Genomic DNA, 144,179 nt, shown 5'->3' with positions numbered 1-144,179 from the left:
AACATTCAGACATGATGCAATCCTACTCCTTCCCGTTTTTCCATGTAAACATGGATTTACTACACTTGCCAAATAATGCACCAATTGTGAACTCATTTTCAGTTTAAAACAAGCATTGGCATAGTCAATAGGTCTCGCCTTTGGGACCATATAAGTGTTTAGTTATCCAGCACAATATCCTTAGTGCAACAACATTAAGTGTTGCATAGCTAAACACTTATAAGGTCCCAAAGGCGAGACCTATTGGCTATGCCAATGCTTGTTTTGAGTGAGTCACTCGTGCAGGTATGCCACTATGAGGTAGAGGTGCTGCAAGTGCTTTTACAGGAGCCCCTGTGACATTGCACCACTTCAAAATGCATCTTGGGTCTGGTGTAAAACTTATAGCCCCTATTCCTGTCTTCTCTCACCCAATGAATCCTTAAATGTCCCATGTACAGCCGGGGTTGACACTCCTATTACTCCTGCCCTCCAGTGACATTTGACCTGTCACGGGTGGTGGTGGTGGTGGATGTGGTGGTGGACATGGGGGTGGTGTACATGGTGGTGGTGGTGGATGTGGTGGTGGTGGATGTGGTGGTGGTGGATGTGGTAGTGGTGGACATGGTGGTAGTGTTGGATGTGTTGGTGGTGGACATGGTGGTGGAGGTGGATGTGGTGGTGGACATGGATGTAGTGATGGTGGTGGTGGAGGTGTTGGTGGATGTGGTGGTAGTGGTGGACATGGTGGTGGTGGTGGATGTGGTGGTGGTGGATGTGGTGGTGGTGGTGGACTTGGTGGTGGTGGATGTGGTGGTGGAGGTGGTGGTGGTGGATGTGGTGGTGGTGGACGTGGTGGCGGTGGATGTGGTGGTGGTGGTGGACATGGTGGTGGTGGTGGACATGGTGGTGGTGGACATGGTGTTGGTGGTGTTGGACACGCTGGATGTGGTGGTGGTGGACATGGTGATGGTGGGCATGGTGGATGTGGTGGTGGTGGTGATGGATGTGGTGGTGGTGGACGAGGTGTTGGTGGACGTGGTGGTGATGGACATGGTGGTGGAGGATGTGGTGGTGGTGGATGTGGTGGTGGTGGACATTAGTGGTGGACATGGTGGTGGTGGACATGGTAGTGGTGATGGATGTGGTGGATGTGGTGGATGTGGTGTGGATATGGTGGTAGTGGATGTGGTGGTGGATATGGTGGTGGACGTGGTGGTGGTGGACGTGGTGGTGGTCGTGGTAGTGTTGGACATGTTGGTGGTGAACGTGGTGGTGGACGTGGTGGCGGTAGATGTGGAGGTGGATGTGGTGGTGGTGGTGGACATGGTGGTGGTGGTGGACATGGAGGTGGTGGACGTGGTGGTGGTGGTGGACATGCTGGATGTGGTGGTGGTGGACATGGTGATGGTGGACGTGGTGGACATGGTGGTGGTGGTGATGGATGTGGTGGTGGTGGACATTGTGGTGGTGGATGTGGTTGTGGTGGATGTGGTGGTGATGGACATGGTGGTGGACATGGTCATGGTGGATGTGGTGGTGGTGGATGTGGTGGTGGTGGACATGGTGGTGGTGGACATGGTAGTGGTGATGGATGTGGTGGAAGTGGTGATGGTGGATGTGGTGATGGACATGGTGGTAGTGGATGTGGTGGTGGACGTGGTGGTGGGTGTGGTGGTGGTGGTGGATATGGTGGTGGATTTGGTGGTGGTGGATGTGGTGGTGGTGGACATTGAGGTGGTTGACGTGGTGGCGGTGGATGTGGTTGTGGTGGTGGATGTGGTTGTGGTGGACATGGTGGTGGTGGTGGTGGAGGTGGTGGACATGGTGGTGGTGGTGGATGTGGTGGATGTGGTGGTGGTAGTGGATGTGGTGGTGGACATGGTGGTGGACATGGTGGTGGTGGTTGTGCTGGTGGTGGTGGTGGTGATTGTGGACATGGGTGTGGTGGAAGTGGTGGTGGTTGACATTGTGGTGGTGGATGTGATAGTGGTGGCTGTGGTGGACATGGTGGTGGTGGTGGACGTGGTGGTGGTGTTGTTGGTAGACATGGTGGGGGTAGATGTGGTGGATGTAGGGTGGTGGACATGGTGGTGGACGTGGTGGTGGTTGACATGGTGGTGGTGGATGTGGTGGTGGTGGATGTGGTGTTGGATGTGGTGGTAGTGATGGTGGTGGACATGGTGGTGGTGGACGTGGTGGTGGACGTGGTGGTAGTGGTGGATGTGTGGTGGTGGATGTGGTGGATGTGGTGGTGGTAGTGGATGTGGTGGTGGACATGGTGGTGGACATGGTGGTGGTGGTTGTGCTGGTGGTGGTGGTGGTGATTGTGGACATGGGTGTGGTGGAAGTGGTGGTGGTTGACATTGTGGTGGTGGATGTGATAGTGGTGGCTGTGGTGGACATGGTGGTGGTGGTGGACGTGGTGGTGGTGGTGGATGTGTGGTGGTGGATGTGGTGGATGTGGTGGTGGTAGTGGATGTGGTGGTGGACATGGTGGTGGACATGGTGGTGGTGGTTGTGCTGGTGGTGGTGGTGGTGATTGTGGACATGGGTGTGGTGGAAGTGGTGGTGGTTGACATTGTGGTGGTGGATGTGATAGTGGTGGCTGTGGTGGACATGGTGGTGGTGGTGGACGTGGTGGTGGTGTTGTTGGTAGACATGGTGGGGGTAGATGTGGTGGATGTAGGGTGGTGGACATGGTGGTGGACGTGGTGGTGGTTGACATGGTGGTGGTGGATGTGGTGGTGGTGGATGTGGTGTTGGATGTTGTGGTAGTGATGGTGGTGGACATGGTGGTGGTGGACGTGGTGGTGGACGTGGTGGTAGTGGACGTGGTGGTGGTGTACATGGTGGTAGCGGTGGACGTGGTGGACGTGGAGGAGGTGGTGGTGGAGGTGGTGGTGGTGGACATGGTGGTGGTGAACATGGTGGTGGTGGTGGATGTGGTGGACATGGTGGTGGTGGTGGATGTATTGGGATGGTGGTAATGGTGGTGGACTTGGTGGTGGTGGTGGACGTTGTGGTGGTGGTGGAGTTGTGGTGGACAACTATTGGGTAGGAGGGTGCTGGCAGAATGCAGAAGGAGAGGAGGATCTCGAAGGGGGCACATGGGAGAGCAGAAAGAGGCTGAATATTAGAAACAAATAACGGCGAGTAGACAGAACACGAAACAGATTTAACTGGGTGGTCCCTTCTTATAGCGCATGTGAATGTTCCTTAGCACCCCGTTTTTAGTAAACAGGGGGGCCATGGGGAGATTATTTGATTAATCGTTCATGATGATCGCGTGTGATTAATTGATTAATCACGCATGATGATCACGTGCGGAAGCTGGTGTTGTTTGAGTCACGGCGTTGGCTTACCTTTGTGTGATTCAGGGCAAATTAGTTAATCTATCACAACACAAAATACCTGGGGGTCAAGAAATAAAAGTCAATCAGAAAGGATCTCAACACCGATACTACACCAATAACACCCGTGAGAACATTGTGCATGTTAAAGGTGCAGGCCGAATCAAGGCTCAAGAGCATATGGAGAAAATGATTCCCATCAGAAGCCACCCTGACGACTGCCCGGAGACACCGACGGAAAGAGCGGTGCTCCTTCAACCTGAGCTGCAGCCAGGTGGGGTGAAGCCTCTCAACCAACACTTATGGTATACGGTTGAGTACACACCTGGGACTTTCAGGTGATATTTTTTCATATTTTATTACAAGCAGTAGTGTTAACCATCAAAGGTCCTGATGAATGCATTAGAAACTTTGTTCTAGTTACATGCAGAAACATGTTGACCACTATCAAGTACGGTTATTATTTCAAACCCGCACTTACACTTGCTTTTTAACCTTAGGGATTGGGAGATACCAATAAATCCTGTTTCTCTACCCAATTCACCTAATTTTACGACTACCTTTCACTTTTCACTATTATCACCATACACTGCTTTATTCAGGAGCCTCTTTAATTTTTTGGCACAACATACCTCCCACTTATCACATTTATCGGCTACGGTTACATCTGACCAGCCGTTATTGTCTCCTGGGTAAGGAGAACCCAAATGATGAGAAAGAGGGCGGTACAGTGTGGCTTCTGATGGGAATCATTTTCTCCATATGCTCTTGAGCCTTGATTCGGCCTGCACCTTTAACATGCACAATGTTCTCACGGGTGTTATTGGTGTAGTATCGGTGTTGAGATCCTTTCTGATTGACTTTTATTTCTTGACCCCCAGGTATTTTGTGTTGTGATAGTATTGTTTGGGGCATGTACCTGGTTGGTCGTTAAACCCGCCCTGAGACCCTCCACCAATTATTTGTTGTGTATGCAAATTAGTTAATCTCCTGTGCCTTCTAAAAGGCAATATGTTCCTGTGTGAATGTGCTCTTGCGTAATGTAACCGGGTGTCTCGTAAAAGTCTCTACTACTCTTGAGTTCAGTTTGCGCTGTATGAATTTGCTAAACAAACAGCCAGTAGACCTTGTAGAGTAAGAGCCTATTATATCCGTTCATGTAGTGCACCTACAGCAACGAGGGCTCTGTACAGCCCAGTACTGCATTTAAAATTGGCTTACAAGAAAAGAGAAAAGTGCTTAGCGGCTAATTAAGAGACACTGTCTCCCGCCACAAGTAAAAGATCCAGTCCCTGTGGGCGGGGCCAAAAGTGGACAGGATGATAACCAGGAAGAATTAAAAAGCCTCCTGGGCACTCGTAATACCCGGTTTTGCATACTTGTTGATGCAAAATGGCACGCACCAATGCAAAACACGGGTGGAGCAGAAAGCAGATTCCAAGAAGCCCTCGTTGGGAATTGCTCCTTTGGTCGGAGCCATTCCTACCACATCGGAGTCACCAAGTTGGATTCCTTTCCAACCGAGCCATTCTGATGTGCTTGGTCAGAAAGGAATGCAACTCGGTTTTCCGGATGACTTCTGACAGGCTCAGCGAGCTGTCCGCCATCCAGAAACCCTTCAGCACTCCCCCGGTCTGCTCTTTCCGTCCAAGGGAGTATGATGTCAGTTTCCCACTGCCTTTCTGGTCCCCCCTTTCTGACACAGAAAGGCAGTGGAAAACTGCCTTTGGAGGCCCCCATGGGTGCAAATGGTGGTTTGGGGGGCACCTATGATGCCACCCTGTTGATCCTTGCACCCCATGGCAGGCACCTTGAGGTGCCTATCACCGGGGGCAGGGATGAACTGCACCTCTGCTCTTTCTTTTAAAAAATGTATTTTTAGAGTTTTATATAGCGCAAACTAAACCCGAGACATCAGGTCGGTTTAGATGAGCACCTGTTTTTGTTACAGAAGGACACATTCATTTTTGTTAGGCACAGGGAGATTAGGTGATTTGCCCTGAATCACAGGATGTTGAGCGCCATTGCCGAGACTTGAACCTGGTTCTCCAGCTCCGAGGAGGACCACTCTAGCCGTAAGGCTAAAACCTCTCCATTCGGAATGCATGCTCCTATTGAAAGGTATAGGCATGCGACCAAACAAGGTTCGGTCGCATCCTACTTTCAGGTCTGGAACCAAAGACAAGAGATTGCTCGGTTCCAGTTCCTGACTGATGTCGGATGAACTCTGGTCTAAATGAAATCGGAATCAGCCTCATAGATGTAAGAGTACCAGTGATTTTGGATATAACTGATTTCTGCTTTTTCTATAGTGGAAAGGTAAATGAAGTGCAGGACCAAGCGTTTTTCCGGAGAGCTTGCAGGGCAGGTACTGGTTTCAATGCTGGTGGTGGCCGGACTCGGTGTTGGAGGCTGGCTGCAGTGCTTCCGTAGTTTACAAGCAATGCAAAACAAATTGTTTTAATGTGTGCAAGTCAGACCAGGCTCATTGTAAAACTATTTGTTGTTGCATTTGGTTCATTCCTGTCTCCAGCAAGGTCGCCCCAAACAATGCAGACCTTCAAGGATTTAAGGGGAAAGTAGCAAGGGGTCTCCTGTTTCTTGGCTCAGAGTCCAGTACATATATGATAAACATTCTTCAAGTTTCAAAACACTGTATTTCTTTATAATGTGACAGTCGCAACACAAGTATATTAAATTGTACAATTGCATTGACTGGCAGCTGTTAGAAATGACTCCACTCATGAAAATAAAAATATTCATGCCCCCTCTGCCACTGCCCTGATGACAATGCTATTAGTGAACCAAGAGGGAAGTAAGTTGTCTTGTGCCCCCTATATGTGGCCAAAGTTGTTACTATAAATGGGGTAATAGTATGGTCTTTTGTTTTTGTGCACACACTGAAATGATTTATCTTTAGGTGCTCTCATTTGATGATGGACAAGGGAAACTTTGAAAAAGTGATTGCCTAGGAACACCCAATAGGGGAAAGTGGATGCCTGCATTGATACAAGGTTTCCTGGTTTCACACGGTTCTCTTTCTCTCTCCCATTTTTGATCAAAGCTTAATACTTTGCATTTAATTATTTGAAGCACTAAACCAGCATACTGTGTTAAGTACATGAGGACTGTGCATAGTTCACAAGGATTGGTAGTGGTGGGGTTTGGAGCTGGTGATGTTTTAATGCGAAATCTAAACAAACTGAAGAGCAGAGTACACACCTTTGGTCTGTGCATTGAGCCCATTTACTCCCACTCCTCACTTATCCAACTATTCATTCATTCATTGAGCCTTGGAGCCATATCCCCAATCTCCAGCCATGCAGTCAATGATTGGAGATAGTTATATCATAAACATTATGTTGTAAGACATAGTATTTCTCCAATTTTTGTGAAAACTTTCTTGGTGGGAGAAACTCCACCCCCCTAAACCATTTTTGCAGTGGTCAGGTCTGCGCTATGTACAGTATGATGGCTAGCCTGACAAAATTTAATAGGGCAGCTTTTGGTTTCCAGTGCAGCCCTGAGAGTCGAGGGCAAACCTATTCTCGCAATGGTCACCTGAAGGTGCAAGGCTGTGTGCTTGTGGAAAATGTGGTTTAATAAATCACTCAGTGCCTAAAGTTAACCTACAATAGTCTGGTCAAATCTCTGTCATCATGGTTATAAAGATTGATGCAGCGATAGATATAAATCTCTGTTTTTTTAGTACTTCATGAGTGTTGAGAGTGGAATCTTTCCATGTTACAATTACATTCTCTTGGAAGGATGGTTGATTTGACATTTGGGTGAACTGCTGCCTGAGACGTGTCAATGGTAGCTCGCTGCATGTTGTAACTTTAAATAAATATCCTTTGATGAAGAAACCTATCTTGACTTCATTCTTCAGTCGTGACAGTTTTGTTGTGTTGTATAATGCTGTTTAGTGAAAGGACATCTTTGGAGTAACTATGCACTATGTGGCATGTTGTCAAGGAGATTGCATCACAGCCTTGAATTTATACTGTGCTTGCTAGCTGGGTCATTTTATGATTCCATTGTTAGTCTTGGTCAGTGTAACACATCCACTGATGCGGGACAATGGTGTTTGATCTGCATTAAGTTTGCACTTAAGACTTGTTTCATAATAATCGGTATTATTTTTGAGGGACTTTGAGCTTGGCCAGTCTAAAATCCAGGATTAATCTGTCAAATGTTCACTCCTGTTTCAAAGTAGGCGCCTTTTTCATTAGTAACATAGGGAGCATTATTTTGTCTTAGCCTGTCAATCTGACATTTTAGGCAGTAACTGCTGAAGAAGTGGTCGTCAGCACATATCAGTGGCCAGTTGAAGAGGCAGCACAGCCTGGTGTTCTCTTTAAGATCTGCTTAGTTTCCTGCCTTCTGGTGGAAGATCCTTTTTGGTACCTTTCTCTCTTTAGTTGCAATCAACTGGACACATTGAAACATCAATTATTACCTAATGGGAGGAGATTTTAATTGCAGTATAGAGGGGCTCTGGAAGCCTTGGATCAAGAGCAAGAGTTTTCTCCAGATTTTTCTTGTTTCCTTTGGAGTGAGAAGCCCAGATGTTGTCTGCCCTGTTTCTTTTGTAGAGGTTCCCTGAGGGCTTGGGCCTTCAGTTTAAAAAATAAAGCTGCTCAAGTTGGAGGGGTGTATTGTTAGAGGTGGAATTTCTGCTTTGGTCCTCAGATTCGGTTAAGGAGAAATCCTAGTCTTCTCAGTCTTCTTTGCAGCCTTGGAAAGGGCAGAGCTGCTGTTTGACTCTTTTAGGTGGAGGCGTCTTTTGAGACTCAGTTGTTTGTGATAGGTAACCTTCTTTGATCTTATAAAAATATAAAATGGGTTTTGCCTATTTGTTCTCTCCACTTAGACTCATTTTGTGGTATTGACCTAGCAACCCATATTCTGGGTCAACTGGAAGAAGTTGACTTTTTGTAAAGGTCTTTCGTTTTTCACAATCTTTGAAGTGGTTGCTTGCTCACAGTAGCACTCATACACTCCAGTGATTGGGTGCCTTTCTTATGTTTTTCATGGTAGGTTTTCTCCTGATTGCATAGTTTTTGTATTCTATGAGAAGTATACATTTTGTCTTATCTGCTAGTTGTCATTCCCTATGTGGTCTGTTTTACCTTTCTTTTATTCGGAGATAATTGGTTGTGATATTCTCATCCCTTGTTTTAATCTGTAGGCTGGGCAGAGAAGCCTATTGCTTTTAACTTGGCTACAATCTTGGCTTTTTTACTTTCAGACATTTCTTACCATTGAGGTTCAAGAATACTTTTAGGGCGTATCAGCTTCTTAGACTATGTCTCAGGTTGCATCGGCTTAGAGGCTAGTGGGTCTGTTACACAAATGTTATCTATATGGGGTCGGATCTCCAGTCTCCAATTGTAGGACATGTGATGTTGTGATACTGCATACATGATTCTGTCTGAATATGCATTATTCTGTTGGAGAACCCTGCCATAGGGATGCTGAATCATATGGGTTTCACTGGCATGATTGTTTTTGACCGCTGCTTACTTATTTTAGTAGGGCTTGTGCTTTCTTGGCCATTCTCAGTCGTTGATTCGGTATTCCTCCTAAATGTAGTGGTTGTATTGAGGAAGTAGACTAAAAGATAATATGTCATTTCTCTGGGTTGATTCTACCTCATTACCGAGCATTTGGTTTCAGCCCACCTCCTCTACAAACTCTGAGTTTGGCCATCTAGGAGCTTGAGGATGAGATAGGCTACCTTCTGGGTAGATGGTCTTTAGGTATGCCAAACTAGAAGTTGAAAGTGTACATGGTATTGTTGGAACTTTCAGCTGCCTTCACCACAGTGGACCATCCCACCTGCATAAGCACCACTCTGTAATGATATGTGTTGTTGTCCTAGCTTTCCAACCAATACCAGTTTGTTCACATAAACACTAGGGGTGGGCGGAGCTCGCAGAGTTTCACTCTGTGGCATTCCGCGGATTTACCCAAAAAATCAGCAGTGGAATTCCACGGAGTTCCATCTGAAGGACCAGACGTTGTGTTTGCACTGCAGTTTTTTGTTGGGCCAGCCCATCTTGCAGCTGGCTCGGTGAGGGGTGTGACGCTGGGGTTCCTACGAGGTAATGCCATCTGAAGATCACCGCAGTCAGTAGGCACAGCTCAACAAAGAGGTGACTGGGGCACAGGCTCTGCTTCGGGACACTGTGTGTGTCTGTACTTTCTCCCTAGGTGGATAGTCTCACCCACACATTGCCCACCTTCCCAGGCCAGAAACAGAAAGAGCCTTACCTTACCTCTGCATACAGACATCTCCGAGTGCACAGCCAGGAAGAGAGTGCTGCGCACAGAGTCATGGTCCAGCCAAGTGCAGCAGAGCTTTCAAACCATCTGTGGAGGACAAGAGGCCCTTCCTGTGGACTGTGTGCTCCTTTTCAGGCTCGAAACACCCACCTGCAAGAGGAGGTTCAGCGCAGACCTCTCTAGTCTACAGAACTCGCTGGGAGATGAGGGCCTGTCCTCCCCTGTTTCATCTCGTTCAGCGGTGCGTTCCGCAGCTGTTTCAAGTTCCCTGGCAAGTTGTAATGATTCGCTGGCTGCTCTGTGGGCGGCGCTTCCTGAAATGGAACTTGAAGGATTTAAAGTGTACAGTGCCCAAATTGTTTTTTAATATGCTGGAAGCCACACCCGAGTCTCATTAACTGATGCATCCTGCACCCAAAAACAGTAGTATTGGATTTCTGGGTGGAGGAATAGTGTGGTTTTCCAACTTGTTGTGCCATGCATTTTCTCAAAAATGAGGCATTCCCATATCAATTAGGGGTGAGCGTGGCACCCGCGCCATTAACCTAGCTCTGCCAGTGCCCTGCGGAGCTCTGCCAAACTCTGCGCTCCCAGCAAAGCGCGTAGACCATAAAATCTGCAAGCTTCACCCGCGAAGCCTGATGCACACTCTTACTAATCATCTCAGGGTCTCAGAAGATCTTATCACCTGCTGAGCCCTCCAGGGTTTCACACTGCTCCCTATCAACTTCAACCTCCACATGGAGTCACTTGGTGGTCCAGTGACATACAGCATCAGGATTCGTCAGTAGTACCATATACTTACTTTTCTAGTGTGAAGATGGGCTCACCTCATAGATGCAATGACTGTAAAGTGGAAGAATAAAATTACCAGTAAGTGTTTGAAACAATACCACTGCACATTGCATACACGCAGTGAATCATAAGAATGGAACTTTAACAAAGTTTGGCTGTTCAGAAACACTTCGGGGCATATTAGCAAGAACCTCGTTAAAATTATCGCCGTATTAGCGGCAGGAACCTGCCGCTAAAACGGCGATAATGGGCTTGCTAATATGCGTTATAGAATTCCAATAGAAGCCCAGGTTAGTCTAACCTGGGCTTCTATTGGAAGTCTATAACGCATATTAGCAAGCCCATTATCGCCGTTTTAGCAGCACGTTCCTGCCGCTAAAATGGCGATAATTTTAATGAGGTTCTTGCTAATATGCCCCTTCATTCCTTAGGAATTTAGAATAGTTGAAGTGTTTCCAACAAGTTAATCCTGGCTTATAGACTGTAGGGGAGAAAGATTACCATCTAACAACAAAGTAAGCTATTTTAATATTTTAAACGATGCATGTCATCAAATGTAGATAATCACAATTACATAATAATGGTTTGCAGTCGACATTTTTTTTCCAATCACATTACATGTAATCAGAAAACAAAGATTTAATATTATTCACATAGTACCATTTAATATTATATCGACACATGAACAACTAGAAAAAAGGCTTACTTAGTAATATGTTTTTTTTAAAAGAAGCCATATTTCAGACACGATGTATGTCGTGAGCAGCTCACCATCCGACCATGTGTGAAAGCTGCAATTTAGAGTTTCCCTTATTTAATGAGAATGTGTTGAATACAAAAGAAGCCAAATGAAGGGTTGTTCTGTGTTTGTGCATTAAAGTTAATTTCTAAATTACATGTGGACTCAGGGCATCTTCTTTAAAGCATCTAATTATTTTTAATGCAATAATTACAATAAAATGTAATGTTTGCTTGCAATCCGCTAGACAGGTTTCGCTGGTGTGCTGCTATTAAACCCCCATTAAAAATAATTTTTGCTTGTGAATGTTTTAATCTACCTAGCTTTCCTGTTTGACCAAATAGGGCATTGAAGGAAATAAGTTATTGTATTCAGACCTAAGGTAAACTGGATTCCGCAAATAATTGCTTTTGGACTTTCTGTATAAATCATATATATGCTGTCAGCCAATCCCAAATGACAATATTGTCGTTATATATTAAAAATGTAGGGTTAGTTCTAGGGTAAGACAATAGTAAGCAGTAATCTACGTTCCCGACAGCTGTTGGGCACCAGCCCGTATAGGCAGAAAATGGTGCCCCATTCCTTAGGGGAGGGGAGGTGGACTAGTGGCTCCTATTTAGCAGTAGGCGTTATTCCCTCAGTGACCCCATAAATGAGCAAGGTAACACTAAATGATTCATTTAGTATTGTGGGGTTCTGTAATGCACTGTAGTATTACTTGGCGAGAAGTTATTTTGTTATGGCAGTGGCGACAGAAGAAATATAGATTCACATACAGTACAAGCTGATCAAAGTGGTGTCCTGGCCTTAGTCTGAAGTCTCTTTTTGATGGTTAAGGCCGAAAAGATCTTTGACCTGACCAGTAGAAACTGGTTGACTGGAATTTAGGATCTGAATGGAGAAGTGAAGGGCAGGGAGTGGGGAATGGAAGTTATAGAGAATTGCACAACCCTTGAGAAGGGTTCAATCAGCCTCTAAAGACTAATTGGCTTGACGTAGGTGCCTGATCGGTTGAACTCGTTTGAGATAAATAAACAAGTAAATAAGGAGATAGATAAGGAGATAGAACATGTCTTGAGAAGGCAGAAGTCGGCAAATTGCCGGAGAGGCTGGTTGGCCTCAGGTGTCTTACTGGTGGGAGGGGAGAGACGGAAATGAGGGTTGAGGAGGTGCCAGGGTATGAGAAAAGGAAGGGAGAACTTTAAGGCTACTATCTGGCTTCAAGCATCTGGTGGGTGAAGAGGAATTCGGGAAGCTGAAGGGAAATTATTATTCAGGGCAACCATATTTGCACCATCTGGTCCCCTTGGATAGAAAAGCAGAGAAGTGGGAACTTCCATTGTTGATCTGTCTTTACGCGTCTCTTGAAGCCACTGATGAATGTTATGGCAAAGAATGGTTTGAAATTATTGTTACAAAAAATATATACACCAATGGGTTCTTTTTGTTATTATTTGATGGGAAGCTGTAGATGTATCTTCTTTTTTTCATGCTAGACGAATTTGGAAATTGCACATTGCTGCCCTTGAAACCAGTTCTACAACCTAATGAAAAAAAGCATGTCATACAGTGCTGGCCGCTAAGATACATTCAATGAAGGAGTATACATGGAAAGAGCACCCTAGAAATTGACAATAAAACTGAAATAACTGCTCAATAACAAGCTGAAATGAAGGATTTTGAGAGTCACACTGATCCACCTGAAAGCAAGATATTTTGCATCAGGCATTAAATTATTGCACTTCCTGAATTATATGAGTAAACTCAAGGGATTAATATTAGAATGCTTTAAATTCCTCAGTTTGTGATTGACTTCTGCATATTGAAGTTCTAAACCATCTAGAAAATTCAGTATAACGAAAACCCTTGCTTAGGGCATAACAACCTGTCCATGTCAGTACAAAAATATATTTCATCTATCTCTGATGGGCTATCAATTCTGCTTTCCCCTATCTATTTAAATTAAGATATTCACAACCTGAAAGCAATTAGCTGAAGTGATAGGAACGTGCGAAGTACACTATAATATTGAACGCATTCCCAGACTTCAGCCACTGTACTGGGACCCCTTCCATGTCTAGAGCCTAGAATGCCCCTGCAGCATAGCCAGTGTCTCTGGAGCCATACTCCCACTTGAGTGAAACAATGTCCTGGTTAATTACCGGTAATCTTCATTACACCGAGTCCTGGTCTTCTTGGATGCAGTCCTGTCCTCCATCCCGGGTATGGCGGTTGACTATTTCTAGTTTTACTGTAGTCTTTTTGGCATGGTATGTTACAGGAAGTGCTTTGTTAGTTCCTCCCTTTTGTGGTGACTCCTGGGCAATAGGGGACCATCTTGAGGGAAATGTTTGGGTTTCAGCTAGGGAATTGGTTCTGCCAGAAAGGAGAAGTATCTCATGCGTAAATACTGCAACCAGAAAGGCGGAAGAGGAGGTAATGACCTACTCACAGAGGGTTACTGCCTGTAACAAAAATGCCTCTTGGGTCAGGGCTAAGAGTGGTTTCTAGACGGTTCCGGCATTCTCCGTTCACTCTCCCAAAATGCACCCGGTGGGGGTAATCTAGCTGTTTACCACCTTTGGTTTAGCTCCCTACTGGAATATTCCATCTTTACAGTGCACCTTCTTTGAATGCTCGTCAGAGCAAAGGGCGTAAAAGAAGACCCCCACAAGCTTCCATTTCCAAGGACTCTTAAAAGCAGGTATTCTCTTCATCCTTGGAATACTTCTATATAATGTATTTTGAAGTACTAAACACTGAGTTTTGAATCCGATGTAGCTTTGAATGCAACTAACATTGGTACCAACAGCTATCCTTATGGAAAGAAACCTTTCACTCGAGTTCAGTGTTGTGGTGTGGGTGACCTGCAGTAATTCCGCATTACTTTAAATTCCTGCGCATGTCATACATGTGAGGTACCTGTGCTACAAACAGATTGCAACTCTTTAGAGTGGTTTCACAGTTTACTACTGCCACATTCACACATGCGTCATTGCATTCTGAAACTTGGAGCTGTCCCTCTTTTTTGGCAAAAGGTGACAAGTATCACACAGCAATTGAGGCAGACAAATCCCTGCTTTGTAGGCCTGCCACTTTACTCAGAGACGTTTTGCTCATTAGCATACACGGAAGTTTTCGATATCCTACTCTCTTCTGGGCCCTCCGGCTTCCCCCTTGATCCTTGCACGGCTCATTTAATTAAAGCTTGTCACCTGCCAAGGTAGATTTAGATTTTTTTAACAGTTACTTGAATGCCAGAGCACTTCCACTATAATCGGAGGCAGAGACTTAGCGTCACGCAGGTTTGTCAGATCGTACCAACTTTCTGCTTCCTTTATTACTGCATTTTCTTGGAAATACCCTGCAAAGGCGGTGATGGCTCACTTTAACGATAGGTAGAACAGAATAACTTCATGGCTTAGCCCAAGCAGGACGTTTCAGAGCCAAAGCACAGAATTGGTTGTACTGCCTGCTGTGGATGATGTAAGGCATGAAGTTAAAGGCCCTGATATGGGGGCTTTAATTATTCTTCAGCTTTCAGCAACTTTCGACACCATCCACCACCAACTTTTTATTCAAAAGTATATCACGTTGGTTGTCGACGGAGAGCAGGGTTCTGGATTGGCTGCACTTCCTGACCCCACTTACATCTGCTTCCTGTGAGCGTCAATTGGATTAGAAGGGGAACACACAGGGGTCAAGCCCAGAGCTGAAATTGTAAAAGAATAGGGGCCTAGAGTTTTCTCAGCAGCCAATTGCTGGTGCTATCGAATGCCGGGGTGTCTAATACCAAGGCCAACTAGTTTTGGTTCCATATCATGCCTTTTTCATCAACTGATCTACACTCCCTGCCCTTTATTGTAATCTTGCAGATTCTTTTACACCCCTGCTTTCTCTCTGTTTCACTTTTTCAGTCTTTCTCTTTGTCTTTCTATCTCCCTTTTCCGCTTTTCTCTCTCTTGCTCTGGGTCAAAGCCAGTTGATAAATAATAAGTCCTGGCCCCCAAAACTGAGTGCCCAGTGGGCCCCACCTGCAACCACCTGCTCAAATTAAGCAACGGAGGACATGTCTTTATCCTCTGCCTCAAGTCTTCTGTATGCAGATGAAATCCAACTCACATGTAGACTGACTAAACAGAATACTTCTTTTCAATATGGACATGTTTCCACCCTTCTGGCAACCTGCTTGTCGGCGGTACAATGGGTTATGCCAGCAAACGCCTTAAAGCTGTATCCTGCCAAAAGTGATGTCTTTTTGTTGGGTATGTACCCTGGACCTCTGTAAACTGGATCTCCAGCATGGGCTCCCACCCAATGCCATCTAAAACAGCCTGGAACTTTGTGTCTTCATCTGTATGATACATTGACACCTCATAACTGGCCTCAGTTTGCAGGCAGGTTTCTGCTTTTACAACCTAAATATACTTGATAGTATTCTTCTCTTCTTTGCCCGCTAAGTACTCACCCCCCTTGGTTACTGCTATAGTTCAGTCGTGCAAAACCTATAGGTGTAGTGTATACTTGGGAGCAGCTGGGAATATTCTGGAATACTTCCAATTAACCAAAAATGCTGCTTCACTATTCATTTTAGGACAACGATAATGAGATCACATCTCTCTGTGCTCGGTGTCAGTTTCACTGGTTGCCAATGCGCAAGAGAAGTTTGTTGAAATCGACTTCCATTATCCATAAATTGATCTACATCTTATCTTCTGCTTTCCTTGCTGCCACATTTAAATTGTACATTCCTAGTCATTCATGGAGTTCAAGTAGCCTCCCTGCAAATTGCAAGGTGTGTTAAGTGTACAAATAATTCTCGGTCATGGCAGCCAGGTAAAGAATTGTCTACCTCTGCAGTGCACGTCCAATCTTCTCTTACCATCTTTACCAAATAATTAAAGGCATGGTTTACACAAGATAGCTAGCCTCGATTTTCACAGTCAGCAGAAGACTCGTTTGATGCTATAAATCCACAAAACGTGAGTCGTTTGACCTCAATAATCTTCTATGAGATAACATCACACACTGCACCTATGCCATGATTCACCATATAGTTTAACTCTAAATCAGATTGTTCATGTTATAAATACGTGCCACATGATACTGTTTTAATCCATTCATTTATGTAAACCTAGAAGAGTAATAAAAGAGTATCAAAAGCAATAGAGGAACATAAAGTATGAATAAAAGTAAGAAATTAACTAACTAAATGGTCTTTAGAAGTGATCTTTAAATATTAACAGTGTAGATACCAAATGTATTTATCAATAAGCACATTTGACACAACAAGTGAACACTACCATAAGAGAATGAAACAATATTAAACCTGCTAACAATTAGTTACAGCGCATGGATTTAAATGTACACAGCATTACTTCACATTTAGGTTTAAGGGTATCCCTACCTTGCCCTCCTATGTCCTTTCCAAAAACTCTTGTCAGGACATTGGAACCAATTCCCTGAGCCCTGTAATGGTGCCCACACCATTTCTTCTCATGTTCTAGCAAGCCAGCCAGAGCATTCACTCTTTAGAAGCTCTCTCAGCCAATCAGAAAGCTTAAGTCTTTTAAATTCAGGTCAACGGTCCATATATAATGTTCATTTCTCAAAAACTACTCAACACTGTTCCATCGCCGAATCAAAGCAGACTTTCAGGGTAAAGATCTAGTTTTCTGCCAAATTTGGTGTAATTCTCTTTAGTTATTTGGGACGTATTGTTGTTTAAAAATCTATATGGAAACTGAATGAGGAAATTGTGGGGTCAATTAGGATGGCGGACGGATCGCCACCGCCATGCAGGCGGTGGAGATCCGTCAGCCATCCTTGCCCATCCGCCACCTATTTCCCCCCGCCATATTACAATGGCGGGGGGACCGTGGACGACGTGAAGACCGTCTGCCGCATTTCCGCCGCGGTCGCCTTGCAACCGTGGCGGAAAAGCTCTAATATGGTGGTGGTGTCTATCCGACACCGCCAGCCATATTAGGATGTGGTGGGGGCTATGCATTTCCGTGGCGGCAATGCCGCCACGAAAAGGCATACGGTCCTTGCTTTGGGGGCCCGTTGCGGGCCCCCAGAGTGAAGGGGGTGGGGGGTGCAGATGGGGGGTACCAGTTGCATGCACAATGCGGCAGGCACCGCGCGGTGACTGCCGCTTTGTGCATGCAAATGCACAGCATGCATTTTTAACTTTGCGGCGGGTGCTGCTTAAAGCAGCACCCGCCGCAATGTTAAATATACAGGATGTGACCGCAAGGGTGGCGGTCACATCCTAATTACAACGGAGGGAACACCGCTGCCCCTGCGGACGGTCCCTCCACCTCGGGGGTGCCGGACGGACGCAGGTCCGTCCGCCATCATAATCGACCCCTGTGTTTGGGACTCCATTTTTTGGGGCCCCCACTTGACGGATCCCTCTGAAACCTTGCAGGAAGGAGCTGAAGATAATTTTTGGGGAAAGGCTTGGTGAAAATTCATCAAACGACCCCAAAGTTATACGCCAAAAAAACGCTATTGTAAAGTGGTCCTGACTAGATACAGTGGTGACCACCACTGTCTACTATATATTCCTATGTAAGTAAAAATTAAAAACAAGTAAATGCAATAAACATTTACATTCAAGTAAATGTAATAAACATTTATATTTAAGCAAATGTACTATGAAATACATTTTTATATACAAATAAATATTATATATGTGTAAATCTTTATACATGTTTTATATATGTAATGAACTGTTAAAAACATGTACACAGATCTGTTTAAATTATTTAATTGATTAAAAATGTTTGCAAACATCTTTTACTAATATTTTTGGGGGAATATTTATTTATAAATATATTCCTTAATTAGGGTTTTTAAATCAATCAATAATAACTTTATTCAATACTTTTCGGTAACATAAAAGTATACAGAAAAATAAAACACAAAAAAGTTGAAGATTATTTAAAGCAGTAGGAAATAATAATTTAAATAAATAATTTAAATAACATTCATTTTTAATTACATTGTCAATTCATTGGTTTCAATGGAAAATAATGATTTCTTCTTATCTCCACTCAATTTTCTTTTCGCTGCTGGCTTTTCATCACTTTCAGTAGTCGACGAAGCATTGGGATCAAAGAAGATATGTGTAGTTGCTGCACTCAGAAAAGAAACTTTTAGTTTTTTTGTTTTTTTAGAGAAAAGTGAGATTAGGGTTAGTCAAAAGGTAGAATGTTAGTATGGATTCTCTTTTTGGGTTTTTGTTAGCGCCTATCAAGCGGAAAGAGATTGTCATCTTTTTTAAGGGATTGTCATTTGTTTGTTAAGGAAAGGGGTGTTGTGGTCTTTCCCTTACAGATTCATCATCCTTCCTGCATTTTGTGTTTATCGTGGAGCAGTTTTTATATATTTTGTTTAAATTATGGGTACTTTTGGTATCGAAAATAGATGTTACACATGGATTTATGTATTTACTGGATAAAGTCTGAAGACTAATAAATGTCAGTGGTATTTTTTTTGGGGAGGGAAATTTGACAATTATAAATTTTGTATGTGATATATTTGGACTCAGGAAAGAAAGTTGGGAGGAGACAAGGGTGAAGATCATCTATAATTTTATAACTTAGTCTTTAGTGGTCAAATGAGTATTGTGTTATCATTGTTACTTGTTACTGCTTTTGCGCTGAGCATGACTTGTTTGATTAATTTGTTTAGTACTGTAAGGGGTAGGCTATTAGTTCTATGTAGCCTTCAAATTAAATATTGTTTTGAATTATTACACTTTTGTTAGCAATTGTCCATTTATCTGTTTAGATGTGTTGAACACTTATGGCTATAGGTATATATATATTGTGCAAGTCTGCGGATTTATTGGAATCTTTGTTCCTTTTTCACAATTTGCACAAAATGATTGTGAGATGGATGTACTTTCGCAATTGTCTATGTAAAATAATTATGCTAACCCTTTATTGCATTATGGGTTTTTGCGTCCCTTCTAAACAGTTCAAAAGAAGGAAAGCAAGAATAACAGTAATAAGGCAGGACTGCTGCCCTTTTATGGAAAAGGGTTTACCTCAGGGTGTAGTCCCAGATTCGGTGACAAGAGTTCACAAACTCACGTCGTCCCACTTTTTCGGTCAGCTGTCAACCATGAGTTAAAGAGTTAGGCAAGTTTTACTTCATTCACTTGAACAATTCAGTATCAGGTGGAAACAACGTTGCTAAGAAATATGCCTGATTACACTCTGGACCCGTGTCCTTTCAAGGATCTTACACATCAGGCTAAGACGGTCTTCGCTTACCTCAGCCACCAGTTTATCATGCTCCTCTAGAGTGATGCTTAATATGTTTCTACACATTTGTGACCCCAATGCTTAAAAGCTTGAGCTTTGCCTCACAGGATCCTGCAAAACATCATTCCATCTCTGTTTTTCCTAGCGCCATCAAGGCCATTGGAAGCCTTGGGGCTCATTTATGAGCCTGTGCGTCACTTTTTGTGACGCACAAGTGGCGTAAAAAATGCACCTTGTTGCGCCATATTTACAAAGTGACGCATCTAGGTAGATGCGTCACTTTGTAAACCCCAGCGCCACATTATACCTGTGCCAGGTATAATGTATGCGAGGGGGGCGTTTTGACGCAAGAAAGGGTCATGGAAGTGACGCAATGAAATCTATACGACTGCTTCATGGCAGGCGTAAGAATCACGCAAGCACTAATAACATGGGACTTGCCCATGTGAAAGTACACATTGCTGGAGTTGCGTCACTTTTGTGACACACTCCAGCAATGCATCACTTTTGCGCCTACAGATACGACAGAAATACTGACGTATCTGTAACTTCTTGCAACATAATGCGTCATATTATAAATATGATGCATTAAACATGATGCAAGGAGTGTGCACTGAGAAGTGACGCAGCGATGCGTCATTTCTCATAAATGAGGCCCCTTGAATTTAAAGAACCAGGAGGAACACAAAAATCACTTGAGACTTGGGGTTTTCATATAATTTACAAGAACACTTATCCCTAATATCCAAGAATAATGTAAATATTAACCAATCTTTCATTTAATTAAACCCATACTTGCCAATAATCGGAAACAACGGATGCAAATGATGAAAAACGCGCTCGATGCTCTTTGTGGAATGATGCAAACTTGTGAGTAATGTGATCAGTGTACGTTTCGAATGAACAAGAGCAAGGGCCATTTAATTCAAATGAAATAATGCATATGTGGTCTGTGTTATAGAAAAATAATGTTTTGATCCAGTGTAAAATGTAGGTTCGTCATCAGGACTCCTAATATGGGGAGCCAGAGGGGAATGCTAGAAAAAAAGAGAAAGTGAAGAGAAGGGAAAATCTAAAGCAGAGTGACACAAAAAGATATAGAACGCAAACCGTTTGCAATATTTACATAGGTCCTTGAAGGCCAACTGAATGTACAGCTGTGCTCAAAGAGTAAGGAAGGATTATAGCATGGAGAAACTCTAGAGGGCTCACCAGGGAAACGGTCAGATGGTATGTAAGGAATTAACCCAGATGGTAGAAGGGGTATAACATAATATTTGGAAAAGGGAAGCATGAGAGAAATACTCCAAAAAACTGAAGCAGCGATAAAACAGTGTAATATTACGTATTTTGAACGGAGACTCCAGATTCCTTTGGTTGTGGTTTGAATCATATTAGGAGTACAGGGGATGGCAACGGATGGTGACACCAAGAAGAGGTGATTCAGAAAAGGGGGTGGTGATGAACAGAGTGTCTGAATTAAGCAGACCACTCTTACCCAGTCCAAAGATCAGGGCTTGATCCATCACCGTTATTTAGCTCACTGCCCCATCCCAGCTCAGAACCTGGCTATATGCAAATTAGTCTGTCCCTGGCCCAGTGCATCATGGGAACAGGGCAGACCAAACTACCAAGCCAATTCTTCACCAGAAAGGAGACAAGCTTCCGGGGACAGGTTTCTGCCATTTCAGGCGTCGTCGGCCCGGCTTGCTTGAATCCTGATGGAGCAGTGAGCAAGGGACTCATGTCTGAGTATACCCTGCCACACCTATAGTGGCCAAAAATGATTCAGAAAAGGGGGTGGTGATGAACAGAGTGTCTGAATTAAGCAGACCACTCTTACCCAGTCCAAAGATCAGGGCTTGATCCATCACCGTTATTTAGCTCACTGCCCCATCCCAGCTCAGAACCTGGCTATATGCAAATTAGTCTGTCCCTGGCCCAGTGCATCATGGGAACAGGGCAGACCAAACTACCAAGCCAATTCTTCACCAGAAAGGAGACAAGCTTCCGGGGACCGGTTTCTGCCATTTCAGGCGTCGTTGGCCCGGCTTGCTTGAATCCTGATGGAGCAGTGAGCAAGGGACTCATGTCTGAGTATACCCTGCCACACCTATAGTGGCCAAAAACAATTCAGAAAAGGGGGTGGTGATGAACAGAGTGTCTGAATTAAGCAGACCACTCTTACCCAGTTCAAAGATCAGGGCTTGATCCATCACCGTTATTTAGCTCACTGCCCCATCCCAGCTCAGAACCTGGCTAAATGCAAATTAGTCTGTCCCTGGCCCAGTGCATCATGGGAACAGGGCAGACCAAACTACCAAGCCAATTCTTCACCAGAAAGGAGACAAGCTTCCGGGGACCGGTTTCTGCCATTTCAGGCGTCGTCGGCCCGGCTTGCTTGAATCCTGATGGAGCAGTGAGCAAGGGACTCATGTCTGAGTATACCCTGCCACACCTATAGTGGCCAAAAACGATTCAGAAAAGGGGGTGGTGATGAATAGAGTGTCTGAATTAAGCAGACCACTCTTACCCAGTCCAAAGATCAGGGCTTGATCCATCACCGTTATTTAGCTCACTGCCCCATCCCAGCTCAGAACCTGGCTATATGCAAATTAGTCTGTCCCTGGCCCAGTGCATCATGGGAACAGGGCAGACCAAACTACCAAGCCAATTCTTCACCAGAAAGGAGACAAGCTTCCGGGGACCGGTTTCTGCCATTTCAGGCGTCGTCGGCCCGGCTTGCTTGAATCCTGATGGAGCAGTGAGCAAGGGACTCATGTCTGAGTATACCCTGCCACACCTATAGTGGCCAAAAACGATTCAGAAAAGGGGGTGGTGATGAACAGAGTGTCTGAATTAAGCAGACCACTCTTACCCAGTCCAAAGATCAGGGCTTGATCCATCACCGTTATTTATCTCACTGCCCCATCCCAGCTCAGAACCTGGCTATATGCAAATTAGTCTGTCCCTGGCCCAGTGCATCATGGGAACAGGGCAGACCAAACTACCAAGCCAATTCTTCACCAGAAAGGAGACAAGCTTCCGGGGACCGGTTTCTGCCATTTCAGGTGTCGTCGGCCCGACTTGCTTGAATCCTGATGGAGCAGTGAGCAGGGGACTCATGTCTGAGTATACCCTGCCACACCTATAGTGGCCAAAAACGATTCAGAAAAGGGGGTGGTGATGAACAGAGTGTCTGAATTAAGCAGACCACTCTTACCCAGTCCAAAGATCAGGGCTTGATCCATCACCGTTATTTAGCTCACTGCCCCATCCCAGCTCAGAACCTGGCTATATGCAAATTAGTCTGTCCCTGGCCCAGTGCATCATGGGAACAGGGCAGACCAAACTACCAAGCCAATTCTTCACCAGAAAGGAGACAAGCTTCCGGGGACCGGTTTCTGCCATTTCAGGCGTCGTCAGCCCGGCTTGCTTGAATCCTGATGGAGCAGTGAGCAAGGGGACTCATGTCTGAGTATACCCTGCCACACCTATAGTGGCCAAAAACGATTCAGAAAAGGGGGTGGTGATGAACAGAGTGTCTGAATTAAGCAGACCACTCTTACCCAGTCCAAAGATCAGGGCTTGATCCATCACCGTTATTTAGCTCACTGCCCCATCCCAGCTCAGAACCTGGCTATATGCAAATTAGTCTGTCCCTGGCCCAGTGCATCATGGGAACAGGGCAGACCAAACTACCAAGCCAATTCTTCACCAGAAAGGAGACAAGCTTCCGGGGACCGGTTTCTGCCGGGCCGACGACGCCTGAAATGGCAGAAACCGGTCCCCGGAAGCTTGTTTCCTTCCCAGTACAAGAATTGGCTTGGTAGTTTGGTTTGCCCTGTTCCCATCATGCACTGGGACAGGAACAGACTAATTTGCATATAGCCGAGTTCTGAGCTGGGATGGTGCAGTGAGCTAAAAAACGGTGATGGATCAAGCCCTGATCTTTGGACTGGGTAAGAGTGGTCTGCTTAATTCAGGCACTCTGTTCATCACCACCCCCTTTTCTGAATCACCAAGAAGAGGTGAGCAGATTGTGAGAGGGAAATATTATGGAGAAAAATTGTACGGTTCCACAAGGAGCATACCTGCAGAATTCAGGGAAAGTTGTTCAGTATGCGTGGTAGGCAGGAGACTCGGAAATTAAAGGCCTGTAGAGTGGTGCACTGCACAAAATGGGACCAAAGTTGGAAAGCATGGGGAGAGAATTGTTATGGTGGATGAAGAATTTTGCTGGCAGCAGAGTTTGCTGCGTTTTTCCCACTCCACGCGGAGCACAGAGTTTGAAGTAGAGTTTTTTCTCACGAACAGCTTGCCAACGGTAAGTAGGAAAGCGATTGCAAGAAAAGATTGCACGTTGGGCCTTCTCCCAGCGAGATTTCTCAAAGCGGGCGGTCATTGCAGGTCGCGACTGCTAGCATTGAGAAATCTGTTGCTCACATTGAGGAAGCCATTGCTCAAACAGAATGTTTGCTCGGCTGGCAGAAAGGATCCTCTGGCGTGACACGCAGTGCCACTTGTGCTAATTTTACAGTGCGGAACAAGCTCCCACACTAAAAATCAGTTTGTGCAGCGCAGCTTAACAGACTCTGCTGCTGGCAGAACTCCGTGGTGTGCAGTGGAGTTTTTCAGGAACTTCGCGGAGTTCTGCAGAGTAGAACTCCGCAAACTCCACCCAGGCAGAGAGAATCGCAGTCTCATTGCAGCCAGTTTTCAAGCAGAAAGTGATGTCAAGGTCTGCATTCATAACCCGAGTCAGAGCCGGAAGTCACATAACTTGGGAAGGGAACTGGAGCTCTTGTGGAGGACGGAACACAGCTACTCAAAATGGCATCCTTCTTGGAATGGATTCACAGAGTGGAAGAAACTATAATGAACCCTAGTGGGCACGATCTCAAATAAGGCAAAGAGCGTGATGTTAAATAAGGAGATGAGGGAGCCCAAAGTAAAAGAAAGGAACCAGATAGAATGTCACTAGAATGCAGCTTTACAGACGTCATTATAAAATATGCAGTTTTGTTGACAGAAGAACAAGATCAAATGTATTCTTTAAAGTTAAGTTGTCCAATACTCTTGGCCATTCAATCCAATTTTTATAGTGTCCATTTTAAGAATGCAATGCAGTTCTACTCTGTGAGAAGCTGTTCCACATCTTTTCCTCTTTTTGGTATAGTGATGACGGAAATGACCCACTATCGTATTTCATCTTCAGTGTGCTCCAGCTTCAATCAAATCCTCTAATAGGGAGGCAGTGAGGATCTTACATCTCAGACCACTCTTGTGCCGGTATACACAAATACTTACATTTTGTGCAGTCTGTCCAATGTACATTTTGTTGCATGGGCAGAAGACTGACGACACAACATTATTCGTATTGCAGTTAGTGAAATGGTGATATTGGTGGTTAGAGAAGTATTTTTCTTAGTTTCAGTACTGAAAGGACAGACTCTGATGCTGGCACATTTGTAATGATCAACAATTGGTGGGATTCCCCAATAGTCAGTAAGTCTCCATGGAATATTATCATGGAGGACGGCTGCCCGTACTAAGTAAGTTTTCAATTTTTGCCTTTTTCAAAAGCAAGCATAGGAAGTTGCAGAGTAAGATCCCCAGCTATTAGTACTTTCCAATGATCTTTATAGAATAGAGGTGATCAAAATCTAGTCACATATACTACTTATTAGGATTTTTCATTCTGGTGTACCGCCATTAAGGCTGGCCAGGTACAAAGCCATGCGCTTTTCGTTGAGCGTTTGATCAGCCATTTGGGATACACTCTAGCAAGAAGTTTGGCAGTGAGTATTGCCACTTCTTTGAAAAAATCTGTCTTAAATTCCACCTCATTCTGAGAAATTAACTATAACTGCATTGAATGACAATTGTTAAACTTGATTCTAATCATGTGCTTAGAAACATTTATGCTCCTCCACCACTGCCCTGATGGCAATGCAATTAGTGAGCCAAGAGGAAAGTCAGTTAACTTTTGCCCCTAGAGTGTTACTATAGATGTATTGTAGCATTAGAGTCTTTTGTTTAGCACATACCCCAAATTGAAACTTTTAAAGGTGCTTTCATCTGATGATTAAGGAAAAGGAGGCAATAGGATAAAAATAATTGCCTAGGATCCCACAAAGTGGTTGAATGGAAGTTGTGATTGATGCAAGGTTTCCTGGTTATTACATTAGGCAACACAAGTTGTGTATAAACTCTTCATTACCTACTTCTCAAGGTTTGACAGCAGATATGTAAGGTAAACAAGTTGTCTGAGTTGACATATTTTCATGTTACTTGTTTGCACTGATTGCATCTAGGATTTTGGAAAATCCCCAATAGATTTAGCAATGCAGGCCATAAGTCAGTGTTCAATATCATCTCTAAACCTGTAGAATTGACCACTGAGTTGGAGAGGCCTTCACACCAGGGGCCCGGGGCTGCAACAGGCATTTGAGCCTTCTTTGTGCACCCCCGGGACACTTTGGTGTTTAAGAAGGGGCCGCAGACGCTTCTGCGTCCCTTTCTGTAATACCGTTACTGAACACTAACTGACACCAAGGACCCGAATACGAGTCAGGTGGAGCAGAATTCCCATATGACATTTCGCTCCACCCAATACAAGTGGACTGGTTTTGGCACATTCTTATTGAGGGAACAGCAAACATGAACTTACCAGCTGGGATACCATCAATACAATCTCAAAGCATTTGCAGAAACAGCAGATATGCCTTTGTCTTTGTCCAAGCTTTTCTTTTAGTAAGGGTGGAGTATGTAAGGCACTGTCTTCCTCTTCCCTTGACTTCTAACCCCGCCTCCATTCACCTCTGCCCAACACCTGCCGCAGGTCACATTTAGCACCGGATCAGAGCAAGTGGTAAATGTGACTGTGAATTCCCCCCCGACAGTGCTTAATTTGTGAATGAAAGAGTGTTGGTGACCGAAACACTTCTCAGAAGCCCGCAGCCAGTGCAATTAAACGTCGGCGAGTGGAATTCAAATGCTGATAGTGTTAAAACCACCACCAGATACTCCCTCCCCTTTATCTCCGTCCTGCAAGTTCCTGCTGTCTACTTTTGTTACCGTTTTTCCACCATCTTTCCTATCTGTGTAATTTCCCTCTCTTGTGATCGATAAATAAATGATGCAGAAAAATAAGATTTGGCCCCCAAAAATAAGTGCCGGTCCCCCCATCCCTCTCACCTCTCCAACCACTGGGTCAAATTAAGCACTGCTTACCAGAACAAAGAAACTGAGGGGAATTCTGCTTATTTATTTCTCATTTCAGAGGGCTTAACTACTGTTTGCATGATACTGGCAGGGGGTTACTGTATGGTATCCTTAAATTTGCGTACAGAGTCTGCACCCCAGCAGTACAATGCAACTCATATTTAGGGCCCAAACAGCATCTATATAGTTTATGCTAAGACGCTCTTACATGTGTTTTAATAACTTTTGGACAAAAAAAATATAATTTCGTCATGAGGTTAGCAGTCATTGCCGTGGTAATAGAAAAGAGGACTTTAAAAAATATATAATTTAAAAAACACTACAACATCATCTAGAGACCAGTGGTTCTCCTATCCCTTGGCATCATCCAATTAAGGGGAAATATACTTTCATTCAGAACTTTGATTGACACATGAAAGCCCACGGGCACCTGCTTGAATCTTCTGATCTTTTGAGCAGGCTGCCATAATGAGAGAGCATCCTTAAAAGTACATGGTAAACGTACCCTCCCAAAGGATATTTATGTTCATTTGGGAAGACCTTTGACCTGGCAATTCCTAACTCCTACATTACGGACGTATGTAATGCATTTAATTCAAACCACTAATGTTCGGAAGCACTCCAGCAATCAATTCATTCATATCCCAAACTCTAGACCACTCGACTTTGATTTTATTTTCTTAACTTCATCATTCCACCTTATATTTTCTCTGTTTTATGTACTGTTGTTGGCGTATGCATAGCACCTCCAACCATTAATGTGGCACTTTAGGGCTTTATTAATCTTGGAGTCCTTTCCTACAGAAGTAGAAGATCCATTGTCTGCTAGAGTATGTTGGTGTTTGTGTGTAGTTAATAGAGTTCAATGTAGTGCATGTTACTTATATTCTTTTGATAACAGTGTCAGCTCAATTCAAACAAGACCACATTTCCCAACACTGGCACACCACTGTTGGCAGCTCACTCTTAGCCCAGTTCATAGAACCTACATCATGGTCCCCATATGTTCTCATGTTTATCTGGACAGTCTCGGACACAAATACTTGTTCTCCTAGTTGTGCGCATCTCCCTCTGCCATTATGGGGACGGTCAGCAATGATCACTGTTTCTTTTCCCAATTAAACAGCCAACATCTGGGACCCCGGCCAGCGGGCTTTGCTGTGTCAGTGGGCCCGGGACCAAAAGACCACAGTAAGTATCGCCTAAAGTAATGCCCAGTGTTTCTTAATGTGTGCCCTAACCCACACTGTACTGAGAAAGCTATAAGGGTCTAAATTACATCTTAAACATTGTACATTTGATAACTTCCCTAATTTATGCAGGTGTATTGACATATAGTAACAGCTATGGAGGATCTTGAGCTAAATCAGCCTCATTTGTGCAGGAATGGCCAGCTCTTTGGGTGCCATTTTTTTACCTCAAGCCATTCATGGTCTTCAAGTGGTCGGATGTTGCCATTCTCATTGTGCTGCGCGGGCTCTAAAAGGTCAGAAATGTTAATCACCCGCTCTCCGTACATTCAAAATAGTCCTTCTTTCCAAGGTACTTCTTAGGGGTTTTATTTAGGAAGTGTGTAGGAAGGTAGATCCCCGACTATGGTTGCCCCCAACTTTTTGCCTGGTGTTTTGCTGGTTTTCTGACTTAGTTGACCTGGGGCCCTGCTATTCAGGACCCCAGGCCTGCTGCTCTCTCTGTAAAATGGATTCCATGTACCTTAGGTACATATCTAATTGGATACTGAGTCACCTTATCAGTCCCTGTACAGTGTACCTTAGGTACCCAGGGCATAGGTGTACCCAGGGCCTACCAGGGGCTGCAGCATGTATTATGCCACCCCTGGCTGGCCATCCAAATCTGACACAACTGGCTGCTTGACAGCTGGGGCAAGGTGGTGTAATCACCCTTTGCTTTAGATATAGTATTCCTATATCTAAACCTAAAATGGACACATATATTCCTATCAGTCACTCCTATGGCAGGCCTTAACAATCCTGAAGGCAGAGTGCGTGGAATAATGTGAAATGGTGCTCTGGCATGAGCTGAGCCCGTTTGCAGCTTGCGGAACCAAGTCCTAATAGCTGTTCCATGATAACGCTATACCATATACTCTTAAGTGCATTATGTACCTCGCGGTCATATGCTAACTTTGGTATAACATTATCAAAACATGTCGAGTAAGGTGTCATACGAATTGGAATACTAACCCCTCGCCAATTCTGGCGACGGGTTTAGCATTCCACCCTTCTAGAGGGACACGACATGTTGGTAACCTATAACCCCGGTTAAAGCCAGACATAGCCTCAGCTCCACAAGATGGATGCTGCCACCGAGACACAAGTCTGCCCTCCTGCTGCTGGGAGTCCTCCCAGCACAGGAGGCAAGGACAAAGGGTTTCCTGCCAGGGGCGGCGCCAGCACCGTCCCAGACAGGATTTTGTGTATCCTAGGTAGGCAGGGCTTTAGAGGAAGGTGACTGCAAGTGGCACCCCGGTGCTCACTGTGCATAGGCCGGCTTGAACCAGTTCCAGGGGCACTCCAGCCCCTGATCTGGGGAAAGCCCGCCAAAGGAGAGGGGTGTAACCACCACCCTCCTAGTCCCACCCATAGGGCAGGACTTAGTCGCGTGCCAGCCCCCTTTTGCAGGATAAAGGTAGGAGCAGGCCCCCTTCCAAATTAGATCATCTTTGAATCCTGAATCTACTTTCCACGAAAGGAACTCAAGACTTCTTCCTAAGATTTCTCCCTTGTGACTAAGGAGTAGTCACCCTGCAGCAGCAGGCACCAACCAAGCATCGCGGTCTGCTGTAAGTCTCCTCACTGGATCAAGACTGCCCAGCTCGACGAGAACCGGCTTCCCTGGCACCTCTGACCTCTACCTGCATCATCAGCCCAGCTGTGATTCGTGGGTGTGACGAGACCTCGAGGGACCGGCCATCTTCCAAGACTGCACGACGCTTGACCAGCACAACTCCCGAGTGACCCTCGACCGAGTGCTTTGGGGTAAGAGAAGCCCCAACCCTGAGCAGCTCCAGCACCGAAGTACAGCTCCCCTGCATCCACGAGATCTGCGTGGGGCCTTTCTGCTCTTTGCTGCTCACCGCGTTGTCCAGGTCGCTTGCCCGTTGGCTAGTGGCCCTCTGACGATGAACTTCGATGACAAACACTGCTGGTCTGGTTGCTCCAGACTGGCCCTTGCTCCCCTCCAACAGAGGAGCACCCTGGACCCTCCTGGTCCACTCCAGACGCCATTTTGAGTCCACCGCGTGGGCTTGCATTTGCCAAGACTTGTTGCCCCAATCCTGGGTCCAGCGACGTCGACAGCAGATATTTTCGTGGGACAGCTCGCACCTCCATCCTGGTCGCCGACAACGCCTCCTGGTCCGAGAGACTGCAGAGCCCAGCAGCGCCCACTCACCTGGTTGAGGTGACTTCGTCCGGTGCCACTCTGGTGCCCACCTAAATCACTGGCTAGTGATTCAGAACTTGGTCCCCTCTGCTTACAGGTCTTCCTCTTCTCCGATCCAGGCTTGGATCCCCAAGAACTTCTTCACTGGTCACCTGCCAGCAACTTCTTTCTTCAGGCTCCTGGTTCATCAACGAAGAAACCCGACGACATTTGAACCTTATGCAGCCGCAGCCCCTGGGCTAGGTAAACCGAGTACTCTGGTGCTCCAGCGTAGTCCAGCTCTCTAAGTGTCTAGAACCACTTTCGTTTTTGACCTACCTAGTCGGGTTCGCCCGAAAACACTAACTTTGCTTTTACTAGCCTCCATAGACTTTTTCCCGCCTTACGTGTGAGAGTTCCCACTCTGCACACGACGTCCCTAGGCCTCCTGCTTGTAATCTAAAGGTTCAGTAGTCCAGTCCTAGCGATTCTAAAGCCTATGAGAATAGTTACTTACCTGCTAGTATTTCGCATTCCACTTGTATAGTATATGGTTTTTCGTGCCCCTCGGGCATTTGTGTAAATTGTGCGACTTTAAGTATTTCTTTAAGAGTTTTGTTGTGTGCTTAGCTCCCTGTCTCATAAAGAGCCAGGGTAGTCTTGTTATAAATAAATATACTTTATTTTTTATAACAACTTGTGTGGTGTCCTTTCACTTGTTGTTCAAGGGTATATGTGATGGTAAAACAGCTGGCTTAACACGCCCTCTAGAGTTTAGCCTAAAGACTGCACGTGTCCATGCTACTAGGATAGCTGTTCTATCAGGTTGACTTACAACCAAACATCAATAAGGGTTGTTTGGACTGATACAAAGTGTTCACTAGAATAGTGAACATTATATATCAGGCCAACTTCTCACTTTCTAGTTTCGGTCTATTGGCGCTTAAGACGTGTATCAACTGTAAAAATCAAAAAAATGTACTTTTGTAAATACTGAGGGCCTAATTTATGAGGTTTTGCCATAGGGTAGCGCCGCAGGCCTTCCTGCTGCACTGCCCTATGGCAAAAGAAAAGGGTAAGAATGAGCCATATATATCAGATACAGCATATTCCTGTCCTTTTCCCCTGCGACGGCACACAATGGGCTGCCGTGAGGCAATGTAGGAACCTTTGCACCATGGTGCAAGGTTGCCTGCGTTGCGGAGATGATTATTTTTGTGCAGGAAGGAAAACCGTGCTGCACAAAAACAATCACAGGAGGCTTTTTCCTCTTTCTATGTGTGCTGCATTCTCGTAAATCTGGGGCAGTGTCAAAAAGGCGTAGATGTTGATGGGAACTCCCCCAAGAAACACCCATTGCACTCCCCTTTAAAGCAGAAAACTGCATTAAGCAAAAAAAAGTGGCTTAGTGCTGCCTCGTAAATATGGAGCAGGCTCCTACCCCATGCAACATCACAAAAAGTGACGCTCCAGCTTCACAAGGGGCCTCATAAATGAGGCTCTGAATTTGTGTGTACATTTATAAATCAATCTATATAGAAATATATATTTGAATAAAAAAATATTGAAAATATAAAAATATAACATATAATGTAAATGATAATAATAATAATAATAATATTAATAATAATAATATGCAACCAATATAATGAAAAGTATTGGAGACTAGGAATATTAGATATACTATTCTCAACCCAGTTTATGAAACAGGAGGGAAGGTGTAGCACTTTAGAGGGGTAAACCTAATTATCCCACTCCAGTCTAAGCAACAGTAGGAAACGCGTTAAACTTTGGAGATGTTACATTTAATATTCCTACTCCAGCCACCAGAAAAAAAAGGAAAGCATTGGACTTTGGAGTAGTTAAATTTACTATTCCCACTCCACACAGCTCGACAGAAGGAAAAGTGCTGGACTGACGAGGGGTTACATTTACTATTCTCACTCGGGTCTAAGCAACAGTATGAAAAGTACTTCACTTCAAACACTGTACATAGTTAAATAATCCTATTAATTTATACAAATATTGAACTCTTCCTATAAACATTATTAATTAACATTTCAAATACATACATATATTTTAAAAAAAAACAATTGAACAATTTACATACATTTTAAACAAGTAAATAATTAATAATCAATGAAAAACTGTTATTTGATTATTACTTAACTTCGCACTCTATACCCCTACAATCATAGTAGCCCACATCTAAAATGAAACAAAAATAAATAAGTACAGCAAAATGTGTTTATATAACGATAATTAATTAAATAATTAATTAACAATAATCAATTTTAATTAATTATTACTTAATTAACTTCCCACCCTAGATTCTAGCAAAACTAGCAACCCATAGCTAAAATATAAGTATAATATACAAGTTATAGACAAGTTATATCATTAATAATCAATTAAATTATTATTTAACAATTAATGATTAATTGTTACTTAATTAACTCCCCACCCTATACTCCTACAAACATAATGACCCACGTCTAACATATAGCTAAAATATATAAGTATCACACAATTTTCATACTAAATATTCAATTAAATCATTCATTCTTAAGTAATAATTAATTGTTAAAGAGTTTTTACTGGGTTAACTTCCCCCATATACCCTTCAAACCTAGCAACACACACCTAAAATAAATCAGTATTACACAATTTATATAATTATCATCAATCACATATTCAATTCAATAAAAAATTATTCAATAATTAATAATTATTACTTTGTTAACTTCCCAGCATATCCCCCTACAAAACTAACATCCCATTACTGTCCTATAAATTACTATTAACAATTAAATTGAACATTCTAAATCACTTAACATTTCAAACTATATTCTAAAAAAAGAAAAGAAAAACTAATATGACCTAAACACATTAAAATAATTAAAAAACGATATTTTTACAACTAAATTAATACAAATTACATTAAATACAAAGATATTTTTGATATCAATATTACTTACATAAAAACAGAATTCCAGACAGCGAATTTTTTATTGCATCACAATATTTTTGTATCATGATATTTTATTTCTTATATATCTTTCTCCCGATATTACAACTTAATATTTTGTCCATACACCAGCTAATCAATGATCACAGACAAAAGGGGCCTAAATAACATAGCCCCATATCTGCCACTCCTAAACTGCGATCAAACTCTAACCAGGGAGTTATGCCGCCTCATATAAATGATCTCATTATGAATGTGGTCACAGTGAAGAAATGCACATGAAATGGGTAGTTTTGAATTACATATAAAACTTTGGAGAGAACAATCATCTTTATCAGAGTAACGTGCCTCAATGTTGAGATATGGAGTAGTTTTGAATTACATATAAAACTTTGGAGAGAACAATCATCTTTATCAGAGTAACGTGCCTCAATGTTGAGATATGGAGTGCAGTTGATGTGATCCAAGCCAGTAGGGTAGTAGTTTGGGCTCCCAACATAGCACTGGATCAGAGGTAATGAAGATGCCAAAATATTTGAAAAGGCCCACTTTATTTAATCTGTGGGAGGTTTCAGGGTGGTGGGGGTGCAAAACTCACAGCCCCTATAGAGGTAACAGAATGTTTTTTTCACAAATGACTGAGTTCGGAGGTCATTCCGAAGTTGACTGCAATTGTCACAAGTCTCTCCCCAGGCCACTGTGGCTACTTAAGGTACTGTAACATATCATCTGCACATGAAGAGATGTGACCTTCTACATCTCAAGCCCTTTCGAACCCCTGGACCAATCTGTACTTCCTGACCCATACAGTAGGGGGTTACGTAATAAGAGTGAATAATAAGAGGGATGGGGGGCATCCCTGACGTGTGTCCCTCTCGATGGGAAATGAGTTGGACAGATGACAGAGATGACCAAGCTCTCCCAGCTCTAGCTTGGAGACTCACCATACATATCAAGAACGGGCTGCAAAAGTAGGAAAGGGTGTTTCTTAAAAACCTAACTGGTAGCCCATTGTCACCCAGAGTCTTGCCTCTCTGCATAGCAGCTAAGACTTCCCCCAACTCTTCACAGTTCAATGGTGCATCCAAATCTTGTATCGATAGCAGGTAAAGAGGGGATTGTCAATAGTTTGTGTAAAGGAATACATATATCCTAACATAATGGTGTGCGTTTGGTATATAGAAGCCTATAAAAGGCTGCAAATGCTCCTGCAACAGTAGAAGCGCTTGTCGCATAGTCCCCTTCAACATTTTGTATTTGTACCACTGAGAATGCAGTCCTGTCTTGGTTTGTGAACCAGTATATCAGCTTGCCGCACTTGCAGCCCAAGGTATATGCCCCCCTTGATGTCACCCATAGTGAGGAAGCAGTGTCATCGGCATGTGCTTTGATTTGGGCCTTTGTAATCTCAAGGAGCTCTAATTCTGCAGATCCCCATTCTGACTCCCTTCATGCTTGAGGCATAATATATGTTCTTCCAGAGCCATCCTATCTGCTTTCTCGCTTGCTCTTTAGTTTTTAGAAATAATCGAGTTCACCCGCTAAATGCAGAATGCTTACAGGATGTAAAACATGATTTTAGGTTCTAATGTGATATGTTATACTGCATATCTGAAATGTAATTTTAGTGCACACATTATGTACCCGTTTTATCCAGTGAGATAGCTCTGGTTTGTCTGAGCAGCAAGAGATATGGCTATCAGTAGCTACCAATCTTTATCACGGGCAGAACTTCCTGCTTGGTATGCATGGTTTAGGAAGATATTTGTTCTCGAAGGGATCTTCGCATTTTCTATCAAAGATCATTTTTGTGCAAGGCGAAGGCCATAGAGAGGAGTTAAAAAGTACTAAAATGTGTGTGTGTTTGTGTGCTTTTCAGCTTTTATGTTTCAGCATCTGTAGACAGCTTAGGAAACTAGGGGCCTTATTTAGAGAAAAATGATACAGCGCAGCGCCGCAAGCTACTTTTCTGCACCCAGCTGCATCATTTTAAAAGCACAGGGTAGTGTCATATTTACAACAATATGACTCATCCATGTGCTTTTCCCTGCTCGAATGCTCAATTGGCTGCCATGTGCCAACGCAGGCCCCGCATCCTTGCACAATGGTGCCCGCGCTGCTGGGATTATTGTTTTTGTGCAGGGAGGTGTCCCTTCCTGCACAAAAACAATCATTGATGGTGTTTTCCTCTGTCTGCATAGAAAGAGAAAAAAACGAGGAGAAATAAAAGTATTTCTCCTTGTTCGCCTCCTTACGTCTCCCTTAGGGAGGCGTAGGATTCTGATGCATTCCCAGGTTTACAAAATGTTGTAAATCTGGGAACGTGGCAGAATCCATGGGTGTTGCGTGGGAACATCCACAGCAATACCAATGGCACGCACCTTTCATGCAAAGTGATGCATGAAAAAGGGCCGTATTTACAAGGCCATGAAAAGCCGCTGGTGTGTAAAAAAAAAGTGACACACCAAAAACACAAGGGGCTTGTAAATAGGCCCCTAAGTTCTTACAAAGGATTTGCCTTTGTAAGTTGGATCTGTCGGTAATGGCAAAAATAATTATTATAACTCAGCTGCCTACTTCTGATTCATATGATGTTTGTTTAGTTTATTACCACAAAAGCCCACCATTATCAGCATTGAAAATTATTGCATCTTGTTTCTTCCTTAACTCAGGCAAAATATTCAGTTAATTTTTTCTAGGATTGTGTTGCACTTTTCATGGTTTGTAATCATGCTAAATCAGGTCTTTTATGCATTATTTCTCAAAATAGTCAAGACTTTTGTTACTTAATACAGGAAAAACTGGGCTTTGTTTTGAGCACCTTTTATTTACATTTTCCCAATGATTGTTGAAGAAAAACAGCAAAGACAAAATTTAATTTGAATTTCTTTTTGGAAACCATATCATTCCAGCTTAGTTTTGCATTACATTGGTGCAAGACACCCCACTTTCTGTAAAGTATGATTATCTAAATTTGATAAAACATTTTTATTGACCAAGATCATGTGTGTCACCTTCCACCTCTGAACTAAAAACAATGGTTCAACAAGGACTCAATAAACAGCAGATAAACAATCAATAATCAGCAACATAATCACTGGAAGCAATTGATGTGAAGAGAATAACGAGATACTACCCTAAGCTATTCAGTAAAAAATTTTTTTTAGAAATTATTATCAATTAAATATTCAAAGGACGTGGCACAGAATCTGCAGGGGAAACAAGTGCTTAGAGCCTTCTTATTAGTCTGGCAGTCCACAGACCACCGGACTCACGGTGGCGGCCTCCTGACCGCCCTATTATTACGCCTAGGGTAATCGGAGCGCCCTGGGACCACCGCAACCACCAAGGAACCGCCATTGCCTGGCAGTGGCGCGGCAAACCTGAGGCCAAAATATGCTTGGTGGTATCGCCATGGTCTCACCAAGCATATTACGAGGTTCCTCTCCGCCACGGTTTTCATGGCGGTTCCACTGTTATGAAAATCGTGGCTAAGTGGAAACAAAGTGGGCCCTACAGGGCCCTCTGGTGCCTCAAGCCATGTGATTGCACACAAGGAGGCACAACATGTGCCCCCCTGTGTGCATGCACCCCAGTATCTACATGGCATGGACTGCAGCAGCCCATGCATGCAAATACTGCCTTTGATGTCCCCATTGTGGTGCCTATTTCAGAGGCACCACCCTGGGAACACCATAGAACCCCCCGCTAGACCAGGAGAAAACTCCTGATCTGGCGAGTGGCTCGTATATAGGTTTGTCGTATGGGAGCAGGCTGTCCTGTTCCTGCACCGCTAAACTCGTAATGAGGCCCTTATGCCCTGATTATGAGTCTGGCGGTCTGCGTACCGCAAGACTCTGGGGGCTTGTGGTGGCAGTCCAGCTACTGTTGCACTATTTCAGAGGCACCACCCTGGGAACACCATAGAACCCCCCGCTAGACCAGGAGAAAACTCCTGATCTGGCGAGTGGCTCGTACATAGGTTTGTCGTATGGGAGCAGGCTGTCCTGTTCCTGCACCGCTAAACTCGTAATGAGGCCCTTATGCCCTGATTACGAGTCTGGCGGTCTGCGTACCGCAAGACTCTGGGGGCTTGTGGTGGCAGTCCAGCTACTGTTGCACCAGTGGTCCAACCACTCTAGCAAGACTTTGGCAGTCGGACAGACATTGCACCACTGCAACTGCCAGGGAACTCTCTTTCCTAGCTGTCCCACGGTGGTCTGAGGGCTGCAATATGCTTGGTGGTGCCCTGAGGCACCACCAAGCATATTACAACTTTCCTAACCGCCAGTGGTGTCATGGCGGCTCTTCCTCCATGTAGCTGCTGGTGGTGAGGAAAGAAATGGGACCCTACAGGGCCCCCTCTTGCCCCTGTGCACAGGGGTACATGCAGGGTTGCACCTGTTGTGCCCCCTTTAGGTATGCGCCTCCAGTTCTTGCATAGGAAGGAATGCACAACATGGTGCATTCCTTCACATGCAGGAACGTGCAATGGCAGTCCCATGGATCTGTTGCTCAAGTCTCACAATGAACCTTTAAACAGCACCTCCTCAGGACTGCCACGCTGCCCGCCTGCCAGGCCACAAAATTACATGTAACCTTGGAGGTGTTGGAGTGTGGTGGTGGCGTGCCGTTTGCACCACCATACGTCGTAATCAGGCCCATAGTACCTCTAGTGCTCGCACAGGAAAAAAAGGGAAAAAATAAGTTACGGCAAACATACAATGTATATAAATCCAAAAGAGACATCATTGAAATCCATTGACAGTTTGGAGCTATTCATAAATCTTATTAACCCAACTTATATTAGTTATGTATGCATTGTGCTTTTGACAACGTTTTGACCTCTCTTGGGGTATAGAAGTCTCACCAGGACTGACAGGATAAGGGACACCTAGATGAAACAGAGTTTAAGAGGCAATGATATGAATCAGTATTATAAAATAAGGCTATACTAGGATATCTTTGTAGAGGCTGTGAAATGATGGTAATTTGAGGGTCTTAAGGACATTTTAGTCTAAGGTACCCGAGAGAAAATGCATCTTTTCACTGGGGAGAGCTGGGGGCACGCTCACCCAGAGTGGATGATTCTAAAATACCAAAGTTGAACAAAGATTAGTGCACTAATATGGTAAAGAAAATCAGCACTCACAATGCCAGGCCAACCTGTCATAATAAACATGAAGTTTAAAATAGTTATTACAAGGCAATAAACTATATTAATGAATCACTTGTGTGGGGGGGAGTTTACTCACACTAAGCAGAGAAAGTGTTCATTAGATAGAAGGGTCCTTCCTAACAGAGTTCTGTACAAAAAAGCGGACTCTAAAATTCAGGGCAGGAGCCCCACAGATAACCACAATGTGCTCCTATTAATTAGCCATTTACCAAGTAGGGAATTGCAGAGGGAGAGTATAGAAATGTCTCCCATATGTGCAAAATGTTGTGAGATTTGGGAGGCGTGGACCAGGGGAGCATGTGCTGTCAATGTCGACCAAGCTGTGAATCCTAAGGCATACTTGAGGGAATTAGGAATAAAAATGGCTGAGGGAATGAGGGGCAGGCTTGGACTGCAGTGGATATATGCAAACATATTTTAAGGGAAGGAAATTACTGCTCTTAATTCTAAATTCTGTAATTAGTTGAAAAAAATCTTCAACAGTGTTGAGTATGAAATTGACATATAGGAGAGGGGACAAATTAAAAAAAATAGAAAAAGACACACTTGGAAGAGGAACAAGGAGACAGACTTCAATCGCTAATTGATGATGAATAATGAATAAATGAACATATGCAAGATATGATAAAAGCAGTATATACTCTACAGCAATCGGCAAAAAAGAGACATTGATATGGCACATCATTGTAGCTATTTAGGCTTAGTGATCACACAACAAATATGCAGTTGGTGATAAAAAAAGGCCATATTCAAACGTATATATGTAGACAGATCACACAATCTAAATCATGGCAGCAGCATGAAGATCAATTGCAAACAGCACAGAAGCCCAGTCCTACTTCCATTATGCTGAGTCCATGCTCATTGGATTCAAAGTGTTATATACATTTATATTCCAGTCCTACATCTCCACCTCTATCTGGCTCATTTCCCATATTGGTGACCTGCCAGCCTATTTCATTGTCTGAATAGTTGTTCATATAGGTTACGACCAGCGGAGAAGTCGTTTCTTTTCAATGTATTTGTTTCCTATGTTGACCAATACTTGACTTCAGTTGCGGTGTTGTCTGTCCTGAATAGCTCATATTACATGAGTACCATGTACAGTACACCTCATTAGTAGAATTACCATTAGTGGCACATTAAAGATCAATTGCTTATGACTGATAGTTTTCGTGTTGAGTTTAAATTTACAAGCCACATATGAAAAGCACTTATAATGACCCAAAACAGCAGTTGTCCCCAGGATAGATAGATAGATAGATAGATAACCTTTATTGTGTCAAGATTTTTAAAACCATCAAAATATAAAAACAGCAGTCTAGATAAAACAAATAACACAAAGCTAAAAACATAGTGCAACACAATCAATCTAGACATCACCCAGCACTCACCTCCCTTGCGAGCCTATGCCGCTAAAGTGCAAAGTGCAGTATTGGCTACCTAGGTATAAAAAAGGGCCCAAAACACAATTGAGACCTGGCCTAAAAACTAGAACCAATACACGTGGACCTAATATCAGTCAGTAGCTGCCACAATTTTGTGTGCTGCTAGGGCTGTTAATCCTACACTGTCTATCTCTATAGGTCCCTGTTCTATGTAAAAAATGTTGTTCCCAGGTAGTGCAACCCCGTGTGGACTATCTAGAATACTATAAATGCAAGTGAATATCAATTGTGCAAAATAAAAATAGACTAGGACTATGTATTCACGTAATTCCTTCTGTACTTACTATATACATCTGTGTCACCCTAAGTCTCAATTCTGGAAGCACACTTACCTATATGATACAACCTAAAATGCAATTCGTATTTGTGTAGTATGTGATGATTGAGTTCTTACCTTCATAAATATATTTTTTATACATAGACTCTCTCTCACCTCATCATTCTTAACTTTTGGGTCTTGAAAAGCGCACACCAGTTGATGTGAGTCTTTATACCAAGAGCTGGGGAAAGCAGTGTACTTAGCCTGCCCCATGAAACTGCCCATTAAAAAGAACTGCTGAGGCTGGGGTGTGATCTAATTCCACTAAAAGGTTATACATTTGGGCGGTTAACATTAACTATGGAACAGCACTGTTGCTTATGGAATTACAAGAAGGAAAATCTCTTGCATGTTATATGTGTGTGCCCAACCTTGAAAAGTTTAAGATGCCACTGGCTGAAACCCCTGTTTCGTAAACTCGCCATAAAACAATGTGACGCCATAAGACAATGTGACGCAGCTATCGTTGCATGTCTGAGCGGTGTGAACCGGCAGCTATCAGCTCAATGTGTGAAATTCCTCAGAGAAGCACTGAATCCACAGAACTTATTGCCGGGTAGTTTTTAACTGTCCTACTCATTGGTAAATCTTTATCCCTTTTAGCCATAGGCTGCCGTCACAAAGCGAAGTCGACCCTCCTGCAATGTTCCTGCACCCTGCACCGCAACTCGGGGAAATATCGCTGTGCACTACAGAACCACCACTCACTGTGTCCAGCCGGTCCCGGAGGTCTGTGTCCGTGTTCCTGCCACTTCAGGGTGCGAGCATCTAAGGTGCATTCGGGGGGCCTGGCGCTGAAGAAGGGAGGCTGGCCGCTAGTGTGCTCTCGCGAAGCACAACTATCTCCCTGCTGTGCCCCTCTGGTGATGCTGTGTGTGGCCTGGGGGAGTGCTCAAGACAAGATGACCCGCAATTTTGAGTTGGGGGCTGCTTCTGCGCTGCAGGGTGCAGGAACATTGCAGGAGTGTCGACTTCACTTTGTGATGGCAGCCTATGGCTAAAAGGGATAAATAGTTACCAATGAGTAGGACAGTTAAAAACTACCAGGCAATAAGTTCTGTGGATTCCGTGCTTCTCTGAGGAATTTCACACATTGAGCTGATAGCTGCCGGTTCACACCGCTCAGACATGCAACGATAGCTGCGTCACATTGTCTTATGGCGTCACATTGTTTTATGGCGAGTTTACGAAACAGGGGTTCCAGCCTGTGGCATCTTAAACTTTTCAAGGGTTGGCACTCACATATAACATGCAAGAGATTTTCCTTCTTGTAATTACATAGGCAGCAATGCTGTTCCATAGTTAATGTTAACCGCCCAAATGTAAAGCCTTTTAGTGAAATTAGATCACACCCCAGCCTCAGCAGTTCTTTTTTAATGGGCAGTTTCATGGGGTAGGCTAAGTACACTGCTTTCCCCAGCTCTTGGTATAAAGACTCACATCAACTGGCGTGCGCTTTTCAAGACCCAAAAGTTAAGAATGATGAGGTGAGAGAGAGTCTATGTATACAAAATATAGTTATAAAGGTAAGAACTCAATCATCACATACTACACAAATACGTCTTGCATTTTAGGTAACATCATATAGGTAAGTGTGCTTCCAGAATTGAGACTTAGGGTGACACAGATGTATATAGTAAGTACAGAAGGAATTACGTGAATACATAGTCCTATTTTATTTAAAATGTACTGCAATTAAGTGAATATCAAAGACAAATTATTGTAATTATTGTGATATTTCTGTCCTTGTTGTGGTTTCATAAAACCAATTAAGTCATACTGTATTCATAAATAATGCTGAATACTGATATGAACCTCTAGTGAAGTGTTTAAATAAACTCTGAATAAAATAGTATGATGTGAACATTTTCACTCTGTAGTAATAAAATCGTATAATTGTATTTTCCAAATGCAATGAGATTGTTTAATAAATATAGTTAAAAATTGTTAAAAAGTTCTTAACATTTGAAAAAACTAACTACGGTTACACTAAAAATTACTTTTTCATATTCAACCTGGCCGTCATATCTGGTGTCCAATCACAGTCCTAACACTAATGTTTGTTAGGTAGGCACTCCACATTAATGAATAATATCCATATTGTACCACTTTTAGAAATATATTTTATTTTGGTTGGCTTTAAAGGAAACCTTAAAATTAAAACCACAAGTAGTGGGAGTGCGCGGCGGCAGCGGTAAGATGGCTGCACCCTGAGGAGGCTCCGCAGCATTGAGACATACTTCAACGCGAAGGGACCTCTCACCGGAATCGCACCCGCTCACAAATACATGTGAGTATGTTGGAAACCGCCAGGTTTGCAGAGGCGAGTTTCTGACTCTGCTTTGACTGCCCGGCATTGCAGACGCCATTTTGTGTACGTTCGGAGCGGCGCAGCACAATTTTCCCTAAGCACAACTTGCATCACGGCTGCCACTGTGTGCACTTCTGACAGCGCAAAAAAAAGGAAAAAACAAACAAAAAACATGCATACATTTAATCGGCAGTGCGGTTGCAATTATATTTGCGCTTGGGACATCGAATTTCACTCTGCCTCAGTTGATTCTGCATCACGGCTGCCATTATGTGGGCACTTGTAACTGCACAATTTAATTCGCATCAGCCTAACAGGCATTGCAGCTGATTCTGTGTGTGCACTTATAATAGTGCAATCAACAATACATCAATTTAATCAACATTGCTGCTGCCACTGTATGCACGTTTTTAATGGCGCAATTAATTCTGCTTTATTTCAAATAGCATTTTTGCTGTCATTATGTTTGCGCTGGTATTAACCTATATTTACCGGCAATGCAGTTCACTTTACCGCCTACGCACTGGGCCATCTAAAACAGCTCTTTCGTATGCGCATTAGGTTTGGATAATGTGTCAGCGTTTAGGCGCATACTAATTTATTATTTTACTCTTTAACTGGATTTTGGAACCTGTTTACTCGCTATGAAGGCAGTAATTCTCTCTTTACCAGTCCTTCTCCTGATAACAGTTGGAACTTTTTTATGCTTGTTTTAGCAGCGCTATTTGCCCCTGGGTAGATTCCTATTGCTACTTACTTTTTTCTATAAGTACATACAGTTATATCTACCAGTATATTGGCTGCTTTTCAATGCTTTCAGTCTACACTGCGTCTACTTAGATTACTGGCTCTGTGCTTTACAGAGTTTGTTCCTCAACAACTTTATTCCTTGTGATTCTGTCGTTGTATCTTGCTTTTTTCGATTTGTGCTTTTGACTTTATTTTATTATCCTCTTCATCATCTCAACATGGATCTTATACAGCCTAACAATTTTCATGGAACTTCAGGGACCGCTTCTGGAGGTCGTAAAGACTCTACAGTTAACAACAGCAAAAGCCTTAAGAAGGATCCCTCCTCTCCAACCAAATCTCCTCTTCCCATCACTTTAGAGGACATGGATGAATTGCATCTCTTTCGCCCATTCATGTCGGACACCACCCTCCAAAGAGTCGAGGAAAAATGGTCCGACCTTGATATGAGACTATCTGATGTTGAATAGAAGGTAAGCGACAGACAGGATGTCATTGCTAAAGTTGAGACCCTCACCAAAACTCTACTGAGGATTTAGAAAATCGCAATCGGCTCAACAAACTACGCATTCATGGAATCCCAGAGGGTTCCGAAGGCTTCAATATGATCTCCTTCTTGAAGTCTCAGGTTTTGCAGATTGTTAGCTTCGCAAAATCAGTTGACTGTAATATTCAAAGAGCGCATAGATTAGGGCCTCAAAATGCACCCTCTGCCACCAAACCAAGTGGTATCATCGCCTATTTTCTGCTATACTCCTACCTTATGGCAATCCTCACTGCAGCCAAACAACACAAGCAGATGTTCTGGTCAGGCCACAAGGTTTTTTTCAGTCAGGATGTGTCTAAACCAACTGCCAGTAGACGCAAAGAATTCCTAGATCTCAGTCCTGCCCTAAATTCCATGAACGCTGGCAATGGCCTTATACACCCCTGTTTCTTCAAAGTGACGTGCAAGGACAGAACATTTTCATTCGATGATCCAGCTGATCTCCGGAGGTTTATCCATACCCATCAAGAAGAACACATGGAACTTGGCAAACATTGATTGTCTTGTTAAAGTCTTCTGATTTATTTTTTTAGGTCATACATATGTTGTATGTCATTGTTAATTGTTCTTTTGTCCGTTTTCAGGTTCTTCCTGTGCTGTGGTTGAAGACTCCTGCTTACATCATCCGTTTGTCTATTTTGTTTGACGTATCCAGTTTATTTGTTCCCTTGTGTCTGGTAAGCTCCCTTTCTCCTTGTCTCATTAATTTAATATGTCCTTTTTGGAGTATTTCATCCCTTCCTTTTCATCTGATGTTATATTGTCGATATCTGTTCTCGGTGCCCACCCCCCCAGTGGTGTGGTTGTTTTGGTTTCTTGCCATCCCCCCTCCCTCAACAATGTTATTTGTTCTCTCTACTTTGACCACCATGACTAAAGCCTCTTGGCTTTCCGTCATCCTTTCTTTCCTAATTGTTTCAGGAGTCTATGCTCCCCACTTTTACTGTTCTCTTTGTTTTTTCTCTTCTCTATACTTTCCTTTTCTCTCACATCTTCCTCTTACCCTTTCTTTTTCTCTAATTCCTTCCTTATATCCTCAATATATGGTACTTTACTGTTGTCCTTTTCTTCTTCCTTTGTGGCTAGTCTATACAAGTTTCTCCTTCCTCTATGCTCCGTGCATTTCCTCAACCTTTACTCTACTCCTTTTCTCTAATAATTTTCTTCTTCCTTTCTCTGGCTTGTTTTTATTTTCAAGCCTAACAACAGTTGAACCCCATGGATGAAAGGTTTTCGTGTTGTATCCTGGAACGTCAAAGGTATTCGCAACCCTGTTAAGAAACAACATGTCTTATCTCACTTAGCAAGACTAAAATGTCAGGTTGCATTGTTACAAGAGACACACCTTAAGTCTCAAGAATTGTCTTCATTACGTAAACAATGGGTAGGAGAAGTTTTTTGTTCTCCTGCAGTAAACAACAAAAATAGTGTGATTATATTATTTCACAAATCTTTAAGTGTTCAATTACAAAATGAGTTTCATGATGATAATGGTAGATAGTTGTTTTTAAATGCTAGTTTTTAAATGCTAATGTTAATAATACTCAACTTTTGTTTTGTAATATTTATGGTCCGAATGGTATTGACTTTCAATTCTGGAATGATTTTTCCACCTTTCTTTCTTCACATGCTGTGGATGATTTGATTTTGGATGGTGACTGTAATCAACTGATGGATCCTTTCCTGGAACGCAAATCACAAAACAATAATGTCCCCAACTTTTTCATAAAGCAATTTTATCTAGAGGCCTTATTGACTCATGGAAAGTCTCCCACCATGACACATTGGAATTTTCTTTTTTTTCTCCCGTTCACAAGTCTCACTCCCGTATTGACTACATCTTTCTCATTCAACACGCCCTACAGTTTATGACCAACTCGGAAATTGGCTCCATCCTAATCTCAGATCATGCCCCTGTCATTTTAGATATGGACTTTCCTTCATCTTCCCCTGCCGATGGCGCTTTAAAAAATCTCTACTCTTAGATGCCCCCTTTGTTGAACAATTCACACTTTTTCTGCATGAATTCTTTCTCAACAATCTCTCTTCTACTTCTCAATTTCATTCAGTTTGGGATGCCTTTAAAGCCACTGCCAGAGATTTCATTATTGAATCTGTATCTCGTAAGAAGAAAAAAGCCCTCTCCGATTCCTCTCTTATCCTTAAACAAATCAAAGCTCTTGAACATCATTACTTCATCACTAATTCTAATGATACTCTTTCCTCTCTTATCAAGGCTAAAATGCAATTTAACAGACATTCATGGGATTCTGCATGTAACAGCCTCCTAAAATGTAATGCTAAAATGTATGGTGGATGGAATAAAGCTGGCAAATCTCTGGCCAACTATCTTATAATTAAGAAACAGAAATCTAAAATCATTGCTATTACTGACAACTCTGGTGTTCGTCATACTGCTGATGATAGAATACTTGATTGCTTTGTCCAGTATTATACTTCTCTTTACACTCTTGAGTCCACTCCTTCTTCTGTTCAAATTGATTCTTTCTTTCAATCTCTTCCTCATGCTCCTGATGTTTCTGTAGATCTTAAGTCATTGGATACTCCTATTTCGGAAAAGTAATTTATTAATGCTCTTAATCTTCTACCCAAAGATAAAACACCTGGTCCAGATGGTTTCACTGTTCAGTTTTATCTCCAATTTAAAAAATCTCTAATACCTCATTTATTTTATTAGATACATTACTTTCTTGGTGAAGGGAAATCAAAGGGAACCTTCACCCAAGCAATGCTTTGTTTAATCCCTAAAAAGGATAAAGACCCCTCCTTCTGTAAAAATTATAGGCCCATCTCTTTAATCAACACTGATTGTAAAATCTTTGCTAAAATATTGGCCATCCGTACCAGCAAAGTGATTCCTGATCTTATTAATATTTATCAATTGTCAAAGGATAGTCTATAACCAACAATTCGAGAACCCTCCTTAACATCATTCACCTTGCCTCTAAAATGGATTCTCCTGTTGCTGCTATCACGCTCGACGCTGAAAAAGCATTTGATAGGATGATCCGGGACTTTATGTTTGGAGCATTGAGTTGGCATGGTTTCAGTCCCCCATTCATTCGATATATTCAATTGCTTTATTTTGACCCCTCTACTTCTATATGGGTTAGCGGACGTCAATCTAAATATTTGTCTCTTCATAGAGTAACAAGACAAGGGTGTCCACTTTCCCCACTTCTTTTTATTCTTGCTTTAGAGCCTTTTCTCGAAAAAATCAGGTGCTCATCTTTATACACAGGATTCCAATTTCAGAATATTGACATTAACTTTACTCTTATGCAAATGATATTCTACATCTCCAACCTTTCCACTTCTTTGCTGGCTCTTTTCTCTCTATTACAAGAATATTCATCAGTCTCCGGCTATAAATTGAATATTGATAAATCTGAAGTTTTACCCTTAAACATTTGTCTATTTCACATGTTTCATGGCTCTGGCTTCGACTGGAGTCCCAAGAAAATCAAATGTTAAGGCATCCTTTATGCTAGCACTATTAGGGAAACCATTAAGATTAACCACATAGATATTCTTAAAAAACGTTCTGCTCTTATTGAGAGACGGTCCCCTCTTTTTATCCTGGTGGGGTAGACTAGCCACTATTAAAATTATGCTTCTCCCTATTATTAATTTTTATCTCTCTATGCTTCCTGTTTCCCTCCCGCTTTACTTCTTTAGTACCATTAATCGTTCCTTAATGAAATTTTTATGGAATAACCTTAAACTAGGATTTCTCTCTCCCGTCTCCTGAAACCAAAAGACATAGGTGGAGTCAATTTCCCGAACATCAACCGATATCATTCTGCCTTCACATTAAAACAAATTTGGCCTTTTTTATCTAATTCCCCTTGCCCTCCTGTAACAGCTTGGCATTCACTTGAACTAGCTCAACTCTTACCCTTAACATTCCTTACAGCTACTCGTTTATCTCAACCACCGAAACGTCTTTCCACTCCCATTTTTAACCACTCCAAAGCCCTCGCTCTTTCTCTGTTTTGATCTCATCTTTCTCCAAAGGACTTTTTCTCCCAAACCCCAATATGGTACAATACATTTTTAAAGATCAATAATAGAGCGCTCTTTTGGAAGGAATGGATTGATAAAGGTATCATTACTCTTGATCATTTAATGAAGGACAATTTGTCCAGGGAATTCTCAGATATTCGAGAATCATTCGGCATCTCTAACACTCACTCTTTTCACTACCCCCTCTTGACAGCCTCTCTCATTCAAATTTTTTCTCAGTTATGCCCTCCAGCTACTCCTGGTCAGGCTTCATCCTTTCTAATTGATTTTTCTATCCCTCTTAGAGCTGCTGCCATCTCTAAATTGCTCTCCCGTCCTTTACCTGATAGATCAAAGTCGCCAATGCAACTATTATGGGAGAAAGACTTGAAACAGGAATTTTCACTACAGCTCTGGGAATCTGTTTGGTCCAAAATACATACCTCTTCCCGCTCTGCTAGCACTACACAAACTCTATTTTGTTTTTTACAACTGACAACTAAAAAACCACAAGTAGTCCCTGTATAAAGCCACTGTTCTTCCACTCGTTTCATTCAGAAAATCCTAGTTGGGGTTATTTCATACATTTTGTAAAGTATGCAATACTATACAGGGGCACCAGCAAATTTAATGTTGAGAATTAAGTGATCTATTTATGCATTTTCCTTAACCCGTTGGCTGCGTCGAACGTTCAGCTCCAGTGCTGAACGTTCGAAAAATGGGTGGGGCAGCGTCGGCCAACGGATGTGGGCAGCACTACCAAGGTAGTGCTGGCGACGACCGTTGGCCGACGGCAGCAGCCAATGGGTTAAAAGAACCTGCAGATTTGTGTACAATTGTGTGCATAATAAAACAATACCAACATGTACACTGTATAACATTAATGAATTGTCATGATTTGAAAACACAGTAGGTGCTCTCGAAAGCATATTTCCACGGAGAGGCAACTTGATTTTAATTACTATGAGCAATAATATACACAAAATGAGGAAACTTGGCCGGCCTTGATATTTGCCTTATATGTCACTAAATTGACTTGTTATGAATATTAAACGGAATCAACTTATAACTTTTTTGTAACTGTAGCTTTGTGGTAACTTCATTTGCATTTACAATTTTGTGAAATGGCTGGACTAGAAATAATTAGACGAATTAGAACAAAGTAACGTAGAATGCAAGACATTACAACAGGAATGGATCAAACTAGGGACAATGCAAGTCCTTTTGAATGACTCCCTTTGTCCCTGGTTTGATCCGTCTGTCACAGGCACTAGGCTCAGCTGCACAAATGAGAAAGCGTTTTTATCGGGAGAAGTGTGGGAATGCTGGGTGTTAGGAATTTTTTGGTTCTGTACAGATGCAAAAAGTTTCCTCACCAAAATCAGTGAAAAATGCATGATTTTAGGCAGCGTTTGAGGTTTTCAGGGCATTGTGGGCAGGAAAATAAATGTTATGGGATCTACACAAGGCACACCTCCTGGACTTCCCTGAATGTAAGCTTTCAAAAATATCTGGACTCGGTAGGGTTTCCGGGGTGGTGGTTAAGCCCTGGCCCAAATATTGCAGCTACTCTTTTCCAATATCTCCAAGTGGCATTTTGGAGGGTTTTGTGTCAAGGGTGCTAGCTCCGAGCCACACAGGTGGGGTAGAGTTTATATTGCGAGAAGTGTGAGAACACTGGGTGGTCGTACATTTATGGATTCCCACCGATTTTAGGATTTTCCATCATAGAGATGTGAGAAAAATGCATTAACATAGGCAAAGATTGAGGTTTGCAGGCCTTTGTGATTAAGAAAATGTTGTGGAATTTGCACAAGTCACACCCCCTTGGACTTCTCTGGTTGTCTAGTTTTCAGAAATTTCTGAGTTTAGTAGGATTCCCTGAATGGCCTCTGAGCCCTTGCCCGAACAGTACACCTATTCTGCTTGGTAAGAAAGAGGAAATTTGGACCCCCCCCATTTTGCTGGTCCATATGTCAAAACGACACCCCAAAAAAAATTCACATTTTCTCTTCCCTGCCATGGGGTTGCTCTGTGCCCCATGTGTGGAGAAATATTGCTGGGGCTTTAGGGCTGGACATTGTCCACTGTCAGGGTGGCACATCCACAACCCATATTTATTTCTCCTCAAGCAAGAAATATATCCCTGTTATCTTGGGCCTTTTGGAGAGGACAGAATTGTAGTAAACCCTCAATCAACCCCTGGGGAGGAGAAAGGCTGTTGAACCTGTTCTGGGATGAGGGTACAGCCCGATGCCTGGCCAGGCACTTCCCATCCCTTCTCTTTTTTTGACCATTTTCTTTCCCTGGGATCTAGCAGGCTTTCTCGCTCCTCTCAGACAAACTGGGGATAAACTCATCCAACCTGCTCCCATGTTTATTGGGTGCATTATGGGATGGGTGGACTATCCCGCCCCTCCTTTTTTACGATCCAGTTTTCCATGTTGTCTAATGGTCCTTCTGCCCCAGGTAATAAACACAGACTAGCTGGGCAGGAAGATTCTTGTGTCCATAAGTGGGGAGCACAAGTCTATGCCGGGGGGGGGGGGGGTGCTCTCTTCAACAGTAAATCTAAAATATTTCATGGAAGTTGAGTTGGCTTTCTACACCTATTTCAGTGGGCAAATTAGGGATAAAACCCCTACTGTCTCACCAGGGGAGCCAAGCAACTAGTTTGCCCATCAGAAGGGCGTGAGCACAGATCTATACCTAGGGGTTAGGTCTCCCCAAATAACACAGTGCAGTGAGTAATTCTCTTGTGCGTAGTGGACTTTATGGGGGACGGAAAGACTGTTGTGACTGCTGCAGGGAAGAGCACAGGATAATGCCCACGGCTGCACCCAACAAGGATGTGTAACATTTGTGTAATTTGCCTAATTAAATGAAATTTAAGGAAACATGGCATGAAAGTATGCATAATTATACAAAATTCAAACCTGAGAGACCACATTTTATGCTATGTTCTGTTCTTCCTATGAATTTGTTGCACATTTTACAATTAATGGCGTATTTAAGGTACAGTTTTACTGAAAATGGTGAGCAATTACACAAAGTGCCATAACTGCATAATTTCTGCAATTTTACACAGCAAGTATAATACAAATTTCCCAAAATAACGTTGCTGTAATTTAAATTTCACACAGGCCTATTCTTCCCCCACAAGAAAGTGAAGTGAGGAATCCCTTTGAGCCTATTATGATTTCTGCCCCTCGCATGTGGCTGATAGTGGGTAAACACCACACGTAACCCGAGGAGGCAAAAAGACTGATATTCCCTTGAAACAGGGTGGAGCACAGGCCCTTGCCCGGGTGGGCCACTTCACCCTGCAGGAAACATCCCTTGTGCCTCTTGGGATGTATCCCTGCTTAGGGATTACGTTCCCAATGATCCCCAAGTAGGAAACCATTATTGAGGGACAACCCTGGGAAGGGGACATTGTTGCCTTTCCAACGCTGCTTCTCCGATGTTTATCACGTTTTGAGGAGCAGTGTTGAAGGATATGTCTCCCAGCAACGATCAAAGTAAAACCATATAGTGCCCCAATAATGTGGTCTACTTTCACTTTTGTTTTGCTGTGACGTCAGCACACTGTGCATAGTGCACGTCACAGCAAAACACAATAAATAAAGCTCAGGATGCGAAGGAAGCTCTCCCATCGAATTTTGACCCATATTTAGGAAAACGAAATGTTTCTGCTATTTTCACCAGGAACATTTCTTTGCTAGTACAGTAAACAATATGCTTACGTCCACTGTACCGTGAAGGTAGTGTGGTGGTTGTCAATGGGTCTTCCACTGCATTAAAACAGTTTACGTGCCACTTTTGATTATTAACTCAATGTGTTTGAAAGGAGACGTTGATTTGATATTAAGAATATTTGACCTATCTACTCTTGAAGAGTAACTTATAATAACTTAGAGACTCCATTGAGTGCAATTGCAGTAAAGACCCTAGGATAGCATAGGTCAACAACATTACCTCCTCTTCTTCCTTCTTTACCCATTACCCAGGTGGTCATAACACATACTCAAGAATTTATTGAATATGGCATATTATTTAACCCTCTTGCCTCCTTGGGGGGCCAAAAAGGTTTTTGTTTTCATAATTTCTCCTGTTTTAGTAGTTTTTCTTTCTTGCAGACACTTTATATTATTTGGGATGAAGAAGTCTTCCAATGTGAAGGAGTCAAGTGCAGTCTTTTAAGCTCTGAAAACATTTCCATATGTTCCAATTGATCAAGCTCAAGTATTGTGACTGCATATCAATACTAACTATGCATGTATTATCTGCCATGGTAAATGTGCTGGAGGGACTTGGAAAAGACTCTCTCAGAATAGCCTTGAGCTGTTGAATTTGTTGTGTTCTCTGAGTGCTACATCATCGAGGATAGAGAACCTAGCCTAAATATTCTGCCTTATCTGGGAGATGTTCTTGAAGGAGGGGTCTACCTTTTCTGAGAGATGCTCTTGAAGGTAGGTATAACACTCTAGTAATGGACCTTTTTGCATCCAGATCTGTGACCCAGTTTTATTCTTTGGATTCCTGCCTGAGAGTCAGTAGGGAACAGAAACCCTCTCCCCAAGCCTAAACCACAGGGGCACCTCTTTACTTTTCACTCCTTTCAAGTCGTTTTGCTCCTACTACCTCAAATTCAGAGGGAGAGTGCTGTTGTAGCTGTAGTTCACTGTCCCATCGCATTTAACAGAGGTACTAGATTAGATCTTCACAAAGTCTCTGTCTCCACTTAGAAGAGGCCTATGTAAATGACATATTTTGAGGATGTCCCTGTGGGTACGAGTGCTTAGTATTTATGGTTTGCGTAGCACCTTTTGCCCTAAGTGGGATGGGTATGCCCAGATGTGGGTCCCTTGCACACTGTGCCACTGGATTCAAGCTAGCCTGGCTGATGAGGGATAATACTCCGAAGCCCATCTCAGGATGCTTGTTTCCAGTCCAGGTAGGACCTGGCTTGGCAGTTTGGGCTGGACTGTTCCCATGAGGAGCAGGGTCAAGACTGATTTGCAAATGGCTGGGTCTAAACTGGAGTGGCATGCTGAGCAAAAGAATGATGATGTAACCCAGATCTCTTCAGTGGCGGTGAATGAATGATTTATTCTGCTTTCCGGCCATCATTGTTTGAATAGCACTTTTCGTCCTAAGTGGGATGGGTATTTCCAGACCTGGGCCCTTGCTCATGGTGCCATTGGATTCAATCTAGCTTGGTTGATGTGGGGTAAAACCCCGAAACAGGTCTCCGGAGGCTTGTTTCCAGTACAGGGAGGACATGCCTTGGCAGTTAGAGCTGGACTGTTCCCTTGAAGAGCAGGGTCAAGAGTGATTTGCATATGGCTGGGTCTAAACTGGGGTGGCATGGTGAGCAAAAGAACAATGAACGTAACCCAGATCCAGTGGCAAAGTATGGGGGGATGGCCTCCCCCCGCTTTTTACCTGCAGCCATCGCCAGTCGGTAGCCACAGGAATTGTCAGCCCCCCTCTTAAATTTGCCCTCCGCAGGCGACAAACACAGGTGCCAACAAGGCCGGGAAAAGGCCTAGTTATGCCACTGCCCTCATCTCTTGACTGGGAGTGAATGTATGATTTATTCAGCATTCCGTCCATCATTTGCTTGAGTAGTATCTATGATTGAGCATCAAGGGCCGTCTTCTGTGGTGGCTAATCTGCCTGGACATCTTGATTTCCCTCACAACAAAGGCCAGAGGCATATTTATAATTGTTTATGTAACAAGGACCCCCTGAATAGACGGATTCGTAATTCCTAGGTCAGGGAAACAGAAATATTTGAAAAATAACAGCCTAGGCAATTAAACACAATAATTTTTCCACCAGGTCAAAAAATATATAGCAATGGACTACAGCTGCTTAAAAACATGTATTTATTAATTAATTAACATAAGTAAAAAATGAGGATTCATTATATCACATTAAAATCACAGTGCAAATATAAAAGTTTTTTCATGGGATACGATTGGCAAACATAAATTAACACTTTATGGACAGTAAAGAATTATGTAAGATCGGTGGCATGAAAATTCGATCTCTACGCGCGTTTCGGCGGCCAGCGCCTTCTTCCTGGAGCAGCCACACAATATCTAAAGGTGAAGATACATAAGGTTATATCGATTCTTGCTTCTAAAACTTGTAACTACATATTATACATTTTATTTAACAAAACATAAAAAATATAAAAAATAGCAGACACATTTTGAGTAGCAGCTGTAGGTTGATAAAAATTACAATTGAAGTTGCATTTGTCTTATCATATAGTATTGTCATTTCCTTACTCGAAATGGATTTGTTCATTTTTAAATGATTTCCATTGCCGATTAATTGGCTGTAATATGATATATGATTTTAGGGATTTTGCTGTAAAAAAATCGCTAACAGAGTCTAGGCCAGGAGTCTTTTTAGATAAGGTTATAATTTTTAATTTGGCACAACAAAAAATGGTTCATCATTTAGAATAGGTCTGATACTTACTAAATAATACTCTTAGTAGAAGAAAGTCGTTTTTTTATATAGAAAAGATATTCAAATTCTTTCTTTTTGGATGCCTTTCGATTTCGATTAGAATATGGCTAGAGATAGAAGATAGGCATAATAATAAACATTTATTAGTGAACAAAAGATTAATAGTGTTTATCTAAATAGCAGTTTCAGTTGTCTTAGTTGTTACCTGATAAAATGGGTTTATTTGGATCTATGCCCGCCAACCGGAACCCTTAAGGATAGATAGGTGCTTGATAAGAATTGTCCTCGATGATTTAGATTTGGGATCTTTATTCTGGCGGGGAAGAGAGAGGTAAAGGGATGTTTAATATCTATTTGTTGGGGCTTCTCATATTTCATCAATTTTATGGTAATCGGTATGCATGTGATGCTTCGAGATCTATATTCATAATGGTCACTGCACTCCTCTTACCCATTGTATTTCTAGGTCTGGCTCTTGCTCTCTCGGTCTATTCTTTCCGTTGTAGTGCCAATGTGAGCCCTTTAGAAGAAATATATCAAGAATGTATTCAACTGGCTGCTATCTTATAGATGTTTTATCTGCGTATGGTTTTATAATAATATAACCGCCGTTCTTACTAGAAAAGTTGGTGCTTCTCTTCGCCGGTTCTTAAGGAAAGGTTGTCTTGGTTTTCAATGGCGCTGAGTTCAGGTGATTTAAAAGATCACGAGAAAGTTTAAGTAGGGGTTCACGGCCATCTCATTGGTTATTTGAATGTATATTCAAGTCGGGATGTTTTCCACCAATCCCGACTTGAATATACATTCAAATAACCAATGAGATGGCCGCGTCAAACATACACCCAATCACATGCGATTTGACAAAACTCCGCTGGCTTCAACCTGAAAACTCCGCTAACTTCCCGCCAAAGAGCGTAAAAGAAAAGGGAAAAAAATAGATAAAGAACAGGTGTAAGGAATCACTAGCGATCAAATGACCACGTGAACCCCTACTTAAACCCTAACGAATGAGCAGTCGATCACCATTATTCGCGACGCCCAGCATCAGAGGAGACGTACCGCCCGCCACCGGACATAGGGAGCCCTGCTAACCATTAGTCGGTAAGATCTTACACCCGAAACCCTTGCAAAACTCGGTATCAGAAAGCAGGACTGGTAAACCAGACTATTCGCTGCTCACCTAGATCATTTCTCCCATTGCAGGCAGGGAGATCTTTTAAATCACCTGAACTCAGCGCCATTGAAAACCAAGACAACCTTTCCTTAAGAACCGGCGAAGAGAAGCACCAACTTTTCTAGTAAGAACGGCGGTTATATTATTATAAAACCATACGCAGATAAAACATCTATAAGATAGCAGCCAGTTGAATACATTCTTGATATATTTCTTCTAAAGGGCTCACATTGGCACTACAACGGAAAGAATAGACCGAGAGAGCAAGAGCCAGACCTAGAAATACAATGGGTAAGAGGAGTGCAGTGACCATTATGAATATAGATCTCGAAGCATCACATGCATACCGATTACCATAAAATTGATGAAATATGAGAAGCCCCAACAAATAGATATTAAACATCCCTTTACCTCTCTCTTCCCCGCCAGAATAAAGATCCCAAATCTAAATCATCGAGGACAATTCTTATCAAGCACCTATCTATCCTTAAGGGTTCCGGTTGGCGGGCATAGATCCAAATAAACCCATTTTATCAGGTAACAACTAAGACAACTGAAACTGCTATTTAGATAAACACTATTAATCTTTTGTTCACTAATAAATGTTTATTATTATGCCTATCTTCTATCTCTAGCCATATTCTAATCGAAATCGAAAGGCATCCAAAAAGAAAGAATTTGAATATCTTTTCTATATAAAAAAACGACTTTCTTCTACTAAGAGTATTATTTAGTAAGTATCAGACCTATTCTAAATGATGAACCATTTTTTGTTGTGCCAAATTAAAAATTATAACCTTATCTAAAAAGACTCCTGGCCTAGACTCTGTTAGCGATTTTTTTACAGCAAAATCCCTAAAATCATATATCATATTACAGCCAATTAATCGGCAATGGAAATCATTTAAAAATGAACAAATCCATTTCGAGTAAGGAAATGACAATACTATATGATAAGACAAATGCAACTTCAATTGTAATTTTTATCAACCTACAGCTGCTACTCAAAATGTGTCTGCTATTTTTTATATTTTTTATGTTTTGTTAAATAAAATGTATAATATGTAGTTACAAGTTTTAGAAGCAAGAATCGATATAACCTTATGTATCTTCACCTTTAGATATTGTGTGGCTGCTCCAGGAAGAAGGCGCTGGCCGCCGAAACGCGCGTAGAGATCGAATTTTCATGCCACCGATCTTACATAATTCTTTACTGTCCATAAAGTGTTAATTTATGTTTGCCAATCGTATCCCATGAAAAAACTTTTATATTTGCACTGTGATTTTAATGTGATATAATGAATCCTCATTTTTTACTTATGTTAATTAATTAATAAATACATGTTTTTAAGCAGCTGTAGTCCATTGCTATATATTTTTTGACCTGGTGGAAAAATTATTGTGTTTAATTGCCTAGGCTGTTATTTTTCAAATATACAGAGGCATATTTATGGCAGTGGTGCTCACATAAGGGAGCTACCCTAAGGAAAAGTTTTTAAAAAGCACGTAACTTCAGATCAACCAAAAGGGTTTTAGATGGGGACTATAATTGCAACATTGGCAATATAGGTGTCTTCTTTTAAAACGTTCCTTTTTACAATAACCAGGAGTTCGGCCGTGAGGCTTCACAGTATGATTTATATAAGTCCTAGCTACTCTATTGAGGGCTTTTGTGAGGCTTTACAATGGGGGCTTGAGAAGGCATTCTGGGCTTCATTTATGAAAAGAGACACATCGCTGCGAGCAAACAGTGATGCGTCACTTTTCATTGCGCCCTCCTTGAGACACCAATGATGCATCATATTTACAGTATGACGCATCATGTTGCAAGGAGTTACAGATACGTCAGTATTTCTGACATATCTGTACACACAAAAATGATGCATTGTTGGAGTGTGTCACAAAGGTGGCGCAACTCCAGCAATGGGTCATTACACATAGGCAAGTCCAATGTGAAATGTGCCTGCATCAGTCTTATGCCTGCCATGAGGCAGGCATAAGATATTGACGCATTTGCGTCCTAGAAGAGGTGCAGTGAAATCTTATAGATTTCACTGCACCACTTTTATGAGGCTTACTTGCATGGGAATGGCCCCCACATCCATTATACCTGGCGCAGGTATAATGTGGCACAGGGGTTTACAAAGTGACGCATCTACCTCGATGCTTCACTTTGTAAACATGGTGCAACAAGGCACATTTTTTACGCCACTGGTGCGTCACAAAAAGTGACGCACCAGCGGCGCAAAAGTGACGCAAGGGCTCATAAATAAGCCCCTCTGTTTTTGTCACCTTCAAGGGGAATGGTGAATGTCGGTTCCCTCTAAACATGTATAACCATGTAAGACTCTTTCCTGACCGTAGAATGCTGGAGCAGTGGGTAGGGTTCTTTTCTAAGACAGCTGCCAGATTCATTGGTAACAGCATTTAACCCCAAGGATTCTATACACGAAAATAAAAAAATTTGTTTATTTAAAGCGGTACAAATTGTCTATGCTCCTTCATAGGGTTAGATGCTCCTCTGTCCTATTTTGATGTTTGCATGGGGGGTCTAAATATGCTAACATTGTGCAACCTCTTTCCGCAAAGTGTGGCAACACGTGCTGGATCAATACATTTACAATCTTAGCAGGTCTTTTGTCAGGTAGGAATATACCAGATGGATTTTATGACAATTTCACAATAGAAATGCCGACTTCCAGGCAGAAACCTTCAAACGTTTACACAGTGGCCATGTGGGCCTCTGATCCAACTTTATTTGCTCATCATAGATTGCCTTTGGGTGAAGCCATTCAGGCTTCAGTTTCTTAGTAATATGAGTGGTTTGTTGCCATTAAAAACTGCACAAGGATGCAGCATTCATTGATTAGATTCTATATGCCCCTTCAGTGTACTCAAATGAAGTGTGATTGTTCATACTTGGTTATATTTTCATGGTTTTAAGGGCTCAGTTGGAAAGGAGTATTACGAGGTAATGATTAAAATGGTTCCTAGGTAATTAGTTTAATGTTCCCTTGCTAACCACAGGGAGCTCTTATTCTCACTTGCATTCCCTTTTTGGTCTCCAACTTTAGCATAAGGCAAGGGTGGTAATGAAAGATGCAACTGTAATTAGTGTCCCTTTTTATTTAGCAAATCCGGGAGAGGAGAAGCTTGCAGTAACATTTTACACAACAGAGTGTTTGGGGGAGAGATGAAACCATCTTGAGGTTAAGGCCTGGAATGAGAAACAACAAATCTATAGGATTACTAGTGACTAGTGAGTAATCAAGTAAGTTCCCAACACAGAAAATGCCCAGTAACCACTGACTGCTGGATCACTGACAGAATATAGAGAGTCAAAATATCGACCTACAGAAATATTGACGCAAGAATATCGAAGTCAAAAATATCTACATCCTATCTACATTATGGTAAGTAGAAAAATATTGGGAAAAATATCGATGTTAAAAATACCGTTGTTAAAAATATTGGGGTTTTTTAAGTAAAAAAAATTTAACAAAGTAAAAAATAATGCATATAATTAAAATAAACATAGTTAAAAATATTTTAAATGTTTAAAAATTACAACTAGTAAATATATATAATGGAGAAATAAAGTAAACATTTACATATAATATATGATATGTATACTTATAATTATTTTAATTACTTATAAATTGTTAAATATATCTTATAAATTATAAATACATCTATGCCATGGCACCAGGATGCTGTTAAGGTGAAATTTAAGTGAAATGTAATGGCAGCATTTCACCTAAACAGCATCCTGGTGCCGTGGCTCTGTGTTCTATTTATAACTTGAAGAATGGAGTGTTTTGGGATATATATATATATCCATGTATAAATATATCAATGTGTTTATTATTTATTTTTTATAAATATACATATATATATATATATATATATATATATATATATTATTTTTTTTAAACCCTTTACACCCGAAAAACTAAACCCACCCTGATCCCTTAAAATACCCCTGCACCCCAAAATCCTAACCCACCCTTACCCTTAAAAAAACTCCATTACCCTAAAACCCCTTAAAATCCACCTGTACCCCAAAACCCGAACAAACCCTTAACCCTAAAAATACCCCTGCACCCCAAAGCCTAAACCCACCTTGACCCCTAAAATTACCCCTGCCCCCAAAACCTAAACCCACCCTGACCCCTAAAAATACCCCAGCAACCTAAAGCCCAAACCCACCCTAAAAGTGCCCCTGTACCCAAAACCTAAAATCACCCGCAACCTTAGAAATACCTCCTTTACCCCAAAACCTTAATACCCCTAAACCCTAAAAATGCCCCTGTACCCCAAAACCTTAATACCCTAAACCCTACAAAATCACTCAGCACCCAAAATCATCCTGAACCCTAGAATTACCCACTGCACCCCAAAATCTAAACTCACCCTGAACCCTAAAAATATCTCCTGCACCTCAAAACCCAAACCCACCCTAAAAATGCCCCTGTACCCCAAAACCTAAATACCCCCTAAACCCTAAAAACACCCTGTGCACCCCAAAACCCAAACCTTCCCTGGACCCTATTAAAACTCCCTGTACCCCAAAATCTATACTCACTCTGAACCCTAAAAATATCGTTTGCACCCCAATACTCAAACCCAGCCTAAACCCTAACAATGCGCCTGTACCCCAAAACCTAAATACCCCCTAGACCCTAAAAACACCCAGTGCACCCCAAAACCCAAACCCTCCCTGGACCCTAATAAAACTCCCTCTACCCCAAAATCTAAACTCACCCTGAACCCTAAAAATATCTCCTGCACCCCAAAACCCAAACCCACCCTAAACCCTAAAAATGCACCTGTACCCCAAAACCTAAATATCCCCTAAACCCTAAAACACCCTGTGCACCCCAAAACCCAAACCCTCCCTGGACACTAATAAAACTCCCTGTACCCCAAAATCTATACTCACCCTGAACCCTAAAATTATCTCCTGCACCCCAAAACCCAAACCCACCCTAAACCCTAAAATAGCCCCCGTACCCCAATAACTAAATACCACCTAAACCCTAAAAAATACCATCTCAGCAAAACACAAACCCACCCTGAACCCTGATAATTTCCCCTGCACCCCAAAACCTCAACTCTCTCTGAACCCTAAAAATATCTCCTGCACCCCAAAACCTTAATAACCCCTTAACCCTAAAAATACCCGAGCACCCAAAACCAAAACCAACCCTATATTCTAAAAATACCCTGTGCACCCCATAACCCAAACCCATCCTTAACCCTTAAAATACCCCTGAACCCCAAAACATATACCCCTACACCCCCAAACTAAAATCATATACTTACCTTAAACTTAAATATAAAAACAATATGATTTTACCATACATGCTTTCACAACGAAATTCGGTGTAAAAGCACGCGTGGTAAAAGCATATAAAATGTAATGCCATGCATTATTAAGGTATTGCGGAGTAATGGTACTTTAGTTATGAAGGTATGCAGAGTGATAGTATGCGGGCTAATAGTTTTGTTGTGAAGGTTGATTATCCCGAAGATGTCTTGGCACTAAGGAGCATATTCACAACAAAGGTGGTGGAGCGCGAGTTAGCTCCAAAATAGCTAACGCCGTGCGCAGCCACTTTAGAAACTCAGGGATGCACCGTATTTACATTAATGCGGCCCACCCCTACGTTTCTCCCTACACTGGTGCTAAATTCATTTGGATGTATGACGGTACGACGCGTACCGTTACAACGCGTCCCTTTACCACGCAGTTTTACCCACGCAAGTCGTTACAACGATTTGCGTTGGGGGGGCTGATAGTGAATAGTTTATTTTACTATTCCAACACCACTCCCCGTGGATAGTAGGGAAGGTGTTGGATAGTAAATTAAACTAGCCCCTATCCTAGAGCGCCCTCCAGCGAAAGTCGTTGTAACGACTTTCGTTGTTAAAGCTGCGTCGTAACGCAACCGCGTTGTAGCGGTTGCATTGTAAAGGATGTTCCCCAATTTGGTTGCGTAGCGCTAACGGAGGCACCATTGCACAATAGTGTACGGGGGCCTGCGTTGAGGGAATGATTGTTTATGTGCAGGAAGGTGTCCCTTCCTGCACATTAACAATCCAGAATGCCGATTTGAAACTCCTATTTGTTCTGCATTGTGCAGCACACATAGAAGTTGCAAATCGTCATTTTTTAAATGATTGTTTATGCGCAGGAAGGGACACCTTCCTGCACATAAATTATCATTCATGGCGTTTTGGTGTTTCTATGTGTGCTGCACAATGCAGCACACATAGTAATAGCAAAAAGGAGGAGAAATTCAACATTTGTCCACATTTCACCATATTGAGACCAGATCTTCCCTGGTCTTAATTCTGGTGCTACCTCATATTTACGTCACCCTTCTAAATATGGGGCTGCATCAAAATCAACGGGAGTTACGGAAAAACGCCCACCTCAACACCCACTGCCCACCCCTTTCACACTAAGTATAGCGTGAAAGAGTGCCTTATTCACAAGGCGGTGTTAACCCACATTAAGTGGCTTGACGCCACCTTGTAAATAAGGCGAAGCTCCTATCGCCTGGAGCGTAGCACAGCCCCCCCAAAGCCCCCACGGTTCAGTGGGGACCCCAAGCTCCAGGGGGGCCCCTCAGCACAGCACTCTAGCACCAGAGCTCCTGATTGACCCCTGGAGGGGGCCCCTCCACGTGCCTTGCAGGAAGGCTCCCTCGAGTTTAGTTACGCCAGTGCATATCGCCAGGGGCTTGTAAATACACCTTTAAGGGTCTATCGTTAGGTCTACTACACCACAGAGATCATTGATGACATCGTTTGTTGCTGTTGAAGATTGAGAAGAAGAGTATTATAACTCTTGCAGCGCTTTTGCACAAATCTGAAAACAAAGGTCAAATTGCAGCTCATGTGTGGTTGCTCCTATTGCCCAATTATACGGCTTTCACTACTGGTTTAGAAATCTGTAACTGTCTTGGGGGGTTTGTTAACTTTTTTTTTTTGTTTTCGGGGTGGGTAACGGCAAAGTTCCCGCACTTCTCTTTAATTAACTTTGTGAAGTTTTTTGAATGGTGAAATTTCCACAACTTAACCGTATAATTTTCAATGTAATCAAACCCTGCTGAAAACATGCATGCCAAATATTTCTCGGCCAGTTTACCTCAGCTGTGTTTCACGCACCCAGTGGTGTCACATAGAAGAAAGGTGTTTTCTGCAAGTCTGACTTATGTGGAACCATGATATCGGTATTAATTAAGGTCAGGCGCAAAAGTTACTATTTTCACTAACATTCATGGAATCACAAATGACTCCAAAGAACTTTGCAAACATTGCAAAAAAGTGTTCTTTCACACACCGGTGTCATTTCTTCAGCTTAATTAAGACTTTCGTTATTTTTACCTCAATATGCTACCCAGTTCCTTATAAGGATGCTGCACACATTTTTTGTGTGTTGTATGGTCGAAATTGTGCGTTGCAGCACGTGCTTGCAAATTTATTTGCATGTTGTTGGCTAAGTGTGGGAATGTTAATATGCTGTAAGTGCTTTTTTACACAGCACTTGAACAATTTGATTTGGTATGCCATTTTAATTTGCAATATGACAAGTTTAATCGTGGTACAGTAATATGAATATATACCATAGATTAAATGCTAAACCCTGTTCTTCAGTGTACATCAGCGTATTCATGTATGATAGAAGGGGTTGCTATGTGGTGAATTTTTTCCATGCGTGACACATATTTTAATGATATGATGTATATATTTCATTATAGGACACCATTGATTGCTTTATCTGAATTATCGCCTTGCAGAGCCCGTCATCTCTTTAGGGAATCGCATTTTTTTTTTAAACCTAGAGCCGACTCTTAAAAGTGCAGCGAGCAGAGTGTGACAGCCTCCCGCACTTTTATGTGAGGATGAAAAGGACCTAATTGCTGTCATCATTAATGCTCAAAGGGTTCTTACCTGCAAGATTGCCATCCAGGCAGTTTTTCTCCATTAACTCTAGCAGGGTGCAACAGCTGACCTCAAAAATACAGTAGCTGATCACCTTAGCGATGCAGGTGTCAGGCTGGCACAGAGCCAATGGGCGAAGATCGCCTTTTATGCACCTCTGAGGACCGAGATATCCCACTGGGTTGTATATTTGAACAATGTTTATTTGTAGGCTAGAATCTAGTGGTGAACAAGGTTAGTAAAGATGTTTAAGTCTCTAAGGATACCCTGCTTATATACTATAAGAGCACATTTTACGCTGCAATTGACTTTAATGTAGCACAAGCAAACTTGGAATTTTAGTAAGTGTTGGGCGGTGTCTTTGCAAGTATTTGCTGAGAGGTGACAGTCCTGCCTGTGTCTACGCCTTATAAACATTTCCCATTAGTGAGAGAGGCCAGATATAGGGCATATTTACAAAGAAATGGCATGGTGCTGCAAGTAAATCTGCTCCGTCATTTAAAAAACGCAGGTATGAGCCGTATTAACAATAATACGCAGCACCCCTGTGCTCAATCCTGCCCCAGCGCTAAAAAAACTGACTAGAACCAACGCAGGCACCCTAGCACCATGATGCAAGGCTGCCCGGGGTTGCAGGGATGATTGTTTATGTACAGGAAGGTGCAGAACACATAGATGTAGCAAAAAATGCAGAGAAATAAAAGTATTTCTCCTTGTCATGCCACTCTAACGCCTCCCTTTGAATGGCGCAAGTTTTTGGTGCTGGCCAGATTTCCACATCCTTGTAAATTTGTAAATTGTAAATTTAGTGCAGTGTCAAAAAGAAATTAGTGTTGCGCAGTTGCGCCTACAGCAACAACCATTGCACGCCCCTTTGACACAGAAAACTGCATGAAATTGTACGATATTTACAATGCGGCCTTAAGCCATGCAAAGTAGCTTAGTGCCGCATTGTAAATATGGAGAAGGGCATTGCGCCACCAGAGCATCGTTAAAAGTAATGGTCAGGATGGCAAAATGCTCTTGTAAATATGCCCCATAGTGTATCGAGTGACCATCAATCATTACAATCCAGGGCACCAAACAGGTAATTAGTTCAAATTGAACTGTAACAGGTAACTAGATTGGCACATGCATTAACAAATAGCACACTTCCCATTCAGTCCTAAGCCAGCTCAATAAAGAAGTCAACCTTGCAGTTCTTCCACCTTATTTAGAAATGTGGGATCCTTAGGGTTTCTGCCAGTGAAGCCTTACCTGACACTTGTGCAAACCCCAGATCTCGGTGATTTGTCCGCCACTGGACCTCTAGGTCAAAGCTGTGGTAAATTTTCATTATTTAGCACAGAGCAACCACCACTGGATTGCCCTGCTTGAGAATGCATTGATAGATATGAGGTCCCATGCATGGACAACAATGAGTGACCCTAACGCGACACCAGAGAACTCCTTGCACGTTGAGGTCATTGTTTTTTTGTAGTTCATGAATGAGCTCCCAGTTTGGAAGTTTGTGAACTACAAAAAAAATGAATGCAGAGCGAGTGAGAGAAAATATGCCTTTCAGTATTCAGCTCTGCCTTAAGATTGTCTTCCACAAAAGAGGATATACTCAGACAGAGAGATGTCCACCAAGCAGGTGGGGATCTTTCAATATGGCGGATGGTCTCCACCAGGGCAGCAGAGACCAGGTCCACTGCTGGACCTGACAAGTGTCATGGAATACCTGAGTCTCATGCTATTGAAATATATGGAACTCTTGAAGAGTATGTACACTTTGTTCACCCTGTTTCCCTGCCACAAAACTATGCCTAATTGGAGAGAGCCCATGAAATATAGGAAGAGGAAGAGATAACACAAGCCAGGAGACAGTCAAGGACAGGTATGTTGCTGAACTGGACAAACGTAGAACCCCACAATAAATATTCAGCTGACTAGCACTTATGTATATTCATGTTCTAACAAATGTACATACAATATATAAACTACTAGGTCTTGACTATGTCTCTGTCTTTTCTGTCTCCCCTAAAATGGTAACAATATGGGTGTTAATGAATCTAACACATATGCCCAATTATGTATGTGCATTTGCGATTGTAATCAATACTTGAAGAATGTTTTCTGAAACATAACTCACTATATTTCACTCTTGTATTTGAACAGTAGCTCTCAAGGAAAACAGTTGCTCTCATCCAAATATAAGTTTCATAGATCTTTCTATGCAAGTCTTATTGGGGTATTTCATCCCAAACTATTACCCTTTGAAACACACATTCCATCACTTCAAAATCAGTTCCTCCTAAATTCCATGAAAACATAATGCCTCTTAGTCTCACAGAATATTAGTTCTGAAGGATGTGTTCATCGCTGCCATACATCACCTTAATTCAGAACGAGGAAGTCTACACAAAAAACAAAAGGTTTTTCAGATGAAGACTCTATCAAGGAAGTGAAGTATTTTGGCAACCACAACAGTAGTTGTGAAGCATCATACTGTTATGTTCCCTGAAATCTGCTCTATAGTTGCTATGCAAACACTAGACTGTGATACTGATTCTCATTTGGCTTTTCCAGAATCGCCAAATTCGCATGGAATGCCCAATCCTTTGACAGTCATCTTATATTTATCTTCACTCTCTACATTCTCCTGTCATGAGTCACAAAACAATAGATGTCTACTGCCACACATAGTCAAGGCCTATAACACACAATGATAATGCTTTGCGTTCCCTCAGTGACCCAGTGCTTTTACATGTCCTTTTCCTGACTTTGGCTTACTTGCCAGTGAGTAATTGACCTTGTAAGTTTCACAGTCATGCGCCCATTTGTTCCCATCAAAATTGTGCTACAATCGCAGTTGTCACTAAAACGCCTCTATATACACATGAAATAGATCAACATTATCTACAGTTATTCTCTTAGCAAAGCACATAGTACATTTCCAATGTAATCTAGTTAACAAAGCACTTTTATACATTAGTCGTAAATATGTAGTCCCCTTTGAACATGTTGCTGGGTCTGCAGCTTAACGTCACACCACCAACTAGGGGAAATACACATTTTTTGTCATCTAGGTAATTCAGAAAGTGAAGACTCGTCTTTCATTATGTAGACATTTTCAAAACATGATCCATTTTGTCAACTATTCATAATACATGTGTATTTATGCTGTGTTCATATGCAATCACTCTTTGCTGTATGGATAGAAACCGGTAATAATCTGTTTTGTGAGCCGGGATGCACGGAACATATTAACCTAAAATCAAATGAAAAATCTTCTTTTGAATTACAAATGGAAAAGTGTTCAGAAATATTTTTATCAATTCAGTTTGGTACATATCTTAATATCAGTGACATAGCACGCAAGATGACTTGAACATGACTCATCAAAGCCTTTGTAGAGAAACATATTCTGTAAAAATGACTCCAAACTACCTCCTAAAACCTAAAACTGTGTTTATCTTGTGGAAGTTAGTTCAGTCGTAAGAATATGGTTGAATATCATTTGCATGATGATATTCTGTGGCACGAGGTCAGCAAAATGAACAATTAGCATTAGTAAATGGTTACTTTGCTGAGGTTACAAAGAGCTCATTAGATTGTTTACTGACACACAGCACTGTTAAGGAACACAGACCATTCTTTGTTAAATTATTTCAGCTCAAATTTAAATGTGAACGTATTTGTAGATTGTTTCTCAAAATTCAATTAAATGCCCTAAAGGATTTTATGGAGGTTTACAGAAAGTGACGTACAGGCACATGCATCAACCATTTTTGCGAGCGCAAACAGTGCGATCCGCAAAAATCTGCCTTTTGCGCCTGCAAAAAGGGCATTTGTGATGCATCAAGGTTCAATTCAGAAAAGGGGGTGGTGATGAACAGAGTGTCTGAATTAAGCAGACCACTCTTACCCAGTCCAAAGATCAGGGCTTGATCCATCACCGTTATTTAGCTCACTGCTGGCTATATGCAAATTAGTCTGTCCCTGGCCCAGTGCATCATGGGAACAGGGCAGACCAAACTACCAAGCCAATTCTTCACCAGAAAGAATACAAGCTACCGGGGACCGGTTTCTGGCATTTCAGCCTCTTCGGCCCGGCTTGCTTGAATCCTGATGGAGCAGTGAGCAAGGGACTCATGTTTGAGTATACCCTGCCACACCTATAGTGGCCAAAAACGATTCAGAAAAGGGGGTGGTGATGAACAGAGTGTCTGAATTAAGCAGACCACTCTTACCCAGTCCAAAGATCAGGGCTTGATCCATCACCGTTATTTAGCTCACTGCCCCATCCCAGCTCAGAACCTGGCTATATGCAAATTAGTCTGTCCCTGGCCCAGTGCATCATGGGAACAGGGCAGACCAAACTACCAAGCCAATTCTTCACCAGAAAGAATACAAGCTACCGGGGACCGGTTTCTGGCATTTCAGCCTCTTCGGCCCGGCTTGCTTGAATCCTGATGGAGCAGTGAGCAAGGGACTCATGTCTGAGTATACCCTGCCACACCTATAGTGGCCAAAAACGATTCAGAAAAGGGGTTCAAGGCACTCGCAATTTGAGAATTCGCAATTATTTGTGATTTCTCAAATTGTGATTGCATTTAAGGAATCGCAATTTGCGATTCCTTAAAAGCAATGCAAGAACTACTTTAGAATTGCGATTTTGCTAATAGGAGACGCAAATTAACATGAAGTTGAACTTGATGGTAATTTGCAAAATACTTTGAAAAATGCACTTTAGTGCATTTTTCAAAGTTCCATGTTGCGCACACACATGCCGTTGGGGCATGTGTGTGCGCAACATGGGTGCGCATCACTATTTCAGGGGTGAAACAGGGTGTCATTTTGACACCCTTGCAATTGCATGCGCAATTTGCGAGTACCTATTGGTACTCGCAAATTGCGCATGCAATCTCCCATTCATTCCTATGGGGCTGTAGGCCCATAGGAATGAATGGGGAGCCATTCCTTATTTGTGAGTCACAATTTGCGAGTCGCAATCAAGGAATTTGTAGGAATCGATATTTTCTCAGTGATTCCTACATGCATAGGCATTTGCACTTCCTTATTAGCGAATCCTTATTTTTGGCTAATAAGGAATCGAACATTTGATGCATGTGCCTGTTAATCCCTATATGAAGCATTGTAATAATTCATTCTTAATCCATCCACCTATATGAAATGAAGGACCTTCAACTATTTTAATATGGCAAGTCAGCATCAATTGCTTCATCACCTAATTGTTTTTAAGTTTAACTAATTATCGGTAATCTAAATTGGAGTACCTTTCTTCAAGCTAACATTGTGAGGTCTTTGAAGGACACTGTAATCTTTCACAAGGGTCCAATATCATGCATCGCCCAAATTTGTTTTCCAAGTGTATATGCATATTTGTTAGATTGATTAGGACCATTCTTTTGCAGTTGTAGAAGGTTTACATACTAGTTTTTCATCTAATGTGAATACAATTAACCAGTGGTTATGAATGTTTCAAGACCTGATAAAGGCGGAGTAGCCAAAAGACATTCTATGCTATTTCTCCAAGTTGATAATAACTTCTTCTTCGTTATTGTACCTGGCATCTTTGGCATGTTTGTCTTCTGGCTTTTATTTGCTTCTGACCTCCAGTTTTTTACTGTGTGCTGCATTTAATTTTTGTTGGTTTTAGAACTCTGGACAGCTTACCACTGTTGATAGTGCTAACGTTCAAGTGCTTCCTGAGTAAATTATGATTATTATTGGTTATCCATAATTGGCATATTTGATTTACTGGTAAGTCCTTAGTAAAGTTCACTGTGTGTGCCCAGGGCCCGTAATGCAAATGATACTAGTGGGCCTGCTGCACTGATTGTGCCACCCACATGAGTAGCCCTGCAACCATGTCTCACACCGGCCACTGCAATATCTGTCTGGGTGTGCAGTTTTAAACTTCCATGTCGACCTGGCAAGTGTACCCACATGCTAGGCCCAAACCTTCCCTTTTACTACATATAAGGCACCCCTAAGGAAGGCCCAAGGTAGCCCCATGGGCAGGGTGCAGTGCAGTGTATATGAAAGGTAGGCAATGTACTGGTGTGTTTTACATGTCCTGATAGTGAAAGACTCATAATTTCTTTTTTTACTATTGCAAGAACTATCTCTGCCATAGGTTATCTTTGGAGCTGCCTTGTAACATCTGTGTAACACAAATGTAACTTTCAATTGGGAAGATGTAGAGTTTTGGCGTTTAGGTTCCCTGAACTTAGAATTTAGAAATACATCTTTTAGTGCAGTTGTTTTTTAAATTATGTGTTTGGAAATGCCACGTTTAGAAAGTGGGCATTTTCTTCTTTCACCATTCTGTATCTCCGCCTGCCTTTGGAATCAATGTCTGGTTTGAGCTCCCAGTTCAGCTGGTTATGCATTCACTCTAGACAGTCACACACGCGCGAGCTGAAGTGTTCCCTGCATTTATCGATGGCCCATCACCAGGCTGATGGGTCTTCCTAGAGCTAAAGTGGTAGAGGGAGTTGTCACTTACACCTGAATAGGGCGGTGCCTGTCCTCACATAAAGCTGTCTCCAATCCCCGGCAGTGAGTCTGGAGCCAGGTGAGGGAAAAGCATGTTCTTGTGCACTACAAAGACTTTCTTTTAAAGTTTGCCTAATTCAAGGGCAGAAACTGGTATAAGTACTGGAGCTGTGACACAATAACGTAAGAGCACTTCTGAACTAAGAGGAGGTCCTGCCAAAAAGACGAGCTGGAGAAACTGTAGGAGGGGACCTGCCAGTCTGCTTGTTGAGGCCTGCTGCTAGCTGCTTCTGTCTTAGAGAGATTGGACTTTGTTTTCATCATCCTGCTTACCAAGGTTCTCCAAGGGCTTGTGGGTGCTTGCCTCCTAATAAAGAAGTCTCTGGCCAACAAAGACTTTACCTGCAGCCCCTGCATTTCTCTGCTGGGAGTTCTGACCTGCCAAGTGGTGCCAATTCCAGGTCTGGGCACTTGGAGGTAGCCTCTGCTGCAAGAAGAGAAGAAAATCCATGCACAGGTCTTCAGCACCTGTTTTTCCTGCCACAAGCTTGCTGTGTGGCTGAAAAACTAATGCATCACCGTGGCACAGCCAAAGAATCGACTCGGCACCTGTCTTTGCAGCTCCAAGATCGCTGCAGCTACAGTCTCAGGCACTGTGTTTCTGACGTCCGAGACATCCACTCCAACTCCAAGCAGGCACTGCTGTGTGGCTGAAGATTTAACGTATCACCTGTTCGCGGCTGGGAGAATCAACTCAGTGCCACCGCATCGACCTCAGTGCATCTGGATTTTGCAACGCATCACACCTGTGCCCCAAGTCTTAGTTCGACATTGCGAAGCAGTAAGGAACCAAGGCCGCATGTCAAGAAATCAATTCATCACCTCTTCTTAGAGTAAGGAACTTACTCATCACCTTCCCTGGCAGTAAGGCACCAACACATCACCTCTCCTGGGAGTAAGGAACCGACGCATCGCTGTGCTTTTCCAGCACCTCACCTCCCCTGCGCCTGCTATAATGTTTGATTTTGATGTATCCCCGGAACTTTGTGATAAAAGTGACACATCCATCGTTTTCTATAACTGAACTATTTTAAACCTTTTATAAATTATATCTTTGCTTATGTATGTTGAAGTTGTGTCATTTTGTTTTTGTTTTACTTAGATAAAGATTGGTTATTTTCTTAAACTGGTGTAGTGTCCATTTGTAGTGTTTTCACTGTGTTACTGTGTGCTTATGTATAAATGCTCTACTCATTGCCAATGAGATAGGGCTGACTGCTCGGGCCAAGGTACCCAGGCGGGTGTGCAAGGTTTGTAACTCTCTTACCCTGACTAGAAGGAAAGATCCCTACTTGGACAGTGTGCAAGCCACTGCCAACTAGAGACCCCCATTTCTAACATTCATCATCATACTTAGTGAGTACATCAAGCACCCTTTGGAGTCCAGAGCAGTACCATTAAGAGATGTTCTGAATATATAGTCATGGTATTTTATTTGAGACTAAGCAAGTAAGCTTGGTGTTTACACAGGAAATGGATTTATTAAGAATACTGTTGAACATGTTGAACATATAAGCGTCAGGGCTAGGTCATGCTCTCAATTCTCAGTCACCTTTAACTCATTGCATGCTTATGACGACCTCAGCTCTTCATGAGGCACAGTGGAGCTGTGCTCATGACGAGCTGAGCTTGTCATAACTGCTGCAGCCCTCCCACGCGTGGCTAATTCCCCGCTGTGTGGGCATTCTATTTGAGTAGGCGGAGTCAAGACGAGTCCAGCTCGTCATGAGCACAGCTCCACTGTGCAGCATGACGAGCTGGACTCATCATGAGTACTGCGGCGCCGCGCGCAGCACCTCCCTCTGCACCGCGGGGGAATTAGCCCCGCGTGGAAGGGGTTAAAATACCCCATAGAAGCAGAAGGCACTGTGTAACAAAAGATGATGTTGTTATTGCTCACCTATTACAGATCACTCATACACACATTACAGCCTTTTACGGAAAAGACAGCCACAGGGAAAGCAACAGTGCAGATCTTGAAGAAAGGTGTGTGGTGGCTGGGGAGGATCAGAGGGCAGGGCTTGGTGCTTCAGGTCACACAATGCACCTCAGAGAAAATGGGGAAAGAGGCTGTAAAATTAGCAGTTGTGTATGGAAATCAGTGTCTGGCTACCATGCTAAACACTCAATGTCTCTATCTGCTTCTCTTGGCTGAAACAACTTTATCTAGGCAGCTCTAGAAGATGGAACCTGTTGGGTTCTGTGTACAGAACTGTTGGTGTATGAGCCACCTCGGCAACCATTGCTGAGGTGGAATAGGAATGTTGGGAAAAAGGTTGACAGTTGCTGATTGTTGTTTGCTTTGCCAGCCGCATTCCTGAATGCTCTACAATAAACTTGAAGAATCTACTTACAGGTCATGTCTTAATTGGGAAATTTCACTGGAGACAACTGGAAATGACCAGCAAAGCAGGCAATTTTTCCTCTGAACCTGAATTTATGGCGGCAACGAACTAAGGTTTTACAGTAGCTGAGTGTACGATTCTTGCTTGGACCAGGTATCTGACGAAGCAGACGATGTGTGAAGTGCCTTCTTCGTTTTCGTTGTTCCTGGTTTGGTGAAGGAGAGGAGGAGTGACGCCACCGATGCAACGCTCAGCTATGAGTTATTGTACAGAGCTGTGTGTTGCTTATCAACAGTCCTGTGCAGTCGACGTGGATTCTACGATTTTGAGGCAGCCACATTCCTTCATGGTTCTTTAGCATCTCAGAAGCAAGGGACATCTGAGTCAACGCGTGCACGGAGATCCAGTTGCCGGAAATAGCCGTGTTCTCACACGCTCTTTATTTCTGAGGCCTCATTTTTCTGTGAAAAGCTGAGCTTTCAATCAGAATCAATCAATCAGAACATTTGTAAAGCGCACTACTCACCCGTGAGGGTCTCAAGGCGCTGGGGGGGAAGGGGAAGAATCTACTGCTCGAATAGCCAGGTCTTGAGTAGCCTGCTGAAGGCTAGCAGGTCCTGGGTCTGCCGTAGGAGGATGGGGAGAGTGTTCCAGGTCTTGGCGGCGAGGTGGGAAAACGGTCTGACACCGAAGGTCGCTCTACTGATGTGGGGGATGGTGGCGAGGGCGAGGTCGGTGGAGCGGAGCTGGCGGGTGGGGGTGTAGAAGGTGAGTTGTCTTTTGTGGTATGCTGGTCCGATGTTATGGAGTGCCTTGTGTGCGTGGGTGAGGAGCTTGAAGGTGATCCTCTAGTTGACGGGGAAACAGTGAAGGTCTCTCAAGTGGAGTGTGATGTGGCTGCAGCGAGGTACATTGAGGATAAGGCGTGCAGAGGCGTTCTGAATACGCTGTAGTCATTTCTGGAGTTTGGCCGAGGTTCATGCGAAAAAGGGCGTTTCCATAGTCCAACCTGCTGCTGACGAGGGCCTGGGTGACCGTTCTCCTTGTCTCGGTGGGGATCCACCTGTAGATCTTGCGGATCTGACTTGCATTGCACATCGGTGGTTCGCCCACCTGGATTGGGGAAAAGTCAGACAAGAGCAGCTACCTTGTACTCTGCTTGAGTTGCCAGCAACAATGATTACTGTGCGCATTGGTGATATGCACAGCTAGTAATTTTGAGTACTTTTGGAAATGTATTTCTATTTTTCATGTGCTTTGTACATTGGTGACATGCACACCTGTTAGCCTTTAGTGCGTGCATTTTTCGGTGGTGCCCACGCCAGTAGATACATTGTTTGGAATGCTCTATGGTTCACTCTAAGCTGTTTTGGGTTGTATTTTTTAGACCTTCAGAACAGTGTATTGAGTACTTCGTTTTTAAGTTGCATGTGCATGAGCATTTAACCTTTTAGACTTCTTTTACCCTCTTAGCTCTGTGTATTTCCAATATTCAATGTGCAGCAGGCAGTGTTACCACCTTCTCCTTTTTTCTCCACTCCAGGTAATCCCCCTATCAATTGGGAAGCATTGTTAGAAGGTTTCAAAGCTTGCATGGAAGCAATGGGGGGTATTCACTACAAAGGAAAAGTTGGCACTGGTATGCTGTTTTTTGGGCACTGAAGGCAGGAAAATCCTAAAACATTTCCCAGTAGCCGTAGTCATGGTTGAAGGGGATGCCGTTAATGATTATGCTTCTGCTGTCAAAATGTTGAATTCTCGTTTTAAAAAAAGCACAACATCATCATGGAAAGGCACACATTTTATATGAGAAGGCAACTTCCGGGAGAGACTGTGGGAAATGTTATGAGCGACCTCAGGGTGTTAGCCTCCACGTGTGAGCACAAGACATTCGAAGACAAGATATTGAGAGACCAATTGTTGGAGAAAACTAGCAGTAAAATGGTGCAGTGAAACTTATTGACTGCAGAGAACTTAGCTTTGGATAATTCCTTGGAAATAGCGAAGGGTGTTGAAGCCAGATTTATGAACCAGATGGATCTAGAGTCACATGTTTATTCAGTGACATTGCAGTAAAGAAAGCGGAAAAGAGAGTGGTCTCTAAACAGAAAGATAAAGTTTAATATTGTAGGTGTGGGAGTAAAAATCATTTGGAGAATGCATCTTCATGTCCAGCTGTCGGCAAGACATGCACAAAATGTTTAAAAAAAGGGGGACATTGTGCTAAGGTTTGTAAATCTAAAGCAAAGAGTGCCACTCCAAATACCAAACAGGTGCATCAGAAGGTAGTCCTGAGTCAGGAAATGATGATGGGTATGTGGTCATGATGATGTCCAATGCTATTGGAATTGAACAAAACAATGTACTTAAATTAGATACCATGGGTGTCAAAAGACCAATTTGTCAAATTGCATTCCTATTTCCATGATGGCAGATTAAGGATCTTTTTTTATAGGTCCTGAGGAGTGGTGCAAATTTGACACTGTCACCTTAAAGAAGTCACAAGTTAAACCCATAGCTTATGGGGGTGAGCCAGTGGAGATTCTGGGTGAAGTTGACACTGTTTTGCATTTTAAAGGTCACTGCACCCCTGCTACTGTTTATGTTGCAAAGGACGGAGCAGGTTTATTGCGAAGGCTAGAACAGAGACATTTAGGCATAATTTTGGATCCAAATAGTTCAGATCAAGTTTTACTGAAGGATGAATGCAAATCTGTGTGGGTGGTTAAAGTAGGAAGCAGGGAAACAGCTTTTCCAGAGGTATTTTGCAAAAAATTGAGAAAGATCAAAGGATCCTCACGCCGCATAATTTTGAAGGAAGGGGTCCAGCCAGTGGTCCACAACCCTAGACGTGTACCTTGGGCTAGGAGAAAGGAGTTGGAGCAAGAATTAGAATGCTTGTGCCAACAGGTCATAATTGAGCCAATAGAAATCTCCAAATGGTTATCTCCTGTGGTTCTACCCAGAAAAGCCAATGGCAGTCTCAGGATGTGCATTGACTTCAGGAATCGTTAAGAGAGGATTTGGGTGGATAGACATCCCTTGCCCTATATCACTGGAATGTTAAGCTCACTGAAGGGTGCCAAAATGTTTTCGACCTTGGACATGTCGTCCACTTACATCAGATCAAGGAGAGCCCACATATGACGTAATTTATTACCCCTTTGGGTGCATGCAGTTTTAAGAGGATGCCTTTTGGGTTGGCGTCGGCCTCAGCAGTATTTCAGCGGGTGATAGAAGCCGTGTTTGAGGGTGTTCTGCACGTAAGGTGTTTTCAGGATGACATCTTAGTGTATGTGAAAAACACGGAAACTCATGATAGGACGCTGGTGAAAGTGTTGTCCATTTAGACAGACAGTGGTGTCATGTTGAAAGTGAACAAATGTAAGTTTGCTGTGGACACGATAGACTATTTTGGCACTGGCAATAGTGAGCATCACTGCTGTGAGGGGAACGGCTAACACTTTCCTGCTGTGAGGGAAACGGCCAGCACTTTCCTGCTTTGAGGGAAATGGCCATTGAAGAACTACACCTTCCAGCAATCCCGTATTGGTACCTGGACATTGCTCGGCTCAAGGTCAGTGCCCTATTAACTCCCCATATTTATACTGTATCGGCGGGCTTACCTGTTTTACTGGGCTGTACTTTAACTACATTTGGGACCATTTGGTACACAGCCTAGATAAAAGTAGGTACTCAACTGGTATTTTAGAAAATAAGCGGTGAACCCACAGCAACCATAGCAACAAGCAAATTGAAATCAAGTAAAAAAAAAATGGGCAAGCGAACCTTTGCTGATAAGAAACAACCAGCTCTCCCGAAACCAAAACCCAAAATCCAACCCACCTCCATTGACAGGATGCTGGAGAGAGCAATTGGAGTGGTGGCAACAGAAATGGAATGGGCTGAGAGACGGCTATTGCTCACTCCAAATTTGGACCTTCCCTTGTTAGAATCAGACACATAATAAGCCTCTGGTCCCTTGATTAGCAACTCCCCTAGGGCCCAGATAATTATCAACGAGATGTCTACTGCTGAACTGCATACGGAGGTAGTACCCACGCGCCAAGTGAGGAAAGGAAAACCTAAAGCACCAGTGAGAAAAGGGGCGAAAAAGAAGAAGGCAACAGAAGAAATTACGGACCATAATGATAGTTGGGAAGGCTGTTTGTCTTGAAGTACTGAAAGGGCAAGGAACAACCTGCATGGGTCACAAATTTAGCGGTGGCCTTACAATTTCAAGTAAGGGCAATTTTAAAGGACAAACTTAAAATGCTGGTAGAAAGGGTTGATAAGCTGAAAATGCTGCTAGAGGCTAGGTATGGGGTCACAATTGGAAGAGTAGGGACTGGTAGTGGCCAAGAAACACAGGCAGAATCTAGGGGCATATTATCAAGAAAGGGCGTTACATTATCGACGCTTTTATCGGCAGGAAACTGCCGATAAAGAGGCGATAATGTGCTTCATAATATGCTCTATGAATTCCAATTGAAGCCCATGTTAGATGTCTTCACATCTAACATGGGCTTCGATTGGAATTCATAGAGCATATTATCAAGCACATCATCGCCGCTTTATCGGCAGTTTCCTGCCGATAAAAGCGTCGATAATGTAACGCCCGTTCTTGATAATATGCCCCCTAGTATCAGCAAGGCTACCCCTACCTCATGCCAGAGTGGCCCCCCCACCTACTACTGTTAATGATCAAGTAAGACAGTGTATTGCAAGCCCTAGTAGGGTAAAATCAACACCTGTCCTACCACTGAACAGTGGTCCATGGCTAGAAAGTCTACAGCGGGAGGGGGTAGGACCCAATGAAATTATAGAAACTTTTAAAGAAAATAATCCTCCACCATGTAATAATCTACCATCAGCTTCAACTCCTTATGTTGTTAAGGAAACACACCAGGAGTTAAAAAACAAGAGCTTGTTTTGGTTAGTCAACCACAAGTAATTCCACTATGAGTGTGCTGGAGAAATCCTCATGGCCCGTCGAGTTGGCTGGGTGGGCTAAAGACCTAAGGTATTGCAAGGAGACTGTGTAGTGATACATTTTAGAAATCCATCAGTCACCCAGGCAATCCTAAGCAGGGATGACTGGAGACAGGAGGGGACCATAAAAACCCTCCCGCTAGGTTAGTTCTACCACCCAGGGAGACCTCAACACTGTAGAGCTGGATGTGAGGGGAGGCCTCTAAATCAAAATCACCAAATGGACAATCTGGTATTCCGATGGTCTAGGCAACCACTCTTTAATATCGCCACAACAAACAGGTTTGGTGTTCTTGAAGGAGTGGATTGACTCGACCCCAAGGGGTATGGGTTGACGGAACATATTCACCCAGCAGGAGAGACCATAGATAAGTGCATGACACTAGAAGAGGGGGAGCCCAGTGGGAGGTGAAGAGGGACAGTAAGAGGTAATAAGGCAGAATTCAAAAGGGCTAAAACTAACAGCCAATCCCATATTTCCAATAGCAAAACGTCCCAGAAGTTAGTCATGTGTAGGCGGGATCTTGTCCCCCCATCCCTAGAACATGCGGCCAAAGATAGTTGGACGGATCTATTGAGGCTGTAAGTTATATCTTGGAACATAGCCGGTCTTGTCCCCAAGTTAGATAATCCTGATTGGGGGAGCTTTATTGAGCAACACGAAATCTGTATGTTTCAAGAAACATGGGTAAGGGGGGATATTCCCAAATTGAGTTATGCCACATATACCATAGCAGCACCATCAGGGGGAAAGGGGAGGCCGTCAGGCGGCTTGGGCACCTGGGTGGGAATCCACTAGGATTGCAAATCTACATAGCTAGAAACATCTTCAAATGACATTCTGTGTGTCCTCCTTAACTTCCCTTCTAGGATTACCGTCGCTCTAATAAATGTCTACTCGAGACTAGTTAGCCGGAATCAAGAAACGACATTCCTTGTCACCATCCTTGATAAAAACCTGTTGATTGTAGGGAGGTATTTCAACTGCCAGTATGAGCCCCTTGATGGTATGAATAGGGATAACCTGTGTGAAGAAGATCTACTTTGGGCTGTACCAGATACAACCTGCCCATTAGTAAGAGTATGGATACCCCTGGCACTCCAGGTGAACTCACTTGTTTTAAAACATTCACTGAGGGCATGTAATGGTAGAACTAAGTCTGACACCCCTGGTAAGCATACTTTTAATAGAATTGGCCTTGGTTCCTTAATTGCTTATATTTTGGTCAGTACAACATCATGGCACATGTAGTTGACTTTAAGATTGTGCTGCGCCACGATAGTGATCATAATGCATTAGTTTTAGAACTGCTTACACTGGTCCCTGAGAGTACCACCAATTTGACTACACTAGCTGATTGCAGATTGACTCTCACTAACTGTAGGAAGAGAGTCGGATGGGCGGAACTAAGCCACTCTCAAGAAAAATTAGGAGCCCTGTACCTGACTGGTATTCCGATTCTTATGGACTCAAGTCAATCTGTCTCAGCTGATAGTACTCAAATTGAATTACTGAAGGTAGCCCTGAACCATACCGGGTTAACGGCCACTATGGCTAACGTCTTCTTCCCAGTCAAAAAAAGTTAGTAATAACAGAACACCCCACCTATCCTTGATTTAATGAAAAATGTCGAAAGGCTAAAATAGCTCTGGTTTCTGCCATTAAGGCTAATGGCACACCTTTGATTAAAAACTACAGAGCGGCCTATCGATCTAGTACTGAGGAGGCAAAAAAAGGGTGGGAAAGTGACATGTGGTAAACTCTTAGAAGCTCCCTTGGCACCCGTGACATGAAGACATTCTGGAATGTGGTAAACACGGGTAGCTCCGAAGGAAAGACGTCAATAGAGCCAAACCTAGGGGCAAATGTATGGAAGGACCCTTTTGAGTCCCTCTACTCAAGGGCAAAGCCAGAGGTCAATGTAATGAATGACACATGTCCCTCCCTGCAGGCCGATCGTTCTAATGCAACTATAATCATCCCTAGAGCGATGGAGGATACCCAGATGATAACCCTTACAGGGATAACCAGTGCTCTAAGTCAAATTGCTCCTGGCATTGCACCATGGTTAGACAAGACCCCCTTGGATCTGTTCCGCAGCGAACCAATTATTTGGACTCGATATTTCTGGATTTTATTCAATGCTATCATGCAAGGTATGGCAATACCTACCAGTTGGGCCGGGGGTGAAATAATACCAGTTTATAAAAAGGGATCCCCAACTCTGACCACAAGTTACAGGCCCATAAGCCTTATTGACATCAGTTTTTCATGTGTGCTGTTACACCGCCTGCAGAATTGGATGGAGGAGCACAAAGTTCTTAGCCCATTCAAAGCAAGGTTTAGATAAAAAATTTCCACATTGGACCAGATCTTCAGGCTACAATTATTACACTGGAAGACCGTGTGTCGCGTCCCACGGAGGAGGGCAGTCTCGAACACTGCCTTGAGACATGTTCTGTGTACCGTACAAACTACATCTCCCATGATTCCAGGTACGCGTGCGACACCTCTGGCTGATGACGTCACACGCGGAAAACAACAAGACGGAGCGGGGACGGAGAGACCTCGCCGTTGATTCTGTTACGGAGAGAAGACACAGTAGGATTGTGTTCCCACGTATCCAGCGTATCCTTTCTGGTGTTCTTCCTTGTTTTGGTTTCCTTGCGTGTGCTCGGACCGAGCATTCAGATATTGGCCACGGAGCTCGTTTGAGCTCGGGGAGTCCTCGGCTGAGGCTCAAGTTACTTGTCTCCACTGAGGATTAATAGCGGAGACTGTTTTTCTTTTCTAGCGTTTGTCGTGCACTCCCGCTGTGAGTGCTTACACTACTAGGTGGTGGATACTGCCTGGATTATATGCGAGACTTGATTCATGCGCATGTTTATCTTTGTTCTAATTCGTTGAGACTGTTTCATAAATTGCCCATTCAGTAGGGGGCCTTGACATTTGGATTCTGTTGTTGAGAGACACATCTCATTGTTATCTATTTTTGCAAAACCTTGAAGCAAGGGTTTCTCACCGTCTGGATTACGGTGTCCTGCGAATTCAGCAGTCCACTCATGTTGGGCTAATGTAATATTTCAGAGCCAGTATTCTGGTGAAGGTAACCAGAAGTCTACTGATGATTACGGAAGAATAACTACTGTTTTCTATGTTTTTGTGACATTACAACAGGGGGTTTATGAGCTTCGCCTGGCTGGCTAATTACCATTTGCCCTCTGTTGAAGCCTTAACAGCTATATCATTTGGTACGTGTATATCCTACAACTGTTTATTAAGCGAATGTACTTTGGGTTCAAGGTTATAACGTCCAGGTCCTTGTATTATAGATCTGAGATACGTTCTACACTTCTGATTGCCAGGCAAAGCCACTTCTTCCCTCTTTCCAGGTAATGGGACATTCATAGAAAGATATTATTGTTTGTTCCTTGTTTGCCTTGCTTGCTTGTATTCAGTATAGGTCTGTGCTTGACTCATAAGTGCCTTGTTCTCATTTCAGCTTCCTCTCCCCGCTGCTCCCTTCCTACCCTTCCTTATATCCCTCGCTTGACCACTTCTGTGAGTCTGTTCTCAATCAGACCCAGGGGCTGTCGAGAGGTGGACCCCTTATAGCATCGCTCGATCCTGAGGATATTGGGACCTGACACCGTGTGTATAGAGGGTGGCAGCCTCTATCTAATTTTTGCATTCGATCTGGTCCCAAAAGATAAGTTGTGGGCAGTCCTGCTAGAGGTCTGGGTTCCTCCATATTTGTGCCAAGTCTTAAAGCAGTTACACAAAGGAAATTACGCGCAAATAAGATTTGGCAAACACAGGGAACTCACCACACCCATCCATGTAGATAGAGGAGTATGCCAGGGTTGCGTCCTTGCCCCGCCCTTTTTAGTCTTTTTAAAAGTGGGTTAGTTGATTTTTTAAACACCGAGAAGGTTTTAGATGCACCCAAGCTGGCAGCATGGAATATCCCGGCCATGATGTTTGCCGATGATACTTTGCTATTATCAAAATCTCCAATGGGCTTACAGAGGGTCTTAAATACATTTGATGCCTTCCGCAAAGATAGGGGCTTGGGATAAATTTGCAATAAAACAAATTTATGGTATTCAACTCAGCCAAAAGTACCTGATAAAACCCATGTTTAGACAGTAGACCCCTAGAGAGGGTATCCATCTTCAATTATCTCAGCATTACAATCACTGAAAAAATGGACTGGGGGGCACAAATTAAAAAAAACTGCCTGAAATTAGTGCAAACAACAGGGGGTTTGTCCAAGTTGTTCCGAAATTCTAGCCATAAACCAGTGGGCCCAGTAGTAGAAATAAATAAGGTCCAAACTAGAGGTGCTGCTCTTTATGGAGCTGAAATATGGGGCCATGTTCACATTGATAGTCTAACACAAACAGAAAACTAATTTGTTAGACAATTGTTTGGCCTCCCCCGTAGTACCCCACTTATACCGCTACGATTAGATCTTGGGGTCAGGTCAATTGCGGATGACATTTTTCTGAGACCCCTTTTATTCTGAGACGTTTGTGGATTACCCCAGAATTGCTTGATTATAGAGAAGAACTAAGAGAGGTGATGAATCTACCTGGGGCAAGGAGACTACCATGGCTTACTTATGACAGGAATACTCTTACACTTATGGGACTGGTAATCTTTGGGATAATCCAGAAACAACATGTCCCACAGTCCCAAGGAAAGAGTTAAAGGGTTGCTACTGGGAGTATAAATTGACCCAACTGCAGGGGAAGCCACTCAATGGGAAAACGTACTGTAGCCTTCTTGGAAATTATAGAGCAGTACATACCAGAGCTGGTGCTTAATGACATCTGGCCGCCTGCCGCAAGGAAGCTCTATTTACAATTTAGGTATAGGGTATTGCCACTGCATGCTGTTACGAACAAATGGGCTGGCCTACAAACCCTAGGCTACCCGGCTTACAATAGCGCAAAAGAATCGGAATACCACTTGTTCTTTTTCTGTACAGGCTATAGGAAGGCAAGAACACGATGGCTAGTCCAGATATGCACAAATCTAGGAACTAGGCATTGCTCAGAGGCTTTCAAGTTACTGAAATATGATGCTTGCCTCCCCATAGCTTTCTCAGTGGCAGGGTTTTTATTTTCCATGTGGTGTACCCGTAACGTTTTCCTAAAAATGCCCCCCAAAGATGGTGATTAAAACTGTGGACACCGTTTTCTTAACTGAAGGAATTTTATATGAATTGTATGTGTATTTTAGTATTATTTTAATAATGTATTATCTTTAAGTTGTACATTACTATGGTGAGCAGGATTATTGAGATGTAGAACTGGTGTCCAAAGGGTTTACAACAATGTTTTTTAGCCTCCTCCCTGATTGAGGTAAATTGACAATATAAGAACTCTTCATCTCTTACTCAAGGCACTGTAAATTCCTTATTATATTTTGCACTGGCACTTTATTGTAACCAGTTATGGTCCAAATAAGCCTCTTTTTGACTCTTACAAGCATTTTATACTAACACACATATTATCATTTCAATAGTTGACTTTCAGAGATATAGGAAGAGCGAAAAATAGCCTGGTATTGTAAATTGAACTCATGTACTGCACATACAACTGATTTCAGGTTGTGATTCAGGATTGACTTCAATATAGATCTCCAAAGGCTGCAGTATGTACCTAATATACAATGCCATATGATGTTTGTATATTTTTTTTAACTCGTTTTAAGATAAATGAAATGTTAGATTCTGTTTAAAATGCTTTTGGTCACATTGACCGAAATAAAGTTTTACAACAAATTTCCCATCACACAGAACAAAGATCAGTTGCACTCTTTCTTTGGGATACTGGAATTTTATGCATGGTTCATTCCTAATTGTAGTGCGAAAATGCATTACATGAGAGGCTTGATGAAGAAGAATCATCAGTATGTTTGGTCTGCCGATCATAAAGTCAAAGTCAAAGGAACTTATTAAGCGCACAAATCACCTGAAAGGTCTCATGGTGCTTGTGAAGACTTGATATAGACTAGGCATCAGATCTAAACAGCATTATTGATGGTCAAAGAACCAGGTTTTTATTTCCCTGCGAAAGAGCTTGTGATCTGAGATGGAAAGAAGATGAGGCGGGAGCTTGTTCCAAAGGTCAGGGGCGAGAAAAGAGAAGGATCGACCACCGTTTCTTGCAGTGCGAATTTGTCGCGGGTTGAGGAGATATTTAGTGCTAGATCTTAGCGGTCTACTTGGCTGATACCAATTTAGTTTTTTAGCTACGTAACTAGGTCCAGTTCCCTGTAAGCTCTTATGGGCAAGACATAGAATTTTAAAACATGAATGTGAATTTCAAGAAGTCAAATGTGAACTAGGGAATGCTAATCCTCTCCACCCTTTTGACACCAAAGATTCATCCATAGTTGTAATGGATGCTAGCCGGCATGGTTTGAGTGCTGTACTGTTGCAGAAAAGGGAAGAGAGGGAGGAAGTTATAGCCTTCGAGTCCAGGGCATTAAGAAGAGCGGAGTAGACATACTCGGTTATCAAGCAAGAAGCTTTAGCCTGCTGATGGGCGGTGGATCATTTCAGAAACTACTTGTAGGGTTTGGAATTTGTCATTTGCGTGGACCACAAGCCACTGTTAAATGTATTTACTACCAAGGGAGCTAGCAAGACCACTCCTCGCATAGCTATGTGGCAATATAGGATGATGAACTATAAATTCATTATAGTGAACATTCCGGGTGCAAAACATTCTTGAGCAGTTTGCTTATCCAGGTTACCACTCAAAAGTGAGATTACTGACATGGAGTGCTAGGAAGATTACGTAGTGGCATCACTGGAAGAGGCTGGCGTTGGGTGTATTTCCAAGGTAGAATGAAGGGAAGCAGTTTTAGGCAATGAGAGAATGCAAGAAGTGGCGGGGATGTTGAGCAAAGGGGGGATGCCCAAAGATTCAAATTCAAGTGTGAATTTCAATAAGCATTTATTTCCTGAATTGAGTATAAAGAATGATGTGATGAGGTGGGCTGATTTGTTGGTGATGCAGTTGAAGGTGCAAGGAAAGATTTTGGCCTTGGCTCACAAAGGACATGTTAGTTTGGGAGCCATGAAAAGGAGGATCAGGTAACTGTTCTGGCGGCCTGGATTGGATTGGAGTGTGGAGCATTTTGTCCGGGATTGTTTGGTGTGTGCTGTGAATGACAAGTCCCAAATCATTTTTCCCAGCATGATGGAAGCAATTCCTGTTCCAGATAAACTGTGGTTTAATTGGGGTTTGGATATCATTGGGCCCACGTATGTTTTGAATGAAAGAGTGGGTATGGATTGGCACTTGTGGGTTATGGCACAAGGGGGCCAGAGGTACAGTTTATGAAATCAGTCAAAACAGAAGACGTATTTGAGTTTTTGCAGTCCTTGTTCTTTAGGGGTAGGTGCATAAGTTGAACTTGTCATGGACAATAGGGAGCAATTTACTTCCAAAGTGTTTCACAGATTTTTGTCTCATTAGGGGGTAAAACACATTACTACTTCTCTTTACCATCCTCGTAGTAATGGCTTAGTGGAACGCTACAACAGGGTCATCAAGGATAAGATTCAGCTCTCAGTGGCTAATGGTTTGAATTGGGAGAGAGAGCTTGAGGATTTGTTGTGGGCATTGCACACCAGTCCATGTGCTATCACCAATGTCTCACCTTTTGTTCTGTTGAAAGGAAGGATGTCAGCTACCAAACTAGTCAGACCTTGGATGTAAGATTTGAAAGTGTAACGTGTCAAACTTGAGCATGTCAAGGACAGTTTTAGGAAGGCTCAGGAGAAGTATGCTAGCACAGATTTGGGACTGAGAGGGCATGAGGTTTCCTGGATTCTTCCATCCTTTAACGATAGATCTGGAATATTGTTCATTACTAGAGGGCTCACAATCCAAGTGGACTCACACCTTTGAATCTCAATCCTGAGCCCCTCATTGGCCGCAGGTCGCCTATTTCTACATCGCATTTAACGCCTTTCAACTGAATTACCCCAAATGAAGTGACCATGAAATTGTAGAAGATATTACCATATAATTGGGAGATAAATAGAACCACATCACTGCCTCAGTATAACTAGACTATATCTAACCAGATACCACCATTTTGTTGGCTTATCCTGCACTACGGAGAAGTTCTTTATGTATTTTGACCTTAACCATTGCAATTGAGGTCCAGAACGAACAATAGAAAAAGTTGAGACGGGTTCACCTGACAAACGCCTTAATGCCGAAACGAGCATTGTGTTTCTTTTTTTCATCAACCGCCAGCCTCTGTACTGTTTAATAACCCCTCCTTTAGGTTTTTAATGGAAAAATAATTTTGTATAATATTGGTTTGTGTGTGTTGGTGAAAAACAATTTGTGCGTCTTGATATTTATGTACAGAAAGAATTAACATAAAATAGTACTACTGGTAGTAGTGCCCCCGAATTCAATGGGGATCTCCATCAGGGGCTCCCTGCTTTTATCAGCTATGTCTTGCACTGAGGGTGAACCCCGATTAGGTACTCCATTTTCTACTTGATCAATCAGGGGAATTGAAGATGTGAGGGATAGCGGCGACACTTGTATTTGAGACCGGACTTGAGTCTGATCGATCTGTTGCTGCTGTCCCTCCACACAGTTCATTTCAGGAGACTGTAGCTCTGATCCCAAATTCCCAGAGGATATTATTGCTGTTACGATCTGTTCTATGTCTGGTGAAGAAGTGTTAGATGCCCTGGAGGCAGTGTCTTGAATTATGGAAGACTGTGGGTTTAGAGATTTGGGGGTGGTTCTCTTTATAAACAAAGGAAAGTCTTTCAATTCTTTTCCACCTATCATGCCTTTCTTTGGACCATCTTGAGCTGGACTTATCGATGCCTCCGAGCTCTCTAGGGTGGTGTCCAAGATGGGGGAGGCAGCGTTGTCCCTCCTATTCTTATCCTTATCCTTGGTCGCCTGACGTTCAGCTTTCTTCGCCAAGGCAAAGGCTTGGTGTGTTTTAACTTTGAGACGGGCGGCTACATCAGCTTTGCTGGGTTTGTTGACCGTATCTCCCTCTTTCTGTGGTTTACCCATTATTCCCCTTCAATCGCTCTTTGCTGCTTTTTGCTGCACTGAAGAGAAGGCTGTTATTTAAGTAAGTTCCAAGGGCGCTTCCCGCGTAGATTCCTAGCTACATGCCTGCCGCTGTTACCACCATTGCAGGAAGGGGCAAAATCATGAGGTCACTGGATATTTTTGCTGTTTTTTCACTATGCAGTCTCCTGCAATTGCAGTGGCGAAAAGAAAAAAAAATCTTTATTTTCCTTTACCAGCTCTTTCTTTTCTCAGCAGTTGAAACCCCCAGAGGCACTATTAATTATTACACCAAATCTCAATGTGTAATATTTGTACTTCAAGAGATTTCTCTTCCAGCTTTCGAGTACCAAGCGCTGCCCCCTGGAGACTTGCAAGCAGTGCTGGGCAGGTCAATCAGTGCTGAGGCAAAGGCAAAGACAGATGCAAGATATTCACAAGCCCCTCAGTATTACCAGGTGCGCTATCGCGCTGTCGCAATGTCTCACAATGTCTCGATATTTACTTTAGCACAAACCTCCCACAAAAGTCATAGCCCCATCCGTACCTTTTTCTCGAGGCTCAGCTCCCCTCACACTGCCTCAGCACAACGTTTTTAAAGGTTTAGTTTCCAGGGGCTTTCTTGCAGATCGAAACGGGCACCTCCACTGCAGAAGAAAACCCTCACTTCTCCTCCACCAGACCGATGCTGACAAAATCCAGGAGATGCCAGTTCTTTTCAAATTTACCTCAGTTACCGCAATTCCAGAAGAATAAGATGAGCAGCGTTCATGCATCAAGCCACATTCGCTGTGGCCTCTCTCCCCTCCCTCTCCGGTCGATGCCTGGCAGAGCGTAGTGCTTCAAAACACTTGAGCGCTACTGAATCTTAAACGAGCCTCAATCGGAAAAAAGAAATCCATCGCCGAGCAGAGAAGGAGCATTCCATTTAGCAAAGCCGCTCAGACCCTGGCTCTGTCGAGGAAACTGCAGGTCAAAAGCACAAGGACGCCAGCCTCTCGCACGGACGCCAAAAATGATCCACCATTGCAGGGGGGCGGGGCACGGTTCACCTCTGGCTATGCGGCGTGGTGCAATAATTTCAGATACGACCTCAAGAAGAGTATCCTTTGAGGCTCCATCAAATTTATCTGTTTCATCGGTACAGCTGGACTACCAGGGGGGAAGCAAACATTGATATCGATACTCTGCGGAAAAATGCTAATCAGAGTTCAGACAGCGAAGGGAGGTATCAACTAGATATTCAAGATATGTTAAATCTGATCCTCGAGGAGATACGAGAAATGAAAAAAGCTCAGCAAGTAGAGATTGCAGCCCTACACTTGAGGCTGGAAAAGTTTGAAGAAACAATGTCTGGACTGCCGAATAGACTACAAGAGGCTGAGACTAGAATTTGCGTGTTAGAGGACCAAATGAATTTGGCTATGGGCGAGGTCAAAGAGGTGGCAAAAAAGAAGAATTTTCTTGAAAATAAACTGGAGGAGCTCGAGAACCATTCTCGGAGGTCGAACCTCAGGATTGTGGGGGTCCCTGAAGGCATTGAAGGCTCCAACCTGCTCCAATGGGTCAACTCATTTATCCAACAGAAAGTATTGCCAGAGTTTGAGGGCGATCTCACAATTACAAGAGCTCATAGAGTTACTGCACAGCGCTTCCCAATTCTACCATTCCCAGAACAATCCTGCTGAACTTTGCTGATTTCCGTATTAAGGAGAAGATCCTGTCAAAGGCCATTCAGCAGAGACAGTTCTCTGTATCAGAGACAAGCAAATGTCGTATATTTTCAGACATGACTGCCGCTGCTGCACGGAGGAGAAAAGAATTTGTAAAAATTCTCCATTTATTTAAAGCACATGGTGCGCAAGCTTCTTAATCTTACTGGACCTGTCGTCGGCGTTCGACACGGTGAACCATGCCAAAATCCTAGATAGATTGGAAAACCGAATGGGCCTAGAGGGTACAGTACTCAACTGGTTCAGCTCCTTTCTTGAGAACAGATCCCAAAAATTCATTGTCAACCAAACCCTTTCTGGCCCGACCAATAATACAATCGGAGTTCCACAGGGATCAACACTTTCGCCAGCGCTCTTTAATCTATACGTTGAACCACTCACGGAAATATTACAAAAAGCAAATATTGCTTTCCACATGTATGCAGATGATACTCAGTTGTACATCAAGGTTGTATCAACAGAAGAGATAAAGACAATGAACCATGCACTATCAAGAACCCTCCAATGGTTAACCAAGAATCATCTGAAACTAAACCCTCAGAAAACTGAATTCCTACTTATTTCACCGCAGAAAAGCAAATTAAAAACAACAGAATGGATCAACCTTATCACTGCCCTAAATTGTACTCCAAAGATTGTCGACTCTACCAAATCACTGGGAATTACTCTAGATAAAAACCTGAACATGTCAACACATATCAATACAATGGCAAAAAACGCCAGATTCCATTTAAGTTACTTGCGAAAACTTAAACCCTTCCTGAACAAAACAGACCTTAAAACTGCAGTTCAAGCACTGGTCATTTCAAGGATTGAATATGGATGCACTACCCTGGCAGGGCTCCCCAAAATCACAACGGCCCCATTGAAAGCCTGTCTTAATGCAGCCACAAGGCTGATTGTGGGTTCAAAAAAATTCGACCATATCTCCCCTCACTTGAAAATGCTAAACTGGTTGCCTTTCGAAGCAAGAATTCATTTCAAGTTGGCATGCATCACCCATAATGCAATCCATCACAATACTCCAGGTTACCTGGCTCAAAAACTTACTCTTTCCGGAGTTAACCGACCCTCTAGGAGCAAAACAGACTTACTTCTGAAACCGGCTCGTTTCCGCAAGAAAAAGACTTATGACCGAGCATTCTCAGGAGCAGCACCAAGAATTTGGAATGCACTCCCACCAAACATTAGAAGAATCACATCCATCGCAACCTTCAAAAAGGAAGCAAAATCATTCTATATGAGCAAATTTCTCCCATAGGACTGATTGGACGACAGCTTGTCTATAATTTGATCACTTATATATAAATTGCTCACTAGCATTCAGTGCTCCGCTATCCAATGTTGGTACAAAGATGATCCTGTTATTTAGATATGCCTTGGTCACTCAAATATTGACTGTATATATGTTGATATGCTATACTGAAGTGTGATTCTGTAATGACTGGTTTTGTCCTCGTATGTTCTGGTTTTTCCACTAATGTACTCTTTTGATGATACGCTACTGTAAAGCGCTCTGATACCCTACACTGGGTCATGTTCGCGCTATAGAAAACATTAAATAAATAAATAAAAAAATTGCTCAGCAGTCAAAGCTCAGAGTTTTGCTGACATTAATTTTTTTTATGTTTTCAGATCTAGAAGAAGCACAATCCCTCTGAAAGAAATCTCAGCAGGGGCTAGTATCTGAGCATCGATGTATGGGTAAATTCACCAATAGTAATAGTAAAAGATCTCCTCTTTTAATATATTAGCTGACTGGAACCCTTTTTTTTTTTTAAACCTTTTTTTATTGGAAGACAAGCAAAAGACAGTAGTGACGCATATACAAAGCATACGAAGAATCAGGGATAATGCAATGCAGTAGCGTACATGGAAAGTCCAGGTGCCAAGTCAAAACGTATAACAAGGTAGACAGTTATGGGATCACGATATCAGCAAGCAAATGAGGTGCAACACATCTGTACAGAACATACAAGTGCATCAGTAGTGTGGAAACAAAGCATACACCCTTCCATGAAGGAGAACAGCATCAGTGCAGTGAGTTCACACCCACAGTTCAACAGTCATTGAGTTGAGGTATTATAAGCATCACCGCAGAGGAGCAGGCAGTGATCCCCCGCCCCCTCCCCAATGACCATACAGTGCAACCCACGCAAGCAACCAAGCAGTAGTATAGAGAGATCTCCCCGGTCGCAGTGTCATATGGTGTTTGGTAGACAGAAGTGGATGCCCATCAAATGTTACCCCGTCAGCCTACCCCAACCCGATCTTCACTGTCCGAATCAGAATCCTGCACAGCCCTGGTAAGTAGGTACACCTGCAGCGGGCTCCAAAAGTCCTTAGGCCTACAGCGCACAGGCATCAATTCTGCGTATACATTATATTGGTCCTGACAGTAAAGGACATCCTTCAGCCAGTCTCCGAAACACGGTACCCTACCCCGCCCCCAACAACAGGCCACTCGCCGTTTTGCCAACAGTAAAGCCACATCCACAAATCTACGATAGAGCGCCGGCACCTCCTTAGTATATCCTAATAATAGGACCATAGGGTCGAACAATACCCCATCCTCAGTCATGACCTGAAGGGCGTCATGAACCTGCACCCAGTACTCTGAAATGGCCCCACACTCCCATGCCAGGTGAAGGAAATCGGCACCCGTCGCATGGCAACGAGCACATCTATCGTCTTCCGCTAACCGGAACCTGAGTTTCCTAGCTGGAGTGTAATAGAATCGTTGTATGAATTTATAGTGTATGATTTTTAAACGGCAACTAGAGGAGATATTGGCAGTCACACCACAACAGTATGCCCATTGTTCATCAGAGATAGAAATCCCGAGCTCAGCATTCCACTGTTCGCGTACCCGACTAGATGACGTAACCCGCTGCTTCCTGATGGCACCATACAACCTAGAAACCAAGTGACGCCCATCGGAGAGTAACAGCACGTGGAGCGGTAAAGCCACGCCTGGCTCCCTGGGGAACTCAGGTAGCAGCGTCCTCAGGCCCTGCCGTAACCGGACATAATAAAACATCTCCAACGGGGAGTATTCCCCACCACCAAAAAATTGCTCATGGGTACGGAAGGTGCCCTCACGAAAAAGGTCCCCCCAAGTAAGTATCACAAGACGTTTGCACAGGCGTTGGAACCCTGTCTCCTGCAACAAGGACAGAGCAGGGTGATACACCAGAGGCAGCGCAGGTGAGTAGAGGAATGCAAGATCCAGCGCCCCCGCAACTCGTTTCCAAGCATCAATCGTACACGTCACCGTTGTCTGGGGAGTATCTATGTCCCCAACATTCCCCAGTATCATGCCCTCCAATGGGAGAGGATGAGCAACCCACTGTTCAGCAGCTACCTGAGGCATAAACGGTGTGGGGCGCATCCAGTGGTACGCATAGTGCGCCTGGGCGCTAACATAATAAAGTCCAAAATCAGGGACGTCAAAGCCCCCATCGACATAAGGCAACTATAATGTAGACCATGCCACTCGCGGCTGTTTGCCCCCCCAGAATAGTCTAATCAGCTCCGAGCGGAGTCGTGTGAAAAAATACGCCCCAGGATGATATGGAATATTCTGAAACAGGTACAGGAAGCGAGGCAATACCACCATTTTTATCAGAGACGCTCTACCCGCCATGGATGAGGCAAAGACATCCATCTCGTAATGTTATCTGCCAGTCTAGTTATGGCGACGCCATAATTAAGCCTGATCATCTCTTCCTTGTTCAAAGCCACCACAATACCAAGATACCGTAGCTCCGAATCACACCACTCCAGAGGGTAGTCAAGTGGGAATCGATGAACTGCTGCAGTGAGCGGAAAGAATTGGGATTTCTGCCAATTGATATGTACTCCAGAAATACCGCCAAAGGCAACAAACTCACGTAGTATTGCGTTAAGATTCACCTGCGGATCTTTCACATATAGTGTAACATCGTCCGCATACAGAGATATCCCAATTTGACGCTGAAAACAATTAAACGCGCTCTGTTGATGTAATTGGCGAACCCTACATGCAAGAGGCTCTATGGCAATGGCAAACAGGAGGGGAGAGAGAGGACACCCCTGCCTGGTCCCCCTCGTGATTGGAAAAGGGGAGGAAAGCACACCATTCACAACCACCCTCGCCACCGGGTCAGTGTACAGCAATTTGACCCATGAGATAAATATCTGAGGAAATCCCATTCTGCATAAAACATCTATCAAGTAACCCCATTCCACTGAGTCAAACGCTTTCGTAGCGTCCAAAAAAACAGCAGCCACCGGGAGCTCAGGAGCTATTGTCGGAAACAAGGAGAATAGTGTTCGAAGATTATGAGATGTTGCCCGGCCAGGCACAAATCCGGACTGGTCAGGGAAGACTATAACGGGCATAAGATCCGAGAGCCGTGTCGCCAATACTTTCGCCAATATTTTAACATCACAGTTAAGCAATGAAAGAGGCCTATAGGACCCCACGTCCAGGGGATCCTTTCCAGGTTTGAGCAACGAGGTGATAGCAACTTCCCTCATAGACCCCGGCAATCTCCCCACCTCAAGGGAGTCCTCGAATACCTCCCGGAGCACCGGAGCCATATTATCCACGTAGCATTTATAGAATTCGGCGGGGAGACCATCCAGCCCTGTAGCCTTCCCGGTATTAAGAGACATAATGGCACTTCTGATTTCTTCCACCTCAAGCGGTCTACCCAGAAACGCCCTGTGATCGTCAGATAGCCAACAGAGCGCCAGATCATCCAGAAAACCCCCATACCTTACATCTCCCGATTGCTGTGAAGTGTATAAGTGTGTGTAATGATGTATAAACGTGTCCTGAATTTCCTTTGTGTCTCTACAGCGCGTGCCATCCGGCAAAACCAGTTCCAACACATCTGAACTATGCCTCCGATGTCTCGTAAGTGCGGCAAGTACCTTCCCAGGTCTCTCACCCTCGCAGTACCTCCTCGCCGTCCAGTACTTCCCCTTATGCTTCGCCTCCCTGGCTGCTTCCTCCTCATACTCTGAAAGTTTACCCCTAAACTGATGCATGAGGTCAGGATCAGGGCCATCCAGCATCCCGCGATCCAGCTGTTGTAAATCAGCCTCTAAGCTTGCGAGCGTACGAACAATAGTCCTAAGTACCCCACAGCTCTTGGAGATAGTGACCCCCCGAATGGTAACTTTAAATGCCTCCCATATCACTTCCACACTATCTATCAGAACCCCTATTCCTCGGTAAAAAAGCCTCCACTTCCTCGCCTAGCTCCGCCTTAAAGAGGGGATCCAACAGGGCAGAAGGGAAAAGTCTCCAAGGTGGTCGTGGTCTGTGCAGTCCAGGCACCGATAACATAACCCTAACTGGACAGTGGTCTGAGTACGTCCTGGGGAGGTGTGCCACACTATGTAGTCCCGCCACAAGTCCCCTGGAGAGGAAGACATAGTCCAGTCTCGCCCAGGTACGGGCCTGTGCTGTGAAATGCGTGCCCTCCCTCCCCGTGGGGTGTGCATATCTCCAACTATCAATCAAGCCTGCCTCCTCCACAATGCCCCGCAAGACATCCCTGGCTTGGACATTGTACTGAGAGCTCCCCTCCGATCTATCCTCAAGAGCCCGCATTGCCAAATTGAAATCACCCCCCATACAATGTGTGAGGCTTCTACTGCAAGAACATGGCCTCATAGTGTAAGAAAAAAAGCAGGTGTATCAACATTCGGTGCATAACAATTCACAAAAAGCACAGTGACCTGCCCAATCCTCCCCCACAACAGCACATATCTCCCGTCTGGGTCTACGCGTGACCCCAGCTCCTGGAATGAAAGTTATTTCTTGATCAGTATAACAACCCCACGTGCGTAAGAGGAGTACGATGAAAACTTCCTCACTGTGGCCCACCTCCCTCCAAACGCATGTGCAGGCGCTTGGCGCAGATGCATTTCCTGCAGCAACGCCACCTGTATAGCATGTCTATCCAGATAGTGCAGTACATTACGACATTTCCTGGCATCATTGAGCCCACGCACATTCCAAGACAAGATCGATATCCTATCTAACACCTCGACAGACATCACTCATAAGGAACGTGCGATAGGGCACGCTGAAGCACTGCACCAGGCAATGTCCCCGAGTCGAAGCAGTGGAACGTTACCGCTGCATATACCGACCCCCCCGCGTACCGCACACCACATTCATCCATGCCGCCTTCCATCCACAGAACCAAACCCCCCCCTCCCCAATACAAACAAGAACAACCGTGCAACAGGCACGCATTACACCGAGATAACAACGCGCGTCCAGCACAAGCATCAAGTGAAAGATAAACTGTCAGCGCAGTTTCCCCTCCCCCCGCCCACCTGACCAACCCCGAACTGTCAGGACCCCCTACTACCCCCCTCCCCTCACGCCATTCATCCATCCATCCATCCAAAAAGTCAGTCGTTCAAAGAAACTCAACAATAGTGGGGTATTCCCGGTGGGGTGCCCACCAGAGGTGCACATTACCACCCTCTCACACTACGCCGATCCTCCAACCGCAGGGCGAAGATCCGACTCAGGCGCAGTGTGGGAGTGGGTGCCCGGAGCAAAGTATTACCATCAACCATCGCCCCCCCGACAACCTCAAATAGCGGACTCCCGGAACAGACCGGTGACCCACACATCTACCCTCAACAGTACATGCCCGGGGAAACCCAGGCTCCAATGGCAGCCATACAAGTGTCAGCGCAAAGTGTGTACCACAGCCTCCATGCCGCTAGAAACCTGTTCAGTCGTCCTCCTCCTCCCTCGCCGAGCGGTGGCCATCCTGTCCCACCTCATCTTGCCGGCCATTAGCAGCCCGTTCCCTCCGGAGACGCTTCACAAAGTCCTCCGCCTGTTGCGGATTCGTGAAGAAAGTCTGCTTCGCCTGATGAGTCACCCTCAGCTTCTCAGGGTACAGCAAGGCGTAGTCCACCTGCAGGTCTCTAAGCTTTTTCTTAACCGCCAGAAATTTGCGTCTTTGCTCCTGCACCATCGGAGTGAAGTCCGGATATAGAGTGAAATTGACCCCCTCAAAGGAAAGCGAGCGGGTAGTGCGAGCTGCACGAAGAGCCGCGTCACGATCCCGATAGTTCAGGAGGCGTGCAATGATAGGACGCGGTGCAGCGCCTGAGGCCGGCCGCGGCCCAAGGGATCGGTGTGCCCGTTCCACAATAAACTGCGTGGAGAACGCTTCAGCTCCTATCGCACCAACCAGCAGCCTTTCCACATACGTCTCCATTTTCCCCACGTTCGTCGTTTCCGGCACACCTACCACGCGTACGTTATTACGCCGACTTCTCGCCTCCAACTCCTCATTCTTAGCGGCTATTACCCTCAGGATATTGTCCATCCTCGCCAGCTGAGAGGTATGGGTGGCCGCAGTGTCGTCATGATCCGAGATGCGCTGCTCCGCCGTGGTCAGGCGCTCCTCATGGACATCAAGTTTTTGCACCACTGCGTCCATGCGCGAGGATAATTTGTCCACTTTGTCCACAATGGTGGCGAAGCCTTGCCGCATTTCCTGCATCATCTGCTGGAAATCCGGGGTGGTGGGCTGCGGACTAGCATCAGCGACAGGCGGGGGGGGGGATCGGGAACTCCCTGCCTCCTGTACCAGGCGAGCGCCCCTCCTAGAAGCTGTAGAGTCAAATGAGAGCTTAGGCTGTTTATTGTCCGGTTTCCCCATAGTTACACACACACAGCTCGAAGCAGCTCCCACAGCAATGTACAAGGAGAAGTGAGGGGAGCCCTGGGTACAAATCTACGGTGGTCAACCAATGTTATGCACCAAATAGAGCACGCAGCACATCAAAATCCAAGATTGGGGCGTATTGTTCTCATATCCACACAGTATCGACGCGTTTTTCTGAGACCAGCCTCCTCCAACAGTCACAGCTCGCAGCCGCCTTCGGGGTAGCAGAGGGCAGCCTCTATGATAGCAGGCGAAAGGAGTCTGAAAGGGCACAACAGTGGCCCAACACAGCACACCATAGAGCAGAAAGGGTAGCGCCACTTACGAATTGCGACAGGGGTAGTACGCAGATACCAGTTCCGACTACGTCTTCCAAAGAGCAGGGCAGTACAACCAAAGACAGCGTGGCATATGATACACAGCAGGAGGAAACAGTTGACAGCGCATTCAGATGGATCTGACGCTATTATAGCCAATGGAGCACCCTGCCGCAGTATCCAGCACGGCAGACCCCGCCATATATCAACCGCTGCGACGAAAATGGCGGCAAATGGTGTAAGGGCGGTATCCCAGCAGTGCGGCCAGCAATCCCCTCCAGTAGCTGCCTTCCCCGCTACAATCCACCTCCGTCCGTATCTGTCAGAGTCCAGGCGGTCAGGAAAGCACCACAGACGGGGGCACGAGCAGGCGTGGACGCCCCGCCACTCCCCTCTGCGCAATGGCCGTCACTCAAGTCAGGGGGTATGTCGGCCTCCCCGCCGCAGCTCCTCCGCCGCAGTCCAAGGTGACACTTGTCACGGCGCTGCATACACGGCACCACTGGAGACGAGCCCCAGGCACAGCCGCCGGCCGCGGCCAAGCGGGCAGCTACGAAGAGTCCCTGAGGGGGAGGGGATCGGGCCTCCACCCCACGTGTGAAGCAGCGGACTAGAGTGGGCTGAGACGCCGGACCGCGGAGCACCTGTCCTCCAGAGCGCCCGGCGGTGAATCTCCCGGGACCTCTAACTCCGGCCAGCAAGCTCCGATCGGCGCAGGAGTTGGACCGAGTGAGGTCAGCAGCTAACCAAGGCAGAATCCAGGGTCGGGGCAGGGAATGGTGACGATCAGCAGGATAAAAGGACGGATGTGAGCTCCGGGCTGCAGGAGCCTCACTGCAGTGCGGCCATGCTGCAGTGCGCCCTCTAGCGCCCCCTCGCTGACTGGAACACTTACAGTAATCTTACAATATCGAAGAGGATTCCTAGTTTGATAGTCCTATTATCTGGTAATACATGTGCTTTTTTGGTCCTAAATATTTGTAGTGCTCGTAAATAATCCAAGTATTTAACAGAGTTAATATTGCAGGGGGGTGGCAGGGATCAACGGGAACACCCAGGGTGTGATTCTGTGACACCAAGGTTAGGAGGGAGGGGTGAAATGTGGTCAGCGTGGTTGGTAGGGGAGGATGTCACATTTCAGAGGAGGGAAGGGGTTTGCTAGGGGCAGGATGGGTGGGTGTGGGTGAAGAGCAGTAAAAAAAGAAGGAGCAAAAGGTACTACTAAAAGTCTAAGTGTATTTTGTGATTGGAAACCATGATGGAAATGAACAAATGCAAGATCCTATCCGTCAACGCTAATGGAATCTTAAATAAACAAAAATATGGTGCTCTTATTAAATGGTTGATATCTTTTAATCCCCAAGTGGTATTCTTCCAGGAGACACATTTAAAATCAAATTCTCCTAAATTATTTTTACCTAGGTTCTTTTCTCATGTATTTTTCGCCTCGGCGGGGTCGGCTCTGAGAGGAGTTGGCATTTATTTTTCTAGGAAATTATCCTGGGAATTTTTACAAGATTCAGCGAGACCCACAGGGGAGATAGTTATGGGTTGTGGCTAGGCTACAGGGGAAAATTATGAACTTTGTAAATTATTATGGTCCGGTTTTGGACAATATTTTCAGTCTGGTCAAAATCAATGATCTTTTGAGGGGGGCTCCTGGGCAGCTTATTGTAGGAGGGCATTTTAATTTTATACAGGATTTGAAAAAAGACACTTCAAACATAAATAAAAAACAACTGAAACGAAATACTAAAAGAACTATGGAAGCCTTCAAACTAGAATATCAATTAGCTGACCCCTGGCGAAATAGTAACCCAGACAAATTTTACTTGCTACTCGCATCGTTTTCTAACTGCATCTCGTATTGATTTTTTTCTAATATCAAGATCTCTCCAGTTTTCTAAGATAGATAGTGGGTGTAATCCCTTTTCAGACCATGCTAAAGTGGAGCTCGAAATTATATTCGGCTGGGAAAACAGAGCGCGGTCCAGGTGGCAGCTAGACTGCACTCTGCTCCAAGATCAGGAGTGGGTGGAGGGTTTTAAAGAGTGGATTGCTGGATATTTCAAGATAAATGAAAACACTGCGGAGCCTTTCTCTGTGTGGGGTGGGTTTAAAGCGGCAGCCCACGGCCAGATTATTGCCTACACAGCCGCCCAGGCAAATGAAAGAAGGCTGAAAATAGCCAAGTTACAAACCGCAGTCGAAAAAGAATATGCCCTTCAGCTCCAGCAGTATCCCAACCAACTAGAACAGGCAAGAGCAGCTCTGAGAGACTATTTTGTATAGGAGGAAATTTGTAGTTCAAAAATTTACCAACAGAAGGTGTATGATGATAGCCAATTAGTGGGGAAACTTCTGGCTAACACAACAAGAAAAAGACAGGAGTCTGCAGCTATAGTTAAGGTACGGGACCCCCAGACCAGCCAGGAAGAGGTCAATGGTGATAAGATTTTACAGATTTTTTTAGGACACTTTCACCGTATTTATTCCACAGAGTATACAGTAGATTAAGAATTGATCCAGGAATACTCTTCTAATTTAAATATCCCTCAACTTTCAGAAAGTCGGATCAGCCAATTAGGAGCCGATATAAATTCTGCATAAATATTGACCTCTATTAAAAAACAGTTGGGGCAAAAGCATGTGGTCAGGATGGTTTCCCTATCGAATTTTATAAAACCTTTTTAAATTAATTGCTGATACCTTTGAAAAAACTATTTATTTTATATTAAGCAAGGAGGTCTGGTTCCCGCAATTTTCAAAGAAGCGATAATCGTTTCATTTCTCAAAAAAGATAAAAACCCTGAGGATGTAAATTCTTATAGGCCCATCAGTCTCTTAAATTCTGACTACAAGATTTTAATGAAAGTATGGGCCGAGCGTTTTTTATTTGGATTAATGGCAGCTAATACTGAGTTTTTAATACAGGCCCTGGATTATTTTAACACCAACTTAACCCCGGCTTGCATAGTAATGGTGGATGCTGAAAAAGCTTTCGACTTGGTTAATTGGACAACTCTGTTTTTTTCCCTAGGTCGATTCGGTTTCCCAGCTCAGGTTACTGATATATTACAAAATATTTATCAGGGGGCCTTGGCCCAGGTGCTAATTTACACAAAACAAGCAGGATCAAATAAAATAAACTGGGGAACTAGACAGGGTTGTCCACTTTCGCCACTGCTTTTAACTTTTTTTATTAGAACCACTAGTAATTAAAATTAGAAACAATGCTGCTATCCAATCGCCTATTCCCCGAATGGCTAAGTTGAAACTTTTTGTAGACAACATTATTTTATATTTGATGCCCAATAAAGAAAATATTGAAAGTGTATTGAGGAAATTTAAAGACGTTGAACAGATTGGGGGCTACAAAATAATTCCTAACAAAACAGAGGTCCTTGCCCTCAACGCTGATTTAAATCTTTTTCCATCTTGTCTGAGGGCTCAAGCCGCAAATCAAGACCCAGTTAGATACCTTGCGGTGTTTGTAACTAGCCAATACCATCAGCTATATCATCTGAATTACATAGGAATGAAAAATAAAATCAAGAGACTTTTAGATCAGTGGCTTTTACTCCCTCTTTCAATAGTGGGCAGGGTTTCACTAATAAAAATGCTGATATTACCGCTGCTTATATTTTTATTTAGTAACGTTCCAATAAAAATGAATGTGTCTTTTCTTAAAGAAATGGAAACAATGCTTAGAGGTTTTGTCTGGGGGAAAAAAGCATCAAGGGTCAAGCTGTCGGTAGTACAGCAACCCACTACCCAGGGGGGCCTCGCTTTACCTCATTTAAAAACGTATAATGAGGCTGCTTTTTTAGATATAGTGGCAGGATTGATAGGATCCAAATGTATTCGCAATAGCTTCTTTTTTGATAAATTGTTACAAGAAATCGGATCCCAACCCAAGTGTTTTTAAAAACCTCTAAACTTCCCAAAAAAACTAGATACTAGACCTTAAGCGAATATTCTTTTAGACTTCAGTCCTTTACTAAGAAGGTCGGCTCCTCAGGTGTGCAATATTTGAGCTTGAAGGAATGTACCAGCCTTGGCTTTCAATTAAAGACAAGCCATCATATATAAATTGGGAAAATTGTTGGCTACGGGAGCTCAGGCATTTTGTTATTTAAAATAGGGTGGTTGCTTGGCAAGAAGTGATGGCTAGGGCTAATAACCTGAGGAGACCAATCTTTTTTGAATATTTGCAAATTGTTCACTTTTAAAAAAATGTCAATGGCCTTTTTGAGTCTACAAATGAATTGTTGGCCGCCCTTTATGGGGTCAAAATTAATGGTATAGGCAACTGATAAAGGCTGCAACATCACCAGGGACAATTATCATTGATAGAAAGTCATCTGGGTAAAATAGGCCACCTAACTCAGTGTGTTTGTTCAGGCAAGGACTGGGAGACCATTTTTGTCATTTAGGAAACAAATCCCTGTGTGCGGCCAATTTTGAAAGACTGGTATTTCTATCATGCTGGCTTGCCTATTTGACTGAGGAGGCCTAGGGGAAAAGATATCCGGAGGTCAAAAACAAATGTTTCAGATGCCAAGCCAATTGTCAGGTTGGTGGCACCACATTTTTTTTACTTCTCCACGACTAGAACCCTTTTGGGAGGCAATTTTCACGGATATAGAGCTGGCAACCGGGAAGAGAATCCAGCCTGAGGCTGAGTCGGCCCTATTTGGTATATGCAAAGATAGAACGAAGTTAACCAAGGCCGAAGAAATGTTTTTGTTTATCTCTTGTACGGTGGCCCACTCCTTAATCCTTCAGAACTGGAAATCTAGTGATGTCCCCTCCCAATTGAAGTGGTTCAATCAAATGAAAAGGACTCGTAACTTTGAAAAATCATATGCAAACGGGGTGGGAGCCATCGGGAAATTTGAAAAAAATTGGAAGTACTTTGGAAATTTAGAAGAGCTAAGGGGGTGACTAACACTTGTTATTGATATTGATGATAAAAATGTAGCGGACTTTACATTTAAGCATGCATGCACTTTCTCTTGTTGATTGCACTTCAGAAGCATTAGCACTTTTTGCGGCTATTGCACATCTCGATATTTTCACTTTTTGCTACTGTACTTTATTGCAGGTTTTTGCACATTGTCACTGTTTAAATTATTAATGATGACATGGTCTGCTACTGTTTTATATCTTTTTTTATCTTGTCATGGAAGTTAGAAGCTATTTAATGTTTTAAAAGGTTTCAATAATCATGTCCTTGATCTCGATTGCAAAATGTATATCATGTACCTAATGCTGTGCTCAATAAAAAATATTTAAAAAAAAAAAGAATTCTCATAAAATACATACAAAAGAAAATATATATTTGATATATGTGATGAAATTATAAAGTATATGCAATTGAATCAAGAAATATATTTTCATATCAAAAGAACAAGAGCTTCAGTAACCTCATTAGTAAACAATTCTAATGTAATGTGCACTATTTTCACATAGATCAAGGCCTAACTTATTCTATTGCAAATGTAATATATATCTTGTGGTTAGCTGTTGTTTACCCCAATTGATAAAAGGAAGACAGCCATCTCTTTTTAACAAAAGGGACTGGGTAAAAGTAAGACCACCAAGTAGTGTGGCGAAGGGACATTCCATGTTCTCCCAGTTGATGGAAATTGATGTGGTCAAGGATATGGTGGTGATGCTTAGTGATAGGAAATGGTGGAACAAAGAGCCGTGGGAAATGCAGTAAAGGTTATGAGCAGTCCAAATATGCCCCTGAAGACTTACAGAATCAGAAAGGTACTGCCTCAGGAAGATCCATGAGAATGAGGAATGTACCTTCTCGCTTCAAGGATTATGTGGGGTTTCCTTTTTGAACCATTTTTACATGTTTTTAGTCTTTACTAAAATGTTATTTTTTTTCTTCTGTGTATATTTATAGGTTATAGTATGTACGATATGCATAATCTTAGTATCGTAGTTGCATATTATTGGCTTATAGTTTTGGTATTTTAATTTCATTATAAGGGGAAAGATGTGTTGGGTTCTGTGTTAAGAACTGTTGGCACGTGAGCCACCTTGGCTACCATCGCTGTGGTGGAAATAGGAATGTTAGGAAAAAGGGAAGCAGTTGCTTGTTGTTGTTTGCGTTGCAATCCTGAATGCTCTACAATAAACTTGAAAAACCTACTTACGGGTCATGTCTTAATGAGGACTATTCAGAACCCCATGGTGTCAATGTAACATCACGCATAACCCAACTCTACAATCACCTAAATGATGAGGTTATAAGGTTACAAAGCAAGGACACATGTTCTGAATAACTTTGGATTATTAAAACAGGTTGCCAGCAGTCGAGCTTTCTCATTGACACATTGAGAGATTTCCTTGCTCATTGCTGCATCTGATAGTTAGGTAGGGCTCAAAAGAACCAGTTACACATGAAGCTCACATTATGTTTGACCGTCTAGGTTTTTGCCATTTCTCATAAAAGCCAGCTCTCCTCTACATTTTTATCAAGCCTTTATCTTTATTTTTATTCAACAGAACATGAATAGAGAAGGAAAGATCTGACTCTATTTGGCTGTTATTTATTTATAACATCTATGGCATTTTCCCTCTCAAAAATATGATTTTTTTACTAAAATACACATTAAAGTGTAAACTGCAAAATATGTGAAAAGGTATAACTTTGGAAGTTCACTTTTAACTACTTACATTTCAAAATCATCAAACATCAATTAAGACTGGTATGACAAAAATAGTCTGGGTGCTTACCTACGGATCATAGATTTTAAACAGGCTGGACATCTTTGGATGGTGAGAAACAGGAGCCGCATGATAATACTAAAAATGATTCAATGTCTAAAGACATTTCCATTTATTATGTGCACTACCTAATTGTTAAGCAATATTATTCAAGGGGCAAGTCAATCTGATGAAATTACTGTCAACGTTCACCTTGGGTGTAACACACCCATCAGGCAATAGCTACTTTGGTTTTGCTTCCCTTCAATAATATTGTAATAATAATAAAAACACATACCTAAAACATTCCCAATATTGTATCCTTTACTTAAAAGGATACAAATGCTTCTTTGTTTTAAAGCTTTGTTGAAGCCATTTTCACTAGATTTCTATTTTTGAACATCACAACAGGAGATAAGTAATTTTATCTCTTGAGATAAGTAATTTTATCTCTTAACATAAAAGCGAAATGTCAGTCCATTCTTTTAAGAGTGTGTGAGCTGAGCTAACTCATACAGAAGAGAAATCTGAAATTGTATTCCATAATTATAAATATTGATGTGGGAGCCAAATCCAAATAATTTACAGAAGCTCAATGATGTAGGCACTCAGATTTTTATTTCATGCGGTTCCATACATTTTCTTCGTATACATTAATCTAGTACACCGCTTCCACAGCCATTAACAAGTAATTAGCAGAGTATAACTAAAAAGAAACTGGGACCACTCAATAACTGAATTCTAGATAAAAATAAGTTTAAAAGGTTTATTGCAGAATCGTTAATATAAACCGTACAGACAAATGCGATAAATGCCATGAAGGCTCAAATACAGAGTACAAAATCAGAAAACAGAATAATAATACCTATTGAGGGAGTAAAATCTCTCCAGACTCTAAGAGTCAAACTCATAAAGAGAACTGAGAGTATTCCGAGGAAGGAAAGAAAGTGTCAATTAAACTGAACTGAGTCTTATGAGGAAATTAGAATTTGCATTTGAACCTTTAAAATCAGGGGATTTTATACACATTTTGCGCAAGAACAATAAGCGTAATTGCAGATTCAGAAAGACATGATCATGTTTAACTCATACTGGACAAATCAAAAGCAAATTTGAAATAACCAAAACCCTTTTTAGCACATGGATACCCTTGCAGGTGATTAGCCGTGCTCTACAAATTCGAGCGGATTAGGAGTAACCCATTTAGGGGGCCTGGCTTACACGCCGACGGGACGAGACGGAGCTTCCGTGAGCTCCGCAGAGCTACAGGCAGCTTTTCGACTAAAATGCCTTAATTGAGCTGATTCCTGCCGGAATATCGAGGTAGCTGTAGCGGAACATGGGCTCCGTCCACTGCCTGCTATTTAACTGACTCTGGTGTCGGTTTTCAGAGGCTACAGTCGTCGGCGCTGGTCCATCACCCTCGACGTGGGCGCCCGCCATTTTAAGCCACCGTACCTGCGTCCTCACACCAGCTCTCCAGTCTTCTGCAGCTGCCGCCGTGGTTGCCATCAGCACTCCTGTAATGTACAGCTTCTCACTACTTCTCTATTTTCATAATGTGGCACTGTGCATGATGCTCCGCTTGCTGTCTGCCTACTTGTTCCCTCAGCGTCCTCGCTTCTGAGTCCCCGGCGGCCATTTTAAGACCCTGGTCTGTCCTTGTATTTCTACCTGCGCATCATGCGTCCATGACTGCGTTTCTTCGCCTGGATATTCCCATCCTACAGATTTTGCCTTACTTTAACCTCTCTGCATGGCATTTCTGCTGACTTAGAGCATTATGTTGCTTGGGAGACGATTGTGACCATTATTACTGCAGATTTTGGTCTCTCATCAGGGTGTGCGCTGCTGGTGATACCCTGCCGGTGCGCTTTTACTGTTTTATCCTCATATTCTCCGCTCCTACGATTATCTCTCTACACTGTCTGAGTCACTCACGCTGCTCTTGTCAGTGGTCATATTCTTCCTCTGCCTTGGATGAGCTCGTTGCGTGCCACTATGTCTCATGACGCCAGTTCTACGAAGTCATCCCTCACAGGCACCAAGCCTAAAAGACTTAAAAACAACCCACCCTCCCCGATTCATACCTCTCCTAATCCTGTTCTGGACTCTATACTAGAAGAGGTTCGAGGTTTACAACCCTTTATGTCTACCACTAATGAAAAGCTCAAGCAGATATAGGAGAGGTGGGTCACTATGGAGGGTAAAGTTCTCAACCTGGAACAACGCGTCAGTGATATTCAGGGTGTCTCGGCTAAAATACCCCAACTGGAAAAAGAGATTCAATTGCTCAAGCTCCACACTGAGGACCTTGAAAATCGTAACAGAAGGAATAACTTACGCTTATATGGAGTTCCGGAGAATGTTGAGGGATCGGATATGGTGTCCTTTGTTCGTAAATTTCTGCATGAACTTTTGGACCTCCAACCTGCGTCTAATCCTCTTAATATCCAGCGTGCTCACCGTTTGGGTCATCTTAACTCCAATTCAGCTAAACCTCGTGGCATTATCATTTTATTCCTGGAGTTCACTGAACTAATGACTGTACTTAAGTCTGCCAGACTCAAACGACGTCTCATATGGTCAGGTCATACTGTTTTTATTTCACAGGATCTTTCCAACGCGACTAATGCCCGACGGAAGGAGTTTTTGAATCTTCGCCCACAAATGAGACAGCTCAATATTAAATATGGTATCCTACATCCGTGTCTGTGCAAGATCACGCACAATGGTCATACTCGTTCCTTTGATGACCCTCAGAAGCTCCATGCTTATCTTCAGTCTGTTTCTGCACCTGATATGGACACTAATGGCTGATTTGCTTCATACGTGCTTGGAATTGTTCTGTTTTCTCTGATTGCTCTGGATCCTTCATGCTTCTTTTTCTGTATTGTCCCGCTCTCTTGAGGTTTCTTGGTTTTTCCCTCTCCTTGCCTGTTCTTGCTCTTCTGTGGCTCGATGGAGCCTGCGTCCTCATCGGCGTCCCCCACCCCCGATGTTGTTGTGGTTTTCTATCTCCTCTCAGACCTGGCTTCTTTGCCTTGATCTGTGTTCTTATTCCTCTCCTGTTGTTTCCCTCCTTTTTCTTCTTTTTCTTACTTCTTTTCTCCTTTTTTGTTTTTCCTCACTGACTTGTGCACTCCTATCCTTTTTCCTTACTGGCCAATTTTTACTTCCTGTTTGTCGGTTTCTCTGGTTCATATTCTTATATACTGTGATTTTGGGTGTATTTATCTTTCTTTTCCTATATGTACTGGTTGTTTTGTTCCAATGTTTCATCTATTTCTTGCTTTGTTGTTGTGTCCTTTTATGTAGAGATTCTCCGGCCATGTGTCTTCCCCTAGTTGCTTCTCCCATCCTCGCCTCCCATCATGTGTTATTTTGTAACGTGGAATGTTCGTGGTCTTGGACACCCTGTCAAGCGTCAAAAGGTATTGTCACATTTATCCAAACTTAATTCTCAAGTCATTTTTTTACAAGAGACTCATTGTACTGATAATGAATCCTCTAAATTGAAAAGGCATTGGGTGGGTCAAGTGGTATTCTCTCCTGCTATTAACAAAAAAGGGGGTGTTGCGATTTTGTTCCACAAAGGTCTGTCGGTCCAAATTCTATCATCTCAGAATGATGACGAGGGGTGCTGGGTAATGGCAAAGGTTGTGATCCAAAATCAGACTTTGGTCCTATTAAATATTTATGGGCCGGTTCGACCAGACCCTAATTCTGCAACAACATTAAAATTCTTATCTCTAATATTGATTGCCCAAATATTGTTATAGCTGGTGATTTTAATCAATGGTTAGACCCATTTTCTGACAGACTTTCCACACATAAATTTCAACCGGATAAGTCTCATAGATGTTTCCAATCTGCCATTGCCACACGCCCTCTCTATGATGTATGGAAGACTTGTAATCCTGATTCCCTGGAATATACCTTTTTCTCCGATGTTCATCATACTCGCTCACGGATAGACTACATTATGGTTAGTAAGGCCCTCCTTCCCTCCCTTCAAAAGTCCGATATTGGTTCTATTTTTATTTCAGACCATGCCCCTGTTTTTACAGCCCTTGATCTTACCCTAACTTCCTCCAGTTTTAGTCGTTGGAAATTTAATACATACTACTTTTGTTAAGGAAGTTACAGCTTTCATTCATGAGTTTTTTACACTTAATGACCCCTCAGACACTTCTGTTCCCAATAATTGGGATGCCTTCAAAGCTGCCTTTCGAGCTTTCACAATCTCGTATATGGCTAAGAAAAAGAAAGCTAATAGAAGTAAATATGAGGACCAACTTAAACATATTAAATTACTTGAACACTCATATTTTTCCTCAAAGTCCACTGATGCTCTTCACAATTTAATTAAGGCAAAATCTGACTTGAACAAAATTGCTACGGTGGAAACTTGTAATACCCTCTTAAAAATCAAATCTAAATATCATGGGGGCCAGAACAAAGCGGGTAAAATGTTGGCAAACTATCTTAAAATCAAATCTGAACGTAAAACCATTGGTCCTATTTTAATGAACGTACAAACAAATTAGTTTCCTCTAATGAGGATATTGCGAAAGTTTTTCATGATTATTACCATTCTCTCTACACTGATGACACCCATCCGTCTGATCCCAATTTAGCGTCTTTCTTTGATGGTCTCCCTTCCCCACCCTCACTCCCCGAAGAATTTGCCCAACTGGAGAATGATATCTCCCTTCAGGAAATCCTTCAGGCCATCAACTCCCTCAAAAAATCTAAGGTGCTTTTACTCTACGTTTCATGCCCTATTTGTACCTAGACTCCTCCAACTTTTTAATTCCTTTATTTCCTCCGCTAGAGCTTCGGGATCCTTTCTGGATGCCCTCATAATTATCATTCCCAAACCAGATAAGGACCATTCCCAATGTAAGAACTTTTGCCCGATCTCCCTGATTAATTATGACTGTAAAATTTTTGCCAAAATTCTTGCTTCCCGTCTAGATACCCTCATTCCACTCCTGATTAAAACTGATCAGGTTGGCTTTGTCAAAGGTAGGTTAGCCTCTGACAATGCTCGTATGTTTTCTAACATAATTTCTTATAGCAAAGCCTTTAAATTTCCCCTAGCAGCCCTGTCATTGGATGCTGAGAAAGCATTTGATCGCATCAATTGGCAATTTATGTTTTGTACTTTGCAATGGTTTGGTTTTGGCCCCTCTTTTATTTCCTTAGTCAAGCTCCTTTATTCCTCTCCCCATGCCAGTATTTTTGTCAACAACCATTTTTCTAAGTTTTTTTTCCCTCTCCAGGGGCACCAGGCAAGGTTGCCCTCTCTCTCCTTTGTTATTTATTTTATGTCTTGAGCCTTTTTTGGAGCGCATCCGTCACAACTCTAATATTACTGGTTTTAAACTAGCCTCTATTGAAACAAAAATCTCTGCATATGCCGATGACATACTTGTATACATGGCTAACCCGGTTACTTCACTCCCCCATTTCATGGATGAAGTTCGTTTGTATTCCTCGATGTCAGGTTATAAACTTAATTTATCTAAAACTGAAGTCCTTCCTTTAAATGCTGTTTGTTACCAATACATGTTTGCCTCCACAGATTTTGCCTGGTGCCCTTCCAAAATAAAATACCTCGGTATTTGGTTTTCCTCTTCCCTAGTTGATACACTTAAATTTACGTTTGATTCACTTGCCAAGAAACTCCAATCCCTAGTCCATCGCTGGTCTCCCTTATTCCTGTCATGGTGGGGGAGACTGGATACTATTAAAATGATGATTACGCTCCATATTCTCTATACTGTCTCTATGCTTCCTATCAAAATACCTAACTATTATTTTGCTCGCTTGAATTCCCTGTGTTCTAAATTCTTGTGGAACGACAAACACCCTCGCATTGCATTGTCTAAACTCACTTGCCCCATAAATGAAGGAGGTGTACGTTTTCCTAACTTTAAAATGTACCACTCTCCTTTTATGATTAAACAATCCTTCTCCTTAGCTTATGACTTTTCGGTTTCCCCACTTCCTAGATGGGTTCTCTTGGAACGCTCATTGTTGAAAGATTTTTCGTTTCAACATATTGTCTATATGTCCAACTGTACATTTTTGTCCAAGCACCCGATTATTAAATACTCCCAATCATTGTTACATGACACATTTTCCAAAGGTTTATCTCCCCTGCAGTGTTTTTTGGCATCCATTGTGTGGTAAAGTAAGTTTCTGAAATACAGGGGCAAGTCTTTTTATTACAAGTACTGGAAAGAGAAGGGGATTTCTTTTGTTTATCAATTCTTTGCAAATGACTCTATCATCCCTTTTCATGAACTGCAAAATGTTTACTATTTGCCTGCATCGTGTTTACAAGAGTATACCAACGTAACTCATGCCTTACAATCTCATTTATCGCTTCTTTCACCACCTGATGCTCTACCTTCTTTTTCTTCCTTGCCTCCTCTTTATTCTTTGTTCTCTCTACATCTACCCAAAGCTGCCCTTGTTTATAAAATATTAATGGCTAATGTTGCTGACCGTCCCAAATCATCTATTGAAGATGCTTGGGAAATTGACTTAAATGTTGTGTTACCAGTTGATGTTTGGGACCTCTTATGGTCCAAATTATTCAAAGTTTCTCTAGCTGCACGTATTACGCAATCCCTTTTTTTCATTTATCATAGGGCTATTCTCACGCCTGTAAGTATTTCAAGTTTTCGCCCTCCTCGTCTACTTCATGCTGGTCTTGTTCTTCCGAAACAGGTACTCTTAAGCATCAGTTGTATGAGTGCACCTCAGTTTTATCATTTTGGAAATCTATTTGGAATATATGCATGCAAATGTTTCAATGTTCGGCACCATTGACATTAGTAAATGTATTTTTAGGTTCTTTATCACACGAGATTGATGTTCCCTCTTCTACTGCTAAATTGCTTGATCTTTTTCTTGCTATTGCTTTCAAAGTGATTCTATCTTGCTGGAAAGATAATTCTAAACTCTCTGTTACTACCTGGTGGAATTTCATCTGTGATGAGCATAGGATTGCTGTTGCTTCCTCTTCCTCTCTTCTGTTTAAAATTAAGTCTGATCTCCATTGGCTCCCCTTTGTTAATTTCCTCTCTTCTTCACCTTCTCCTTTCACTACATAATTTGCTTTTCTTTTTTCCGCATATATTCCTCTCTCTTCTGGCTTCTCCCTCTCCCCTTCCTCCTCTCCTTCCTCTCCTCTCTTTCTCTTTTCTCTTTCCTCTGTTTCTTTCCTTTTTTTTTCTTTCTTCTTCTAGGTTACTCTGGTTTTTTACCCCTTATATGCCTCTTGTTTTACATTATCTCATGTATTATTATTACTGTATGGCTTTGTTTTATGTATTGTTAAAACTGAATACAAATTTCTTAAACAAAAAAAAAAAAGAGTAACCCATTTCAAATCTTCTGTTTGCTTCCTCAGCAACTGCTCTCCAGAGATGTAGAATACAATCTGAAACATTTCTCAAATAAATATTCATGTAAAATGTTCTTCTGCAAGTATACATCGAAACTTCCGGCGGGAGTCCTTCAAAATTATTCATAGACATTAAGGTGGAAAGTTTCATTCATAATAGACGCTTTCTGAGGACAGTTGCCATCCATGTCATAGCACTCGCAGAATTTGTGGGGAGAGAAGAATTGCAGCGTGTCACCTCGTTGGGAGGGGGAATGAGCAGGAGCATAAAGAACAGGTCACTGGAATCTACGTCCACTGTAATAAAATGTTGTCTCGCATGAAAATGTGCCATACCTATAATACATAATTAATCTCTCTTTTAAGTCATATAATTATGTTGTTTCAAGTGCAACTTTATCAGTTCATCAGTTACGACTATAAACATCATCACAATCAATAATTCGCACAAGTAATTTGTCACCCAAAATGACACATTTAAAAAAAAAAAAAACTTTGATAAAATGTATGCTATGCATAGTGATACTGGAATATGGTTGTGTGGATGCATTTTTATGCTTCTGGCTATGATTCTTTCAGGTAGATAGTGTCAGCTAGGAGCCAATCAAAAGGCAGCATTTTGATACTTCACCTCTATTTGATTTAAAATAATTTCTAGGAATATAGCATTCTTTACCTGATCTCCGAGTGTATAATGCATGTTATTGAGCATATGTCGCATAAAGATGGATTTATCTTCATGCTATAGCATAATAAATAAAAAAGCAAATTAATTTAAAGGCATGTTCATAAATTGGCAGGGTATGTTCTGTGGCATGTCATTAAGCTACAAGGAGGTTTGAATGAATGTGCTCACGTATTCAGCCCAAAATAACCCTGCATACACAAACTGTTCTAGCAGCTGTTTGATGACTCACACCACTGCTGAGGGGATAACAGTTGCAGATTCAACAGGTGTTTAAATACTGTTTAATCCTTATTAAGAACATAATTATATAATTGTCAAAATCAATTAAATCATGTGCAAGTTCTGCACATTCATATAGGCCTTCACATGTCTACTAAAATGTGCTGAGATCAAAATAGAAATATTATGAAATAGGGAAACTTAATCACAAACTTTGGATTTACAGATCTGAATATGCATACACAAATACAAAAACATACATATATATTCAAATCCAATGTATAGAAATCAAAAAGGCTGCATTTGCTTGAGCTGTAATTGTCATCCTTTACTGCTTATGTCATGCAGCAAACAATCTGACTTCGTTAGGTATAATCACTTCATGAGGAAGAGGTGAACAAGTATTTCAAGTGCACCAAGGGTGAATACTATTTTTTAAAGAAAATACATTAACTATATGGCGCAGAGTGCTCTAATTCTTTTGATGAAAGAATGTTGCTAAGCATCTACAAGGGAGAATTTCACCAGTAAGCCGGTGTCTATGTTCAGAGAAGCAGAGCATTGCACAACTGAGAGCCACCACAGCAAACTACTGGAATTGACTGACACAATGCCTTACTACAACAGTCCGTAGAGATGTAGTACTAGTGATACAAGAAGAACTGAAGTGGCGGTAAGCCAAGCCATCCATTTGAGCACAGGATTTGTTTTGCGGGAAGGGTGAGTCCAGCTCAACTGTGTCCTAGAGTTTGGGAGAGTGAACAATTTGTAAAGATGTATGAGAAGATGGGCACTATAACTCTTCAGAGGAGGGGGAACTGGTGGAAACCAGGGGATACATTCTATAATTTTAACTTATAAAGAAAACAGCATGGACCCAAGATGAGCCAAGGACACGTTGGCAGATGATTTAGTAGATGAATTAACGGCAATAAAGAAGCAAGCATTGCAAATGCCAATAGGTCTGTGTTAGAACTGGGGATCTCTAGTTTGCTGAGGTAGTTACTTTAGTCCAAATAGGGACACTTGTGTCAAGTCAGGGAAAGGAGGGACACACTCTTAGATAACCCCTGCTCACCCACCGGTAGCTTGGCACGAGCAGCTAGGCTTATCTCCAAGGCAATGTGTAAAGTATTTGCAACCACACTCCCAGTAACACAGTGATAACACCACAAATGGACACCATACTGATTTAGGAAAATAGCGGTATCTTTATCAAGAAGAAATACGATGAGATCAAACGATAAAAATATCCAGCATATGTGTTTTCGTAATATTTCACTGGGCTGGTTATTAGGCCAACAATCACTAGTAGGTTCTTGCAGTATTAATGAGCAGTTCACGATGGTCTAATGCAGTCCGAATGCTACACAGTTCATAATGTAGAAATAAAGTAGTCCTTAATGCAAGTACTAATGCGGATCGTAAAAGCAAGTAATGATGCAGTTCGGCACCGATCACAGTGCCCGTAAAGGTCTCTATGCCACTTCTGACTGACTCCCCGACAGCGATTGCCAAAATATGCCCCCAATCTTGTTATGAGGGATTACAAAGTGCAGCTCCCCAATTCGATCCCAGTACTGCCACTCCTCTGCAAGTACGGGCCGCAATACTTACTTGAGCAGACGCTCACACTGCAAAGATGGGAAAGGCTGAGAGCGGTCTCTCGTAGCACGTACTCCGCCCCAGGCGGCGTCACACGCACGCTCGCTGAGCGTTGCCTGGGGGTGCAATCTCTCTCTGCTCTCCTTGCGGCTTAGACATCATGCTGTGCGGCTTCGGGTTGGTGGCCGCTGCTCCTTGCAGTGTTAGTCGAGCTACCAGGCGAAGGCCTCGCAGCTAATCGGCTCCTGGCGACTCTGTTGATCTTGGGCAAAGGACCTTGGACCCACGATGGTGAAGGTTCACAGCTCTCACACCTTGGCAAAGGCAGGCTCGGGCCGGCGGCGGTGATTTCTCACAGCTCCTTCTTTGGAAAAAGGTCCGAGCAAAGATAAAGATAAAGATCACAGCACTTATGGTCACCCTCTTAATCGAAGCAGAGCGCAAGACTATTGTGGGGCACACGGTCACGGGGCAATTCTCACGACGGTCTCAGGCTGCAAAAAGCATACACACACAGCGTCGCTGAAACACACTTGGAAACTTTTATGTTCTTGAGTTTCCACAACAGGGAGCCAGCTCCTCTCAGGACCTTGGAGACAAGTTACTTCAGGACACAGCACACAGCAAAGTACTTTCAAGCAGGGGGACACAGCACACAGCAAAGTCCCTTGTCCTCTCCTTAGTCAAATCAGCAAACTGAGGCCATCCCCAGAACACACAGCAAGGGCAGTCCTTCTCTTCCGTCTCTTCAGCTGTTCTTCCTTGGCAGAGATTCCTCTTGATCTTGAAGTAGTTTCAATCCTTTTTCAGGCTTGACTTCAGTCTTGAGGTCAGGAGTTTCAGCTCTCACATTCATATCCCTAAATGCCTTTGAAATCTTTGTGTTCAGGGGGCTCTGAGCCTGGTCCGAACCAGACCTGGGTATCTTCCTGCCAGTGCACACCCTCTTCCTTTGATAGTGAGGGTCTGAGCCCCAGACGCCCCGCAGGAGGTGGAGCCATCCTTTTGTGGAAGCAATACAGGCCTCTTCACATCCAGGGGGCTACTTCTCCCCACACCAAATGCAGGCCATCCTGTTGCTGTCTCACCTACTCCTCTCTGGCGTCAGGACACTCCCCAGACCCTGTCACATCTGAACCCAGACAGTCAATACACAACCAGGCAGAGGCACGCAGTATGGTTAGGACAAGAAACCAGCCACTTCTAAAAGCGTGGTTTCTAAACACAAATTTAAAAACCATCTTCACAAAAAGATGTGTTATTAAATTCTAAGTTCAGGCACACTAAACTCCATTTCTCCATCGTATACCTATGGGAAGATATGCTGAAAACATGTGACACAGCATTCCCCATTCTGTCCTACAGGCAAGATGGCCTTGCAACAGTGAAAAACAAATTTGGCAGTATTTCACTGCCAGGACATGGTACATACCTCAGTACATGTCCTACCTTTCACATACACTGCCCCCTGCCCAGGGGTGTACCTTCAGCCTACTATAGGGGTGTCTGATGTCCATAAAAAGGAAAGAGTAAGGTCTGTTAAGTGAGTGCACTTGTCAGGACAACTAGGCAGTTAACAAACTGCGCGCAGGCACTGCCGTAACAGGCATGAGATCTCTTTTTAGGGCTACTTGTGTGAGTGGCACAATTAGTGCTGCAGACCCACTAGTAGCATTTGCATTACCAGCACTGGCACACATAGTGCACTTACTAGGGACTTTACTAGTAAGACAAAGTAACGCAACCGCAGGAGGAGAAACCGCGAAATGCCGACAGGACGGGAGAAGTCTAAGAGCAGCCTCGAAACGCGGGGACCTCTGCACAGCCGCCAGAGCGCGGAAGAACGGCTTGAAGGAGGGGGCGCATCCATCCCCGGCCTCCGGCCGAGAAGAAGGTCGGGAGGTAATGTGTGTCAGCGAGGGGCAGGAGGCTTGTGATGGTACCAGGCCCCGTCCTTCCGGATTCAGGCACTTCGCTAGTCTTTTCACCTGTAATGATGAAAGGACTAAGGAATCAGTGAATGAAATAAGGATTCAGACTCTACTTGGCAGTTTGTTCAAGATTAAATAGAGCTCCTGGGCACTTCAGTGGCACGGCACAAGTCAAGGTTAGTCATTCTTCGGCACTACAGCGGTAAGTATATGGCTCCTTCTGATTTGGCTCCTTCTGATATGGCTAATTGAGTAGTAGAGATCCAGCATTGATAATCTTGCAGTAGGGGCTCTAAAAGGATGGGGAGCTGTCAGGAGGGGCTGTGGTGGCATAATAAATAAGTGCAATCTTTGGTGTGATGGGATGATTCACACTGGACTTCCGCGCTCAATAACGTACTTAGAAAGGCGCCACAAGTATGTGCCTATAACTGATGGCCCCAAGGAAGAACAAAGCTGACAAAGAGAATATAGAGCATTGGCATATGACTAATGAGCCCTCTATGGAAAACAGGGCTTCAGTGGAGAGCAAGGAAAGCCCAAGAGTAAGGGCAAAAAGGGCACCAACGGGAGAACCAAAGAAGGAAGCTGCAAACTGAGCCACACAGGGAACAAAGGGTGGGCACTCTAGCATCTAAGTCAATAAAGGATTTTGTGGGCAAACATTTTAAAATAATATAGTCACCAATGAAGCCCCTGGTTGTAGGGGCAGACCAGCAGAAAGTGAATGACTCAATCGAACATTGCACCCAAAATTAGGCTCATCTTTTTTGATTAATCAAACGTTCTCAAGCCAAAATGACTTCAATACGGAACCTCGTCTGTCTTCATCACCACGGATTTTCTCGCTGCAGGGTCACAAAGGGTTGGCGATAGATCCGATTGAGAACACCATCCATGGATCAGGGATTGATTGGGGTGTTGTTTCAGAAATAGCCACAAGCCCAAACTCGGACAAGAGCATAGGCTAGCCTGTCTTTCAGAGAACTGAAATGACGAAAGGGTCAGTGCGAAACACCATACTAGACCTAGATATTTCAGCAAACCCCTCTGCCTCAATGTTGGACATAATGTTGATGTTGCAAAGAACATTGCAAGGGTTACTAGAAGTCACAATGTTAAATAATGATATTTTAAAAGCCCAAAAAACGCAACTCCAGAAGATTGTGGGTGAGTTACAAGGTATTAGGGGCAAAATGCTAACTATAATAAGACCAGACCCAGATCGCTAGAACCTGGAATCTGCTGGTGTCCCAGTAATACCAGAAAAATTACATAATTTGTATATTTCAAGATGCGCAATGTTGATAAAGAGAAGAGGAAAAAAGGCCAGGTATTGGCCCAATAATAACATGAGACGAATAGAAAGGAAGGTACAAAAGCGGGGGAGGTAAGGGCACCAAAAAGAGGGAAGGAAGAAGAGGGCACATCAGAAATTGTATCCCAAGTGAAGAGACCCTCTATAAACCCTAGGGAAGTTGGAAAGAGGAAGGGATCAAAAAAGGAAGGAAGAAGAATGTCGTAGTGGAAATAAGGAAGGCCCAATTAAAATCATCCCCGAAATCCAGTACAAGAAACTTGGTTATGCGACAAACCACTATAATTGATGGCTATGTTCAACTTCACAGACCCGCAAAGAAAAAAGGTTTGTGCACCCAGCAGGAGGGATTATGACCCTACTGTCTACTAAAATTGTGAAGGATGTGACGTCCCAAAGCGTAAAATTTAAATGGTTCTTTGCATGTAGCATATGTCTGTTGGTCTCAGACAAAAAGTGCAAAAACCTGGTCCTTATAAATGTCTATATGCAATAGGGGTGCCTTGAGGAATATGGGGTATTTTAAAGAAGATGTGGATACCTTATGTGAAAAGTACAGCACCAACATGTTTCTTATAATAGGAGATTTCAACCATAAATTGAACCCAAATAAACTAGACCTTTGGTTTAAGGAAGTATTGGAAGCTTACAGTATAATGATGGCTGATTTCCCAGACTGTACCCCCACAAGACAAGATATAAACTTAGGAAAGTATTTGGGGACTAAGGCCCACATGCATCAAGCATTTTTGTAGTCGCAAACGGTGCGATTCCTTAAAATCGGCCGTTTGCGAATGCAAAAGTGCTTTTTGGGATGCATGAAGCAATTTTAGAATTCGTAACATTGTTGCGAGTTCTAAAATTGCGGGTGCTTTTAAGAAGTCGCATATGTGCGATTTCTTAAAAGCAATGCATCATTACTTTTACAAGTGGAAATTCGCAATTAGGGTGCCAAATTTACCGAGTGGTTGAACCACTCGGTAAATTTGGAAAAAGTGTTTAAAATGGTGAAAATGATTTTTTTTCAACATTCATGTTTCACACACACATGTCCTTAGGACATGTGTGTGTGAAACATGATGCGAAAAATACATTTCAGGGGTGCATGGGGGGGTCCTTTGGACACCCCCCTGCACCCATGAAATTTTCTAAGTGCCACTCGCAATTTGCTGATGCCTTCCCATTGACTCCTATGGGCCTTTTGGCCCATAGGAATCAATGGGAATTGCGAAAATTTACTTAAGAATTCGGTATTCATTTGGGATTCGGTAAAAATTGCGATTTTTACCGAATCCCAAATGAATACCGAAAATAATGATGCATAGCATTTTGCACTTCTTAATTTGCGATTCCTTATTTTTCGCAAATTAGGAAGTGCAAAATGTAACAATGATGCATGTGGGCCTAAGGGTCTATATTGCCTGAACGGTAGGATGGAAACAGATTTCCCAGCCAAGAAAAAATTAAAAATAGGCACACAAAATTGCCCAATAGACTATCCCCCAGATTCATCATGGTCATGTTTTGCGAGTCCTTAATAGCGATTTTTAAGGAATCGCTATTAAAGACTCGCAAAACGGGATTCATGTAGAAATCGCAATATTTTTAGCGATTTCTACTGCTTCCTTATTTGCGATTCGCTAATTGCTAATCGCAAATAAGGAATGGCTTTCCCATTCATTCCTATGGGCCTAAAGGCCCATAGGAATGAATGGGGAGTCATTCCTTATTTGCGATTAACAAACTGCGAATCGCAAATAAGGAAGCGATTTCAAGGGTGCCAGGGTGTCCAAAGGACACCCTGTAGCACCCCTGAAATGGTCATGTACACTGGTGTTGCACACACACATGTCCAAAGGACATGTGTGTGTGTAACATACAACTTAGAAAAATGCACTAAAGTGCATTTTTCTAAGTTTTCGCTATTTACCACGTAGTTAGACTTTGCGGTAAATAACGGCCCCAGATTGCAAATTCGCAATTTTAAAATGGTTCATGAATTGCATTTAAGGAAACTCAAATTGAGATTCCTTAAATGCAATTAATCGCAATTTAGCGATTTCTAGAATTGCGATTTTTGCATTTGGGATGATGAATCCCAAATCCAAAAATAGCGCTCGCAAAGGGCCAGATTCTCAGAATCTGGCCCTTTGCGAGCCGATTTTGCTTTTATGAATCTGGCTGTATGTTTTTACCTTTGCATAGAACTTTGCATTAATAAAGGGGTTTCGGGTATGTCAAAGGGAAGGTAGCAATCACAACCCCTTGCAGATTGAGGTCTTGAGCGCGAATCTGAGCCCACAAGATACAGTAATTCCACAACAAGTAGAGTCCCGTAGGCGGGTGACAACGAGATTAACGAATGAATACATAGCAAAATTGGCAAAATTACAACATGAATTACATTTGGGAAGGGCCAGAGGGTAAAAACTGGAATGGTTTGAGAGAAAAATTTAACTGGTAGTAAAATGCCTTAGAGTCAAATTAAAAAATAAGAATACAAGGTCGAAAAAACAACAAATAATTCTGGTAAGGCAAGCTAAGTGGATCTCCGAGGAATTTTTAAAGAAGAAAAGGGAGTTAAGGAGAGAAGCACTAATCCTCAAAGTTAAATATGATATGGGTAGGTTTATAAAACTTAAAAAACTGAGAAGTGAATAGAAAATGTTAGTTAGAAGCTTGAAAAGAATTCACAAAGAGAAATGCTGGGAAAACTTGTTGGAAACCATTGAAACAAAAAATATACTGAAGTTCTGGAAGCTGATACGGGCAGGATTAGAACAACCCGTTGGGGCCATAAACTTGTGGTAGAAGAAGCCCCATGGGAGGAATATTTGAAGTAATTGTATGGTACATGTAATGCTCCTGAAGTAGGAGAAACGTTGCATTGGGGAGGGCTAGTGGAAGATTTAAGAATAGACTTCACAGTAGAGAATGTGAAGAACACCATAAATAAGTTAAAGCTATTGAGAGCAGCAGGACTCGATAATCTCCCAGAAATTATACTAAAGTCTCAGTTAAATTGGTGGGCTGAATTTCTGTCACATATGTTTTTAGTTATATTAGATTCAGGAAGAATCCCAAAGAACTGAAAGGGTGCTGTAATTTGACCTGTGCATAAGAAGGGTGACATATAAGTTCCGCAAAATTATAGATTGATCAATCTGCTGGACATAGGGGAGAAAGTCTTTGCAAAAATAATATTAGATAGACTGAAGGATGGGGTGGAGCAGTGGTCGATTCTGCTGGTAAAACCGGGTGGCTTCAAGGAAGGCCACTCCACTATCGACCGTTGCTTCACCCTATGGGAGGTGGCACAGAAGTCACTTGAGCAAAGAGAGAGGCTATATTGCTGTTTCGTGGACTTCCAGGCAGTGTTTGACTTAGTGGACCGTAAATGTCTATGGGAGATTCTGAAAAAATATAACATTGCAGAAGGTCTGCTTTTCATAATTCAAGAGCTACTTAGAGGGAATTGGGCGTAGAATATTAAGGATATGGTGGGGTCCTCGACATCGAAGATAACTATTGAGAACGGTCTTAGACAGGGCTGTGTGCTGGCCCCATTACTCTTTGCCATATTCCTAGCAGGCAGATTTGCCCTCGGCCTTAGAGGTTAATAGTAGTGCCAGCCTGAAAATGAATGGTAAACAATGATCATGCCTATTGTATGCAGACGATCTAGTAATTTTTGACCGTACCGAGTTAGGCCTTCAAAAGAAGCTAAATGCATTCAGAGAATATTGTGTCTCAAAGCATGTAATTGTAAACTTGGACAAAACCAAAATTCTATGCTTTGGTAAAAGAGACCCTAGGTGTAGTTGGTTTTTGGGCCCATTAAAATTAGAAATTGTGACAGAGTACAAATACCTTGAGGCCATCCCCAAATGTTTTACTTCACCCTTCTTGTTTTCTGAATTTCGATTTTGTTAGTATTATGACTCTTCAATTTACCTTTGCTTACATTGGGAAAATGCTTGTGCTTTCCCCTTAAAGCATTGTAAAATTGGCCTACACCTGATTGGCACATTTAATTTATGTGTAAGTCACTAGTAATGCGGTACTGTGTGTACCCAGGACCTGAAAATGTAATCCTACTAGTGGGCCTGCAGCTCTTATTGTGTCATCCACTAAAGTAGAACTTTAAAACATCTCAGGCCTGCCATTGCATCCTGTAGTGTAGTTTTAATCTGCAAGTTCGGCCTGGCAGAATACACCATTTGCCTGGTTTAACCCTTCCTTTTTAATTCATAAAAGTCACCCTTAACGTAAGCCCTAAAAAGACCATTGGGGAGGGTGCTTTGTATTTAAAAAGTAGGACATGTATTTTTAAGTTTTTTATGTCCTGGCAGTGAAAAATTACAATAAAACATTCCTAATGTTTGATTGGGAACAGGTAGAGATAACATGTATAGACTCAAACTAATTGTAATTTAATATCCTCCTCAATAGCAAAGCTGGATTTTTAGTCACAATTTTAAAAATGCAACTTTTAGAAAGTTGGCATTTTCCATCCCTAACCATTTTTGCGCCTCTGCCAGTGTCCTGTGTCACATGACTATGAATTGTTCTGCAGTTGTGGTTTGAATATTTTGGCAGAGAGTGAGATAAAGGGGAACTTTCCAGAACGAGATGTGGGGATAGACTAGAAGATTACTGCCTCGCTCAGTAGCTGAATTCCCTGCTGCTAGAGGCCCAGCTTGCTGCTTGAACCTAGGACTACCAGAGGGACTCCAAGGGATAGTTGGTTGGCCTCCTGTGTGAGCTTCATGGACATAAACTCCAGAGACCTCGAACCCTGTACCTGGCCTCTGCTGAAGGGAGTCCTGACTCTCCAAATGGTGCTCCCAAGTCTTAAACTCTTGGAAGTGGTCTTAGATGAGCTGCTCCTACATACCCTTAAAAGTTGGGATTCAGAAAGCTTTTCACCAAAAACTGCCAAACAGAACTGACAGAAGACCTATCTCGTAAGGTGCATTTTTATTTAGTCTGACTTTATGGTAGCTCTTGCTACATTATTCTCAGCAGCAGAAAATTCTGTTTATCACGCCCTCTGAACAATGGACTCATGCAGGTCTCTTCAGCTACAGCTTGTAGCTTTGACCCACTGGAGGTTTTCATCATCCATAAAGCTGTCTAAGTCTTAAGGCAAAGATTTTCACCGGGCTCAACCGCAATGGGTTTCACATCGACAAAGACAAACTCCCTGGCCTTGAAATCCAGCATCTCTCACTCTGAGCTTTTGTCGATAGCTTCACCAAAACTTTGTCCGGTGCTCACCAGTAACTACATCTCCTCGGACGCATTCTGCTGCCTTCACCTGCAGAACTCTACCTTCTCCTGGACTTTTCTTCAAAATTTCTTCTAAGTCTGAAGGTAAGCTGAGACTGGGCCCTCTCCACCTCGTGTATTCTACCCACACTTAATTGTGGTTGGCCTTAACTTTTGAATTTGCTCAGGTCTTGTGTGACTAGATATCCGTGGTTGGCGCTTTTAGGTGCTAGATGTAAAAAAAGTAATATTAAATTAGTAACTGTGGTACTACTCATTGTATTTACTTTGTTTTGGGGCAGTTATATTCATTAAAATGTATCATATTTCCTAAACAAGTTTTGGGATTTTTCCTGTGTTGTGTTTTCACTTTATTACTGTTTGCGTGCTGCATAAATACTTTACACCTTGCTTCTAAGTTAAGCCCGATTGCTGTTGTACCAAGCTACCAGAACTTAAGCACTGGTTAATTTAGTGTCAATGACCAGGATTGTGGCTGTTGCTTGAGTAATTTCTTACTGACACTAATGATATAATAAATTTATAGCAGAACAGTTATCCCATGTAGTAATTGGTACCCAAATGAGGTACATAATACCACTCTGAACAGCAATGATTCGAATCTACTGATTAAATAGTCTTTATACTTGTCACAAAGTTCTAATGTTCATGAATCTCAAATTTTCACAGGTTTCGAAGCACGTTTAAACTGGAATGATATGAAACCAATGCAAGGCACAGCCACATAAACAGATTCACAGGCAAGTAATGTCTGCAAAATTCAGAAAAGATACTGTTCAAAATGGATGTCTGAATTGTTCCTGCTTAAAACAGGCTACCTTATATCACTTACTACAGTTTACGGATAGCAAACATTTAATATCAACAACAGAACTAACCAAACACGAAGGCAAGTCAACAAAAACACCATGATTATTCAAGAGTTCTCAGTCTCAAAGTTTGTGTTCAGCTTACTAACACCAGATCCCCGGAAGCTAAATATGCATCAGGAATTGCTCCGATGGAATACCGTGCTCTATAATATATAATAATAATATACCGTGCTCTATAGGGAGGAGTCACGGTCCAAGATGGCCGCTCGGGCTCCCGGCTCCCGGCTCCGCCGGCCGCGGTCCCCCGCCGCCACTTCTAGCGCCCTAGCTAGCGCCTCTCTTGTGCTCCCGTGCTGCGGAGATGTAGCGGTGCTGATCTGTGCACGCCCGAGCTCTCTGGTGGCTTCCTAGCCGGAGATGCGTCGCCTTGAAGTTTGCGGCCCGCCCCTGCCTGCAGCCGGGTTCTGGGGTACTCGACTGCCCGGCCACTAACGCAACAACAGCGGCAGGGTGCGTGGCGGAAGTGCCGGTCTGGAAGGCTGACGACCTGGCCCTACTGGATTGTGAAGGCGATTTTCACCCACCGCCGCAGCAATGATTGGACTCGATTTGCTGCTTTCCCCTGCTTATCGGAGCAACGGCCCCCCCTCCAGCTGGTCATTATGTGTGTGGGCGCCCTGAGAAGATTGTGTCGATCCCGATGGCGGTGAGTGTCTCCTGCTGCCCATGCTGGGATTGTTTGCCTGCTGATTGATTAGCTACACTACCTTTTCCCAGTCGGATACCTTGATCCACCTACACCTGTGACGGAGAGATTGAGTGCATTTGTAATTTAAACTGGGCGGGCCTGGGTCGAGTATTGTGATGCTATTTCAGTGCAATCCGGTGCGGGACTCTCTACCTCTGGCTCGCCCCAACTTCTCCCCGGCCTCTTGTCTATACTGCGGCCCTCTCTCAGGCTGTCTGGCCTGCCACCCGTCCGGCTGCCGCTTTGGGGGCCTCTGCCACTTCCGTTTTGCCCTGTGGTCCTGCAACATGAGTCGGATCTCCTGGATCACTCCCCCCTCCCCCCCCTGCAGCATGGCACCAATGGCTCCAGTGCTCTGAATGTGCTGCTCATGGCTCCCGGAGGCCACACATCTTCCAGGGTGGTTGTATCCACACACAACCCACCGGCTGCCGTGGCAGCGCCTCACGGCCAACGCGTGATCGCAACAACACCTTCACCACCTTGCGCTCTCTGACGCCCTCCGTGCCGGATGACTACAAGCTCTCCTAGATGGCGACGTGCCTGCGGCTGGCCTTCAGCGTCATCTCTCACCTGGGCTCCCACCTTCTCTCCTGGACTTATTGACTTTTGTTCTGTCCTGACCGACACTTGGCTGCTGTTTTCGGACAGTTTCTCTGGACTCTAGCCCTCCTACCATGCCCTCGGCCTTAACCCTTTTCCCCGTGGATGATCCTCAAATGTTTCCTCCCTTTTGTGCTTCCCCTTCTCTCCATACCCTTGCATCCCTCCCACTCTCCCTTTGTGCTGTGACAGCATCCACACTTATGGAACTCTGCTCTTTGACTTATTGTAATAACTCTAATTAATGGTATTTGCTTTAGACCTGGCACCATATACCATTCCTATGTGATTTAGAGATTATTCAGTCATATCCCCTCCCTATGTATATAGAGATAACTCTAATCACTAGTGTATGCAGTAGACCTTTGTATTTTCTACCACTCCTATGTGACCATTAGAGTATTTCCGGTCATATCCCTTCCTATGTATATAGAGATAACTCTGTCTAGTCTCAATGTGACTTTTAGAGTATATCCATGTGTATCCCTTCACTATGTATATAGAGATAACTCTAACGACTAGTCGCCTATGAGACTGTTAGAGTATATCCATGTGTATCCCTTCCCTATGTATATAGAGATAACTCTAATCACTTGAACATGCAGTAGTCCGCTTTGTTCTTTTCCATTCCTATGTGATTTTTAGAGTATATCCAGTTTTACCCCTTCCCTATATATATGGAGATAACTCTAATCACTAGTTTATGCAGGAGTCCGCTTTGCTCTCTAACATTCCTATGTGACTCTTAGAGGATATCCATGTGTATCCCCTCCCTAAGTAGATAGAGATATCACTAGTATATGCCTAGAGTTTATCCTTTTGCACCTTCTCCTTGTGTGACTATCTCTTGTACATTTGCAATTTTTTTTCTGTTGTACCTGTTTTATAACGCATGTAATCCTAAGTATAGCCAGGTGTATCCCTTCCCCCGTGTGAAGAGATAACCCTATTCACTAGAACAAAAAGAAATGTGTTCCTTATGGAACGTAACTGATTATATGTAAAGTGCTTTGATAACATGTAACGGAACTGGTGCTATGTAAAGCGCTCTGATAACCTAATCGGTTCAAGTTCGCGCTATATAAAACTCTAAAAATAAATAAAATAAATAATAGGTTGATCAAAAGAGAGGAAATGGCCATCTAAGAAAAAGTCCCCAGGAAGATATGGTTTTTGGGTGTCAGGAGTCCTAAGCATCCAGGCACATCCTGGTATTTGAAGGGCATCCAGAAGGTTGTCACATACAGGAGTTGGAAAACTAGTTTGATGAATCGTTGAATAATTGTCACTGATCTAAGGGATGTGGGCTGAAATTTAAGGCCTAATTAATGAGCAGCTGAATAATACTGCATGGAGGAGGGAACATACAGCCTGCCTTGGCCATAGGCAACTGGTGTTTATTCAGTACAATGTTGCAACATCTGGATCTTCAAATAAGTCACTGAGCATGCTGTCAACCTCTCAGAAGAACTTTCTAGGAGGATGACCAGGACGTTTGCATAGTAATATAGAAAACACAAGAGCATTCCAATCTTAGATAGGGCTCATTTACCCATGGTTCCCAATGGAAGGCCCATCCAGAATTAAACCTGCACCCATAGCGCTGATTAGGGTGAACCAGATTGCCCTCGTATAGGTCGGTCTCTCAATGGTAGATTTAGATCCCAAAGTACTAGAATGTGTGTTCCGCCCAAGTGACCAAGCCCCCTCCAAAATTCCTGCGTTGACAGAGAGTGCCTCTCCTGAACAGAAAAACACACAATGTCTCCAAATTCCTTCAAGGTTGAACCAATGGTGGGAAGTCCAATACACCCCGTAAAAAAGAGAGAGTTATCCCAGTTAGACCACAGGGGACCAGGTAGTTATCACTTATCAAAAACATAATTCCCTTTTGTGTCGAGTTTACTGACCTCTAATAGTATGCACTGAACCAAATCAATATTAAATGTCTTAACAAGTCTATTTAGGAAAGATAACAGTTATTTCGTACAATACAAGAAAGATCTGCTTTTTATTGCAATATTTAAAATGTGTTTAAAACCGACTTAGTAATACATCTATTTATCCACAATGCATGTTAATCAAAATTCTTCATTGAACAATACAATTGTCTAATTCTTATTTTTTTTTAAAACATAGACTCAATTGGTTCAGTGCACCCTGCATTAGGATTTATGATTATAAAATTCATTTAGACCTGGTTGGTCGTTAATTCAAACCTTAGTCTCTAAATTTGCTTTTAATTAAATTTAGAGTTAAAATGTAATAAAAAGATATAGAATCTCACCTCAGTTTGTATTAACAGGGACATTTTGAAGTGTGCTGACTTATTTAAATCACGTTGCACTTTTTCAGGGATATATATTCACATAACCTCAAGTTCAGTCATCGGGCGTGGAGCATTGATCTATCTATACTAATATTATAAAGAGAGAGCCCAAACCTTTGAGGCGAGTAATCTCAGGAACCACAGCCCCAATTACAACACCCAATACAGCATTGGAAAGGGCAGTTCCAGCAGAAGGACATGGGCTATACAGATGCCCACCATATACATTTGAAAGGTAAAAGAACCTTACCAGCAAAGTAGTCCCTTGTGGGCGTGGGCGGTGCACGGCATGACGACAAAAAAAAGTGTTCCTTAAATGTGTGCGTTGAGCTGGGGGCGCGAACAAGGCCAATGGGTGCGGCAATTGCGATTGCGCGGCAGCAAGGGGTGTGGTCAATGGGCGCGACAACCGGCAACAATCACGCGGCACATCCCAAAAAAAAAGCATGCCTTGAGGGCGTGTGGAAAACAAACGTGTGCGTTGGGCCGGGGGCGTGACCAAGGCCAATGGTTGCGGCAATTGCGCGGGAGCAAGGGGCATGGCCAATGGGCACGGCAATTGCCGGGGCTTAGGCGGGGGCAGACGTGACTGATCGTGCCTGCGGGGACAATAACTGCACAGTATCCTGCGTGCTGTCAGCCAGTCAACTCTCTGCATAAAGGACCGTGCCTGCGGGGACACTAACTGCAGCGTCTCCTGCGAGCTGTCACACACTCAACTCTCTGCATAAACAAATTGACACCAGGCGCACAACATCAACCAGGGCTGGAGCCGGGCTCAGGCGGCGCATGACGCGACTAAGCGAGCCTGCTGGGACACTAACCATTGAACTGACTGCACTTTCCCACATGCACAGCATCTCCAGCGCGCGCTGTCACCCACTCAACTCTCTGCATCAACAACTTTACACCACAAGCACAACATCAAACAAAACTGGAGCTGGGCCTCAAGCGGGGGATGACGCGATTCAGCGTGCCTGCGGGGACACGAAATTTACAACTGAATGCACTTTCACACACGCTTACCTACGGAAGTGGAGTACATACACACTAGAGACATCTGCTAATACTTCATACTCCGAAGTACACACAGTATCTGCACACACATGCCTAACTATTGTGACACTTCATGCTAAAATGTTCTCTACCGCGAGATTCAAAAATATATTTCCCTTGCCTATTACACACATTCTATTTCATACCTGGACAACGTCGGGACGGGCTGCTAGTATACTATAAAAACTATGAAGATATGATCACTTGTGAAGTATGAGGGCAGCGGGTATTTCAGGGTGGAGGGGTCAAGACCAGGCTGGGTCATCTATGGTCGGTTGGGGAGACCCCCCAAGCGCTGCGGCTTTAGCAGTGAGCCCAGCTCGAAAGAGGAGAAGGGAACCACGCAAGTGCACCTTTTATGAGCCATGAGGACCGAAAGTCTGGAGACTTACAAGCTCATCTACAGGCTGCAGTGTCAATAGTTGTCCCATGTCCGAGCCGGTCAAGGATAACTATTGGGAGGCATCATTGTTGCTGCTTGAAGTGTCATATGATCTCTTTCAGCTTTCAGGACAGTGCCTCAAAATTAGTGCTCATCATGTGCCTGACCTGTGGACGAGGTTGCTCCAGGGCCATGCCTCTCTCAGGTGTGCCGCTGAGAGCACCAGCTGTTTAGAGGTACCAGCAGGTAAGGGCGGTTATGGCAATTGAGTCTGACCGGATGCTCTATCCAGTTCTAGACCAAAGATGAGTCAGAGAAGAAGTGAGTCTTCTGCTTGTGGATAATATTAAGTGTTACTGGGAGCATTAATGTAGTCCTAGCGCAAGAAGTCGACATTGGGCCCCATGAAAAGAGGCTTGCTGATGCTGCACTGCTAGGGTGTAGTCCAAGAACACCAGTACTCTCTGAGTATCAATGTCTAAGTGGGCCACCTACCGAGCCACATGAAGAATGCTATATCTGCCCCTGTACTGAAGTATTCTAACCACCACCAGCCCTGGCGAAGAGCTTGGTGGGGGTCTCCAAGCAGGTATCATCTGGGCACATTCCAGAGAGATGAATAAAGAGAGGGACTGTGCAGGTGTTAAAGTTCCGAGCCTCCTCTCCAAAACGTCTATCATGTCAGATCCATTCACACCCTTAGGCAAGCGGAACCTTGATGTTGTTCCAGTGAGCTCACCCTTCGCCATCCTCCACCCTGCCTCCAGGAAGCACAACAAGTCCAGGATATCATTAAGTTGCATCTGTTACTGTGTTTTCTGTGGTCATAGCTCCTACAGGGCACAGTCTGCCTCAGTCATACTGCCGGCAAGTTTTTTTTGGTCATCCCTGAGGTGATCAAGGTCAGTCGCCATCAAGTTGATATATTTGCTTCCATGGACGGGGTTGTGGTCTCAGTATCATGTCCAATTTGTCCTCAGAGACCACTGGCACTGAAAGAGGGGGTCAATCCACGCTTTCAATTGGATTGACATCAGAAGGAGGCTTCAACTAATGTGTTGAGGTCTTGGTGGCTCTGTGATGACCCATTGTTAGAACAACGAAATGTGGATGGCAGAGTGGTGATGTCCAAGTGCACAGTGGACAGCCACAGTAGGCACGCACCCCCTCCAGCCAGGCCTGTCAATTGCCAGCTCCATCTCCGAGCAGTAACAAGACATTGAGAGCATGGGGGCTCCAGGCAGAGCAGGCACAGTCCCCACACGAAATGGGCATGGGTGCCAGTGCAGGCACAGTAGTCTCCCATCCACCCCAAAGCGCACTAGACAGGTTTGCACCATTTGAGGCAGTATGCTGAGATGTGTTGTCACCAGCCAATACTGCCTTCTGAGTTGTCAAAGGCTGGGATCAAAAGTAATGTCAACAACGGAGCCAGGGAGAAAGGGCAATTGGGGGGAATGGGTTAACTGCAGTCATGAGGTCATTAGAGCAGGTTCCACAGGCTGTGTTCTGTGAGGTACCCCTCCGGGTGAGTGAGGCAGCATAAAAGTGATGCAGCCCACAAGATCGGGGCCCTTGTGCAGACCCTGGAGATGTCTATTAAACAAGCTGCGTGAGGAACCACCAGGTGTCAAGGGTTCCAGCGAGGACGGTTTGTGTAACTATAGCTAATCCCGGGATAGCAAGCAGTCTGTTTGGTCAGGCAGGACAGCCAAGGTAGGTCACAGTGCAGGGGCTCCAGTTGTTGGGGTGGCAGCAGCTTTAGTACATGAGACCTCACTAGAGGGGAGAGGCGAGAGCTGATAAGCCCCAGAGTGCTGGAAGAGTCGTCTAGCCCACAAGACATGCAATGTTGGCGGCAGCACCAGGTGGCAGGTTCCATCATGCAATGTAGGGCCTACGATCCCATTTAGCCTGGCCTCTCTGGGCGCGCCAGCCATCGCAGTGAGAAGAATAGACAAGGGGAAGCTGCCTGCTCCGCATCGATGTAGGTAATCTAAAAAGTGCATAATTGTAGCATCTACCCCCATCTCCAGAATAGCCGCCCTATAATTTGCTGCGATTAACCTTATTAAAGGCGGAAGATAGGTCCATAAAAGCAGGATATAATGGTAGTGTCTTGGATACAGTATACTTCACTAGCAGCAAATTAAGATTTAGACCCTGTCCCATAGTGCCCAGGCTTTGCCTGAACCCATATTGACATACAGACAGAACACTATTATCATCAAACAGTCTGTCAAATATCACTCTCCCCATAATTCAGACTGTTGGGTCGATTAGCGATATAGGCCTGTAGCACTTGGGGATGGTCTGGCTCCCTTTTTAGGGCTCGGCATCAAGCCCTATTGCAGTTGAGTTCGCTCTCAAGGGAGGACAGAGCGGTGCACGAGTCTACCAGGGTCTGTGGACGCGCACACACACAGGCAGGCAGGCACACGCCAGACACACATAGACAGACAGACACACGCACGCACCACACGCACACACACACACACACACACACACACACACACACACACACACACTCCCTCTCTGCCCACTCCCTCTCTGCCGCCCCCCCTCTATCCCCACTCACCGGGCTCTTTCCCTCCGCAGCGGGTCAGTCAGGGCAGCAGGCAGGCTCGGTGTCTTCTCCGGGGATCTTCAGCTGATGTGCACGCCCACGCTGCGTCTCGTGCGCGCCCACCACGCTGTTTCACGCCCGTTGATCCTCAGCTTGTTATATACTTTGGCTATGGACAATTAGACCACCGTTTTGCTCCGTCAACCATGTTTTCTTGGGCTGCGGTGTCTACAAGGCAAGGGGGCAGTGCACTGCACATGGATTTATCCTCGTCACGCCAATCGGTATTGTTTAATTTTATTTCTTTCGATCAGCATGTTTTTTTTGTAATCTCTGGGAGAGCCGACGCTGGGACTTGAACCCCATTCCACAGTGTCAAAGTCCGGACACGGAATGAAAGAACGTGGCTGTGCAAGCTACCACTGGACCCACTATACTCAGTTACCATGAGGTGGCGATATCTGCCACTCACTTTCCTCACTGCACCTTTGTGTTAGCCACGATGATCATAATCATTTCTATCCACTTCCATAATAGGCTTGTATTTTCAAAGATATCCTCTAATACTGAAAAGAAATTAGGGCAATAAATATCTATACAGCAGAGTACATAAACACAAAATGTCATGACATTTTGCACACTGTTGCAGGTCCGCTGTAGTCAAGGAGATTGTCTTCTGAGAAGTGTTTACATCCTCAAAATTACTTTCCAGTGTAGAGGACCATTGGTGCACCTGCTTATCTGGCAATATGCATAAGGATTACTACCTATCTCACTAATATTTTATCTTCGTAAATAGTTTGTTCACAGTACATTGTAAATTGTTTTCACATCATGGGAGCTCTAAAAATGGAATTCTGTTCATCGCTTCTAAATGAGGCGCTTTTTTTGCATTCTTCGACAATGCTTTCAAACTAATTTCTGCTACTGCAGTAGATGGATGGCACTCCGGAGAATATTGTGTTGATCGGTATAGCTCTATAAGCCGTGCGCGCCCCTAGTGACCCTCACGCCCGACCCCAGGTCTGCCCAGTAGAACGGCGCTCACTTCATCCCTCTGTGAGGCAGAAGGTGAGTGTGAGTGCAGAGTGCGCAGAGTGTGAAGTAGTGAGTGCAGAGTGAGTGTGCAGAGTGAGTGTGCAGAGTGCAGAGTAGTGAGTGCAGAGTAGTGAGTGCAGAGTAGTGAGTGCAGAGTAGTGAGTGCAGAGTAGTGAGTGCAGAGTAGTGAGTGCAGAGTAGTGAGTAGTGAGTGCAGAGTGGTGAGTGCAGAGTGGTGAGTGCAGAGTGAGTGTGCAGAGTGAGTGTGCAGAGTGCAGAGTAGTGAGTGCAGAGTAGTGAGTGCAGAGTAGTGAGTGCAGAGGAGTGAGTGCAGAGGAGTGAGTGCAGAGTGAGTGTGCAGAGTGAGTGTGCAGAGTGCAGAGTAGTGAGTGCAGAGTAGTGAGTGCAGAGTAGTGAGTGCAGAGTAGTGAGTGCAGAGGAGTGAGTGCAGAGTAGTGAGTGCAGAGTAGTGAGTGCAGAGTAGTGAGTGCAGAGAGGTGAGTGCAGAGTAGTGAGTGCAGAGTAGTGAGTGCAGAGTAGTGAGTGCAGAGTTGTGAGTGCAGAGAGTGCAGAGTAGTGAGTGCAGAGTGCAGAATAGTGAGTGCAGAGTGCAGAGTAGTGAGTGCAGAGTAGTGAGTGCAGAGTAGTGAGTGCAGAGTAGTGAGTGCAGAGTAGTGAGTGCAGAGTGTAGTGAGTGCAGAGTAGTGAGTGCAGAGTGCAGAGTGGTGAGTGCAGAGTATTGAGTGCAGAGTGCAGAGTAGTGAGTGCAGAGTAGTGAGTAGTGAGTGCAGAGTAGTGAGTGCAGAGTGCAGAGTAGTGAGTGCAGAGTAGTGAGTAGTGAGTGCAGAGTGCAGAGTAGTGAGTGCAGAGTGTAGTGAGTGCAGAGTAGTGAGTGCAAAGTAGTGAGTGCAGAGTGCAGAGTAGTGAGTGCAGATTAGTGAGTGCAGAGTGCAGAGTAGTGAGTGCAGAGTGCAGAGTAGTGAGTGCAGAGTGCAGAGTAGTGAGTGCAGAGTAGTGAGTGCAGAGTAGTGAGTGCAGAGTAGTGAGTGCAGAGTAGTGAGTGCAGAGTTGTGAGTGCAGAGTTGTGAGTGCAGAGAGTGCAGAGTAGTGAGTGCAGAGTGAAGAGTAGTGAGTGCAGAGTGCAGAGTAGTGAGTGCAGAGTGCAGAGTAGTGAGTGCAGAGTGCAGAGTAGTGAGTGCAGAGTAGTGAGTGCAGAGTTGTGAGTGCAGAGTTGTGAGTGCAGAGTTGTGAGTGCAGAGTAGTGAGTGCAGAGAGTGCAGAGTAGTGAGTGCAGAGTGCAGAGTGCAGAGTAGTGAGTGCAGAGTAGTGAGTGCAGAGTAGTGAGTGCAGAGTAGTGAGTGCAGAGTGAGTGTGCAGAGTGCAGAGTAGTGAGTGCAGAGTAGTGAGTGCAAAGTAGTGAGTGCAGAGTGCAGAGTAGTGAGTGCAGATTAGTGAGTGCAGAGTGCAGAGTAGTGAGTGCAGAGTGCAGAGTAGTGAGTGCAGAGTGCAGAGTAGTGAGTGCAGAGTAGTGAGTGCAGAGTAGTGAGTGCAGAGTAGTGACTGCAGAGTTGTGAGTGCAGAGTTGTGAGTGCAGAGAGTGCAGAGTAGTGAGTGCAGAGTGCAGAGTAGTGAGTGCAGAGTGCAGAGTAGTGAGTGCAGAGTGCAGAGTAGTGAGTGCAGAGTGCAGAGTAGTGAGTGCAGAGTAGTGAGTGCAGAGTAGTGAGTGCAGAGTTGTGAGTGCAGAGTTGTGAGTGCAGAGTTGTGAGTGCAGAGTTGTGAGTGCAGAGTAGTGAGTGCAGAGAGTGCAGAGTAGTGAGTGCAGAGTAGTGAGTGTAGAGTGCAGAGTAGTGAGTGCAGAGTAGTGAGTGCAGAGTAGTGAGTGCAGAGTAGTGAGTGCAGAGTAGTGAGTGCAGCGTGCAGAGTAGTGAGTGCAGAGTAGTGAGTGCAGAGTGTAGTGAGTGCAGAGTGCAGAGTAGTGAGTAGTGAGTGCAGAGTAGTGAGTGCAGAGTAGTGAGTGCAGAGTGCAGAGTAGTGAGAGCAGAGTCTAGAGTAGTGAGTGCAGAGTGCAGAGTAGTGAGTAGTGAGTGCAGAGTAGTGAGTGCAGAGTTGTGAGTGCAGAGTTGTGAGTGCAGAGTAGTGAGTGCAGAGTAGTGAGTGCAGAGTAGTGAGTGCAGAGTAGTGAGTGCAGAGTGCAGAGTAGCGAGTGCAGAGTGCAGAGTAGTGAGTGCAGAGTGCAGAGTAGTGAGTGCAGAGTGCAGAGTAGTGAGTAGTAAGTGCAGAGTAGTGAGTGCAGAGTTGTGAGTGCAGAGTTGTGAGTGCAGAGTAGTGAGTAGTGAGTGCAGAGTAGTGAGTGCAGAGTAGTGAGTGCAGAGTTGTGAGTGCAGAGTTGTGAGTGCAGAGTTGTGAGTGCAGAGTAGTGAGTGCAGAGAGTGCAGAGTAGTGAGTGCAGAGAGTGCAGAGTAGTGAGTGCAGAGAGTGCAGAGTAGTGAGTGCAGAGTGCAGAGTAGTGAGTGCAGAGTGCAGAGTAGTGAGTGCAGAGTGCAGAGTAGTGAGTGCCGAGTGCAGAGTAGTGAGTGCAGAGTAGTGAGTGCAGAGTAGTGAGTGCAGAGTAGTGAGTGCAGAGTGCAGAGTAGTGAGTGCAGAGTAGTGAGTGCAGAGTGAGTGTGCAGAGTGCAGAGTAGTGAGTGCAGAGTAGTGAGTGCAAAGTAGTGAGTGCAGAGTGCAGAGTAGTGAGTGCAGATTAGTGAGTGCAGAGTGCAGAGTAGTGAGTGCAGAGTGCAGAGTAGTGAGTGCAGAGTGCAGAGTAGTGAGTGCAGAGTAGTGAGTGCAGAGTAGTGAGTGCAGAGTAGTGACTGCAGAGTTGTGAGTGCAGAGTTGTGAGTGCAGAGAGTGCAGAGAGTGCAGAGTAGTGAGTGCAGAGTGCAGAGTAGTGAGTGCAGAGTGCAGAGTAGTGAGTGCAGAGTGCAGAGTAGTGAGTGCAGAGTAGTGAGTGCAGAGTAGTGAGTGCAGAGTTGTGAGTGCAGAGTTGTGAGTGCAGAGTTGTGAGTGCAGAGTTGTGAGTGCAGAGTAGTGAGTGCAGAGAGTGCAGAGTAGTGAGTGCAGAGTAGTGAGTGTAGAGTGCAGAGTAGTGAGTGCAGAGTAGTGAGTGCAGAGTAGTGAGTACAGAGTAGTGAGTGCAGCGTGCAGAGTAGTGAGTGCAGAGTAGTGAGTGCAGAGTGTAGTGAGTGCAGAGTGCAGAGTAGTGAGTAGTGAGTGCAGAGTAGTGAGTGCAGAGTAGTGAGTGCAGAGTGCAGAGTAGTGAGTGCAGAGTCTAGAGTAGTGAGTGCAGAGTGCAGAGTAGTGAGTAGTGAGTGCAGAGTAGTGAGTGCAGAGTTGTGAGTGCAGAGTTGTGAGTGCAGAGTAGTGAGTGCAGAGTAGTGAGTGCAGAGTAGTGAGTGCAGAGTAGTGAGTGCAGAGTGCAGAGTAGCGAGTGCAGAGTGCAGAGTAGTGAGTGCAGAGTGCAGAGTAGTGAGTGCAGAGTGCAGAGTAGTGAGTAGTAAGTGCAGAGTAGTGAGTGCAGAGTTGTGAGTGCAGAGTTGTGAGTGCAGAGTAGTGAGTAGTGAGTGCAGAGTAGTGAGTGCAGAGTAGTGAGTGCAGAGTTGTGAGTGCAGAGTTGTGAGTGCAGAGTTGTGAGTGCAGAGTAGTGAGTGCAGAGAGTGCAGAGTAGTGAGTGCAGAGAGTGCAGAGTAGTGAGTGCAGAGAGTGCAGAGTAGTGAGTGCAGAGTGCAGAGTAGTGAGTGCAGAGTGCAGAGTAGTGAGTGCAGAGTGCAGAGTAGTGAGTGCCGAGTGCAGAGTAGTGAGTGCAGAGTAGTGAGTGCAGAGTAGTGAGTGCAGAGTGCAGAGTAGTGAGTGCAGAGTGCAGAGTAGTGAGTGCAGAGTGCAGAGTAGTGAGTGCAGAGTAGTGAGTGCAGGGTAGTGAGTGCTGAGTAGTGAGTGCAGAGAGTGCAGTGTGCAGAGTAGTGATTGCAGAGTGCAGAGTAGTGAGTGCAGAGTAGTGAGTGCAGGGTAGTGAGTGCAGGGTAGTGAGTGCCGGGTAGTGAGTGCTGGGTAGTGAGAGCCGGGTAGTGAGTGCCGGGTAGTGAGTGCCGGGTAGTGAGTGCAGGGTAGTGAGTGCAGGGTAGTGAGTGCAGGGTAGTGAGTGCAGTGTAGTGAGTGCAGAGTAGTGAGTGCAGAGTAGTGAGTGCAGAGTAGTGAGTGCAGAGTAGTGAGTGCAGGGTAGTGAGTGCAGGGTAGTGAGTGCAGGGTAGTGAGTGCAGGGTAGTCAGTGCAGGGTAGTGAGTGCAGAGTAGTGAGCGCAGAGTTGCGAGCGCAGAGTGCAGAGTAGTGAGCGCAGAGTGCAGAGTAGTGAGCGCAGAGTGCAGAGTTGTGAGCGCAGAGTTGTGAGTGCAGAGTTGTGAGTGCAGAGTAGTGAGTGCAGAGTAGTGAGTGCAGAATGCAGAGTTGTGAGTGCAGAGTAGTGAGTGCAGAATGCAGAGTTGTGAGTGCAGAGTAGTGAGTGCAGAATGCAGAGTGAGTGTGCAGAGCAGTGAGTGCAGGTGCAGAGCGGTGTGTGCTGTTGAGTGCAGAGTGCTATATGCTGTTGAGTGCAGAGTGCTGTGTGCTGTTGAGTGCAGAGTGCTGTGTGCTGTTGAGTGCAGAGTGCTGTGTATTGGCAAAGTAAATGACAATGTCATTTGTTTATGATTTAAAGAAGAAAAAAGAAATGTCATGAGCAATGCCAATAGCTCTTCCTTTAATGATGCCGAGACCATTGCATTGTAAATGCTTGTTTAAAGACAGGAACTATGCTAGAGCTAGACCACTAAAAAGGAAGAGCGTTCAATTCTAAGTTATTATAAACATTGGCCAGCAGTGGTGCCCAAAGATCGACTCTGCACTTTAAAATATCAATGGGTAGTCCATCTAGGCCTGGGGCTTTAGAGGGGGAGCTGCTATTAGGAGCGATGATCACCTACTCTACAATAAACTCAAGCCTCTCAGCATTACTAATATCAACTTGCCTGGATTCCTCCGTATAAACATAGCTATCAGAAGTGCTGCGGTAAAAGTTGTTAAAGTGAGGTACCCATTAGTTCCCTGTAATATGACTACTCAATAAGATGGAGACGTCCCCTGTGCTTGAAATTCCCTCACCACTCTCCAGAATTCCTGAGGATTCTGCGCAGATTAAGCAATCCTAATTAGTTTGTTGTATTTCTTGTTTCCTGACCCTAAACACCTCTTTCTATCTTACCTGTGCCAGGGCAATCTCATCAGGGTGTCTGGGTTTGGCTGGAAAAAATGCATCTCAATTTCCTTTTCGCTTGAGAACATGATTTATCAAACCAGCACATAGGAGGACAGGTTGGCCTAACAAGAGGCTTGCACAGCTGATCTTTGATTACATTGCACAATACACTAAAGTCAATGCTTAAATTGTCCCCTGTGAAAATTTCAGCTAAACACTTCAAAAAAGTATCTAGGTTATCCCAGAGATGTTCACCCGGAAATGTTGTAGGATGAGGCAAACGCCAAGCGAGCCTAGAGTGTTATGCTGTGGAGATGGCTGCAATAGTATCCATAGGTAAAAATAATGTAGCAGTCACATGATTATGGTCACTGAATACTGAGCACAATATCTCACTTTTATACACATGTGAAAAGCCTCTTTCTGAATTCACAGTACTCCCCTCCCCCATGATAGTTATGTACCCTGGATTCTTTGTCAAAAACAGACTCATGCATATTGAGGAGATCATGGCCCAAAACATAGTGACCTAACTCTTCACCACTCAAACCAGAAAAGCCCCAACAATGAAGACAAAACATTAAAAAAAATATTGACAGCAAAGTGGATCTAGATTTTCTATATCTAACTCCAAAGATATATTCCTACACAGTACCTATGTCTTTAAGGTACTTAAATGTGGAGTTAGGAACAGTTAGTCTGTATTTCCCTTTATGTACCTACGTTTCGATATTCTGTCCTTACATATTCTTGTAGCAGGATATTCTGGGGGTTGATATTCAGGAGTACAATTTGCTCTCCGGCATGACTAGCCTTTCACAAATCTTCCCCAAAATTAAAACATTAAGCTTTCATTTACTTAAGCAAAGCCTGTTACTTTCTTCTCCTTCATTATGTAATCCCTTATTTCTTGCCACCATTTTACTCCTCTCAATTTCCAGCACTCCCAAACATGATCTTGCCTCGACCCTCAAATTCTACATGCTTTATCATTAAACATGTTATGGCCTCCTTTTGACTTGCATACTTCCTTTTTCTTTTGATCCTTCCTTGTGATTCTGTTGCTACATCCCACACTAACTTTAGTGGTGAAAGTAGTTGGCCATGTCTGGCACTATCCCTTGATATTGAACAACTTCTGTTGCAATTTCTTTTTCTCTATATCATCTATCATGGGTTCAGTTACTTGGAAGCCCATTTTTCTCCCTCTTTACCATTTCCTTTTGTAGGTTTCTGGGGACAATCCCATCCTAGTGCCATATCTGCCATCAATTTCCATGTTTGCATTATTCCTATTACAGTTTCCCAGAGTACAGCATCCTTATCCCTACCCGTAATATCCAGTTTAGCCACTTTGTCCCCCTCAGCAGTCTTGTTTGTCCTCTTTTGCACTGCAGTAGCATAGTCCACTTCTTACACAACTTGTACCTTCCTCTTTCAATTATATGAAGGTTATTCTCCGATCTTACCTAAATTGTGTTTCTTCTGCATAGTTTGTGTTTTTTATCAAAATGTGACATGGGATCTTCCTTTGTTAAAGCTCGTGCAGTTTCTTTCCCACCCTTCCTGTTAATTTAGGCTTTCTTGAAACCCCCCCTCGAATTCCCAGTATTGTATTTTGCCTATTTCTTACATCCTCAGTCTCTTTCACACCTATGCAGAGATATTACTTTGTATATAGAGAGGATATATAGAGGATTGTGGTGCATAAGACTTTATAAGGAGAATGAGGGACAAATCTTTCACCCAAGTGGAGTAAAATGTCTGACACACATGTTAGAGCAGGAATAGATTTATGGTGTGAAAGGTAATGTTGTGGATGAGGAGAATAAATGAGAAGAGCTGGGTTGAGAGAGAAGGTGTGGAATACAGTAAGTTGATCAGAGAGGTGTGGTTGGAATGGGACTAAGAGAGGTATGTAGGCATATGTAAATATTTGTGTTGTGCAAACCTATCAACCAGAGTTCTGCATGTGGTAAGGAATGCAGTTTGGGTATACAGCATTTATTAACGTCAAGGTGGAAGCGTTGCTTTTCTGTCAATGTGCAGCAAGGTAGAGGTGGATGTGGTGTTCCTTATAGAAGTGGGTCTTACAAAATATTCATGCAGTCGCAGTTCCAGATCTTTGGTACAAAGCAAGCGGAGACTGGTCTCTGGGTCACCTCTTTCTGCCAGGCCCCCATCAGAGCCCTAATGTAGGGAGTGCAGATCATGCCATGCTAACACTTATGCAAGGGGTAACCACAACGCTGTCCAGAATACCTTCAATACACCAAGGATGGTCACCGCTAATCCGAGGCACTGATATGCCATGCATACCCACAATTAGGTTGAAAATGCCTCCAATATGTAAATACTAGCCCAGGACGACCTATCTGCCAGGGACCTTTCCCTAACCCCCCCCCCACACACACCAATACAAGTCTATTTATTCAAAGACACACGGAAGCACATCCAACACACATGGTCTTTATCCACACCCACACCAAAACGTACCTTCATACAGGGTACTGTTTACCTTGATGATCTCACTGCTTCTGCAATCAGCACAGCAAATGGAACAAGTGTGAGCTGTTATAGTTGATAACTTCTGCTGGTCCTACATGAGAGAAGCACAGTATGAACCTTGCACTCTGAATCCGGGAGAGGCTGACTCTCCTTCTCTACTTGAGCCTGCCCCTTCTGTATCATGTTTTGATTGGACAGATGGAAACAATTGATACGTTTTGGAGTGGAATATGTTCCCTTCATGGCACTGTAGAGCATGCATTCCTGTCTGCCTGCCTGCATAATTCCCCATCACTACTGCATGATGATTTTGGACATTTTAGCCATCAGTGCTCACAACAATCATACATACGCGCTGATGGCCTGCTGTGACATGGAGTGCAACAATGAGCTGTAGCATATAGTGTGGAGTGGCACAACATGTTCACCCTCCTCTACTAAGCTTGACTACTCTGGACTCATCGGGCCATGGAGGACTGAAAGAGGTAGCCGAAACAGATTATTGGGGCAGCACAGATCGAGTAGTGCTTACTCGTCTCTCCAGTGTTTTACATTGGTCTGCAAGTATTCTGCAAATCAATCTTTCACTCCGTTCATGTGGGGCATAAATGATGCCTGTGAAGATAACCTTATTGTGTGTGGCAGGATGTGTTTGGAGTGTGTATGCTGCAAGTGGCTGGGGTAACAGAGGAATCCATTGTTTATTTCCTGCACTTGAGTGGTACATAACATGGAGGTTGAAGAGATTCTGCCAGGTGGCATTTGGAACAACAGGGCTTCTTCAAAGCTTTCCTTGGATGCTCTGTAGGAGACCAGACTCTAGGGTGTAGAAGGTAAGGGACAGGATTCCTATGAGTGAAGGGAAAACCCCTACCCTTTTCTGCCTCTTTGTTCCCAGAAAATGTTACCCCCACCAGGTTGACAGTTAAGCTGTGAAGCCCCTCCTCCTTTTGTACGCTTGTTTTCTCTCTCCCTTCAGTCATGATCACCCAGTACATAAACCCATTAATCCCCCAAAAAGGCCCAATATTCCCTGCAAGAACGACCTGGACACACAAAGTGTGTGTATGGAGCATGATATGGCCCTACTCATTGTAAGCATGCAGCCGTAAGGAAAATGAGAGCATAGCTTAATACTGACCACTAGAGAGCCATGCACCATCCAAAACGTGTTCTGTTTTACAAAACATTATGCCATACATCAAGCAGTCATTCATTTGGGCAAACACATTAATGCCAAGTACCGAACGCTTGAGAGCAGAATAGAAAGAGCCTGGACTCTTCAAGAATCTTCTAGAAGGCCATGCAAGACTACCTGGTTCTCGGCTGCCATCTTTTATGGAGTGGCTGTAAAAAACACTCTAAAAATGTGACGCCCTTGCTAAATAATCTGCGTATTGAAGTAGAAGAAACTTCAGCAAACTTACCTGATTTGGCCTGAAAGTCCAGTGGCAGCAGCAGAGACACCATCCCAGTAGTCTGGCTTTGTTGAGGCCTTCACAGCAGCGTCTGCAAACCTGAAAGGAAAAAGGGAAAGACAGTAAGTGACTACCCTTAATACTCACGGGGCGCCTCACCAATGGACAATCAGAAAGGCGTTGCACACTTCTAGAGCTGCACTAACCAAAACCATTCCCTGAGGTGTTCCTTGGCATGAGCAAGTCAATTTATCACTTCATTGAACTCTAAGTGATGTGGTGGGATATTCGTTGTGCAATGCATTGAGTGGGCCACGGAATCACAGGTAAGTGCTTCTGAGCGGTTATCCTTGAACCTGCCACTTGACAAGGGACTCTCAATTTCTTCCCACCTTTCTAGTGAAACTGTGAGACAAATACTATAGCCGGACCAGTCTTGGAGGAACATGCAAAAGGCAGGACTTGTCTGAAACCAGTGCAAGAGCTGGGCGTGTTGAATACTTAAACTCTTTTGGTCCTTATTTGTTTCTCTTGAAATCAAAGTTCAAAATTCATGTGAAGTAGTAAGTTGTTTTTTAATTTGCCTTGACACAATCAAACATGGAATACAGTTGGCCCAATAATACAAAATATAGATGATTCAACCAACACATATTCCGTCCAACCTTGCACTTTTCCAAGGCTGATTGGTATCATAGAAAAAAAAGAAAAGACAAATTAAAAAGATGGTATTCCTAAATGTTTGTATCATTATACAGTGCACCCTTGTACCCAGGTGCATATAAAAGTCATGAACATGAAGACTTCCACCGTACAACCAGATTTTATTAAAGATAAAAGGAAGGAAAAATATAAAAAATCTTAGCTTTTAAATGAACCATCACCAAGTTAAGTCAAAGGTTAAGATAGGTTAGCAAATGTACGGAAATTGTGAGAAATTCACTCATGCAGTAGCCGCCACTGATGTTTCCTCCAATGTAAAGAACAGAGGAGAGAGAAAAGTCTTTAGAATTGACCTTCACTATAGAAGAGAAGATTTCTGGCTGTTAAGGTGTTACTTTATTTGGTGCAGAGACATGAAAGCTACCTATATAAGAAAAAAGTATTCTCGAAGTCTGACAGTAAGCCAGAGAAAACTAATCACTTCAGGTGTTTGGCCAAACTTAATTGAAAAAGACCAACCTGAAAAACCCAAGCAGGCAATAAAAATTAATATAGGCCAATCAGCATGTGTAGTAAATATGTCTATATAGGCCACCCCGTAACAACTGACCTGTTGTCAACTGTACAATTCCCAAAAGACCAAATATTGTTTCTAATACAATTCATAAAAAGTTCTCATCACATATAGTCCAAAAGGGTTGGATTTCATAATTGTCTGTTCCCGTAAAGTTATAGTCTGGGGGTGAATAGATATATGTAAACACCAAGGTAACCATGTGGCTGCAGTTGCACATATTTCCAAAAACATAGGTATTTAATCCTCACTTCCAACAGTCAATTAAGCCTTGCCATAGTCACACATGTAATGAGCCCAGTATCAGAAAAACAAGAAAGAGCCACCATATAAATAACAAAAGTTGATGTATCAAAAATTGTGCATTTGATGTATGCTACATCTATCCCCTTCTGCACGGGAGATCACATCCAGTATTTGTACATTTCCATGTGTGTTACCCAGTCAGTTCAGCATGAGCTTGATAAATCAATAAAGGTCTAAGGAGACCAAAAAACAAGGATCACATCAAATCAAATAAAGAGAAAAACAAAGGGAGATGATTCTATATATTTGTTTAACGCATATTGTCCCACTGTTTTATAAATTAATATAACCAGAACAATACAACTTAATCACAGAACTCATTCTTTGTTATGATAAAAAGCTATTCAACAATGTATTACTTTTCAAAAAACTTGCCCATAAAATATATCAACTTCTCATAGTACGTAAGAAGAATTTGAGAGACCACACACTTCATTTCCCCAGTTTGTTAATATAAATAAAATGATTATATAGGACCTTGAGAATTCCTAGGTGGACCTGTTGAAAAAGATATCAAGTAGATAAAATCACCAACTTGCCAAAAAAGTTGTTAAGATTGTTAATAATCCAAATCAAAACACTGTTTTCCTGGTCTAAATTATCATTAACACCAACCTGAGGCTCTATTTTCTATCACCGTAGTTGTGCTGAATGAGGTGACGAGCTGGTCTTCAGTGACCTTGTTCCAGCTTCTGTGAGGATAGCAGTGGGCGTGGTGGTGTACATGGGTTTGGTGAAGGAGAAGTGGACGCAGTGGTGGTCGGTCCAATGTAGCTCGAAGGTGTGGCTGACAGAGATGTTGTTGCTTGCGTAGAACATGGGGTCGAGCATTTCTCCTGCTGCGTGGGTTGGAGAGGTGACCAGTTGTTTGAGTCCGATGGTGGCGAGGTTCTCCAGTAGCCATGAGGTGTTGTGGTCGTCTGGGTTGTCCAGGTGGAAACTGAGTTAATGAGGAGGATGTAGTACTTTATCCAATCTCCACATGGTTGGACACAAGATAATCTAGCGTTGGTGAAACCTAAGTCATACTTGGCAGCGATAGTCCACACACTTCTTAGCAATAAAGAGTTGCTGTTCACTCAACGAATAATCATTTGCACTTGACCCATCAAAGTTCCGCTTATGTTAGTGCAACCAGTAGTTATGAGTGGTGGACAATGCCCATGAATCCCCTACCAAAAAAATGTATTAATATATAGACCAAAAGAAAGATTAATGGCACGTGAGCTGCCTACATTTTTTCACTCTCGTTCATAAATCACATTTAGAGAAAGACAAGCGAAGTATAAAAAAGCGCATATTGCCCTAGTGTAAAGGGGCCAAAAAATAGGTGCATTAATGTGAGCCATTCGTATTTGGATCATGTTGCTGTATACAAAGTTTAACTAGAGCATGCCCAGTTTAACAAAAGCAAGAAAGTTAGTGCACTCACTGGTTACGAGTGACAGTCAAAACCTAAACACCCTATATCAGTAAAAAAAGAATCACTATGTAATGTAAACAAACAGTCTGAGTTTGTTAGCTCTCATTCATAAATCCCAGTAAGAGAGGAACAAGTGACTATACATATGAAAGAGCATACACCCAATAGTGAAAAGGGGCCAAAAAAATAAGTGCAAAAGCAGGCGCCATCCTTATTTGAATTGTGAAGTCACAGGTTGAACAAAAGGGAAGCGGCCCTGTGTACAAGTAGGCTAGTCACCATAATTCGGTCAACTAAATAGGAGTCAACTAAATGTGTTGGCTTACATTCATAAAAACAGTTGGGGAAGATAAACGGCTATGCGTAAAAAGAGAAATAATAGGTACCGAAAAGTGAGCAATCCAGATTAAGCTCACCTTGGTAAATGCACAGTACTAGGCAAGTCACCTCAACAGTCAAAATACACATAACGTGAGCTAACTACATTTGGTCAGCATTTGATGATGACAGAAAAACACTTACCACTGAGGCCCTGACAGTGTTGGAGTCTAATGCTGCAAAACAATCTGTGATCAGCTAGGTATTCACAGCCAGATCCCGTCCTCATTGTGAGTCAACATCATTTCACCAAGGTGTAGAATGGGTGCATCAACAGTACTATGAATCTCAAGAAGAACTATGTAGTACACAAACCGGGATTTTAAGCCAAAAGTGCAGAAAGAAAAGACAAAGATGAAAAAAGTGGCTATCACGATAATGTGCTTCTTTGGAAAATCGTTGCTATGATGAATGATGGTCCCATTAACATGTATCACCACACTAAAAAAGGTATATATGGGGTGCAAGGCCTTATATCTAGAATTTGGTGATAGTCTCTAGAGAGTAGTTGGAATATAAAACACAGGCAAGGGGACTTAATGTGCTATCAACTTAAACAGGCACAAATTGGAATTGCATTTAACAAGACAGTACATTCAATTGAATTGGTCAATAATTAACACAGCCTGGTGATGTTGACAATCAACTGCTGTTACGTTAAGCACCCACTAATGAGATATATGCATTGTATTTAGATCCATATTGATATTCGTAGAGGTCACCATTGTTATGAGCATGATCATTCAATGTAACTATATTTTGCTGGAAAGAGATGGTACAAAAATGTGCTATGATGTTAGCAAATATAATAGTAGTCAGCCAGCTGTTGCATCTTTTTGTCATGGTTCATACCATTTTTCAATTGCAAAATGTGGGGACCCCCTCTATAGAACCACTGTGGTCAGGGAAAAGAGGAGAAAGAACATACAATGGTATCAGTGTTTCCCTCGTAGACCGTAGTACTTAT

This window comes from Lissotriton helveticus, chromosome 3_1 (genome assembly GCF_964261635.1).
Source record: "Lissotriton helveticus chromosome 3_1, aLisHel1.1, whole genome shotgun sequence".
In the NCBI taxonomy this organism is placed as follows: Eukaryota; Metazoa; Chordata; class Amphibia; order Caudata; family Salamandridae; genus Lissotriton; species Lissotriton helveticus.
The sequence above is the reverse complement of the archived record's forward strand: the minus strand, read 5'-3'. Positions refer to the sequence as shown.